The sequence below is a fragment of the Betta splendens genome, chromosome 13 (genome assembly GCF_900634795.4).
Source record: "Betta splendens chromosome 13, fBetSpl5.4, whole genome shotgun sequence".
Taxonomy (NCBI): Eukaryota; Metazoa; Chordata; class Actinopteri; order Anabantiformes; family Osphronemidae; genus Betta; species Betta splendens.
Genome location: NC_040893.2, coordinates 10,800,760 through 10,918,259, shown reverse-complemented (window position 1 = coordinate 10,918,259; position 117,500 = coordinate 10,800,760). Strand labels below are relative to the sequence as shown.

Sequence of the window (117,500 nt, the reverse complement as noted above, 5' to 3'; positions counted from 1 at the left end):
TCAAAGTGGGAAACACCTCCCAAGGTGGTAGAGAACGAGCGAGCCAAGATCCTGTGGGACTTCCAGATCCAGACTGACAGAATGGTAATGGCGAACCAACCAGACATTGTGGTGGTGGATAAAGAGCAGAGGAAAGCTGTAGTGGTGGATGTGGCAATACCAAGCGATGGCAACAGCAGGAAAAAGGAACATGAGAAACTAAAGAAATACCAAGGGCTCAGAGAAGAACTGGAGAAGGCTTGGAAGGTGAAGGCCACAGTGGTGCCTGTGGTGATCGGAGCACTAGGGGCTGTGACCCCCAAACTGGAGGAGTGGCTACAACAGATCCCTGGAAAAACATCCAAAATCTCAGTCCAGAAAAGTGCAGTCCTAGGAACAGCAAGGATACTGCGCAGAACCCTCAAGCTCCCTGGCCTCTGGTAGAGGACCCGAGCTTGGAAAGTGGATGAGACCACCCGCGGAGGGTGAGAATAGAGTGTGTGTGTGTGTGTGTGTGTGTGTGTGTGTGTGTGTGTGTGTGTGTGTGTGTGTGTGTGTGTGTGTGTGTGTGTGTGTGTATATATATATATATATATCTATATATATATCTATATATATATTATATATATATATCTATATATATCTATCTCTATCTCTCTCTATACTCTATATCTATATATATATATATATATATATATATCTATATATATATATATATGTGGATATAAATAAACACATATATATATAATGATAATGATGACAATGATGTTAGCTTTTGTTTGTTGCCAATTTGTGTGTTAGATGGGGAAAAAGCAGCTGTCGGGGCTGGAGGTGAGCCTCATGGCCATGTTGACACTGATGACGGTGGCCACCGTGGCTCTTATTGTTCTATTTGCCATGGGAGAACCCGGGGTCCTCAAAAGTGGTAGGTGGATAAGAAGAGCATGGTCAGGATTCAGCAATACATGTTCAGCTTGAGTATCTATTTGATGTCAGCGCAAATCTTTTGTTTTCTCAGAACCAACAGAAGAAGAAAAGTTTGTTGCGCAGTGTCCAAACATTCCCCACGCTGAACGGGTCGACTGTTACCCTGATGGTGGCGCCTCACAGGTACGGCTCCATCCCACAGTGTGAAGACTGTGTGTGGTGTGGATTTGGTTTTAAAACAGCTTCATTTGCAATGTGGATAAAAAAACGATGACATGAACCATCTGACTTCAACAGCAAAAATGTGAACAGCGAGGATGCTGCTGGACGCCTCTGACTGAGAGCAACGTCCCCTGGTGTTTCTTCCCAGCCAACCAGGGATACGTGGTGGAATCGAAGGAGGAACCGAACCGTTTTGGTAAAGTCCTGTTTGATGATGTGCAAATTATTTGGCTTGAACGTCATCTTTATTGTAAACCTTAAGCTTCTAAAGTCGTATTTTTTTTGCATAATTTTGCAGAACTGAGAGCCCAGCTGAAAAGATTGGCCTCTCCCTCTTTATTTGGCGGCGACGTACAAGAGCTGGCGTTACATGCAGAAATGCAGACGAGCAATCGGCTCCGATTCAAGGTACAGTCTGTTCCACGCGTCCACACAAGTCCAGACGTGACGGTTAGAGAGGGGGCTACACTCACGCTGTCTGTGTGTGTGGTTTGTTTCCTTCCTATTAGATCTATGACCCCCACAACCAAAGGTTTGAAGTCCGCCATGAGCACGTCAAGAGCCTCACGAACAACCCAACCGTCCCCATCAGCGAAACACTGGAGGTCACACATAAACCCTTTGGCCTCGTGGTTCACAGGAAGGGGAACAAGAAAGTGCTGTGAGTCCAGTAGTAGTTGTGCGTTTGTGTTAAATGGGCTCGAATTGTTCTTGTCTAGTGTGTAAAAGCAGCATGTCAGAGCATGAATGTGGAACGAGTGAACAGTGTGTGTGTGTCTCAGTGCATGACCTTTAATCAGAAGCAGCTACTTAATCATCTAATAGCTGTTACTGTCATTGCTGATAGATGAGGAGTCTTTCTGTCAAAGTTCACGCTTCCAGGTTCATCATCAGGCCGGATCAGTTCCGTGTATCGTGAGCTTGATGGGATGAATCGTTCTTACAGGGTCACTTCTTACTTCCCTGTCTGTCACATCATCTCATTCACCTGTTCTAAATCTCTTTTCACATACCTCTGCTCTCACATCAGTCTGGCTTCTCACTCCCCGGTGATGACCTTTCCCTCTCTCTCTCTCTCCCTCTCTTCGCATCGTGCATTCAGGTTCGACACTAGAATGGCTCCACTGGTGTTCTCAGACCAGTACCTACAGCTCTCTGCAAGACTACCATCCAACAAAGTTTATGGTCTGGGTGAGCATGTGCACAGGCAGTTTCTCCATGACATGAACTGGAAGACATGGCCAATCTTCACCAGGGATTCTTTGCCTAATGGGGTGAGGAGCTTAGAGGTTTTACTTATGTCTACTTTAGATGTGTGTGGCCCAGATACATGAAATGCTCCTCCATTTGTCACAGGGAACAAATAACATCTACGGACACTATCCCTTCTTCCTCTGTCTGGAAAACGAGACAGGAAACTCATTCGGAGTCTTCCTGATGAACAGCAACGCCATGGGTGAGCACACAAAGACGTACAAGCCGCCATAGTGGTTATTACACACATGGTTGCAGAACATCCTTCAGTGAGGACATAAAAAGGTTTAAGAGGACATTTTGGGTGAGTTACACCCATCTGAGCAGTACCTTGTTATTCGGTGGCTTTTTAATGGATCCTGGGGAGGTTCAGCATGAAGCATTAGCTTCACAGCAGGCATTCTCAGCCTTTTGTGTCATCTCTTCAGAGGTGACTCTCCAGCCTGCTCCAGCTGTGACCTACAGGACTATTGGAGGAGTCCTCGACTTCTACATCTTATTTGGCGACACACCAGAGCAGGTGGTGCAGGAGTTCCTCGAGGTGAGGCCTCATTGTGTTTTTCTAGCTTGAGCGTGAGTTGCTTTGTGCTGGTTAATGATTTGACAACGCGTTGGTCTACACTGTCCAGCTCATAGGGAAACCAGTCATGCCTCCCTACTGGTCCCTGGGCTTCCAGCTCTCTCGCTGGGGCTACGGCAGCTTGGATGAGGTCAAGAACACAGTGGAGAGGAACCGAGCTGTGGGGCTCCCATACGTAAGACCCTCCCTTAGACCCTAATTATCAAAATGAATGCTCAAGAATCTACCTTGTATAACTTTATACAGTATATGGTCTGTGTTTATCACAGCAATATAACTCATATCAGGCTGTAATGGGTTGAAGATGTGGCTGTAAAGTCTCTGGTACTGTTCATACGCCCTGTCTTTGAAAGATTGGGACACACGTGACACAGTCCACCCAGAGTCCAACAAGCACTGATGGTTATCAGTTAAATACTGTGAAACAAGCACATAATAGCGTTCATACTATTTGTGTATATGTCGCTAAACAGCCCATTTTTCTTCCCATGCAGGACGTTCAGTACACAGACATAGACTACATGGAGCAGATGAAAGATTTCACCTACAACAAAGTCAATTTCAGTGAGCTGCCTCAGTTTGCCGACTACCTCCACGGGAAAGGACAGAAATACATCCTCATCCTGGTACGAAGCCTCTTGTACTCCTCTGATGGTCAATATAGTTTCACTGTAATCAACCTGGACAGCAGCTTTATTCAGCGCTGCTTTGTTCTTAGGATCCTGCCATAGCCACCACCAAACTGATCGGGGATGTTCCGTACGGACCCTACGAGCGCGGGAATGAGAAGAAGGTGTGGGTGACGGAATCGGATGGGACGACCCCTCTGATAGGACAGGTGAGCTGCTGCAGGCGACGCGCGGGGCCGTTTAAACCCGTAACACAGTGAACACCCCATCGTGCTCCTCCCAGGTGTGGCCAGGAGACACCGTGTTTCCAGACTACACCAAAGACGCCTGCATCGACTGGTGGACCGACGAGTACGAGCGATTCTCCAAGGAGGTCCAACACGACGCCCTGTGGATTGTACGTCCATTATAAATGCATAAAACACAAAACAAGCTGAAACTCACATTACGCTGTTAAGAATGTGAGAGGCAACACACGCAATTCACTGTCTTACTTCAAAGCCGCTACTTTAGAATTGTGTATTACTAAAGAATGTGATGTGATTTGCAGGACATGAATGAGGTGGCGAACTTCAAGCAAGGATCAAATAAGGGTTGTGTCAATAACAACCTCAACTACCCTCCATACACTCCAAGTAAGACACACTATTGTCAGACTGCCCATGTCTAGAATGAGTGTGTGACTGGGTTGAGCCTGGTTTGAACCCACCTCCATCCGTCTGTTCATCCTTCCTCCCTCCAGATATCATGAATAAGCGCTTGTTCAGTATGACTCTGTGCATGGATGCCAAACAAGCCTGGGGGAACCACTACGATGTGCACAGTCTCTACGGCTACTCTATGGTCCTGGCTAGTGAAAAGTGAGTACATTCACTCAGTGACGGGGGCTTTGACAACAAACATAAATGAAACCAAGTGAAATCCAGGTTTGCAAAATCAGAATCAAACAAACTAAATAACATCATTATTATATTTTTCCATCCCTCTCTCTGCCCCGTCCTTTTCATCCTAATATCTCTCCCTCTCTCTCTCTCTCTCTCTCTCTGCAGAGCTTTGCAGCGTGTGTTTGGGGGGAACCGTACCCTGATGTTGACCCGCTCCTCCTTTCCAGGTGTGGGCAAATATTCAGGTCACTGGCTGGGGGACAACGCTGCAAACTGGAATGACATCAAATGGGCCATTCCCGGCATGCTGGAGTTTGGGCTCTTTGGGATTCCCTATGTGAGTAACACACATTCACCGACATCCAGTACATCTGCATGGAGCTGAACGGACATCACCCAGAACAGGCAGAATCCTGCAGCCGATGTGATGACCTACACTGGGTTCTGTCCGTCTCCGTCTCTGCTTCAGATCGGTGCTGACATCTGTGGCTTTTTTTACAACTCCACCGAAGAGCTGTGCCGTCGCTGGATGCAGGTGGGCGCGTTCTACCCCTTCAGCCGGAACCACAACGCTTTGAGCTTCCAGGTACCGCTGCTCTCTGTGAATATTAGACTTCCTGCTTCTAAATAATCGGACCTTCATTTTAACCCTTCTAACGCACTCTTCTGCCTCCAGCCCCAGGATCCGGCTGCGTACGGCGCCGAGTCGCTGCTGGTGCGGACCTCCAAACATTACCTGACCATACGCTACACGCTGCTGCCGTACCTCTACACGCTCTTCTACAAAGCCCACACCACAGGAGAGACCGTCGTACGCCCCGTCATGCACGAGTGCGTCGCCAACGCATCATACTGTGACCGACCTCACCGGAACGTGGCAAAAACATTCATGCTGTTTTTGGTTGATCCAAAGGTTCTTTGCAGACCGCGCCACCTGGGGTGTGGACCGTCAGTTCCTGTGGGGGAAACACCTGCTCATCACACCTGTACTGGACCCGGTCAGTCGACTTGCTTCAGCACAACGCACAACACAAAGAGTAATATACTGTAGTGTTTAAGTGTTTAGCTGTTGCGTTCAGGGTGTGGACACGGTGAAGGCGTATGTGCCAGATGCTGTGTGGTACGACTACGAGACGGTGAGAGACCCACCTTTTTAAGGGCATTTATGCAACACAGGTGGGTTAATACAGTAGGTTCTGTCCCTCTGTCACAAACAGATGGAACAACTGACAGATCGTAAAATGGCCGTCACCATGTACCTGCCAGCTGATAAGCTTGGGTTACACATCAGAGGAGGCGCAATCCTCCCCACTCAGAGACCTGACGTCACCACCACTTACAGGTACACACACACACGCACACACACACACACACGCACACACACACACACACACACACACACACACACACACACACACACACACACACACACACACACACACACACACACACACACACACACACACACATTCATTCAGTCATTCATCAAACTCTTTTTCTTCTGCTCCAAGTTCTCTGGTGCATTAAGTAGTGGTTTCATTATTTAAAATGCATCTACATGTGCATACGGTGTTTGAACTGCCGTGTGTGTGCGTGTGTGTTTATGGCTGTGTCTTTAGCCGCCGTCACCCCATGGGTCTGATCATCGCTCTCGATGACAACAGCCAGGCAGCTGGGGAGCTTTTCTGGGATGATGGAGATTCCCGAGGTATTGTTTCTTTGCTCATCTGTTCCCGCGTTTGTCTCAGATACAGGATCATCTGCATGTGCAGGCGTCCTTTCATGAGAGTCGAGCCGAGGCTCGTGTCCCATAAAGCACAAAGCACGAGTCAATGTGGCTCAAACGCTGTCCATCAGCTCATTTACTTTAACAAGTGAAGGTCGATTACGCTTCTGTGTGACTGTGTCAGACGCCTGCAACCAACATCTGATCTTTCTCCTCCTGCAGGAACAGTGGAAACAGGGAACCACATCCACTACACATTCTCCGTAGTCCTTGTAAGTTTTGAGCATCTTTCAAACATATTCCCTCTGATCTGAACTCACATTCTCCAGAGACGCCTCCCTTTCCCCGTCCGGAGCACCAAGCATGACTGATCCATGTTAGGAGCTGAGGGTTTGTTAGATCAAGCAGCCCCTGTTCCTGCATGTTTAAAGCATGGCAGTGCATTAGCATTGCACTGTGTTGGTGGGGTGCGACAGGAAATCCATGAGCACAGCTGTTTGACTGATGAACATGAGTTTGGGGAGTTTATAAGCTAATTGCTTTACCAGTAAACATAATAGCAGCGAGACACGTGGCCTGTGCTGCTTGCTTCAGCATTTTCAATTCATTCATTCTGCCTCATAGGGACGACTGACAATGCAAGTGACCAAAGCTGGCTACAGGGACCCACACAACATTGTGTTTGAGAACATCACTGTCCTAGGGTTGCCTCATCCTCCCCGCTCTGTGTCTGTGACGCATGTTGGCGCTGGAGCTTCTGGAGACAACACAACCTCTCTGCCAAACACCAACATACAGTATGACGCAGACAAAAAGGTGAACACACAACACAACATGGTGAGTGCTGTGAGTACCTGCAGCTCTGCCTTTATTAATACCACACATGGCTGCATGGCATCAAACGCACAGGTTCTGTTCCTGTACGGCCTTTCTCTGACCCTGGGAGAGACCTACGTGGTGCAGTGGGACGTTGCACGAGAAGAGTATCAACGCATCAACTGCCACCCAGAGGATGTTCCAGATGAGGCTACGTGCAAGAACAGAGGCTGCCTGTGGATGGTGAGGCTCGACCTCCATAATGTTCTCACGTCTCATCTGTGCAGTAAAAGTCCCTGAACCTTCGCTGTCTTTCTTGCTTTTCCCAGCCGAGCAGCGTTGACGGCGTTCCATGGTGCTACTACCCCCCAGACTACGGCTACTCCGTCACAGACACCCAGGAAACCAACGCAGGCATGACGGTCGACATCACTCGGAACATGAAGTACAGGAGCAGCGGTCGCCCCGCGTCGCCGGACATCGACAAGCTCCGCGTTGAGATCCGGTACCACAGCGGCGACATGCTGCAGTTCAAGGTGTGTTCTCATCGTAACAGGCTCCTCTGGACCCTTGGTTCTGACTCACCGCTCACGGACGCTAACGTCACCTCTCCATCCAGATCTGGGACCCGGCCACGGAGCGCTATGAAGTTCCAGTACCGCTGTCGGTTCCTGAGGCTCCTGAGACTGATGAGAACAGGAGACTCTACAAGGTCGTCATCACCCGGAAACCTTTTGGCATCCAGGTCATACGGAAAAGCACAGGAACCAAGATGTGGGTATTTGTGAAGCTGCTGTGTTGTGTAGTTTATTTGTATTGTGGTTTTCACATTTGTCTTTTAATGTCAAAGTTTCTTGTTGGTTCCTCTTCTTCTTTGGCTTCGTAAATTATATCAGCTTACAGCAGTGATTGGCCAGTAAGTTGTGACCAATTTATATAGATAGTTTCTAGTAAAAACCAAGGAGGAGTGAGATTGTGGATGCAGTAAAATTTTTTTCTTTGTATCTGAATAAACTAACAGTGCTGGTTCAACCCCTTTTCTACTTAACCAGTCAGAGACACTTTGGAAGTTTCATTTTGTTCAGTAGTTGGGACAATGTCACATGAGGCAGTCAAGCAACTGAGAGTCTTTTCAAAGAATATTTGAAAGTAAGGGTGACAGTATTCTGTAGTTAAGCCTGCTGTGTTTTTTAGAAGTGTCAGTTGAAATTTCACTAATTGAAATGTATGAAGCGAGTTGAAGGGATGTGCGCACTTCCTACAGTTTATTATGCTTATTTGTGTCAAACATATTGAGAATAACTCCCTTTGACAATAATTCCCTTTCCCCTTCTCTCACTGATTTAATCCTCTGTCATTCTTCTCAGCTGGGACTCCTCGCTGCCAGGTTTTACCTTCTCAGACATGTTCATCCAAGTGTCTACTCGACTGCCATCCGAGTACGTCTACGGCTTTGGGGAGACGGAGCATCCCACGTACAAACACAACATGAACTATCACACCTGGGGAATGTTCTCCAAGGACCAGCCTCCTGGTGTAAGGGTCACGCTGCAGCACACGTGGACACAGCATTTATACCACTTATCATTACAAGGCAGCATTACAGATGAACTGAGTTACCTGAAGTGATGTAAGGCTAACAAAACAACATTGTGCTTGTTGTGGGAGGCATCATGTGTTTACATCTGCTTGTTTAACATTTAGACACATCTCCATTTAAACAAATGTTTCCGTCAGTGTTAAATAAGTCAATTTGCATCATGTTTAGTTATCAGGATATTTTTTATATTTTTACTGTTCAATGTTGACGGCACAGAAGTCAAGCTTTGTGTAACTGTGTTGTAGTCAAATATAGTCAAATCCATGGATGTCAACAGATGCTCATGAATAACCAAACTGATGCACAAGCACACGTCAGTGTAAACAACGGAAAGGACCAGTGTTCTTCACTTTCCCTTTGCTTCTGCAGTACAAGATGAACTGCTATGGAGTGCATCCCTTCTACATGGGCCTTGAGAACACTAAGGATGCTCACGGTGTGCTGCTGCTCAACAGCAATGCTATGGGTGAGGGAAACACACACGCATGCACATGCACAGACGTTTGCATACACACATACTGTATCAACATGCAGCCAGACACACGTCCACTCATTTTAAGCAACGCTTAAGGGTTGGACTTGCTTTGTGTCCAGATGTGACTTTCCAGCCAACTCCAGCTTTAACCTACCGAACTCTGGGGGGAATCCTCGATTTCTACATGGTCCTGGGACCCACGCCTGAGATGGTGGTGCAGGAGTACACGGCAGTGAGTAGTGCTGTGTGTCTGGCCCTGGGCTGTTGATGGACTTCAGCAGCTGGGAGACCCTCGGTTCCAATCTAAACACACACGTGCACAAACAGTCAAACAAGCACTTTAGCTCATTCTCTAGTCTGTTTCCCACCAAAACTCTATTTTCTGTGCTGAACTTTGATGTTATTTACAGCTGATTGGACGCCCTGTTCTACCTGCCTATTGGTCCCTTGGGTTCCAACTCTGTCGCTATGGTTACGCAAATGATGAGGAGATCAAAACCCTATACGAAGACATGAGGAAAGCGGGTATTCCCTATGTAAGTCAAAGACCCTCTGTTTAGGATGTCTGAGGTAAAGGTCAGCTTTAGGTTATTAATAATATTATACATTTGCTCTGTAAATGTGTAAGAGTAGAATATTGGTTTCTAACTGGAACAGATATGAGCCATTAACAAATAAAAGCCTCACTTTACCCACAGCTCTGCCCAGCACATCACACATTTCTACCATATGTCTGTATCTATTAACAGGAATATTACATTATTAGCTACAGTATATGAACAGTTTCTCCTACCGGTCTGAAACGTTATATAATGTAAAAGATTATTATTGTTCTTGTTTCAACTCCTTTCTGTGTGTGATATTCACGACAAACCACTAGTTTAACCGGACTTACTCTGTCTGACAGGATGTGCAGTATGCAGACATCGACTACTTGGAGCGTCAGATGGACTTTGTCCTGGACTCAGAGTTTAAAAACCTTCCTCTCTTGGTTGATAGGATGAGAGAAGAGGGCATGAGATTCATCTTCATCCTGGTAATGACACGATTTCAGGAACTACCGACACTCACATGATTTAATGATGCAGTGGTCTGAAGTCATACAGCATCAGAGTCATTAACGGTGTCCACAGCCACTGACTGCATGTGTCTAACTTCAGGATCCGGCCATCGCAGGCAACGAGACAGAACCCTATCCGGCCTTCGACAGTGGTTTGGAAGCAGACGTCTTCATCAAGTACCCCAAAACCATCAGTAATGAAATAGTGTGGGGCAAGGTGAGACGACTGTTTTAATGTAGACTGACTGAACTGGGCTTTACATACATTAGTCTTGAGATCTGGTTTTGCTCCTTGCAGGTGTGGCCAGACTTACCAGGCGTCATCGTGAACGACTCTCTGGACTGGGACGAGCAAGTGAAGGTGGAGCACTTTGACTCTTAGGATCCTGTTCAGTGCATTGGATCCCTGCATCTTTACTGATTCCCTGCTTGGCCACTTGCAGCTTTACAGGGCCCACGCTGCTTTCCCTGACTTTTTCCGTACCTCAACGGCAACATGGTGGCACAACCAAATCAGGGATTTCTATAACAACACCATGAAGTTTGACGGCCTCTGGATTGTGAGTGACCTTATAGAGACCAGTGGCCTCACGTCTGTTCCAGCCTCTATGTCAGATTTTCACCTCACTTCCATATTCTGCATCCTTTCCCTCTAGGACATGAACGAACCAGCGAGTTTTGTCCACGGCACAGCTGCAGGGAAGTGTCTGGGTGACCCACGCCTGGAGAACCCCCCGTACATGCCACGTAAGACTCACTTACTGTACAGCACTCAGCATATACATATACCGCATTTAAATAACTGTGTGTTTTTGTGCCCCAACAAAAGCCCTGGAGTCCAAACACATGGGTCTGAACCATAAGACGCTGTGCATGAACAGTGAGCAGATCCTCAGTAATGGAAAAGCTGTGAGACACTACGATGTGCACAACCTCTACGGCTGGTCCCACACCAAGCCGACCTATGAGTACGTACACGTGCAGGAGTCTCATTTCATTTTAATAGAAGGCAGCTTTTATATTTAGACTCTTCATACTGCACACATCGTTCTAGTTTAAATATAGTAGCACACTGAAATCTAGATAAAATATGTTGATATTTAATGTTTTTACTTCAAACTCAGACTCATTTTTATTGGCTTTTTTTGTCTAAACTACATTTGGGAGTCAGTCCTTCATGATGGATGACAGTGAGATTAGACGCAGCAGAACAGAAAGGAGAACAGGAGCCGTAACTATCAGCACAGACGCATTTAGGAAGACAACGTGGCCACAGGAGATGCATAACTGATACCTTGCAGCTATACACAGCAAACGTGGGCTCATCAAATCTTTATGGTAATAATCACCAATGTGAAACACTGGCCCTGGTGGTAAAACTCTCTTTTTGCCACGATGAGGCCAGATTGCAGAGCAGGCTCCAGAAGAGAAGCTCTGCACCACTGGGCATCATTTTAGCACGGCGCTTAATTCAACAATCAAAATTAATAGGCCAGTTTGCTTCTAAAATAAACCTTTATACATGCCTTTATATGTGAGAGCCGGGTCGACCTGCTGCTGGCTGTAGGGCTGCGTAGTGCATGTCTGAGTCCTGCTTCTCTGTGCAGCGCCCTGCTGAGTGTCACCGGGAAGCGAGGCATCGTGGTGACCAGGTCCACGTACCCCTCCAGTGGGAAGTGGGCTGGACATTGGCTGGGAGACAACAACTCCAGCTGGGACCAGCTCTTTAAGTCCATCATAGGTGAACGTTGTTGCATGTTCATTACGAGGGACAACGTTAACGTACAACAAGTCTTTAATTCGCTCTAGCGGCTCGTTTTGCTTTGTTCTGCAGGCATGTTGGAGTTCAGTCTGTTTGGCATCTCTTATGTAAGTATCATCATCTCAAGACTTTGATCAAAGGAGATCATGACTGTCTCCCCCCACACACACTGACAGTCTCTGTGCGTCCACCTCCTGCAGACGGGAGCAGACATATGTGGCTTCTTTAATCCGTCCGAGTATGAAATGTGTCTTCGCTGGATGCAGCTGGGCGCCTTCTATCCATACTCACGCAACCACAATGGCAAAGGGAACCCGGTGAGTGACACCGGCTTTTGTTTGCTCCTTTAGTTTTAGTTGTAATTCAGTGTTTTGTGTTTTGTTTTGAGATAAACAGCGTCCGTCGCGACAGTGAACGCCTCGTCGCCGTGCCTCTAATCAGCTGCGTGATCTCCATCTTCCAGAGACAAGACCCCGTCGCTTGGAACGCCACCTTCGCCGAGGCGTCGCGGAAGGTGCTGAACGTCCGCTACACGCTGCTGCCCTACCTGTACACGCTGATGTTCGAGGCCCACGCCAAGGGAAGCACCGTGGTCAGACCCCTGCTGCACGAGTAAGACCCTCCTCCGTCTGCAAAAGCATGAGGAGTTGGGGGTGGGTTTTATTGACCTGCATCCTCAAACCACTGAAAATAACAGTGAAGAGCATTAGTCATATTTATTCAGTCCGGCCTTAATGGATTCTGTTGTGGTTCCACAGGTTTGTGAATGATCCAAACACATGGCAGATCTACAGACAGTTCCTCTGGGGCCCGGCCCTGCTCATCACCCCTGCCCTCGACAAGGTACGCACACACACACACACACACACACACACACACACACACACACACACACACACACACACACACACACACACACACACACACAGAGTAATTGAGCTCCTGTATCAGATGCAGTGATCGGTTCCTTCAGGGTCCGTTTCCTGTTTGTTAACTCACTGTGTGATTCACAGGGCGCCACGGAAGTATTTTGTTATATCCCTGATGCACGGTGGTACGACTACTACACGGTGAGTCAATGTCTATAATATACACTGTATACTGTATATACTGTATGTTCAGTACAGAACTACAGTGAATAACTTAAAAACATAGTACATAGTTTGTACTCATTGATGCTTCTTTCAGGCCAAAGACATCGGCGTGCGTGGTCAAACACACCTCATGCCAGCGCCCTTGGACCACATCAACCTACACGTCAGAGGAGGACACATCCTTCCCTGGCAGAAGCCGGAAAACACAACGGCCTACAGGTGAGGCACCGCCAGCACGACTGACAACACACAGCCACAGTAGAGTAACACAACAGCGTTCCATAGGCAGCGTTAAAACTATAAACCCAGTCTGACTGTGATGATGCTGGAGAAAGCAGCGAGGACCAAAGTAGCAGGAGACAAGTGTCCCAGCAGCGCTGAGATCAGGTGGATCACCCCCAGCAGGAATGTTAATGTGTTTGTCCTCAGCAGTAGGTATAAATAGACGGCACCCTTCAGATTTGTGCTCTAACTTTCTCCACCTGCTTTGGCTGAAGCCGGAAGAATCCTCTGGGACTGATTGTTGCCCTGAGTGACAATGGAACTGCTCAAGGATCGTTCTTCTGGGACGACGGAGAAGGAATAGGTACAGTACTCCGTTCTAAATGACCATTTAATGTGAGAGCATCATTAGATCAGATGTTTAAAATGATGAATTCCAGTGTTGGGAAAAAAACAAAGCAACCATTTAACTCACTTGAACTAACTGTACCAAACTGCACCAGGGAGAGGTTTTGCTTGTCTATTTAAATGAGCTCAATCTGTCTCCTCAGACACGGTGTCTAGGACAGAATACCTGCTGACCTCCTTTGCAGTGGAGTCGGTGAGTTCACGTGTCAGAACGATAAAGGCCGACGGCCCTCATGAAGTCATAATCACAGATGTGCATCAGAATGACCACAGATTCTTATGCTTTAGCTCATCCATGTCTCGCCTTGTGTCGCATCCACTGACCTCCTTCCGTCTCCAACACATTTCCGTCCAGAACAAGTTGACCAGTATCATCGTCCAGAACCTCCTGGCCCCTGAGGACCGCTTGACTCTGGGTGTGGTGAAGATCTGGGGCGCAGGCAGAGCTGCCATCACACAGGCGACACTAACAGATCACACTGGGAAGTCACACTCACTGGAGGCGGTGCACAACATCGACACTGAGGTCAGTAAAGACTGGGGGTTTTTATCATTTACATGTATATTTGTGAACCTATTGTCCTGTATGTGTGTTCAACCAGAGCAGCCGGTGGTGTGTTAGTGATTAAAATAGGTGTAATCAACTCTGCTTTTCCTCTTGAAACATTAGACTCAGAACAGTGATTTTAAACAGGACGGGTTCCCTCATCTAAGTTTGTTTCTGGTTAATTAATGATCAGTTCAGCTCTAATCAGGAGAATGAAAGTGATCCCGTAGCTACAGCACCTGCACAAATAAGCATGCGCTGCAAAACCTTAGATTTATCATTTTTGAAAGCATGAACAGAGATATAAAACTAAAGTCACTCTCTTCATGTTGTCTCTACAGGAGCTGAATATTGATGCCACTTCAGGAAACATCTACGTGCACACACCTTTCACTCTGCAGTGGCAGCCTGGAGTTTAACTATGAATGTAATAGCTGTACAGTATATTATGTTCAGTGTTGAATAATCATGTTTTGGTTCATTCATTGCTACATAAACAGGAGTTTTAAGTTTTGTACAGCATTTACTAATGTTTTTTCATGTTACCATGACTTTTTTTTTGAGTTTTCAGAAAAAACGTTATTTACCTTCCGTTGCTATACTTAAATAATACACACTGAATGAATTTCATCAATATGTGTTTATTGTTTGTTTTATTTATTCTACATGAAATGAATGAAGCTAAACATTTTGCATCTATGCAAGCAGGTGCAATAAACAAACAAGAATCAAGATAAATCAACTTGAGAAAACACACTTCACCACCACCAGTCATGTCATTGTGTTGCTCAACATAAACAATAGCAAACACATCACACACCTATGAGAGTTAAACATTAAACAAACAGTCCACTTATGGTTACCTCAGTTGAGAAGCTTTCCTGAAGTTTCATTTCCTCACTCATCACGTCACTCACGTCATCTGTCACTCACTGGTCTCTCACTCTCATCTGGCCACGCCCACTCAACCCTACTCTGTCTCTGTCACACAAACATCCAACCCTCCTGTCTGCATCCTCCTCTCCTCTTGGCAGATGAAAGGTAACTCATTAAAACAGTCGTCATCAAGCAGTTTGATTGTTCGTGTCTCGTTCACCCAGATTATCTTCCCACAGTATTTGTTAGTGGAGGATGGAGGAGAGCTGCTGTTCCACTGAGACGTGTTAACACTTCCTCCTGAAATCCACCTCCAGGTGGAGTCGATGCCAAAGATGGGGCGTTCCAGACCGACCCACACCCCGTTCTGTGTGACTGTCTCATTTTGCTGCAGCTTTATGACATTGTTCATCACTGTGTCATTAGATATTTCAACCAATTTCTGCTTCTGTGCACGGCAGAACCCGAGGGCTTCAAACCAGCTCCTGGGGTCATCGTAAAACTGAAGTCCTGCATCATCTTGAAAAAAAGGAAACACTGAAGGTTTTACATGATCCAACACACACAACTCACACATGATGCTCAGTCATCTGCTTCTGTGACATGTAAAGAAGTAAAGAAGCGCTCTTGTTTTCTTGTTTCATCTTTTGTAAACTGATGCTCTCAATCACCACAACATTTAGCAGGAGTTGTTTCAGGCATGTCGACAAATTCAAATTAAAAACCTACGCTAGTTGTCAAACAAAAAGTTGCTTTTTGGTAAATTTTGATTTTAAACGCTAAGAATGTTTTGAATGAGCCAAATCGTCAGTCTGGGTTTCAGGCTGTAGTTAAACTGTTGATTGTGTAACTTCTCCAAGATGTAGAAACTCAAACAACACATACACATTTTATAGTAATTGATACAGTAAGTAGTAAACTGCTGCTATTTCTCTGCCTTGATCTTCCATCGTTCACATTCACAGACTTGTTCAGACTCATGTATTGATCTTTCTGCAGCCAAGAGACCGACAGACTAAACAAATATGAGTTTTGCTTATAAACACATTTACTACCAGGGACAGAAAGAGTCCTAATGAGTAATGCACTGCAACTGAGGTGTCAATACTAATTGCACATACAGATACAATGACCACTAAATTAGGCAGAGGAAAGTTTACCATGAGAGACTTTGGACAAGTCAGGTCAGCAGAGCAGAGGAGCCATAATTAAAATTTAAGCTACTGTCAATGCTAAGGAAGAAGATTCAACAAAACAAGAGAGCTGTCAAATGAAAAGGATATTCATAATTAGGTTCATGAAAAGTACAACAATTTGTTATGACTCGAAACTGTTACTGTATATACTGTAGATTTAATATTTAAGTAAGCTGAGAGTTCAAATTAATCTCTAAACAGGTTTGAAAGCAACAAGACAGATCACAGTCAATTGGTAACTGTTGATTGGAAGAAGACTTACCAGAGGAGGAGGAAGAGGTAGAGGAGGAAGAGGAGGAGGAGGAGGAGGAAGAGGAGGAGGAGGTAGAAGAGGATGAGGAAAAGGAGCTCTGCAAAGTCATATGGGCTGTTGTTGATGCTGTTGTTGGTTGTGGCATCATGTAGAAATACAAACATTGACACACAGTGAATTAGTTATTTTAAACGTATAACCAGTGTTTAAAGTAGATGTTATGACAGGACTGAAAACAACAGAACAGACATCACAGAGAGAAACAGGAAGCACTTACTGGAGCAGGAGCAGGAGCAGGAGCCAGAGGAGGAGGAGCCTGTGGGTGTTGAACCTAACATATAGAAGCACAAACATTCATGATCACACATACTTTATTAATTCCCTTGGGGAAACTGTGTTCTTTGCATTTGACCTGCTCCCTCACTGTGGTAGCTGTGGTCAGCCTCACATGAGTTGAACTACTGTACCAGGCCACCATTTACACAAAAATGAAATCACTTAAACGTGACACATTCCATGTGTTTGTCTATGATGATGATTATGCAACATTTGATTTATTGTTTGATTTAAAACATGAGCCAACTATTCCTAGAATGTGAATGCAACAATTATAAATCACTTACCAGTCGTGCTAATACATCTGTAACCCGAGACAGAGCATGTGTCAAAGTTTATCGTCACCTCAGCGATTGCTGACTTCCCTAAACTGTGGAAATAATTTACAGCTCATCACAAGTCTTGATAAATCAGATGGACACAGACGTGATGACTCATATTTCTAATGGCATTAACCTACCTGCTGTCACATATGAGGCAATGGCAGCTCTGGGTGTGAGCCATACAAGGTTGACTTCTAACACAGTTGTTTATCCATTCAGTGACTGCATCGACATTGATATAAGGGACATTTACAAAGTGAAGATAGACTGTAATAGTTTATTTGATTGAATAATTTATTTATTCTGTGTTCATTTCGCCTGCAAATACTTTGAATACTCTACAGTATAATAACTACAATTTACTAGAAACAATGCAATTTAGGAAAGGATTAAGATCCTCACCAGTTGCTACCTTCAGCTCCAGACTACAGTCTTTCTGTGAGGTTCTACAGCAGTAGGTCCCACTGTCAGATGTTTCAAGGTTGTTTATTGTTAAATGGTGGTCTTTCATTTGAATCTTTGAGTTATCAATCAAACAGTTTGCACTGTCACATTTTCTACAACACTTAATGTCCTCTGGTAGCTCAATCTTGACACCAATTTCTTCCGGCAAAGTTATTGCATCACCTGAGATGAAGTAGCCAAGTACCTGGACTGTTGCTGCAACAAATGAATGTAACACAGAAAGAAGTTTTCTTTAATGCGTGTTGGTTCACAGCTATTTTTATATTTAATGTTTAATGTAATGTACACTTGATTTAATAAAACACAATGTTCTAGAATAATAAACACTGTCAATGCCATGTTCTTATATATAAAAGACATAAGCTTTGTGTGTTTCCAAGAACTCAACAAAGCAGAACGTACCCATAAGCAGACATAGAAGTTTGAACTGCACCATGGCTAAAACCAAAAGAAAGTAAATCAGTATTCAACTCAGGACAGAAGACACAAATATTTACCAAGCTCACGTTTTAATAGCTGTTAAGCGTTAATATGTTAAAAATTACAAACCTGTGTCACTTACTGTATTTTTTGGTAGTTAGTGTTATCTCAGTCTGGAAATTCTAAATAAGAAGCTTTGTGTAAACTTCACATTAATAAAACTCAAATTATATTAGTCTCATGTGTCTCATGAGTCTCATTCTGTGTGGAGTTTGCACGTTCTCCCCGTGTTTGCGTGGGTTCTCTCCGGGTTCTCCGGCTTCCTCCCACAGTCCGAAGACGTGCATTAGGTTGATTGGCTTCTCTCCATTGCCCGTAGGTGTGAGTGTGTGAGTGAATGGTTGTTTGTCTATGTGTTGCCCTGTGATGGACTGGCGACCCGTCCAGGGTGTACCCTGCCTCTCGCCCGTAGCCAGCTGGGATAGGCTCCAGCACCACCCGTGACCCTGCACTAGGGAGTAAGCGGTTAAGAAAATGGATGGATGGATGGATGTTTATTACGTATTTCCATGAAATTTAAAATTATTCAGTATTTTTACAGAAGCAAACATCAACACTTACAAATACTCACTACAGCTACATCCATTCTGTGTTAGCGAAGTTTAGATCTGTCAGAAACTCACCTGGTCAGTGTTGAAGTGTGGGAAGAAAAACGTGAGAAGTCGTTGCCGTCCATCACTTTATAGAGACATTTACTTCCCATCTACATAAACACACCCACATCCACTCCTGAGTTACTGAAGTCTGTCCATTAATTTGGTTGGTTTGTTACGTTAATATAATAAATAAATTATATTATATTATATAAATATATAATATTATATAAATAAAAACATTCAATTAAGATGCTTCTGTTTCTACTTGTCATTATATTGTTACCTATAATTTCATATTGACAGAAAAACTCTTCTTTTTTAAATGAAACTGTTTTTCCAAAGGCAACAAACCACATCCTGGTTATATGAAAATCCACATTCAGAGACACTGTACAATGTACAGTGAGAGGCTGTTTGGTCACAAAAGCTGATATCTGTTCATCATTCGTGACAAACATCACAAATATCAGTATTCAGAATCAGTAGTCAGATGTTATACTGGAGTTTTACGTACAACATACAGTATTTATAAAAGAAACCTTTAGATTAGATTAGACTAAAGTTTATTTTTATTACTAATGTTACAGTAAGTGCAGAAGAACAAAATGCAGTTTAGCTTCTAACAAGAAGTGCAACAGTCAGTAAATGCTAAATATAGAATATCTCCAGTAAGAATTACTATTATGGACATTGATGCAAATGGGAACTGCAATGGTCAAAAGGTGAAATCTGTGAAGTTAATGTTTGTGTAGGATGTTACAAATTCTCTAAATGCTTACAGTTTTTATCAATCACTTTGACTTGTTTTGCATAATTAGGTTGCACTTATTTTCATCATCACTATTACAGCAGAACATCAGGCAGAGTTTGATGGAGTTTGATGCTGCTGAACTGCCACACGATCTACGTAGATGAGGCAGGCTTCAATCTGGCCAAAAACGTGGGCAAATCAATCCAAGGGTGGATTCGGCACACAAGGTGATTCAAATGGAGCTTGTGTGTAAGGTTTTGTTGCAAAAATTAGATTTTTAGAAAGGAGTGTTACGTTTTGATTGTTTCATTTTGGTCAAGATGTGAGTTGGTAATCTCCAAGTGCTGATGTCTGATTGGCTTGTGTGTAGAGTTTTTACATAATGGGCCAATAATGAGGTCGAGTGCAGGTAATCTGCAGTGATGCTCTGCTGTAATTGCACTTTTCATCTTAAATGTTTATTTGGTGTTTTATGTTGTTGCTAAAGACAATTTTATTAATTATACTAATGGAAATAAAATATGTCATATATACACATGAACCACAGTAGACATACAACTTCATCATGTTTCTCATGATGCTGCAATAGAAAACTAGAAAATTAACATAAATAATAACATACGATTCAAAAAGAATTGAAGTGAACAGCGTCCATTCAACAAAAGATTTATGTAGAACCTGGTGAAAAAAGCAAAGACAAAGGTGAAGATTATTTCTTTGTAAAATTCTAGCTGGGTGAGTAAAACATCTTACCTTGGCAGATGAAAGGCAACTTATTAAAACAGTCGTCATCAAGCAGTTTGATTGTTCGTGTCTCGTTCACCCAGATTATCTTCCCACAGTATTTGTTAGTGGAGGATGGAGGAGAGCTGCTGTTCCACTGAGACGTGTTAACACTTCCTCCTGAAATCCACCTCCAGGTGGTGTCACAGCCAAAGATGGGGCGTTCCAGACCGACCCACACCCCGTTCTGTGTGACTGTCTCATTTTGCTGGAGGTGTGTCACATTGTTCATCACTGTGTCATTAGTGATTTGAACCAGTGTCTGCTTCTGTGTGCGGCAGAACCCGAAGGCTTCAAACCAGCTTTTAGATTCATTGTGAAACTGAAGATCTGCATCATCAAGAAGAAAAGGCCAGACTGTAAGTTTTGCGTGTTCCAACACACACAACTCAGACGTTGAGCTCAGTCAGGACTTTGGAACAGTACAGTACAAAATGTGAGTGAGTAAAGAAGCTTCCTAATTGTCTTGTTTTGTCTTTTGTGAAGGAAAAATAACAAACAAGAAAACCAGTGTGTGGTGGGATTATGTTCACTACAGTCACTTACTCAGGCTTCCTTGAACATCGTTTGGCTTTTCTGACCCATTTTGGTAGATGAACTCTAGCAGTATCGTGGAGATAAAAACATTTTTACACAAGGAGTATAATTGAACTATACCCAGATATTCATCATAAACAACAACAACACTAAGAATAATTCAGAATCCCTCACCAGGAGTGCAGCAGCGTTTGCGTGAGTAGCCTGAGATGGCGTCGCTGTTACGTTTTATCCTCAGAGGACCTTTCGACCCCATAAGAGAACATTGTCCTTTGCTGTAGTGGAATGTGGAAGAAAAGGACTGAGTCTGGTGGAGCAACGGTGACCATGTTATGAACTCAGACAAACTCAGGGACTTGTATTTTCCAGACATTTACCTTTTAATAAATGTGAAGTATTGGCAGGTCGTGTCGTACGTACAGGCTTTCATACAGTCGTCTGTTGTACCTCCTTTTATTTCCAGTGTGTGATCTTGTGTAAACTCAACATCAATGAGAAATGACTTTATACAACCTGAAAAATTAAAAATAATAAAAATGACATGTGAAACGTAAATAAACTGTTGAACTGTGATTCTGACCTAATTTATCTGGTCACACACTCACCTCTTACTACGTTCAGCTCCAGTCCACAGTCGTCGTTGGAGGTTCTGCAGCAGTAGCTGCCACTGTCAGACAGCACAAGGTTGTCCAACGCCAACATGTTGTTGCTTCCTTGATTTAGCTCAGACACACAACTCACAAAGTTCCCACAGCCATGTTTGGTACAAGATTCAAAGCTTCCTGGTAGCGAAAATATGACGTTGACTCCCTCTGGCAAAGGTATCACCTCTGCTGAGACCAAGAGCAGCTGGACTGTTGCTGCAACAACGGAGGGAATCAGGTTTTATGGTGTCGACTCATAGCTTTTAATAGTGGAAACAGGTTATATATATATGAAAGTGAAATATATATTTTCTAGAATGACAAAAAAAGTCCACTGAGTTTATAAACTGAGCAGAACGTACCCAGAACCAGACAGAGATGAATGAACTGCATCATGACGTCTGAATAAAAAAAAGAGGAGTCGGGGGAGATACAGACAATTAGATCTTCACCAAGTTCATATATTAATGTGAAATCATGCATCAATAAATTACAGATCTATCAATTGTTGTTTATATTACATAGATTTTAAATCTATGTAATATGAATATATGAATACTATAATATAATGAATATATTTACAGGATTAACCCTGTGTCACTAAAGCCTGGATCTGCTCTAAACGTACCTGATCACTGAGGAGTTGAAGTGTGAGTAGAGGAGTGTGTCCAGTCATCCTGACTGTCCATCTGTTTATAGAGCTGATTAACACCTCCCATTTTCCTGCTCTGCTTCCTGAAGAGGACTAACATTAATGTCATTGTGAAGAAAAGGATGTGAAGAAAGGTAAAAAATAAGGACATTCACCTGCTTCGTGCCTGTGTGGACTGTGGGCAAATGATCATTTTATATGTAGTGTGATTAACTGTGTATGTTAATCAGTATCTGATAAGAAATCCAGTAGGTTTGTATAGTAGCACTACCAGAACATTAAATGATGAAATGCTTCTCTCAGAAGATTTTTTGTAAGTTGAGAAACTTCTCTGTAGTTGGATTTCCATAAAAGCCTAAATTGAGAAAGATATTAGTTTATTTTAGTTTTTAACTATATTTATTGTGTCATTTGCGACCTTTAATTTGATATCGATAACAGGAACATGGGGATTTTGTGTCACTAAAGATACAAAATAACATCCTGGTTCATATGCAAACCTACGTTCAGAGAGCAGTGAGCATGTAAATATGTTCAGTGTGGACAAGAAGCCGCTTAGTTTATTGTGGAACACGTGGAGCTGTTGATCAACAGTGTTTGCAGTGTTTGAGGTGTGGTTCCTAAATGAGACCATGCAGTGGGGCCTTTGGTTAACGCGACAGACATGAAACGTGCTTCCGTGACTGCCCAGTGCCTATAGAGGTGATAAATGCTTTATTTGAGGAGGAGGATGTAAACAGTGTCTTCATTCAGTGGAACCCAGGAGCTACAGTACAGTAAGTGGGTGCTGGGTTACAGCTCAGCTGCAGCCTCCGAAGGGGTCAGAGGTCAGAGGTCAGCAGCAGCAGGTTGCGTTACTGTATGTTGAGAATGACAAACCCCATCATGTATTTCATAATATCAAGCTGGATTCGGGTTCGTGCAAGGATTTTTCTCCACCATAGACAGGAAACAACATCCTGGTTTAAATTCAAATCCACAATCAGAGAGACACAGTGTCTGAGACTGTTTAGTCACAAATATAATGGCCTCTCAGTGAGCGTGTAAATATATTTGACAATCTCTGTTTACCCGTCACACTCCTTGCCTGCCACATTTCCTGGTTTTCTGTTGCTCAATGGACCACCAAAAAAACCACATCCTCCTGAACTCAGTGTTCAGTGTTTACTCCAACCTGGTACTTTGTGCCTGGTTCGTTGTTAGTTGCTCGTTATCATTAAATGTTAGTAGTTTGATTGTCTCACTCATGCAGTAAAGAGGACAAGGGGAGGAAAGCAGAGTCAGGCATGTAGACTCCTCACACAAAGGAACCAGGATGATGCTGAGATCGAACCAGGGCCAGTGGGGAAACAGTGATAACCAGTACATCACTGGAAACCCCCATTAATAAAGAACCTTCCAGTAGAAACAGGCTCATTTGACAGCAGCAGAACACACAGGCCTGTGCTCTATTGGTACGATTGTCCGAAGTCCATCGAGTCCAAGTGCACTTCCCCTAATTTCTCCTTCAAAGATGGTGGACGTACAGTATAACGTTAACACGTTGAAGCCAATAAGGTGATTTGGCTCCCTCTTGTGGTGACTGCAGAGAAGACGCCTGAAGCCACTCGACTGATTCAACATCTGGCAAACTTTAAAAAAAGTGTATTTATAAGGTTTATGTTACACAAAGACAACTCTCTGTGTGTGGAGTTAAATGCATCCGTCGAGAAGTAGCCGCCTTTATAATTTACTTCATCTTTGTGCTTCTTCATTGTTGCTGTGAACACTTCCTTAACTTAATTCACCTCCTTAGTTTTGTATAATTTTATTTTTACAAGATATTATTCGTTTCGTGACCACGTGATGATTCTATCCATCAAACCACAAGCCGAGCGTTTTCCTGTATTGGCTTGATGTCCGTCGCACGTGCAGCAGTGTCCACTCTCTGACCGCTGTCCTCTAACGAACAGCCGAACAGTCTCCGTTTCATGCAGGCGGCATTAGAGTCATCGCAGCGGCGTGAACGGTGAACGCCGCGACGCTGATCTGACGCTTGACTTCCTCCCAGGACTTGTGAGGCTCCGCCGAGTTCTTAATGTCGAACAGCGCGTCGTAGATCCCCGGGAACGACTCGCCCGCGTATTTGTTATGACTGCTGGGAGCAAAGATCACGTGTCTGAAAGGGGAGAAGAGGACGGACGTGAGGTGGAGACGATACACACACACACACACACACACACACACACACACACACACACACACACACACACACACACACACACACCTGTAGAAGGGTCTTCCAGGTAAACCCAGGGGGTCAATGAAGGCTCTCTCCAGGTACATGAGCTGATCGTTCATGACACGAACCTGCAGAGAACTGATGCACACACACACACACACACACACACACACACACACACACACACACACACACACTGGAATGTCAATCCCTCGTTTTTAGTTTGGACAACTGTGTTCTAATAACTCTTACTCTGCTGTGTTGAGGGTCTGCAGGCGCTCATGCAAACCCCTCGCTGCCACAGTGAAGTTCTCCACGGCGGAAAACAAAGAATCTGAAAAAACACGACAATCGAATGTGGACAAATTTTCAGGGGACGTCATACACGCGGCTCATTCGGGCCTCCTGAACTGCGGCGCACTCACTGAACGACACTCCGTACGTCTCCATGGCGTCCCGGTGCTGCTGCGCCAGCTGTGAGATGCTCCACGCGTACTTCCCCAGAGCGTCCGCGTACTCGACCACGTCCAGGGGGAGGAGCTGAGAGTCCGACAGGTGGAAGATGAGCCCGCCCCTCACCTGGGCCACCGCCCGGAGCCTCCTGAAGGACGGGTCGTAGAACCTCTCCACGGCCTCGAAGGTCTCGTACACGCTGTGGTACAGGGGGTAGCTGCTGTACTTCTCTGTTCTCTGCGGGCGCAGAGGGAACACAGAGGGAACACGGTGCTGACGCGGAACCCGTGACGCAGGAAGTCAGGCCTCGTGTGCAGAACACCCACCTGGTTCTTGGTGTACCTCGCTCTGCCCGAAGCGATTCCCAGACGGATGAAATAGGCCTCGAAGTCACTGCCGGAGCCCAGTTTACTGATCCTACGAGCGATGATTAGTTAAAACAGATCAACACACTAAAGCTGTGAAAAGTCGTATTGTAGCCGTAGATTCATGTCTTCATGGGTTCAGGAGGGAATGGACACAAACCGCTTCAAATGCATGTCACCTTGTTTTAATGTTTCTCATTTGCCATTTTTTATATTGTCTTCTTTGTGATCTTTTAACTGACTGCGCTTCACACAGTCGGACCTGTCGGCCTCTGGCTCTGACCCGATCAGGCCCGAGTGTGAGGCTCTGTACCTGGGTGCGTCGCGGTCATTGGTCCAGTTGTCCCTCCTGTGCCAGCTGTCGTACAGAGAGAGCTCCTCGCCCTGTTCAGGACTGGCTATCTACACAGACACACACAGGAGTGAAGCCGACGCACAGGGAGGGTTACGTGTGTGTGTGCGTGTGTGTGTGTGTGTGTGTGTGTGTGTGTGTGTGTGTGTGTGTGTGGGTGTAACTCGCCTGCTTGGTGATGTCATACACCAGCGTGTGCAGAGACGGGGTGCAGTCAACTCTCAGCGTGTACATGCCTGGAAATCATTGGCTGAGGTTAAACACCGCTGTCCATCGTGTTTGGAGAATCGCAGTTGCACACGCGCGCTCACCTTCTATAGCAGAGTCTGCGTTGATGTAGGCCACAGCTCGGTCCTGCAGCAGCTTGGCGTTGTCCTGTGGGTAGGAGACGCGTGCTCACTACTGTGTGTGTGTGTGTGTGTGTGTGTGTGTGTGTGTGTGTGTGTGTGGTACCTCTGCCCACTCTGTGGATCCCAGAAGTCCAAACTCCTCAGCGTCCCAGCTGGCAAATATTATGGTCCTTCTTGGCCGCCACCCTACACACACACACACACACACACACACACACACACACACACACACACACACACACACACACACACACACACACACACACACTGAGTACTGGTCCCGTTGCCTGTTACTCACTGGTGGGTCGTGTTGCACCTTTGCTGAGCAGTCGGCCTGCGCTCCTCACTATTTCGTGGACGACGGCAGCTCCAGACATGGGGTCGATGCCTCCGAACACCCAGGCGTCCCTGTGTCCTCCCAGAATCACATACCTGTCTGCACAACAGAGGAGAAGGCCATTCAGACACAACTCTAACCCTGCACCTACTGGCTGGACGGGCTCTAAGCCTTAATGACGGGTCAGAGCAGGCCGACGTGTCATACCCGGCTCCAGAGCTCCTCTTATCCTTCCAATGACGTTATAGATCCTGGTGACCTGGTTGTTAGTGTGGATGTTCATACGCACCTTCCTGACCAGAACAGAACAGAACCACCAGACGAAGAGGAAAGAGACACAAAGACACAAATCTGTTTAATGTTGTGGCTCATAATGTGAATGATGATGCGTATCTGTCACACAAAGGCCTCCATTGTGCTCCAGCTGCTCATTAAGGTCGAACAAGAGAAGCAACGAACGGGACGAGATAGTCAAATAGTAATAGACAGTGGACGCAGCAGTAGAATGAGAGGAGGTTCATCCAGAGACGAGGCGGAGGCTGGAACCACTCACTGGCTGGTGAAGTCGCCCGCGAAGCCCGGGCCGATCCTGTAGGACACATTCAGAGCTCCTTTCCAGTTGTTGGGAGGGGTGGGTCCTCCCATGTTCCTGTTGGGAACGGGAAACTGTTCTGTGAACGATGCTGTACACAAGCGTTGACGGGAAAGAGAAGAACAGGCTCCTCCTACTCTAGCAGGCGAACGGCGTCATGGAAGCCGATGGGATGCACGGGGATCCTGGGGAGGCCCACGCCTTGGTCCGGGCTCAGTCTGTGGGCGTATTCTGTGGAGGAGGTCACATGACTACGGCTCAGCCAGTCTCACAGCGTGCACGCGGGCGCTGCGTTACCTTTGGCCGGGTACCCGGGTGTGAGCGGGTCTCCTGCTCCGTTCAGGTTCAGGACGTTCCCCCTCTGGGCCCCTCCGCCGGGCAGGTTCCAGCCGTCGGGGTACGGCTGCACGACACACACCAGCGCCCCGGGGGTTAATAGTCGAATCAGCCGTTAATGTTCTACTGTACAAAGCCAGTGAATGTGCGTGACGCTCCACCTTGACGCCCGTGGCCCAGTAATCAGCTGGGTCTGTGAACATGATGATGCCCTTTGCTCCCGCTAACACAGCGTTTTTCACCTGGTGGAGACAGACACAACGCAAAAACTAAAACATACCATTATTTACTACTACATACACTGTACTGTACTACTATTTACTGTATGTAGAGGTTTGTTTTTGACATCAAGAAGCTCCAGGTATTTCTAAGTAACACACTGAGAGATTTCTCACCTTGTTGCCTCTGAATATTTTTCCATATCTGACAATGACAATCTTTCCAGTTGCATTAATTTTCATCTCCTGCTCCAGCTGGAAGAAGTCCTCTGTTCGACCATAGTTCACATACACCAAGTCCCCCTGGACGGAGAGAGACCCGAAGGGGGTCAGGCTTAATAATGCAGTTCAAAAGCTCTCACTCCTTCAGTGTGTGTGTGTGTGTGTGTGTGTGTGTGTGTGTGTGTGTGTGTGTGTTTGTGTGTGTGTGTACCTCAGGTTGTCCCTTTGCAGAGAAGGCGTTGTACGGAGGCACGATGTCAGAGACACCTTCATATCCCTCAGGCACTGGTTCAGCCAAGGAAGTATTAAAAACCTGAGCAACGGGGATGAAGTCGATCAGATCAAATTAGATGAAATCTGAGTAAAAAGCTTATTTTCTTACCGTCACCATATTAATTTGTCATGTTTACAAATATCACTATTTTTACTTTGCCACCGAATCTATCCATCCTCCAGTGCAGGTTAAAATCAGAGCATTCAGCTGCATTACCCTTTTTTAGCCCTTTAGCTGCATTTGTTGTTAATGTCCAATGCTAAATCCTGGTCGTAATCTGATCTGTGTTTAATTGCAGCACAGCCTGAACCCGGCCGTGTGGCCCCTGTGCTTGTTTCTGTGCTGCATCAGTACCTTCATGCACTGGAGTTGATTTCACAACAAGGCCATAAAGGAACCTTGGACTCCAAAGAACTGTCCTGTAGTATTTTGTCGAAGAATAACAGGAGTTGGAAAGAATGTGTGATCTACACACACACACACACACACACACACACACACACACACACACACACACACACACACACACACACACACACACACTGCAACTCCAAGAAGGGTGTTGCCCCATTAAATGGATATTAACTAAACAGCTGTGACTGCTACTCTACAGTATGTACTGTATGTATGAATTAGTACAGTGTGCAGCACCTCGTTGCCATGAGGATCCACTATGGAGATGTAATTGGGCTGCGTTTTGTTGGGATATGACAGCAGGACGTCGTACGGCACCATCTCCACGGAGTCCAAGCCAAACTCCTGCCACTCTGTCTTGATCTGCTCTGCGTATTTCAGGTTTTGCTCGGTTCCGGCCAGATGAGGGAGTCGAGTAAACTTCCTGAAACGAGGATATGAACAGGTGGAACAGCTGCAGCCCTTAAACATCTGCATTGTTGTTAATGCAGTTCCACTAATATAGTTTTAAAGTCGCTGTCCTGTTCCTCAATGTCCACACATTTAAGCAGCATTTTTCTGCACAGTCTCACGTAATGATTCATCCACTGATGATCCTGGGGGATTGAAGGGGTTCCGTCGGTTTTGGCCTGTGGTTTGTTGTGTGGTGTTGTTATGTGAATAATTACAGGACGGCCAGTGTGCGAAATCCCAACACATTTAGTGGCTGACAGTTCTCGCCTGGTGTTTCTTTTTTTAAACTCTATGAATGGAACCCTGAGGACGTGTGGTGGCGCTTGTCTTTCACAGGACACCGCTGGACGCCGGCCTCCGCCTGGGATCACCTCCGCTAATACACTCCACAGGTTTAGCGTGTTGGCGGCCAGTTTTACCTGAGATGCTCTCTGATCTGGTCTGACTGCATTTCATTCAGAAACTCCTTCAGGTGCTCGTCGAAGCGGCCGTTGTTTTCAGGGCTGTGATGTTGGGGCCTCGCAAACCAGCCTAAAACACAGCGGCGTCAGTGAGCAGCAGTGTGTTGTCCAGTTTGCAAGTACAAAGTTTACAAAAAGGCTGGGCATGTGTTCAAGTCCTACAATAGTATAAGTCACAAATTAAAAATCTGTGTTTAAAACTCAGTGAGGAGATAAAGTCTCCTTGTTGTGAGTCTCTGTATCTATCATGACTAATAACTCCATCAGTACTCAATAGAAACGTGCAGATGCTACATTGTGTCCACTTCAAGGTTCCGCTGTGCTACTGTTTCTTACCTATGGTGAAACCCAGGAAAAACAAAGCGGTCACAACCACAATCCAACAGATCCATCGAGTGACCCTGTTCTCCTTCCTCATCGCTCCCCCAGAGGCGTCCGCTCCGACACGGCCAAGTCTGCAGAGTGTGCGACTGCAGAGACCGAGATAGAGAGCAATTTGTTTAAGTAGTGCACGGTGGGGGAAGAGCAGCGCAGTGGGAGAGAGAGGGAGAGAGAGAGAGAGAGAAAGGGAGGGCGAGAGAGAGAGAGAGAGAGAGAGAGAGAGAGGGAGGGAGGGAGGGAGAGGGAGGAGGGTCGGCTGACAAAGGCAGAGTGGTTGAGACTCACAAAGAGCCTGCTGGTCATTAGTGCTGTGCTTAGCCTGAGAACTGCCCACTGTACTGTGCTGACTCAGCACAATTCAACATGGGGAGTTAAGAGTTGGTACAGTAAGTCCATAGAGTGGAAAACAGGAGCCACAGGAAGCACGCAGGAAGGAAGTTCATCCATTAATGTAGTGTACAAATAAGTATGAAAACAAAAAGTGAGTGTTCTTTGTACTTGGGGCCGTTTGGAAACCGCTCCACTCCGTCCCTGCTTTGGGTTTGTGGCGTCATCCTGCTGTGTTTTGCTGCAGCCTCATTCATCCAAACCTCAGCCGACACCGGCACCACTGCCCCAGGAGCAGAACACATGCTTCTGAATGAGCAGACATGGGTTCCCACACTATCGGGCCGGCGCAGCTGCAGGGCGGCTTTCATGCGGTGGGCTGGAGCGTGAAGCGGGAGGAGACGCGCAGCTACAGGAATGTGGGGAGGACACAGGCCACAGGCTCAACCTGGAACGGGTCAGAGAAGAAGAGGAACCTCACTTTGAGAGGAACTAAAGCACCTGTGGCTGGGGTCAGAGGTTGAGTCAGAAACACACACCGGGTGATTGAGAATGACCTCACTGAGAAAGAATCCGACACCGCAAATACTAACAGGGAGAAGGAGAGAAACTATGCCTACTACAGGTTTAATCCTTTTACATAATGATAATCAATATTCTTTTATATTTCAGTTTACCTTCTGGTCATTGTTTGGTTCAGGGTTTGATCATTTTTAAATGATTATGCACAAAAAATACACCTGTTATTCTGTGGATACCTTATAATGCATCACTGTTGTGTACAGCTGTTACACTCTACCCGCCTCAACCCAAAGGTTTTAATGTGCCTCCAGAGAGTTGCCTCCATTCAGCATGAGGTGTTGTTGCCACAGATGTTGAGGGAGCAGACCTCACCCAAATACATCAATCTGGTTCATACTGGTGGTGCTGGACAGAACAAAATATGGGATCTGGGGAGGCCAGTCAATGCACGACTTCTCCATGAAACAGGCCATTGATTCACAGACACAGCTAAATGTCTTATAATATTATAACTTATTGATCACAACTGGTTTAATCATGTTTAATGATTGAAACAAGCCTAAATTAGACCAGTAGGTTTCCACGAGCTGTCCACGTGAAAGCATAAATACGTCTCTAGCGCCCTCTAGTGACGCTAAAAAGTCACGAGGAGTTACTTTTGTCCCGTCGACCGTTTTAATAATCTTTATTTGAACCCTTGTGTTCTTTTACTCAAACTATTCCGGCCGCGTTCGTCCTGAAGGTCCTGTAGTGATACACGGTGAAGTATCGGTGTCGGACGCGTCATGGCGTCGGTCTCAGCTCTTCACACGCCGACTTGTTGTGTTTGTTTGGGGGATGAGGAGTGGGAACGTGCCGGCGGGAGGGGCGGGGTGGGCGCGAGGGGAGGACGGAGCGCAGCGCGGCGCGGCGCGGCGCACACCGGCCGGTGCTCGTGGACGCGCGCACACGCGGAGACGCGGAGCTGCGCGGAGGACGGTCGCACCGACGCCGAGTGGGAGCGTGTGGACACCGCGGAAGGCGTCATGGTCGTGTCCGTGCGGAGCTGGGTCGCCAACGAGGGAGGAAAGCACTTGGTTCTGGTGGGAGAAAAAATGGATTTCGGAGCTGTTCGGCTCCACTGAGCTTTCGTTGTACTTGTTACTTGTTGCTGCTAATATTCAAGGCGGTTTTTAAAGTACGTGCCCCAAAACTGCGTAACTCCAACACAATATCAGCAACAGGCCGCAGGCCGGTTTGACTGTTGGTCAGTGTGGTTGTTTTACTGCTTTACATGCTCCACAGCAAAGCTTTTACTGCGTCATAATATATATTATTATAGTTAGTATTAGTATGTTATTGTTAAGTTATAAATTATAGCCAGACACAGCTGACACTTACCAGAAATGGTTGTTTGATTTGCTGCTCTATGGCTGTTTATTGTGTGTGTGTGTGTGTGTGTGTGTGTGTGTGTGTGTGTGTGTGTGTGTGTAGATGCTGTGGTTGGGAGCAAACAGCTGGCTGTTCACAGAGACCTTCCTCTTCTACTACACTGGGAAGCAGTATCACTACCTCTACAAGATGCTCGGGGTGAGACTCACGAACCAGCGCTTCTCTCTCAGGATGGACCGGACCAGGTTTTTCTAAGTGATATAAACCTCAGCTCTTTGAATTGATCTCCAACCTCTGTAAGACGCGTAAGGATCAGCTGGTGTGACTGGCGTGAACTAATTACAGGCACAGTCTTAAACTGTGGGCTCGTTGGACTAAGTGCTGTCACTGGTCCTTCCTGTTTCCACGAGACCCTGTAATGTCACGTTAGTGCATCGCGTTTAGTCCTCCGCTGCGATCTGTGCGCGTTAAAGACACGCAGGCATGTGTTTGACCTTCCACATCGCGTCATCTCCAACGTAGCTTAAAGGGCCGTAACTGATGCTAATGAGAAAAACCTGCACTAGCTTTTTACTGTTTGCTCCTCGCTTGGTTCACGCTTGGCTTTCCAGTGACCGCACAGGTCACAGCCATGTTGAGCTGCCATATTTGGTGACTCCAGCGATTTCTATTAATATCCTGGATGTATATTATTATTAGTCACCTGTCACCTTTGCACATTTAATGGGCTATGAATCTAAACCATGGGACAGGAGTCTGTTTAATGTGTGTGTCCATCAGCTGGATGCAGTGTGCTGGGTCGTTGTGTAGTAAAATGAGCCTTGGGACCACACACACACACACACACACACACACACACACACACACACACACACACACACACACACACACACACACACACACACACGTATACTCAGAATTCAGGAATTCAAGGCTCAGGAGCTTCAGTGTAATTGGTATCACAAGTTGATGTGTTGAGTCTGTGTATGGGATTTTACTGCGTGAATACGGCTGCAAACGTTTTTAACTCAGGGTTGTTTTCACTTATTCTTTCTGTAGAGTCATAGCTGAGGTTTATGACACTGGGGTGACTTCTATCCTAGTGTTCAAGGTGTGAATCTATGTCTACTGGGGATTGCATGTGTTTCCACCAATACTGGGGACGGTCATTGACTGCTGTCAACACCGATGAACTCAGGTGCTTTGACAAGACTTTTGCTCAGACTTATTTACTTTTCACACATTTTGCTTGTGTTTTGCAACTAGAAGCCTACACTTGAAGCATGACTTCTGTCCTGTGTGAGCTTGTTCCTCAGGCACTCTTCTAATTGTGTCTGCTGTCATTTGTACAACTACTGTTTGGATTTCTTATCTTGGTTTGGATTTTTTTAGAGCATCATGTGTGAGCTATTCATGTGCTGCCTGAACAGTGGGAGGCACCAGGGAGAGAGGGGCAAGTGTGGGCAAGCCACTGACTGTGACTGACTAAAAGCCCTGCCCCAGGCTGTGTGTGTGTGTGTGTGTGTGTGTGTGTGTGTGTGTGTGTGTGTGTGTGTGTGTGTGTGTGTGTGTGTGTGTGTGTGTGTGTGTGTGTGTGTGTGTGTGATATCAGATCTCTGTGGTTTTGCGATCAGCTGTCTGTCTTTGAGACGTTGCGTTTAGTGGATGTAAGATGTTTTAAAGCCTAAACTGCACTGTACCAGTTCAGTGATGCGTCTGTTTACGTGCTTCACTTCTTTATTTAGGAAACTCCCACTTCTTTCAGCTCCCTTGTCCTGTAAAGTCAGACTGCTCAGCTGACCTCCCTGTTCCGTTCTCCCTGTAACCTGTTGCTTCCTCCTGGTTCTAGGTGCTTATCTTGCAGACAGGATGTTCTGATATGCATCTGTGCTCTTTATGTCACGTTATGTGTAGTTACCAAACCTGGAACCAAGGCAGCTGCGGTATGTGTTGGCCAGACACAAGTCCATGTCATAAGTCAGAAATATAACATCTGACCTTGGACTGTTGGCGCCGTAGCTCAGCTGTATTGGGCAGTACCAGTACAGTTCTGGAAGGTTTATTAGCGTGAACAGCAAATCTCTACTTCTGTTTCATTGTGACTCACCTTTTCCAGAGAAGCCTCAATTCCCAATGCTGATTCTGCTTCAGTGGCAACAAACCCGGTCCTTTTATATCCAGAAGCTGCACACACTCACCTTTCATCGGTCTCTTAAGCAGTGATAGATGTCAGTACATGCACGGCTGCTTTGCTAAAGCAAACGATCTTTAATTTGGCTCAATGCAGTTTTTTTCTGCTCTTTGTTGAAAACCTGTGAACACAGAGAATAAAATGACCATTGGAACAAATTACTCAGACAAACACACTTACAAGCAGAGAGCAAATACAGTATATGAGACAGTCATTAAATAATGTATTAGATCACTATTAGAAGGCTAACGATGGCTGTAATCACTACTGGTCCCACTGTCTGTGGGACCAGTTGGTCCAGATCCTGACAGGAAGCCTTCAGAGGCGTTTGTCCCTCATTTCAGCTAACATCCTGACCATGCGTGTGCTCCCCAGCTCGGGCTGTGCATCAGCAGGGCGTCTGCGTCTGCGCTGAACCTGAACTGCAGCTTGGTGCTGGTGCCCATGTGTCGCTCCCTGCTCACCTTTGTCAGAGGAACACGCACGGTAAGGAGCCTAAAGGGAAGATGGGGGGGGGGGGGGGGGGGGGGGGGGGGGGGGGTGAAGCTGAGGGAGGAGGGTGAACATTGTATTAGGGTGTTGCTGCTTCTAATCTATAATTTTTGTTGTTGTGTAGCTTTTATAAAGAGTCGTCAGAATTTTTATTTAATAAGTCTGAGGTCTATTTGAGAAGGCAGGCGGTCGGGTTTAAATGACTCGCGTGGTCTCAAGTTCAGTCTGCCGTCGCAGGTGTCGAGCAGAAAGACGCGCAGACTGCTGGACAAGAGCAAGACTTTTCACGTGGCCTGCGGAGTCGCCATCTGCATCTTGTCTGGTAAAACTGCCACCGTCTCTATGTCTGTGGGTGTGTGAGGGTGCAGAGTGTGGCTAAAGGGCTCCAGGCAGCCTCAGCATTCCTGGGGTGCATGCTGTGACATCATTCCAGCTGTATGCGTGTGTGTGTGTGTGTGCGTGTGTGTGTGTTCTTAGAGGGACTCACTGAAGATGGTGAAGGTTTGTGCTAGAAGTCATGGAATACATTCAGATACATAGAAATATAAGAGCAGTGTCAAGGTGTCACGTGTTCCCTAACTCTTCTTTCATCTTGACCAGTCACTTCTCAGCTCGTCAGCACTTCACACAAACACGCTTCTCTGTAGGTGAACCTCTCATGTTGTAACAGCAGCCAGAGACAATCAATGACAGCCAAGGGAGGGGGGAGGTGATGTGGGAGTGAGAAAGGATGTGAGTTAGGGGAAAAAAGGACCCTTGTGTCTCATGATTACACCCTCTAATTCCATCAGCTGTTGAGCGGCTGCGTGGTTCGTCTATGATGTCAGAGGTGGTGTGTGTGTGTGTGTGTGTGTGTGTGTGTGTGTGTGTGTGCGTGTGTGTGTGTGTGTGTGTGTGTGCGTGTGTGTGTGTGCATATGCGTGTGCATGTGTGTTTTGCTGACTTCTTGCTGAATGGACAAAGACAAGCTTGTGCGGGTGTTCGACTCGTTAATTTTGACCTTTATGTGGAGCTGTCGCTGTGTGTCTGCAGTGCGTGTGTGTGTCTGCAGTGCGTGTGTGTGTCTGCAGTGCGTGTGTGTGTGTCTGATGCTGTTCGCGCACAGAAGCGCGTCTCCTCATGTCTGTGCAACATCCTCTGCTCTGTTTTAGTCGTGCATGTGTCTGCCCACCTGGTCAACGTAATCAACTTCAGCGAGAGCTACTCGGACGAGTTCCCAGCCCTGAATCTGGCTCGTTACAGAGGGGAGGTGAGCCCCAAATCAGATCCCAGATCAGCCCCTCAGCCTGTTAACATGTTAGTGTCGTCATGTTAACATGACTGTTTCTTTCATAGGATCCCAAGCTGATCATTCTCACCACAAGTAAGAAAGACTATTCTTATTGTGAACTCAACCGCTTCAGGAAGCTGCTAAATGTAGAAACAGTTCTGTTTGTCAGATTTGTACAGTTTTAGGCCTTGTGAGTCGAACAGATTTCCTCTTTGGCACATCGTGCAGCTTGTGTGTTGGGATGTGAGTAACGCTGACGCTGTCGCCGTTCTCTTAATGCTTGATTGTCTTCAGTCCCAGGAGTCACCGGCGTCCTGTTGGTTCTCATCCTCTTCCTGATGTTCCTGTCGTCCTCACACTGCGTACGGTAAACAAGCCTCACAGCCTCTGTGCTTTGTGTGTCCGATGGCCTGGAGGTGTCGGGTAAAGTAGGTGGAGCGGCGTTTTACCCGCAGACGACCGGAGCGAGCACTTGAAGAGTTGACAGGACCGTGCCTGAGTTTATGACTCACCTCTTTGTCTGAGAAGAGGAAGATGGAGACGATAGAGACACACGCTGGGAGAGTTCAGTTACAGAGCAAATCCTCACTAAGTGTTGCACTCGGAGCGCTGTTATTACTCAGGTCATGGTGGGTCACGCAGTGTGTGTGTGTGTGTGTGTGTGTGTGTGTGTGTGTGTGTGTGTGTGTGTGTGTGCCTTCTGCACCTGTGTTAAGAGCTGAATAGTTCTAAGGATAAGAGGCTTAAGATCTGTAGATAAGTGACTGTAGTGCCAGGGAAATACCGACACGATGACTCACAACCTCTTGGCTTTAGGTTTTTTTACAAATTGAAATTATTTAAGTAAACATTAGAGGTCGCATCATTTATAATGTCAGATCGTCCTTGAACCTTTCTGCGTATCCTCTTGTTTCTTAACTTTGTTAATCTTTGTAGCCATAACCTCTCCTAAAAAAACATTATTGTGTGAATATCGTAAAACTCTCTGCAGAAACAATTGGTTGTGATCTCTTCTTGTTTTTCAGCGTCTCACACTATGAGATATTTTGGTACACACACAACCTCTTCATTGTCTTCTACGTCATTCTGATGGTGCACATGGTCGGGTAGGTGTCTCTAGTGTGTGTGTGTGTGTGTGTGTGTGTGTGTGTGTGTGTGTGTGTGTGTTCCTTACATCAGAGTATGGCCCAAAAACCTTGTTTTTCTACTTTGGGCCCCTCTGTGATGATTGGGGTAAGGGGCTAGGGAAGGCATTATGTCAAAGGTAAACCATCCAATTTAATCCATTTATTCAAAAACGTCATGTTTTGTACATATGAATTCTTCTTCTTACATGTGACTCTTGTTCAGTTTTTCGTCTTTCTTTCTTCTTTTCTTCCTTCACATATAATCAGAGCACAGGAATCTTTTAGCTCCTTCCTGACAGACACACAGCAGTGGAGCCAGTGTTTGCTTGTACATGCCCGTCCTGTTGCTCCACTGTTTTATGCTACTTCATGTTTGATTTATATCCCGGTGATAACAACATGTAGCTAATCGGCAGCAACCGTGGGCACAGTTCACTCATAGCACTTTTGTTTTAATGGTCTCCCGCTGATGCATCACCTTAAGTCTCCTCTCCGTCCTTAGGGGGGCTCTAAAGTATCAGACCAACATCGAGGCCCATCCTCCTGGTTGCCTCGAACCCAATCGGACCAGCACCGAGCGGCAGAGCGAGGAGCTGCAGCAAGGACGATGCCGAGAGGAGGCTCACTTCCAGCCACACTGCCCCCAGGTGTGTGTGTGTGTGTGTGTGTGTGTGTGTGTGTGTGTGTGTGTGTGTGTGTGTGTGTGTGTGTGTGTTTGTGTGTGTTTGTGTGTGTGTGTGTGTGTGTGTATGTGGCAGCAGCCTAGTACATTAAAATAACATTTGAATGTAAAGGCGTGTGCGCTGGGGGAAGTGCCTGTGTGTGTGTGTGTGTGTGTGTGTGTGTGTGTGTGTGTGTGTTTGTGTGTGTGTGTGTGTGTGTGTGTATGTGGCAGCAGCCTAGTACATTAAAATCACATTTGAATGTAAAGGCGTGTGCGCTGGGGGAAGTGCCTGTGTGTGTGTGTTTTATTAGAGGCGTTGTGCTGTTAGGGAGGGGCCGACGTCCTCTTTTACATCAAGGCCTGTGTTTGTGTGCGTTTCCTCCCGTGTGTTTGATTATGTGTTTGCACGTGGTCGTTTAGCAACAAGCTCCATGAAATCCTCCCTGTGCTCCCGGCTCCAGTGCAGGTGTGAGTAATTAGCTGGGAAGACCCTGCACGTCTCATATCAGATCAGTTCTCAACTAGACGATCGACTAATAAATACTGCTGCACGAGCGACTCACCCGTGTGTGTGTGTGTGTGTGTGTGTGTGTGTGTGTGTGTGTGTGTGTGTGTGTGTGTGTGTGTGTTCAGACCTGGCTGTGGGTGTCCGGTCCGCTCTGCCTCTACTGTGCGGAGCGCTTCTTCCGCTACATCCGGAGCAGTGATCCCGTCACCATAGTGACGGTGATCAGGCACCCCTGTGATGTCATTGAGCTGCGTATGCTGAAGAAGAACTTTGCAGCTCGTCCCGGGCAGGTGAGGAGCCAGAACATGCTGCTGTAGTCTACGACGAAGTGCATCTTTGACCAGATGGAGTTTTGTCATAATCGGCTTTGTTTGTTTCTTTGTTTCCCTCCCACTGTTTCCCTTTCACGTCCATCTCTCTCTAATCCCCCTCTCTCTTCTATCTGACACCCTCCTGCCTCGGCATCGCTCATCATCCTTCACTTTCCTCAGTACGTTGTCCTTAACTGTCCAGGCGTCTCTTCGTTTGAGAACCATCCCTTCACTCTAACAACGGTAAGAATAATAACAGCTCATTGTCTCAACATCCCGTTTGCCGGCAGATGAATCGAGACATAATCTCGATGAAGTCACGTTGAAAAACTTCCTGACTCTGCACACGCTCACACTGGGTGCATGCCTGTGCCTGGCGTGTTCTGGAGCTTTGAGGAGGAGGGCAGAGAATCACTCTGACAGAGAGCAGACAGACCCCTGAGGCTAGTAGCGCTGTCTGCCAACAGAAAAGCTGTGTGTGTGTGTGTGTGTGTGCGTGTGTGCGTGTGTGTGCGTGTGTGCGTGTGTGTGTGTGTGTGTGTGTGCGTGTGTGCGTGTGTGCGTGTGTGTGTGTGTGTGTGGTGTAAGCCCTATGTAAAAAGTTGTGCTACTGTACAGTACATGTGCTTTATGTTGTGTTCCTGTCCTTTTGTGTCTTCTGTTAGTGGCACGTGAGAGTGTGTAGCTGGTCCACTCACGTGTGTTGTTGCTGTGACTCACTATCTCCTCTCTGCCTCCCTGCAGTGTCCCACAGAGAACAAGGAAACCTTTGGCATCCATCTCCGAGTCGTGGGAGACTGGACTGGTACGCACACACACACTCATTATTTTGTTGGTATCAGAGCTCACAGGATGTGGACCACATTGTTTTGTCTTCACTCTGGATGCTTTTCTGAAACTTTCATCTGTGGTGTGTCTCTCTGTCTTAATGTGTGGGACTGTTTCTTTGCCTTGAAGTTGGCCTGATTCCCAATGGTTGTAAAGGGAATTCAGAGTTTAGAGGAAGCTGTGGCCTTTGGGAACATGTTCAGGCATTTTCATTTGCTACCGAACAGGAAGTTTGGTTGTTTGCATTGGCCCAATAATCTGTGGCGACATGTTGGAGGGAAATGCTAGGATGTATAGATGAGACAGCTACACTCCAGTGTGATCTCATTATTTTTTTTTTTTTTTATATTTTGCTCGTCTCTCCTCAGATCGCTTCACACAGCTGTTACTTCCTCAGCCGAGGTTGGGCCTGGAAATCCTTCCCATGATGCAACAGAGGCGATACCCCAAGTATGTCCCTGCACTCTGTGTGTGTGTGTGTGTGTGTGTGTGTGTGTGTGTGTGTGTGTGTGTGTGTGTGTGTGTGTGTGTGTGTGTTTGCGTTTAGAGCCTGTGCAAGTGATGCTGTGGACATGATTTCTCATGAAGGCCCAGAATCTCAACAGGTCATAGGTTTTGACCCCCGACCCCTGACCCTGTCCTCTTCCTGTGCTGTGCGTGAGAGGATGAGATCGATGGAGATAAAAAGAGGGAGATTAAAGTCTGGAGGGACTCTGTGTTTGTTTTAGTGACTATAATCCAGAACTAAACAAACCATAAAGTCCCCTCTTTGTCTTTCTTAACTGGAAAACCGCACAGACGTGAACAAGCACATGTTGTTGAGGTTTTTCACTTACAGCTACTGCACTTTCATTCTGTCTCCAGGCTTTATGTGGACGGTCCATTTGGAAGCCCGTCAGAGGACGTGTTTAACTACGACGTCAGTTTTTGCGTCGCCGGTGGAATCGGAGTCACGCCTTTCGCCTGTGTGCTGCATGCGCTCCTGTGAGTTGTGAAACAAAAAGCCACTCGCCGATGAACCATTCATTCATTACTTTGCTGAGCAGCTAATTAATGTTCCCTGACCACCCCCCACCCTCCCCTGCTGAACACCCAGCGATGGTTGGACGGGTTTCAGGTTGCAGAGGCTGTATTTTGTGTGGGTCTGCAGAGAGCTCCAGTCGTTCTTCTGGTTTGCAGAGCTGCTGTGTGCCCTTCATCACAAGGTCAGAACAAACGTACATGCAATAGTCAAAAAGTTAGAATGGCTGCACTTTCTATAACTAAGTCTCTCCTCAAACCTCTGATTACGTGAAACGTGACTTAACCCGCAAAGATAATCCATTTGCCACCTGCTGCTGGGGAGGGAAGCCTCCACTATAGTGTGTGTTTGTTTTAAACCCGGTCTACAATGTTTTAAGGGGCAAGAAGAGGTCAGAGGGGTTAAAAGCAAGCACAGCTGGACGGGGAAGGGGATACTGTGACACCTATGCTTTCAAAGTCTCAGAAGACAGACTGTGTTATATATTATATTTTATTTCTATTATATATTAACCAAATATAACATGCTAGTTTAGTTGACTAGACTTTAAGTTTGTAAAATGTAACAGCTCATTAGAAATAAAGCTACTGGCAGAAAACACTGTTGCCAGTCATGTTCTTTGCATGTTCCGCCATCTTGTGGCCATTAGTGGTGGAGCATCTCTTTCAAAATAAATAGTAAACGTGCGTTTCTCTGATATGCCTAGACTTAAAGCACAAAACACTGAACTTTCTATGTCTCGTATGTCTTTCAGCTTTGGAAGGAGAACAGACCAGACTACCTTAATCTCAAACTGTACGTCAGTCAACCAGAAAACCTGCAGGTAGGCCACACACACACACACACACACACACACACACACACACACACACACACACACACACACACACATTTGTCTTTCAGTGGATTCTTTACATGTTTTTTTAAGGCTGAGCCACTAGAGGTCAGTATAGGACAGAGTCAGGAACCACACGTACATTTACATTTTACTTGTAGAAATGCATATTTTTGTCTCTGACTCTAAAATAATGGTCATTTATTGCCAATATTCGAATAAGTAGCATGTTAGTACTATTTCTAAATACCATAATAACTGATATTATGGTAATATGATTTGTTTTATTGTTACTGTATTTAACGGAACCTGCGGAGTACTCATTGTCATCTCCTCGTTAGTATAGTGGTGAGTATCCCCGCCTGTCACGCGGGAGACCGGGGTTCGATTCCCCGACGGGGAGTATATTTATTTTTCTCAGCGCTGGATTTTAAACCAAGCTCATGAGCAGCTGTAAAACCACATTCCTGACATGTATCACGTCCCCGTAAGAAGATCCACGTTCTCCCGAAAGCCTAAAGCTGGGAGCTACGTGGAGCGTGTTTGCCTTCCTTTTTATTGCGTTGTTGCGTGTCCCGGCTGGGGGAGGGGCCTGGCTCTGACTCCACTCAGACACGGCTCTATTGGCGCTGCCTGCGGGAAATCAGATTGCCCTGTTTACAAAGCGATGCTGAGCCGTATCAGGAGGTTGGAGTAACTGCCTGATCGCTCTCCAGTGGCTTCACTCAGAGATAAAGTCAGCTAGCGCGTCAGTGTAACACCACACACACTGAACCAGCGTGTTGAAAGGAAGTGCTGGGGTTTCACAGCTTCCAATGGCGGAGACAAAAGCAAGGGTCGTGACATGTGTGAACTCCTTGTGATCCGTCGGAGGAGCTGGAGGAAGTGTCCGGGGGAGGGGAGTCTTTGCTTAGACCGCTTCCCCGCGGCCTGGCCCCGGATAAGTGGATGAAGACCCACAGATAAAGTTTGAAACTGTCTCAATTAAACCAAACCAAATAATGCAGCTCATTGTATTTGAGCAACCTAAGTGCATAAGTATCTACAAAAGTGTCTGTAATATTGCAGTGAACAGCGTTGACTATTAGCATGAATGTTGCTCCACTGATAGGAGGTAACAACTGATTTCTGTGCATTAGTTCTTTCCAAACATCCTGATGTTCTCTGTGCTTTCCCGTTGTCTTAGCGCATGTCTGAGGAAAGATACCGCCCACTCGCCTCCAGGCTGCTGGTTGGTCGACCCAGGTGGAAGCACCTGTTTGACGAGATTGGAAGAAGCAATAAGAAGTACGTGAAGGCAGCCTAGAATGGCGCCGATCGCTAAGGCTGCTAATTCAACTCACTGTCTGACTATGTGTGGTTTCAGCAAGCGAGTGGGAGTCTTCTGCTGCGGACCAAAGGGCATCTCCAGGACCCTTCACAAGCTGTGCAACTCGGCCCGGTTCCCTGGGACGACCTTTGAGTTCAACAAGGAGTCGTTCAGCTGAGCTTTTACCCATACGTGCACTTCAGGGTCCATATCATCAACCTTGGACCGGATGGGTTTTGGTTACTTGAAATTGTGACGTCCAAGAAGCTTGAAAGAAACTGTGCACATCTGTGAAGACAAATGAGACATACACTCACGGGTTGTACACCATTAATATAATGGTGATAATATACAGTCTTGAGTCTTCTAGTTTTCTATACACAGATACTGTTTTTAAATTGCTCTTGGATTTCATCATTTACCCTGACTATTGCCTTTTGTCCTGCTGGCGTCTAATGGGAGCACGAGCAAAGGCTCTGACACTACTACTTAAAGTTTGCACCTACAAACATAATAAGATAATTCAATGAGAAATAGAAAAGGCAATTAGTCTCTCAGACACACAGTGACTTGAATAACAGTAAAACAAAACAGTGCCCTGTTCAGCTTATCTATGTTTATACCAAGCAAACCTACACTACACCTCAAAGCAGTATTTCTAGTTGTTGTTTTGTTAAGTTATTTGTATGTTTAGAACTCATTTAATGTAATCTGAAACCTCTGACAAAGGGCATATGGCAATATGCTGATTTACACAAGGAGGATAGTGGTTATAAAAAATTTCTACGTCTGACACCAGGTTTAAGTTACTCTCCGGTCTCAATATAATAATAATTTTAAAAAAACCTCCACACTGGAAACACTAGGAATCAAACTCTTGATATTCCTCATTTTCATAACTGCACCTACTGTACTATTTCACCACCTATTTAGCCTATATGTATTTAGCATTTGAAAAATACAAATATTCAAATGTTAAATTGTTTGTGTATTTGTATCTTGTTCTTTTTAAAGAACAAAACCAAATCTGAAATAAAGTATTTTATATTTATTATATATTGATTACCTGCACTATTTCTTTTATACCATTTTTTAGATAACTTTACTTTCAAACACTGAACTTCAAACAGGTTAATATCACTAAAATGAAAACGTGTGACGTGCTGCACATTATTATGCAATTATATTTGATCAGTAACAGTGGTGCCTGCGTGTCGAGTTATTCTATGTCTGTTGTCTGTGGTTTTATGTTTTACGCTCGCAAAATTTATATAAATGTATAAACATACATAAATGTGTGTGTGTGTGTGTGTGTGTGTGTGTGTGTGTGTGTGTGTGTGTGTGTGTGTGTGTGTAGAGCAGAATTTGTTTTCTTGTAACCAGTAATGAGACCAAAGTAGATCAGGGCAGATCTACAGATCAGAGACTGAGCCGTGTAGGATGAATGACACATTTGGCGTCAGTAGACGGAGCCAAACACTAAAATGGGAAGCAGGAAACGAGATTGTACATGTTTCCACTACTCCCCCACTACTATCCTGAATGACACAGTTCTGTTGTTTTATACCCTTAACTAAACCTAGCAGACAAATAAATATTGATTTGATGATTTACACTTAAACTTACTATTATTCACCTATCTTGTTTATTTTTGTTCAGTTGTTTAACATTTGTTGAAATGTTTCTGGCACTTAAATCATTTCAAACCAGTATATCAGGAAAAAAAAACTGAGAGAAACTCGGGTTGATTTTTTTAATGCAGCATGTACAGTAATGGTTTACCTTCTCATAAACAAGCAGCTACATTTGTTTGATTGTGAATAACCACAGGTCACCATATCATGTTACACTGAGATCAGCAAGCACCAGTCATAACACACGTGTGTGTGAATTAGTGTTTCATATATAACACGTTTGTGTCCAAAACTTAATAGTTTTCAAGTAAACTCCTGGTGCAGTAATAATCCTGACATAATGCATTTTCCTAAAGGCACGTAACAGCACTCGGAGCCCATGTTTCTTGCACCTTCAGCATATTGACACAATGATCTTTGTTTCCTTGAACTACAGTATATTAAATTAAATGTAAATAGGGGTGCCTGGGGCCCTTCACTATACAGTAAATGCAATCTTGCTTAAAGTTCACTACAACAATGAAATAAATTACATAAAATATGACTCCGTTCAAGGAAAGTCAGCAAAAGTTGTAAATGAACTTCATGGTTATGTAAAATACCAACAAGAGAACTTTCTGAACATTTGATGGCAAATAAAGTTTAATATATTAAGTTGCTGAATGTTTAATTTAATGTATGTGTCTAATTACTAAATTAATATTGTCTGTCATTTAAATGCTACCAAACACTAAATGGTCAGTTCACCTAAATGCTTCAACACATTCCTCCATTCAAAATGTGTTTCATTGTTTAAACATCTCATGTATAATGTTGTAATTTAAACCAATTCATCATGGGAAATCAAGTACACATGATTCAGAATTAAAGTCCATTAAACGTGTAATGGTAGTAATATACGTCCCAAAGAGTTTGCACATTCACGTCCAGCTCATGTTCATATACATTATGTACAGGTCTGTACAGTACAGTGTGTGTTACATAGTGGTCTGAAATGAAGCTGAGCCTTCCTCCGAGCTGCTCTGCAGCAGTGGCTGTCTCTCCCCGTAGCTCGACGCCCTCTTCCTCCTCTGGTTACGCCTCCACTTCCGCCTGGCAGTGACGAGCAGGACGGCAATGACTGCAACAATCAACCCCCCCAGGAGTCCGGCCCCTAGGAGCCACTGCCAGATCTGCTGGGCCTGCTCCAGGTAGGGCGTCAGAAACTCCTGGACGAAGCGCTGGCCTGAGGTGAGGATGCACACGGTCGGACGATTTAACACGTACACAATGAGAAGCTGTTTTAAGTGTGCAGTGTTAAATAACCTGTACTGACCAGGGTCCAACAGGTACGAATACTCATAGCCCAGAACCTTGTCGGACAGGAAGTAATCTCCGTTCCTGTAGAGCGGCAGGAAAGGCACCATGTAGTAGCCATCATTGTGGCCAATGGGGGCGTTGGCTCGTGGGTAGCTGGTTCTGGAGGGCTGGTGTGTTCTGAGCCAGCGCTCGAAGATGCTGGGAGATGAAAGTATGAGAAGGAAACAGGTGAAGAAGACTAAAACGCATAAGCTACTATAATAGCACTGCATAAGGTGTCTCCATTACTGTCCCTATACCTGTCAATGAAGGCGTGGTGCACCAGGAACACGGGATCATTGGCCGAACCCTGTACTGAGGACATGGTGCCGTTCATGAAGACGTGCAAGGAGTTGTGCATGGTGCTCTGGCCCGGCACTGCCAACCCTGTGACCGGGCTGGCGAAACCTGCACGACGGGGACATGTAAAGTTGAAATGACAAGACAACAGGGTTTGTTAGCGTGTCTGCCAGTCCTACCCTCCAGGACGTTCCTGAAGCTCATGTTGGCGAATCGGTCCATTGCTCCCGTCTCGTAGTCGGGGAGGTTCACAGTGAAATCCACATCAGCTGTGGTGGGGATTCGTGGCACGCGGTTCGGATCATGGTTGCCCGGGTTACGCAACAGTGGACCCTCGCCGGTAGCGTTGCACAGGGCCTCTCGGTTGTTGTACTCCTCTGGCTGGCTGCAGATCACCTACACACACACACACACACACACACACACACACACACACACACACACACACACGCACACACACACACACGCACACACACACACACACACACACACACACACACACACACACACACACACACACAAGCAAAGTGAGGCTTGTTGTGGCGCTAAGAGGAGCTTTTAGTCTGAAGCACATCACAGATTTGCTTTATAACAAATAGAATTGTTCCCACCTTCCATGAGGAGAAGATTGAAGCCGGGCTGATGAGGTTAGGATTAAGGGAGCTTCGTCCACCCATCAGCGCGTCGGTGCACACCTCGCAGGACTGGGCATTCCTCCAATCCCAGTATGGAATGGTGAAGTTAAAATCTCCCGTCAGCTTCCGTATCTCGTTCTCCCAGTGCAGCAGGAAGACTCTGTGCCAGGGCAAGAATGCTGCCGATTCATGGGCAAAGTCGATGTCCCTCCACACATTCCCTGGTCCTCCCAGGAAGGTGTCCCGGGACACGTAGTAGTGTATCCAGACGAACAGGTCGTACGTGTTGATGTCCGAGAACATGGGGTTCTCGCCGTTCTCTCCCATCTCTGCTCTTGTCGCCGTGGAAATCACATAGTCCCGGTTGATGGTGTTTTTAGCCAAGTTCAGATAAGAGATGAACTTCTGCTGCTCGGCGCTTGACATGGTCATAAGGTTCCGGCGCACGGATTCCCTGTACTCGGCGCAGTTTGACCCCCAGTAACCGAACTTACATTCCCCACAGTTAAAACCTCCATAGTTCCCTGCACAGCGGCACGTGCGGTTATAGAAAGCTAAAGGCCAGCGCTCCCTGTCGTCAATCCCCGAGTGCGGGTACTGGGGTCCGTGGGGCTCGTCCAGGACCACCACCTCGGCGCAGAAGCCCCGGCCTGACAGGGCGCCACAGGCGGAGCCGTCGCCCTCCCACACAGGACAGCACTCTTTGGTCCGAAGAGACTCCGAGTTAGCACAGAGACGCGGGAACTGACACCAGGAGGTCCCGAGAAGATGCAGCAGGACTACAGAAACACACAGGCGCCGCATGGTTAAAGGTCGTAGTCGCTCCAGTGTCGGTCACAGAAGCTGGGCTGCTTCAAATGTAAGAATGAATGAAACCCGCTGCCACTACATTCACTACCGAGCCTCCTTCAACCTTCTCTCTCCTCCACTCAGCCTGGCGTCCCCCCGTTCTCCCCCTACTCACTGAGCTGCTTTAGGGGCCGTCCTCTGACAAAGTGTGTGATCTCATGCACCCAGCGCACAACTAGAGCCCTCACACCATCACATGCTAGGCATAATATTCCTGATTCCGCCTTCATTTGGTCTGGAGAACAGCTGACCTCTGCTCCACTGGACCTCAGGCAAAAAGGTCTGTTTGAGTGTGTGTGTGTGTGTGTGTGTGTGTGTGTGTGTGTGTGTGTGTGTGTGTGTGTGTGTGTGTGTGTGTGTGTGTGTGTGTGTGTGTGGGTGTGTGTGTGTGTGTGTGTTTTGCCGACTTCTTGCTGAATGGACAAAGACAAGCTTGTGCGGGTGTAGACTTGTTAATTTTGACCTTTATGTGGAGCTGTCGCTGTGTGTCTGCAGTGTGTGTGTGTGTGTGTGTGTGTGTGTGTGTGTGTGTGTGTGTGTGTGTGTGTGTGTGTCTGGGGAGGTTAGGAATTTGTGCATGATCAAGTGTGTACGTGCAGGTAAGAGAGTAAATATAAAGTTGTGTAAAAATGATATTACACAGTTAATTCAGTTGCTTTTTCTCTGTGATCTTTGCACTTTTAGGTTTTCAGTACAACCACATTCTGAGCATCAGTCAGTATGTTTATTGTGCTCTCTAGAACTTAATCACTTCTGCTAATGACGTCATTAGCAAATGGCATCATCATGTTTAATAAGTCTGCTTATTAAAGCATGGTTTTGGGCGGCGATGCACCAAAAACAGAAATCACATCTTTAATCTGAGGATGGAGTCGGCCCAGCCTCACTGTGGACCTGGCAATGGGTGGTTACACATGAAAACAATTATTTCTATTTGGTAGTTTATTTATTAGCTTGATTGTTCAATGTGTTTATCAATTAATAATTATGATCAATGATGAGTCCTACTGTACTTTGATTTTTACTTCTCTTATTACTAAAAGTCTGAAATGTGTATGTTAGTTCAATCATTCTGATGTGAAAAGGGGACTTTCATCTTTCCCTTTTTTTCCTTGGCGTAAAATCACTATTAGGATCAGCATGTCCACATTAAAGGGCTGATTTATGATGTTCCGTGTTGTGTCCTATGCCGCGTTTCATGCCACATTATTGACATTGGACCATGGCAAAGCTTTGATTTTTCACTTTAGAGAGATGGGCCTGTTGCAGTGAAAGAAAAAAAGCTATTTTCCACAGAGGAAAACAGGCATTAAACTTGTATCATGTAACTGGTGATCATAGTGCAAGAAGCACAATCAGTTAATGCTAATGTAGTATAAACACTGTAAGCATCATTTGACAATGATCATTATGATTAATAATGATAATTATTAATTATAATTACATAATACTCGGACTACAGTGAGTCTTTGACAGCGTTTCCCATCCTGTACCACATGGTAGAGCATGACGATCACATGCACACAGCACCAACGTTCAGTAAGAAAACTACCAAAAGAAGCAGGGGAGTGAGGGAGACCTTTCTCGTACTGTATGCTCTGCCTCCTCAGGATCAGCCCAGAAAGTCATCCGCCAGCGCCAGACGGAATCACAAGCCGGTCACATGCTGCCGCAGCCAGGCACGGGATGCGGCTTATCCCTCTGCAGGAATGCGGTGGGGCGCAGGAATGAGCATCACAGGATGAACCTGTCCGCGGGGCTCCGGGGGCCGACACACAGGCTGCGACGGGGTTCTCACTTCAACAGTTTCACCTTCTGTGAATCTGTCCACTTCCACAAGTAAGTAGCTCCGCCACCAAGACTTCCAGAATGCCTAATTGAGACTTTGTCCCCTCCTCCATCTTCTTTCCCCAACAGACACAAGGGGGCAGCATGACCCATTTCTTGGATTCCACAGGAGCGCGTGAAAGGGCCGTGTTCCTTCACGGAGCACTTATTTCACGCAGGTGGTTGCCTCCTCATCGGCTGTAATGAGAGGAAGAAGAACGTGGTCTGAGCACCTGGAGGCGTTTTAATTGGCTTTTTTCTCATGAAATAAGCTCCTTCCAATTAAATTTCACACTGCCGACCTGCACAAATGAAAGATCTGTCTGATTTCATAGTCATAGTTTGCACCTTGTAGCCCGAGGAGATCATTTATGTCTTGGCTAGAAAATCGCCTGAAAACGAGAACGTTGCTTCTCAAGCCGATACTGGTCACATTTAAAGCCAAACTGGCTTGGCACACTGTGAAAAATCTCTAAACAGCTGAACAGGTGGCTGACGGCACAGGAGCGATGGAGGGAGAAATGTGATAATAAATCAATGATAAACCAGAGTCCTGGAAATGAATTGTGCTGAGGTAGGTTTGTACACGTTCTTCTGTTTCTGTCCTGTTCACAAGGATGACCAAAAGGCCCTGACCTCCTGACCTGGGAACCTTTGCTCCTCATCCGTATGCCGAAAATGTGTGAGGAAAACAAATATTCACTGTGACTTTGCAAATCAGTAGGTGGACAGATCAAATGTCAAAATGTAAAGTTTAAATTGACCCCTGACTGACTAGTGACGCCGTCAAAACCATCAGTAGGCATATTCATATGACCTAAGCTTGGTCTATTAGGCAAAATCACACAGCATGAGAGTGAATGTTTTATTTCTGATGTCCATGATTCTCTGTTGGCGTTGTATGGCTGTGTTTTTTCAGCTATTTGTCCTACTTAGAGTGGGAATATCACAGACAAGTAACAACCCTCTATCAGCTATGTGTCTATGGCAACCATGGGCATTCACTGTTATTCTGAAATGCCATTAAATAATTGATTTGCCGACTGTGACACGGACTCTGACGTGCTTGCGATTTGCGGAGGAGTGTGGCATAAAGAGATGTTTTTACCCTGCAGGTGTTTATATGCATGTGATATATGCTTATATGTAGTGACACAAAGAAAACAGACTTGCACAGGCTGTGGCGATATTTTGAAATGTCCTGCTGAAATCTTTTTTTCTCTCTAACCAGAGACCTGATGCATCCAGTACTGCAGCCCACACACTTAACATTGTCAACATTAGATTATGTACATACAGTGCAGTAACTATATCATTTTCTTCCATCATACCTTACAATCCAATTGTCTTTAATTTGGTGCACTCGGCTCTATCCTTTGTTATTGATTCATCTCAGTTTCATCAATTTTAATTCACTTATTGATCCAACTTTAAGTGTCCCTCTTAGTGATTAATGAGTTGGATCTGTGTATCCGTGTGTGTGTGTGTGTGTGTGTGTGTGTGTGTGTGTGTGTGTGTGTGTGTGTGTGTGTGTGTGTGTGTGTGAGAGAAAGAGAAAGAGAAAGAGAAAGAGAGAGAGGAGAGAGAAACACAGTTTGACTGGCATCAAATAGAACAAATTGGGTTGATCTGTTGGCAGCTTGTTAATATTATTGGGTCACCATAGAAATGTGACCTCACATCATTCCAGCAATTCATCTAAAGAAACAGTTCTTTTTAGAAGAACAAAATTTGATAGTAAAAAGGTACTGTTAACGTTTGTAGTTATTTACTGTGAATTAAACAAAGAGGGTGTGTATGTGGTAATGATATTAACTGATTTCAACAATCATATGTGATATCAACAATCATATGTTTCACTGTTGACATTTCCCTTTATCTTATCATGCCTCTAGAATAATGTTAAATCTCTGGCTAGGCAATCAAAAAGGAGAAGCACAGTGGTTTTAATGGTATTAAATTTTTAGAACTAGTGCTCCTCCAGAATCAGGACACATGAGATAAAGAACTTGGTGAACCTCCTTGCTCATTGCAAAATGGTTTTAGGCCTCTGACTGCACAAAATGATGATCTGCCTAATACCCTCCTTATGTTGAAGCATGGTGTTGGTACTGTCATGTTATGGAGGTGCTTCTCTGTGTCAGGGACAAAAGGGAAAGGCCAGAATTGAAGGAATGATGAATGCAGACGATGTGCACGTTACCAGCGAGTCTGGTTTCAGACTGCTCAACATCAGTGGAGAGACCTTAACCAGTCAGTTCACAGCCCCTTCCCATCCATTCTGATGGAGCTTGAGGGATTCTGTCAGTAGGAATGGGATAAATGCACAGAAAATTCAATGAAAAAAGGCTGTTTTGCCTGTTAATCTATACGTGTCATTACAAATGCTGAATAGTGAAGCAGAGCGTGTCAGACAGGGGTCAGACTTTGTAAGGCTATCGCTGCATCAGCTAAAGCCCCATCTACCCTGCGTGTGAGAAAGACAGTGTAGTTGCGCCGATGCCTATGCTCCTTTAATGGTTTACTAATCCCAAATGCATTTGGCTGCTAAATTAATCCAAGCCCCGTCCCGGCCAATCTCTAAAACCCTTTATGCCCCATACTCACCCTCTCCATCTCTCATTCTTCCTGTCAGGCTACTATCAGTATCCATCTCTATCTCCAGATGGTATTGGGAAGGTACATACACACAGACAGACAGAGACAGACAGGCAGACAGGAAGCGGGAGAGAGGGGGAGAGAGAGAGAGCGAGAGAGAGGGTGGATGACCTGTGACGCGAAAGGAGCCTCCTCATTGGAGCGACTGGCGCTGCAGAGAGAGAGAGAGAGAGAGCGAGAGAGAGAGAGAGAGAGAGCGAGCGAGAGAGAGCGAGAGAGAGAGCGAGCGAGCGAGAGAGAGAGAGAGCGAGAGAGAGAGAGAGAGAGAGCGAGCGAGAGAGAGCGAGAGAGAGAGCGAGGAGACGGGGTTCATTTGTTACCATAGTGAAAAAGTAGATTAACCACCGCGAGCATGAAGCGCTGACGGACACGAGGGATGCTGTGTTTCTCCAGGAACATCCACCTGTCCTGCGAGCAGAGGTAGGCTGCGTGTGACTCCCGCGTGTCTTGGTTTCCGTTCGTGGAGGAGAATTGCTGTATAGCGGCGTGACCGGGGCAAGTAACGAGTAGTTGTTTTTTCCTACTAGTCAAGTTCACGCACGGGAATGCGTCTTAAAGTCACTGTTTGAATAACCAGACGCACTGTCGGCATATTTAGACGTAACACCTATGCGTATATCATTTAGCAGTGTAATTTAATTACTTCTGCACCGGAACCCACATAATTATTCACCTAGTAATATTTGAACCGTGTCTCATATGCTGTCAGTTGCGATACAAAAAACTATGCAAGTACCTAATATTTTATTAAAATGAATTAAAACATATATCGTTAAACCTGAAGGGGACATGTCAATAAAAGCCTAAAGGCGAAGTGTTGTCCTGCAAAACCTAAAGCAGTCCGCTGCTCTCGGCGGCACCGCGGTGTTTCTATTAGATTTGCATTGATTTTTTATATGTGATCATTTGATCCCCGTGGATCCTTCAGGTGGACGCCAGGCCAAGCTGTATAGGTTAATGGCTCTTTACTCCTGTGACCGATATGAAAGCCCCAACGCTATCGATCCCCTCCACACTGCATCGTTATCCCAACCCACAGTGTCACCTCCAATGTCTGCTTGACACGGGAGAAGGGGATCCACAGTCACTCCGTTTATTCAGAGCCCGAAACTTAGCACAAAAACTGTTTCATTGGCTTTGTAGCAGTTGAAAAACTACAAAAAGAGAATCCGTTTTAACGAGTTTAGCTAGAGTGAAAAACTGACTGGTTTGCTGTTGTTTTCTGATCTGCCATTTAAAAAAATTTAAAGTAATAATAAAAAAGCAAGACGATCATATTATTGACAAGCCAATAAGGTCAATTTTAATAAACAGGGAGCCTGAGCAACACGAGTATAATTGTCTGAGTCGCGCGCGCACCCTTAGCTGGTGTTACGTTGAACTTTGTGGCCACCTGGAACCCGCTTCTTACTTGGACCCTTCGCTGTGTAATCATGATAAGACATGCGGTTGGTACTAGGTTGAGGCTATATGTATTACAGGAGGTGGATAAAAGTTGTGTTACGGAGGAAGGTGTGACACAAACGCGTGAGAAGCCAGACTTTTCGTACAACACCTGTTCTGCGGTTTTTCGCTAGGTCACTTAATGGCGCAATCTAGCATGAGCAACAAGGCTAGCTCCACTTTGATGCTAGGGGAGGATTCACATGTGTAGTGTTACGTTATTAGCCTGAATAATATAAACTGTATTTCTATGTTGGCTGGGATACAATGGAGACAATATATAATTAATTGCTATGTAGCTAAAACCATCGAGCTAAGGCAAAGGCTAAGCTAAATTCAATGCAATTAACCTAGCTGGACCTCTTTTAGCTAGCATTAGCTTTCTACTAGTTAACCCTTGCATTCCTCTACCAGGGTTTTCTTTTCCCTTACTTCTCAGTACATCAGGTAGGTAGGAGGAAGGACAGAAGGGCGAGGTGAGAGAAATGTTCCAAAAACAAACCGGGTGACTCCAGAGTCCAGCACATCACCCATAATAAAATGTTAAGAGTCCCGTTGGAAAGGACGGGATGGTTGGGCAGGAATGGAGCACTGTAAAAGCTAAAGACAGGCGGGGATGGGGTTTTGTAGCTAGTGGAAGAGGGATGAGCGGCTGAGCAGAGGGGGGGGGGGGGGGGGGGATGAAGGAGAGAGGTGTTTGGAGAGAGGCTCAGGTGTGCGTGACCGGAAAACGGAGGGAGCCGCGGCGCCGCACGGCAATCACAGGCGGCTCTGGTGTGTTTGACATTGGACTAACGCTACACATTACATGCAGCGTCTTCCCCCTGTCGTGGTATCTTATTATCAAGCGGAACCGCGTCGGCGCCTCTGCAGACTCCTATAAGGTGAGGATTATTGGCAGTATTGTGCAGACGTGATCCTGCCTCTGCGGGGACTTATCCTGACTGCACTACTCTCGATTGTGCACATGGGGAATTCGTCGCACTTTGTTGTGATCTGCTGTTCTCGCAGCAGTCTTAAAAGGGACTTACTTGCAGTTGCATGCGGATTAGTTAACCTTGGTTTTGTTTTGTAAGGTGTAACCCGGTTACCCGCAGCGGGCATTCGCACAGATGTGAACGGGAGACCGTCACGCCAATTAAACAGGGGAGGATGAGAAACCCGGTTTTTATCGGCGCGTGCTGTAGCCGTGTTCGTTTCAGACGGCGTCTCTGTCATGCTTTCAGTCGTTCGCTTGTAAAAGGCGAATGCTCTGTGTGTGTGTGTGTGTGTGTGTGTGTGTGTGTGTGTGTGTGTGTGTGTGTGTGTGTGTGTGTGTGCGCGCGTGTGTTTGGTTCGGTGCAAATGATGGACTCTGATCTCCCATTGCGGTTGACGGATGCAGCGCTGCGCCAGTCGCTGTTGCATTTAAATTTGATTTCGTTTTGAATGGGGCTATTTCGGCAAACTCCGTAAGTCGTGAGCGCTTAATCAGTTGCGTTACAGGAAATCATATAATTCAGCGATTTCTTTAAAGGGACACTAATGGAACATAAACGACACCGCGGCAGATAAAGTGGAGACAAATTGGCGACTCAGAGGACGAGAGCAGGCTACAAGTCCCAGTTGAAACACTTGAAGATGAAGTGTTTTGAGGTCAGAGCCTGTCTGGAGGAGTTCTGCAGGCACCGCTGTGTTACATCTGGGCTAACGTCGTCTCTGCTGCAGCGGGTAAAGTCGTTACGGTGTTTGGGGTCTGTGAAGACAGTGTTTGATTGAAACTGACACTGTTGGAGGATAAATGTTGCTGTCAGAAGTGGTTATTGGACATCATGTAGACCTGATTGGCTTTGTCACAGTAGCTAAATGAGTTCATACAGATTCTGATTGTGTTTGATATTTCCATACTGCTTATTGTTTGATTAGATCAGTACAGCTATACATTCCCTTAGACCTTTTAATTTAAATTTAAATCTGCTGCCCTGTGTCCCAGTGCTGTTGTCCACTAGCCTTAGTGTAAATAATCAAAAATTAATTGACTGATGCTAATGTCAGAGAATGTGAGATGTCACCCTAAAAAACTACAGAATGGTGTAAATGTAGTTGTAGTTTGTCCTGGCTTTAGTGGTTCGCTTGATCTAATCACCAGAACAACTTGTGGCACTAAACACATCAGTTTTAATGGCAATACGTTACTCTGTTCTTAAAACATTTAAATGTACAGTATTGTTCAATGGGCTCAGGTGCTTTAAACACAACCCCTGTCCATTTGGGGAAAAAGAAGCACATGAAGACGCAGTTTCACATGGCCACTCAGCAAAAGCCTTCACTAATATGTAAAGCTCTCTAAAATGTTGCTGTTTCCTTAAACTGTGTACACAACAGAAAAAAAAATGGATGACCTATTTTAGTTGCCAGCAGCATCGGTTTATGGTGCCTGTTTGTGCTGTCTCCCTGTTGACTGTTCATATCCGTTAGTTTTCTTCTATAGATGAAATGTAGTATTGCTTACTGTATATTCACAGACTGAGAGAGTGTTCTGCTATTAAAAAACAACATAATAGCCTGGTACACGTACTTTATATATGCGTGTATAGACTGCATGCAGCCTGGTGCTTAATTTAACCCTACATTGTCTGGAGTGTTTCACTAAAAAATCTTTTTCTTAATAGCATGCATTTGGCTCTGTTCATAAAAAGACTTCATTTGATTTAAATAGTATAAATAAGTTTTTTACAATGTTTTTTTTACTATTCAGATGATGAAAATAGTAGTAAGATGTGACAATTTATTAAAAACCCCAGATGTCAGTGGGGCTGACTGGCACCTCTGCCCCATTAATAAATACTCAATTCCTCTCACTCTCTCCACCTTTACTTCTTTTTCATCTGATGCGTTTTTGTGTCTGCATTGAAGTTGGTTTAGTAAGTGTTTGTTATGCCCTTGTGTAAAGTTTGGCTAGAACTACAGATACAGTAACATCGCCTAATGGGGTGTCCTAGATGTTTGTGTAAAGAATGCGCATTTCATTTTCTTAGCAGCTACCATTAAGGCTGCACAATTAAAGTGACACAGACGCACAGCGTGCACTGTACGTGCACTGCAAAGGAAACTGACTTGTCTTGTGTTGAAATGCCTTTTGCTTTTAGTTAACAGCACAGTTCATATCTTATGGTGACATTTTAAAAGATATTTTTGCTTTTTTTCATGACTGTGCCCTGTGTTATTGATAAAGACAGGGTGTGTGAGCGTGAGTTGAGCTTAGTTTGAAGTGTTCATTGTTGGAGCAGCAGTGCCATCCTGACACTGTCATGTTAATTATGTTCAGCGAGTTTCTCTTGATGCCCTTTTTATCTCCCTCATCTCCTGTCTTTTTCTTTCTCTCTTTTTACCATTTACAACCTCTTTCTCTTTTTTGTCTGTCGTCCTCTGTAGCTCTACTCTGTCTTTCACCTTACAGTCTTGTTTTGCATAAGCGCTAGATTCCACTGTCTGCTATCTATGCAAACTCCCCTGCTGCTTATGGTCAATTAAATCTCTCCATTGCAATAAAATAAAGTATGTGTGTAACTTGGAGGTTAAACAAACTACAAGACTTGCCCATTATTGTTGAGCAATGTCTACCTTACTCATTGGAGGAAACGCATGAAAACCCACATTCTGGCTGACTGTTAGACACAAGGTGCCTGGTGAATTTTTTTGTACTGTAGCTCAAGTCCTGTTTGTCTGTTTGAATCATACACTTAGTGTTTAAATTGCTCACAGTTTGTAAAGAGGATTTTTCATTGTTAGCTAACCTCTGTTTGCACTTCATTAAATGGGTGCATTCCATAATTCATTCATAATAGTAGTGCACATATCTACCTTTTTTCTGTAGAACAGAAGCACTTTATGATCTGTTGTATCCAGTTTTATCCAAGACATTCTTGTTTTAGATTTGAATACAGCACTGTGCAGTGTGTTATTCAGAGAAAAAGCACCCAATATCTAATATTAAAGGAATAGGACTTAGACTTAACATGCCTTGTTGGAGTTGCGTTTTTTAGGTGCTCAAAATTGCTCTTACAACCCTGGTGATGTCACAGTTGTATGACTTACTGATGTATAAAAAGTGTCAGGCAACCTAACAGCAGCTACTTTGAGTTGTGCTACAATGTTTCAGTTTAGTTATTCTATGTATATCACAGCAGTAAACGTTATTAAGAATTAATAGTGGCTTATTGCAATATTTGCAGCAGTGTAATGCAGCTTATGCTGATTTTATTTGTACAGTTCACATTGACATGAGACATTTTCTGTAAATTGGGAGCACAAAAAAAAGAAAACCGTGTTAAACTATGGTTGTACATAGAGACAGGCAAACAGCCTGTTTTGCTTGGAGCATTCAGCATCAACTCCAAACCTTCAACCTCTATTGGTCTTTTCTGCTCACAGGTACATGTGAACATGTATTCCTGTCACCTGTTACTGTGGAAACCAGTTGTTTGTTTTAATTGAGTGAGCCTGGAGTTATTTCACCTAATGAAACATTTCTTTTGAATTTTCCCAGGTTGCAGTGCAGCGGTTGCCTCAGCCTTTGCAGTGATGGTCCTGCTGTTAAATCTGAAGGAATGGATTCAGAAGAAAGAAATATGTGGAAATTAGTCATGTCAAAACCTGCTCAGTTCCACTAAGCGTTGTCATGTCTAGGAAACGTGTTTCCTGTGACAGCTCCAACCAACAAATCTGAGACTTGCTTCTCCTGCGCTAGCTTAACGAACCAAGATGATTCTTCGACTGCTACTGGTACTGTCCCTTTGGGTGGGACCCGATAAAGCGGACACTGCCCAGTCCAACGAAAGGAGAGTTGTAGCACACATACCTGGTGATATCATCATTGGGGCATTGTTTTCAGTACATCATCAGCCTCCTGCTGACAAGGTAGGTTTGTCTTTTTGTGTCTGTAGAATGACTGTCTGCTATATAAATACAACACTTCAGTCTCTGTCTTTGTAAATGTCTATATTTCATTTTCATTGTCAGGATTTGAATGAGGCATTTATAGAAATTAGGACCGAAAATAAATAAAATGGTAAAGTGAATTGAAGTAGTTTCCTGTCTTGTAAAGAGAGACGTTCTGCTTATTAAGACCCACAGAACAAAGTCAATATGGTTCAGTGCGCTGATATTAAATTTCAGTGTAATGACATTTTCCCCATCTCAATATGCATAACTGCTGAAAAAACTCTTGGGACAATGCAGCCATGTGACTATAAATCTAATATTCTAAAGGTGAACCACCTGTATGTTGTTCAGTATGTGTCTAAATGAAGATTATTATTTATGACAATCAATTATACTGTCATCAAAAACAATCACAACATAATGACAGCCTTGTAATGTAAATGCACAATTTATCTTGATGTGACTGTACAGGTACATGAACGCAAGTGTGGTGCAGTACGGGAACAGTATGGTATCCAGAGGGTGGAGGCCATGATGCACACGCTGGACCGCATTAACGCCGACCCGTACATCCTTCCCAACATCACCCTGGGCTGTGAGATCAGGGACTCTTGTTGGCACTCAGCTGTAGCCCTGGAGCAGAGCATTGAATTCATACGGGATTCACTAGTCTCATCTGATGAGGCAGAAGAGTGGGGCGGGGGAGGCTCCTGGGGAGGGGGAGGCGGTGGAGGAGCAACAATGAAGTGTGCAGACCCCTCTGCCACTCCAATGCGGGGGAAGAAACCAATTGTTGGTTTGATTGGACCGGGATCAAGCTCAGTGGCCATTCAGGTCCAGAACTTACTGCAGCTGTTCAACATACCACAGATTGCCTACTCTGCCACCAGTATGGACCTCAGTGATAAGGTGAGCCCTGTTAACATGTTTGATTATAAGTCCTATGGATTTAGTCATATAAATGTAAAAGGGACTCGGTTAGAGACAGGATGTATGGTTCCTGCTTTAATGTGAAGACTCAGACTGTTACTAGATAACTGCTTGCCATTGTTTTCCATTGCTTCAGAGCCTTTATAAGTACTTTATGCGGGTGGTACCTTCAGATGCCCAGCAGGCAAGAGCTATGGTGGACATTGTTAAAAGGTACAACTGGAGCTACGTGTCAGCTATACACACCGAAGGTACAACGACCCACACACTCCATCTTTTTACTTTGATCACAGAAACTGCTGTCTGTTCCTTTTTCTTGATTTATTGGTCTTTTTGTCTGTCTCTGCCTCATTACAACGTGCCTACTCATTATTTTAATTTACTTGAATATTGTATTCCCCCTTTGGTGAGAAACATGTGATGCCTCAGAAAAGAAACTTTATGAGAAGTCAAAATTAAGGAGCTAGAAACTCTATTGGAACATGCCTTGGGTATTTAAGTGTAAGGACAAAAGAATATGAAGATAAGGCAGAGAGAAATATAACTGACAAGATCAGTCAGATAATAGCAGCACTGTAGCAGGAAAGTGTAATAGCTGGGTTTAGGCTAGTTAGATGCCAATTTGCCAATGGAATAATAGTATTCATAAAACAGTAGAGAAGGTCAGCAGTTAATGACTCACTTAGTTCTCGTTACACTCATTCATTCACACACTCACTTACTCTCTCACTGAGATGTTACAGATAGCGTGACAGCAACAGCAGAACAATGGAGTAGCTGTGTGTGTTTGCAGGTGTCCATTGAGAGAAAGTTCGGTGAGCTTGAAGGACACACACACACACATACATACACACACACACACACACACACACACACACACACACACACACACACACACACACACATATCCTTGTACTTACATGGAAGTGAGGACATCAATTGACAGAATCCTTTCCTAGCACCTTACTGTACCCTCACCCTCACAACTAAATGCAGACGTCAAACCCTTGCTTTAATCTAAACCAAAACTCAATTCTAACCTCAGCCCTAAAATCACATCTTAACCCTCATACAGGCCTTCAAAGCAGTGAGGACCGGCCAAAATGTCCTCAATTTGTCAAAATGTCCTCACTTTGTTAGGAAAACATATTTTTTGGTTCTCAAGTGCACACACACACACACACACACACACACACACACACACACACACACACACACACACACACACACACACACACACACACACACACACACAGTAAGAAGTCTAGTTTCTGGCCTCTGGCAATGCCCTTAACCCTTAACTTGCACTTGTGAATAGGAAGCCATGCATGCAGTTGAGTATACAATATATTTGCATGCAGGCTATCTGTGTTTGTCACCATGTACTATGGAGACAGTGGAAGAACAATAGTGTAAACAATAGTGAGTTTATAATAGGGCAAAAATGTCACAAGAAACAGTTGCCAGTGTAAAAAAATAGGCCAATTAACATGTAAGTTAATTATTAAGTGATCATTGTACTAATAATACTGTTATTAGTACAATGATCACTTAATAACATGCGTCAGGTGTAGGCATGGTGTAGGCATATAAATGGTTCCCCTCCTCCACTGCTTTCCCAGCACATCGTAACACAGACCTGCCTTGTACTACAGTATACTATACTGTATTTACAGTACCTTCATGCTGTGTGTGTTACTTAAATCATCATACATTTCTCCAGTGAAGGAAGACACGGTTCCAAATGTTAAGACATTTGGAAATGTACGAATCTTTGTTTATTTAAATAATGTGTTTACCCCTACAAATATTTGTAGAAACATAGTTTTTGCAATAACATTTGTTTTGCTTGTGACATTTATTCTTGCATTCTCATGAGAATAATGAGTATGAATGGGAGTGTATGTGAATGTATGTGTGTGAGCTTGTTGGTGTGCTGCTGTAAATCTTTCTGACAAGGATAGCAAGCATATATATATATATATATATATATATATATATATATATATATATATAGCTGTGTGGGTTTGAGACAGCGCTTGTGTTCATGTTTGCAAATGTGTGTTTGTCAGGAAAATACTGGTCTTTGTATTTCCTCAGACAGGCGGGTATGACCTTGCAAGTCGCCGTCAAGGTTGGTGGCTGTTGCCTTCTCAAACACAATCACCAACAGATAAAGAGAGCAAGAGGGAAGGATAGGAGAACTGCAGCGAGAGCGATAAGGATGAGAGGCACTGGAAGAACATAGGGAAAGGACAAGGAGCTGAGTTGGAATAGAGAGACGGGGACAGGAAGACAATGGGGGGAGAGAACGCTGGTGATTGTTATAACAAACGTCAGAAGACAAAAGTAATGCCAACGCCTGTCTCACCTTTTTTTGTGAACAATGTTACTTTACATCTATACTAATCTTGTAGTGGGACACACAACACCAGAACCAATACAGAGACTTCCTAATCTTAGCTGTAAGTACTGCTGTCGTTATTATTACTATTTTACTGCGATATTGTACGTTTGTACTATTGTTAGAGGAAAACTTCACAGATTTTCAATGGGTGTTGGCCAAAACGAATGAAGGGACACTTCGATTCCTCCATATTTTCTATCCAGGGAAATAATAATTTATTCTGAGACATCTCAGCAGATTGATTGTCGTGTGCCCACACACTACAACTAATGCTTCCTGGTTTTCTCTGTACCAGCAACTGCTGAGAGGGGGCGGGGCCAGACTGAGAGGGGGCGGAGCCAGCCTGCTGGAGCGAAACTGCTCTGCCCGCCATTGTTTATGCTCGCATACACGTACAGCACTAAAATAAAAGTAAATGACCGAAGGTCTTACAATAGATTATTTGGAAGACAGCGAGTTCCACTGTGTGTTAGCAACTGGTTGGGTGGGGGGAAACCCGGCAGCCGATACACACAAATATTATTGTACTGTATAAATCCTTTGTCTGTGACCTGGAAGTTTTTCCATTGGGAATAAAACAGAAATAAGATAGATGTATGGATAGATAGTGTACTGCAGAGGGCAAGCAAGTGAGCATTGTCATGAATCAAATGATTAATAGGATGCAGGTTTCCTGTGGTTTGGCTTGGAAAAAACGAGTAACCAGTATAACGAGTACAAGTTTTCACTCACATGATGTATTTATGATTTTGGTTTACCTACTGCTCCATGTCCATAATATTTTAATTAAGATGATGTTATTTGTTTGCTGGAACTGTTAATTTGGCGTGCAGTGAGGGGACAAGACAAGACGCATTGTGCTTGGTTGTAGCCTCTTTGTGTGATGAATTTGTTTGCGGGTGGGAAGGTTTGGGTTTGGAAAGTGTGTTGGTAATGTTACACAGCACGACGAGAGTATATGTGTGTTTAAGAGCGAGGGGAAAAAAGAGGGTGATAAAGAGACACATGACGGGCTTGCTGAAGGGGAGAGGTAGAATGAGAGATGTCTCGCACATAAATCCCTGTTGAGACCAGAGTGAAGTAGGTTACAAGCTTTATCGATTCTGATGATGGTAACAGTGTGTGCAGTGGAAGGAGGGCCTGTACCATCTGGCTCCCACTCCTCTCACTGAGACACTAATTACAGGACTTTACACTTCGCTCCACCACACTCATCATTGGCCTGACTACACACACACACACACACACACACACACACACACACACACACACACACACACACACACACTAAGGTGCAGCAGTGGTCAGGAATTATGGGACCTCTTTTTTCCCTATTTGTATCTCTTAAGCTCTCCTTTCTTGACTAAATTTGCAGTCTGTTTTCACTTTTTGCTCATCTGCTGCTTATTCACACACCTTTCTTTAACTCTTGTCCTTCATTAGTTTAAGTAGAGCACAGATGAATGGTGCCTAATTAGTCTACATTGTCTCATTGATAGAACTGAGAAACATTAGCAATAGAAATCAAATCGAGTGTCTAAAGACATAAACACTAGTAGAACGGCAAAGAAACATTCTTCATCTCCCCTTCAATCACACAGACAGAAGAGAGCGATAAAAGGAGAAGGGAGAGAAATTAAGGAGGGAAATCCTATCATATTCTCTGCCAGTGTGTACAACCCTTCATTAGCATAAATTTCAGGTCACCCACTTTCTCTGGCAAAGAAATGGGCGCCACAGTGGGGAAATGCTTTCTCTGACATAAATTTGAGCTTCTACATGTAGTACAGTAGCTGGTGAGTTCCTTTGGTGGGCATATTTTTGAAAATCCAGAGGGAGCAGGCCCACCACAAATTAGTCTAGTAGGAAAAATTTAAAAAACTTGAGGTGGGATATTTCCTGTTTTTATTTAATAGTTTAATAAACAGGGCCATTGAGGTTTATTCCCATGGATTGAGTTAAATAATTAAACTTCTTGTCACTACCCTTTCTGTATGTTGTTTTTAGGCAACTATGGTGAAAGTGGGATGGGAGCATTCAAGGACATGGCAGCCAAAGAGGGCATCTGTATCGCACACTCTGGTAAGACACTCGAATCAAGGCTACAACAGAATAGCCATTTCAGATTACAGACATTTGACAAACTAGAAGAAACAGAATATTTTACAACATACACAACAAATACTGGCCTGGTTCATGATTTGTATTTTACACTGCAAATGTGATGAAATGTTGACCTGGGAAACCAAATAAAGAACACCGCAGACCTCATCACACAGACTTTTTGCATTTGCTTGACATGATTTCTCAAGGCAAAATCTGGAGCAATGCTGGAGAGCAGAGCTTTGACCGGCTGCTGGAGAGACTGAGGGCTCACTTGCCCAAAGCGAGGGTAGTGGCGTGTTTCTGTGAAGGCATGACTGTCCGCAACATCCTTATGGCCATGAGACGCCAGGGACTGGTAGGAGAGTTTCTACTCATTGGCAGGTCAGTGGAGATACTTTCGTTTTCTTTTGATTGTTAACAGTGTTGGGCTTCCTCCAACAAAAGTGTGTCGCTGCCCTTGTGTCCTACAAGTTCATGGAAGTGTATGAAATTATGTAATCTATGTGCATCTTTGGGTCCTTGATTCCTTGGGTTTAACTTGCTTGTTAGTCACAAGGGTTCCCTAAATGTTTACACCAGTCTGATGGAAACTGTCAGTTTTGTAAATGCTGTATTAATTTATCAGACAGCTATTTTATCTCATACACATTTCATACCATTGATGTTTTGAAAGACAGTTGGATTTCCTTAAATAACCTTCACTGGAAACTCATTAGCAGCTGTTATTTATAATCATAAATGTTAAAAATCTTTGATAAATATCTACTTCAAACAAATTGTAACTTCTGAATCTAATCGAGTCTATCTATTAGAATAGACTATACAGTACATCTATTCTGAGTTATGTAACAGACAATATAACTGCTCACCAAAACACACAGACACCCATGCTGTCTTTAATTTTGGATGTGTCTTTCACATTAGTTTTCACTTAGATTAATTCCTCCTACAATTCACTTGCAAAAATAACCTTTGATGTTCGATTATATGTTCTGTTCATCTGTGCAAGTGTTTGTGTGTGAGCTTATATCCACGTGGGTATATGAAAGTTGCTTCTAACCCTCTTGAATTTTGGTTGCCATACCAACTGTCTAATTAACATAAGATGAATATTGATTTTAACACCTATGCCATCCAACATGCAGCAAACAAATTTGATTTTGAATAGACTGAAAATATTATCATATAATTACCATTAAAATGGCACAAATATAGTTAATTCATTTGTGCTCTTTCCACAGTGAACTGTGCTGTTTAACTAAATTGTAGCCAGCATAATTGTTGTTCCATCGCCACCTTGATGCTTGTTAAGGTCATAGTCACCTTCCACTGCATCATATTCATCTACACCATCCTCATCATTATCATCATCGTCATCATCATCACCACCCTCCTGGGCAGACTGAGGTAAAGTGCAATTTTGCTATCAACGTTGATATCGAACAGTTACGGTTATGTCCAACTCTAATTGGCTTGCATTGAGAATGTAGAACTCTCAAGATGGTAAATATAAACCTACCTTCAAGCCAAATTTATTAAAAAATTAAAAAAGAAAATAAATGACATACAACTGAAATTTGCATTATTTCTCTGTTCAGTATACCAACCTTAACAATAGTTTTTTTCTGTAATCAAGTGTTAGCTCACACAGTTTGAGTCTTCTTATACTATGCAACACCAACTTAGTACCAGTAGTCTCTAAAGCTCTAATTGTCTTTGCCTTTTGTAATGAAAACAATTTTCTAAGGCGCATTAGAAAACTTGTTAAGTAGGTTTGTTGTTTGCACTATGATTTAAAATTTTGTCCTTGCAAGTCTGTTTTGATTAGTATGGTAATTTGAGGATCAGCCTTTGTGAGCATCAATATAAATGGCCTGTAGTGGTAGATTAGAACAATAACGTTATGTAATAAAGAGATGGTCACGGGTGTGTGCTCTGTTTACTGGAAGTCTATGGAGTCTGATTATCCCAGTTGGGCAGACACTTGTTTAACACCAGGATAATTAGATTACCACTAGAGCACATTGATGATGATAATGAAGCCGGGGGCAAATAAGTATGGTCATTAATGAAATGTAATATATATAACTGCAAGAGCTCCTGGTAACAAAAGAGTTGATATTCCAAAGGAAACATAACACAGATGTAAATCTGAAAGGGTCCACTCTGAATTGGAAAAGATAATGTGTAGTTTTGCTATTAAAAAGCAATGTACCCTCCAGTGTGTATTATATTATTCTTGATTGTTTTGTCTACTTCATTCATTACCTTCATCCACATTTTTCAGCCACTACGTCTACCAGTAATAAACATATAGTAAAATTATCCTTTTTTCTGACAGCCTCAACTAAAATAAATGAAAATTATAACCCTGTAAAATTAGAATTTACTGACAAGCTTCTGAACTTGAACTTTGATCTGGACTTTACTCGGGAACCTAATAAAGTGCCCAGTAAGTGTATCAAAGTCAATAGCATGACCCCATCATAAGCTTAATACATTCTGCCCATCACTTAACTTCACTACAAATCCTATAGAGGATTGCAAGGGAGCTGGAACCAATCCAGCTGGACTAGAAGCAGAGTGTTCTCAGTCTCTCACAGAGCTTAATTCTACATTATTATTAATATGATACATAATGTAAACCCTAGGGTCTAAAGTAACTTCTGGAATACTATCGAACAAAATTTAAAATATAACGTACACAATCTACAGTGTTGTAGATCTGGAGAATCTGAATAGATTGATTGCTTTTGTCCCATGTTTGTGATGCCAGCTGACTACAAACCCATTAATGAGTAACTGTGCTGGAGTGAGCATCTAAAGCCACAAACACACAGAACAGTAACTTTTACACACACTTCACACTAAAATCAACTTCCCTTTAGACCTCACATGGTTGTCATTATTATCAATCATTACTGTATGTCCACTTCATCAGTAGTCATGTTTTTAATGTAAAGATCTGTTAGGAAAAAAACATACAAATTGTCCAGCAATACGATTTAGGTTTCACAGCCTCATGGTTCTGCTTTGCCATTGCAGTCATGTAACCGTGGCTGTGCTTTTATAAAATACACATATTCTGACTGTAGAGTACAGTGTGTTGAATGACTAGAAAGAAATTTGTTTGAATCAAAAGTCAAAAAGCAGATCCTCTCTGGAGATCATCCAGCACAAGTCTGCAATCCCATCTGTCTGCTGTTGCCATGGAAATATTCTCTACCATATTTGAATCCAGCATAGCAGCTGGTGCGATATGTGGCGCATGCGCACGTGTTTATGTGAATGGCTTTGTGCATGCGTGGGTGCAACTCTATATGTGTGTGACTGTCTATAAATGTGTAGTTGTGCCCCTTTTTGTATCAGTACTGAGAGAGTCATTACCCACGTTCAGCGCTGTTAGAAGAAGGACTTACTGATAATGCTAATGGATGTTTCACTGAAAGTCATATCAGAGCTGGACTGTTTCTGTGCTGACATTCTATGACCCCACTTTTCTGTCTTCTCATCTTTTTCAATCTCCTTCCCCATAATGATTACATATTATTTCCTTTTGTTTATCAGTCTGTTCTTCAGCCCTTATTTTCCTCTTATTTGTTACTTTATCTCATCATCATTGACTCTCTGTGATAACTCTGCTGAATTCAACTGCTTGTGTTTTGTCAGTGTTCAGAGTGCGATCTATCCGATTAGAAGCCGAGAAATGATCATTTAACAGAGTTTAGACCCCTGTAGTCTCCTACTTCACACCACAGCTGTCTTCTAACCACTTCCTTCCAGTTTTAGATGGAAAAGCATTTAAAAAAGAGAGAATCTTGTGACAAAATCTGAGAGGCTCAAGATGTTTCAAGGCAGATCATCTTCAGAATTGATTTTGATTGGATTATATACCTGCACGCTATGAGGGGAGATCAAAGACATGTGAGGGGAGGAGGGAAAGCGATCGAAGAGGGAAAGGAAAGATGAGGGAAATTGGAAAGAGGGAAAGATGACCCAAGGAGGAGATTAACATTTATTGAATGAGTGGTTTAATGTGTGTGTGAAATGTTTAATGTAAAAAGTAAATGGCTCACAGCAGGAGTATAATTTACGTAGCAGTGTTGTGTTTGGGATTAATTTGCACCTTCAAACATACATTTACAAATACACACATTGACATACAGTACAGTTGTATTATACATGTTCTCAAACACAAACAAGGTCTAATCTAGTCTCTGAATAGATATAGAGCGTTTTATGTTTGCTAGTATTTGGTTAATATGACTTTTTAAATTAAAACAAGTTGTTTTGTGGCATTCAATTGTTGAAACAGTGAAAATCAATTGACTCTCATTTGTTTTCATTGCAGTCATTGACTGTTAATGCTAATTAAACAAATAGGAATATGAAGGAAGAAAACAATTAATGAAATAGAGGGAGACAATTTCGTTTTTTTTTCTCATAGTTAACACAGACACATATAATACAGTATATATGTATGTCTCTTTTAATAAATGAGACACTGTATTAAGTGATTCCAATACTATATGTGAAGACTGGGGTATGATTGGATATAAAAACACTTCAGTTAAACACATACATTAGAGCGAATTGTTGAAACTGTTGTTACATGTTGGGTGGGATGTGTTTAAATGAATTAATATTATTTATTATAAATCATTATTAATTAATATAAATCTGAAAAGCTGATTATGACCTTGTTCTTAGTCTGAAAAGCGCAGTCTTGCTTTGAGATAGAATTATCTGCCTTTTAAACAATTATTTCCGAAAAGCATTATTGATTCTTGCAGTTCTTTTTCTTATCCAAAGTAATCTTTCTATTTCTGTTTTCCTGTTGTTATAATTACAACTATGAAAAAAACAACCACTGTTTGTCCCTCTGTCCTGCGGTTTTTAATGACAGACTGTTGATGTGCTTTGTCTGTTGAATGCAGAAACAATGAATACTGAACAACTGTGCTTAGACAGTTTATTTTTAATTATTTCAGTTCAAACAATTTTTAGGTACAAATTTGTTTATAGTATAGTCACCTGGATTTAATTAGATCAACAGCAACATCTATAGTGGTGCAGTTTCTTAAATATGTGGCCCTTAGGAGCATGAAGAGGTTCAGATGGTGGCAGATTTCTTTACATTGGATATGTATTTTAGAAATCAGTGTTTTGTCATTCTTGGATCACATCATGCCTCTTTTTTCCATGAATTTGACAAAGGAACTCGTGAAGCACAGTGTCCTGGATCTCTTTCTTCCTCAGTGTCAAAAGTGTCCAGCACATCAAAGTGTTCTGTCAGCAGGTTTGTGTTTTCACATTCGAGACCCCAGTGAAGCTCTGCCTTGACTTTCATTTTCTGTTGTCAGTTTGGGAGAAGTCCTCTAAGACAGTTGATCAAAAGGCTGCTGAACTGAAACTACCCGATATCAAAGAATTCATTATTCAACTCACAGGTCCTTCAATTTCTCTGTTTCTTTGCCACTTTCTTCTTCTTCGAGTCTTTCTCTCACTTCATGTTCCTGTCGTTTTGACACTATTCTTTCTCTTTTGTCTCTGCTTTTATCATTGTTCCTTCTCTTGAGACGACGGTCTGCTCTGCTTTATGTTTGAATTAAGGAGAGACGGCTTTCTGCAATGGCAAGGATAACTGCTTCTGTAGCTTCTTTTCAAAGACAGTGTACCTAAAGGTGTCTTTAGAGCACATACTTGGGAATAATTATTTGCAACGCTTAAAATATGAAATGTTAAACTAAACACTGAGATAGAGCTTTGTTTCATTGCGAACTGGCTGACCAAGATGTGTGGCACATAAAAGAAATGCATACATACTGTATGTACAGCACACACGCATATGAAGAGACACACAAAGCACACCCACGCACTCACATATTCATCCTCTTATTGCTCTCCCAGGGAATGGCCTTATCCTCTTACAGCACTCCAATGGGAAAGTGGTGGGAATTAGAGAGGATAGGATGGAGAGACAGACAGACAGTGATAGCAGGAAAGAGAAGCGTACACAGAGCAAATACATTCCTGTCCTTGTCTGAATTTATGTGTGAGCTTATGAATCTGTGTGTTGGTACAACAAACTGTATTGTTTGCACGGTTAGCCTGTTGTGAGCTTTCAGTTCAACATTTTGCTGCTCATTTTCTGAGATTTACACTGTGGGATTAAACTGACTGTTACGTCAGCCCAGTGGCTCAGTGGACTCGCGCACACACACACGCACGTAAAATAATCTTTTAGTAGTTATTATAATAATTCAACCAGTCATCTGAAGAGTGTCTTCTCTGTGTTTTCGTTTAATTTTTGAGATATGCCAGGGTTCTTAACATTGAAGAATTGATGATAGTGACTTAAAACTAAAACAACCAGTGACATTTTATGTCTTTATTCCTTCTAACACTTTTCATTTCTGCACAAAGTTTCTCACTACTTTGTTTCCATAGTCATCAGCAACTTTTTCCTTCTTTCTTTTGGTACATTTACTGTTCATTCATCACATGTTTGAAAGGCTATCTGTAAAGCACTGTCCTACTATCTCCTGGAAATGCCTGGACAGGAAATAAATTGGCTCTTAATTTAGCTCAGGCTCTGAAGCAGGCAAAGGTAATTAAGAGAAATATGAACTGTGATGGCTTTGAGAAATGGCAGATCCCTTGTGAAACCAAAGAAGGGAACATGGGAAAAGGGAAGTTACTAAATATTTTGGTACCACTGCCTTTGTGGAAAATCAAAGCAGAAACTCAACATGACACGTGACAGTGGAAACAAGCAATTAATTCCCTGTATCAAATCATTATTGCCTCTCTGGGGGGCAACACAAGATAAAATTTTACAATATTGTATGTTTCACAGGGACACGTAATTAATTATTTTATAAAGGTCCATGTCTTGCCAATTAAAATCCTCATACACGGTGCAGTTTGGCCTTTTAAAGGAACCTTTATTAATATCCCATCATAAAAACGCTACAAATATTAATTAGCTGGCCTACTTTTACTACTTGTATTTACATTTAGAGTATCAATAGGTAGTAAACTGACTGAACCTGCAACTGAAACAATGGCTCATATAGCACATCAGATTAGCACATGCAGACATCCACGTAGGAACAGCAATAGTTAGTGAGTTAGGCTGCATTGTGTGTCAAAATACTAGTCTACCTCTGCTGTTGTCAGATACTTTTAGAAATTTTAGAATATCAAAACGTTTGTTACAAGTTGCAAGCATTTCTTCTACTGGATTTCCAATGACACCACCACTTAGCAGTTAAGGATATCCTCCACAAGCAAATGAAACAAACCCTGCCACACATTTGTTTCTGTCTCTCTACCAGTAAGCTCAGTGAGACGGGTGTGATGTGTGCCGGATCGCAGCCCCCGCACAGCTTGTTACCATAGCAACGCCGGAGACACCGCTAGAAAATATAGAAAGACCGAAACCGAGAGAAAGGGAAAGTTTCCAAGTGCAAGAGCAGAATGTTTACTTGTGCACATGCCTGCATCTGCGTCGCCCTGCTATAATTAGAAAAGCTTTAAAATTCCTCAACAGTAAGGTCAGGTTTAGGTTTTTAGCACGAAGCAAAGGAGATGATTTCACCTCGAATGGTCACATTCACTTGCATGGAAACACTGTCATGCATTCTGTAACTGCTCTAAGTCCAAGTACCAGAATTTAGAATCAAAAAGGCTTTTTGTTCCCAGAGGGGAAGAAAAGCCAAAGCAATACAAAGAAACAAAACATAAATCTATCCATCCTCCCATCTTATTCTCGAGGAAGTCGCAGGGGTGCTGGAGCCTATCCCAGCTGTCACTGGGTGAGAGGCGGGGTACACCCCGGACAGGTTGCCAGTCCATCACAGGGACACACAACGGGTAATTTAGAGTCTCTGCATGTCTTTGTCAGATGGGAAGAAGCCAGAGTACCTGCAGAGAAGCCACGCAGACACACAAACTTCATACAGAAAGGCACCTGGCCAACCCTGGGGCTAAAACCCAGGACCTTCTGTGATGCAACAATAGCAATCATTAAACCATACCCTTACTCCAGAGACTAATGAAACCACATACAGTAGATGGTTGCATCATGATGATTAAGATGATTATCAATAAATGATTAAGGAATCAAAGACATGGAGCACAATCAACATCCAAATATGCTGAACCACAGAACAAATTAAAAAACAAGGTAATGTACAAATCTTTAAAGTTTAAAACTACAGGCTTGACTGTACTATAGCTATGAAGAATAAAATTATTTTGTAATCATTTTAATGAAAATAGGTTAAATCTCTTAAAAGCTCCCAAATGCTTATATTTGTCCTAAAAAGGTCCAGACTTGAGTGAGCTGTTGTGATGAGTCTCACTGTAACCAGCTACTGTACATTAATCTCTACTTAGAGAAACATATTTTCTAGGGTTAGGTGGAAAAAATACCAAGATTTTATGAGTTGAGCTGAGAGGAAGTTATCAGTGCTCTGGGGGAAAGTGCATACAAAACCCACAAATATCTGCAGATTACATCATCTCCTGTCATCAGTTGAGAAAGCAACATCTGTCTAATGATACCCTTGTAAATCCATGTGTATAGCACATTATATGTACTGTGTATTTGCATGCGTTCGTTATGTACATTATTTGAATACATATGTAGATTATTAGTTGCATATTCATTCTTGCCCTCATGCTCTTCATCATTAGCTTTTGTGTACTGGTGTGGTATATTTTCAACAACATTCATGCAGATGCAGCACATTCAAAGATGAATTTGGGGGATGCAGAGTGAATGAATGAGAAAGCAGAACAGGAGAGCGCTGGTGGAGGCATGTGTTACCAGTGAGATGTGGGAGAGTCATTAAAACCCTGAATAGCATGCAGCTAATTTACTGTGGATCCATCTGGGTCTCTCTCTCCCTCTCTCTCTCTCTCTGATACACACACAGACAAACACACATAGATTTCGTGGGCGATAAGCTGGATGTCTCGTTACTAGGCATTAGCTGCACCTCTCCCTGCTAATCCCTGCTGTCAAGCAGACAGGCTGCTTAAGTGTGTATGTGTTTGTGTATATGTGTGTGCAGGCCCAACCAGTATAATTACTGTTGTCATGTATAGCAGGGAATAGCTTTGACGGCTGCTTCTGAGACACCGGCCCATCATTATGTTACACAAGACTGTCCATTAATGGCCGTGTGTGGAGAGACGGTACAAATATTGCGTGTTGCGAGCTGGCATTAGAGTTTGGGAATCTAAAATGGCCTACATGTATGATACGTCTCGATGTGAACATGATGTTAGATCGTTTTTTTAGATTCAGGATTTCTACTGTTCCACTGTTGTGGAGTAAATAAGCATTTATACCACAGTTTGTGTGACAGTCGAGGTCTCCATAATAATTCCAGTGCTTCATGTCAGTAGCACATGAATCTCTCCTTTACCTGTTCTGTTGGCTGGTTTAAAAGTGAAATATTGTTGCAAAATAATATTACCATTTAGGTTCAACCTGACCTTACAATGGGGTCTGGGGCCGGGACATTGCCTTTGAAAGTCAGTCAAATGTGCTGGTTATCCTATAAGAGACTGAAGACGTGAGGGAGTGCCTTGAGGTTGAGGGAGCCGAGATAGAGTGAGGCAGAGAGGATCAAGGACCAAGAGGCTACTATGGTGATAAAGATGAAGCAGAAATAAGAGAGACGGGGTGAAAGACTAATGTTACAATGGTGGTGTATTACCTCAGCAGGTGATATTACTGTGCTCAGTGTAGAAAATGACAATTTTATGTGTGAAGCAATAAAAAGTGATGAGGTCAGACTTGGAGGAATAGGCAGAATATACAACCTCTGTATTTCTCTTTACTCTTTCTGCCTGACATCATTCCTCCTTTTTTTTCCTTCACTGCTCAACTTGCTTTCTCACTTGGAACATTATTGCTTTTCATCTTCCCTGACCTTGCTTAGAACAGACACTAGCGTCTTCTTTTCATCCTTCTCTCTCTTCCCCCCTGTCAGTCATTCCGTCTCTCCCCCAGAGATCATATCTCTCTCACTTGATCTTCTCACTCTGTCTCTCTCAATCCTGTCTTATCTCTGGGGATTCAACATATTTACCCTCTGCACTCCTGGTGTTTTTTTATAGAGCCTTTATTGTAAACTGTTTGCCTTTTTGCTCATTCTGGCATTTTGAAGCCCAGAATGCCCAGTTTCTCTTTTTTTTATCTGTATTTCAAGCTCCGGTTTTATTTTTCTTGTCTCTACTTCATCTTCCAGTCATTCCGTGTGGTTGTGCCTTGGCTCACGACATACAAGCGGTTCAACAAAAGTGTGCAATTAACAATTCAGGAATCACAGCTCAGCCTAACATAATTACAGCTAAAAGAATTGTCTTTGATACTTTGTAGTTGATGACTGGCTGATATTTGGAGCCCATGGTCAAACTGGAACAGCCCACTGCTGTCTGTTTGTGGGTCTTTTTGCCTTTAGTTTTGTTTTTATAAAGCGAAAAAACCTGTTCATGTGACTGACTTGGCCAGTATTTGGCAAGTAATATCTAATTCTCTACTGTCATGAAATATTGATCCAAAATCTTTGCTGTGGGTTTGTTCATTTTTCATCTGCACAATGAAGTGGTGTTAGTTTTGCAGCATTTGGTCATTAACAACCACCAGTGACCCAGTATCACTGGTAACCATAAACACCCAAGTCACACCCTCCATGTGTGTCAGATAATCTTGTTTATTCGCATGATGCACTGTTTTTCCTTTGACCCACATTAGGTATTTTCTCTAAGTGTGTGATCTCTGACATGGCACATTTCTTCTATTTTTCTATATTTCCACCACATATATCTTGCCTTGTCCTGTCACCGTTCATCTTATTGCAATTGCAGGGACACATGCTAAGAAAGGAAGAAAGCATGTTTTTGTCTCAGCTTTTTGCCTCTTCTCCTCATCCCCTTTTCTTTTCCTCCTCTCATGCCTTTTCCTCCTCCGTTCATGCCGGTTTGTCTCAGTCTACCAGTTTCTTTTGAATATCTGTGTCTGTATCTGCAACTTTCTGGTGTTTATGTGCCAGTCACTCTCTCCTGCCTTGACAGATCTGTTTCTATCCCACTGTCACATATCAAACCAAGTTTCTGTTGCTGGATCCCAGGGGAAATAAGCACAATTTCCAAAATCTAAAATGCACTATGCCCAGACTGGCCCAAGTATATAGGAGGGAAAGTGTGTGACATTTGAGGAAGTAAATATATCTATAAATTTCTAATACCTTCTTATAGGTTTTGTAGAATCTGAAAGAGAAATAGAAGAAATATTGAAGGATATATGCACTTTGATATTATTAATGTGACGGCTTTAATTCAGTTGTGATCATGATCATGATTTTGAAACTAATCCAATGCATGCTGTTTTGATAATGATAAAAGTATTGAGATTCAAGAAACAGTGTGTATAATAATGCAAATTAGTCATTAGTAGAAAGAAACAAATACAATAAAGTGATAGGCCATAAAACTGGGAAAGTGTAACAAAAGAGAGCTTGAAAAGTCAGAAACAATTAAGACATGTTAATGAATTGTGGCATTGATAGATGAGTAAAAGTGAACCTTGGAACCTTGAGGTAAGCAGGAGTGAGCTGTGTGTGTGTGTGGGGGGGGGACTTATTACAGTACTTACACACAGGCTGAACATCCGTCTTTCGATGTCGTGCCTACGTACTCAGTTTGAGGTGAGCAGTGATGTGTCTGTGTGACAGACAATTCTGACATTTGACTCCATGAATTTTACTCATATTGCTGAATTTTAGGCAGTTATTAAGCCATTAAATTTTTCGTGAAGTGTGACATCAGCCATTGGTTTTTATTGGAGCTGGTTTGAAGCTTAAAGCCAGTATGTATTTTGAGATAATCTTTGTTTTGTGGGGTTACATTTCTGGAAGCATACAGTCTGAATGTACAGCGTTTGGGCTGCCAACAGTGGATGTTGGACTCTGTCAGGTTGCCATGGCAGCTGAAGAATGGGTAGCTTGAGGTCACATGATGCTGTACAGTATGTGCTTATTGAACTTTGACTGTAATTACCAAAGTGACCTATTGGCTCTTTCAGATTGTGTCGATATTCTGTACAATAATAAATAAATAAAATGTCTTGTTAGCCTAATGAAGCAACTCAGATATTAAAGCACAGTAGATACAGCCTAAACACACTAAAACACTAACATTACACATTGGGTGTTTTGATGAGTAAAAGGACCTGCATTTCTATTGTGATTAACCACAAAATTCCGAGGTCAAAGGTAAACAATAACAAAAATAAACATTTGCTTTTTTACCTTGAACACTGTGATTCATTCTCTGAACATTAATGTTGTGAATGGACCCGTCTACAGAGATTTAATCATACAAAATTTATTTAAGGCAGCCAGTACTTGAAAAAAGAACTGTTCAGTTTTATCCATGTTTTCTATTTATCATTAATCACCTACCTAAAACACAAAACAAAGACAATGTTGCTGTAATTTCAACAGTATAATGAAATGCCTGCAAGGTCAAGTCTCAACTTGTGATAACTCTGAATAAAGATGTCCATGCCTAAAAAAATGACCTCACAACAGAAAATCATTCAAGCTGCTTGTGACAAAAAAAAATAAAAATAAAATGACAATTATAGTCTGTCCACAGTGTTAGACTGTTGTAATAGTAGTATAGTCATTCAGAGAAAAAGACAGACACCCTAGCGTTTAAACCCAGTTTATACAGTACATCTACTGGCACTGGTAGTGCTGCGATCAAATCTATCTGGTGAACCTTTACTGGAATTCAAAAAGTGGAAAAAAATGTCTGAGGTGGATTTAAAAATGGATTTCATAATAGAATCCATAAGAAGCAGCTGAAAATTAATAGTCATTCGCAAATGAGTTCCAGTTTCTATTTATACTGTACTGTGAATGAACAGAATGGAAAGGCAATTGCCCCAGGCCTCAGTATGCAGAATTGGTTTGGTAAAGTTGTGCTTAAGGACGTGCAGTGGCCTACACCAATGGCAAACTGTACTATTATGCAAATAGCATTTCCAATATTGGTAGAGACAGGCTGCCTAATGTTAATTGAATAGTGAACAGAAACGTGGGTGTGAGAGTGAGATTGTGTGTGTGTGTCTGTGCGCACTCATACACTTAAAATCCAGTGTGCTCTAATGAGACATAAAGTACAGACAGCAGTTTCAGCGTGGGCCGGAAACCATAGCAACGTCCTTGGGCTCCTAGACATGTGGAGAGCAACGGAGGAAGAGGGAAACGGGAGAGAGAATCAGGATGTCATTAAGTTATTTTAAACAAGAATAGAGATTGATCGGCCTAATTCATGATGACACATACACGTCGATGGTGCTCCCATTCTAATCTCATACCGCAAATCATAAATACCCTAGAGACAGTATCGCCCCACAGTTTATCAGTAAGCATCTGTGTGCTGTACGTAGACGTTACAGCATCTGTGTGCTGTACAAACCCTTCAGCATACAAGACACTGTGAGCTGTAATATTTGTCTTTAAGTCAAAGAGTACAATCACCAGTAGCATGCCGCACTCTTCAAAACGGAGAGGCACCGGAGAAACCAGTTATCATACATTATCAGCGGGTGCGGAGCCACTGTCGGTCTCCTGTCACAATGGCTCATAGTGTGTTCCGCACTGTGGTTAGTAGACACTTTTGTAATTGAAAATAATCTCATCTGCTCAGAAGACAGAGTTTTCTAAGATGAAGACTAGCAGTGGAATATGCTTAAAATCTACAGGAAACTCTGCCATTCATTATTGTTTTGGACAACATGAAGGAGTTCTGACCTTGTTTTTACACCTATTATCAGTGGTTTAGAACCTACAGATGTTTTGTTTGCTGTAGTTTTGAAAAAAGGACAAGTGAACTATTTACAGCATGGTTCACAGCCCTGACATCAAAGTTACAGCCAGCTCTCCAAGACACAGTAACATTTAACTCCTGCTGTGCTTCTTTGACGCAAGCAAGGTCCCCATGACGTTAAACAGACGCAGGTGAAGACAAAACCTGACTATGGTCGAAAATAGTCCCGGAAAACTGTATTTCACACACAATGTACTGTACTATTTCATTGTTTAATTCATTGTCTAATTAAAACCAACAAACCTGACAGCTTACAAGTATGGGCCACCTGTAAGAACGTTGTTCCATGTCATCTGTGCTAAACAGGAAATTATTAAAAACAGAAAAAAGAGCAAATAGAATCTCCTGTGACTCTGCTGGAGAGCTAAACTGTGCGTATTTCTTCCTGAAGGGGCAATTTGATATTTGTTAATTGCAAAAATAATAATAGTGGGAGATTAATATAAACATGGTTAAGAGATCGGGTTCACAACCTCAGCAGCGCAAACAGTGGCGCTTATTAGAATAATAGTGAACCTTTGAGAAATCTTTCTATATTGGGTTGCAGTGTGGACGGGCATGTGTGTCGGTGTGATTCTAGTGTGGCATGTCACTTTGGCCCTTGAGGAGCTGCAGCTGTGACCTGCTGGGAATCCTGCCAAACAGGTGGCAAGGCATGAAAAAAGACCAGTGAGAGACAGAAAGTTGGAAAATTGTGTAAAAAAGTGTGAAGGTCAAATAAACAAATCATTGACTTTCTTTCGTTCTTTCTCTCTTTCTTTCTCTTTCTTTCTTTCTTTCTTTCTTTCTTTCTTTCTTTCTTTCTTTCTTTTCTTTCTTTCTTTCTTTCTTTCTTTCTTTCTTTCTTTCTTTCTTTCTCTCTCTTTCTTTCTCTCTTTCTCTCTTTTTGTTCTTTCTCTCTTTCTCTCTTTTTGTTCTTTCTCTCTTTCTTTCTGTTCTTTGTCAAAAAGTCAATACAACATTGTGTTAAACTCGGACTAGCTGCAAATACTCATACAAACATCTGAAGTCCTATTCACACTTCCCGGGGGGAGCTACGGATCGATGTGTGGCGAGGACATGCGGTGTCATGATAGCACTTTGTTGCGCTGCGTGAGACACTGTCCCCTGCATGACACCAGAGACAAAAGCAGCCAGTGGTCTGAGCAACAGTGTGGATCTAAATGTACAATCACCTCTAAAAACAATTTCAGGCTCCGGTGATTTACTTTTCATCTACAAAATGAATGCTACGGAGTGACGGCCTGAAATTAAAAGAAAATAGAGCATAAGTGAACAATGTGTGCTAAGAAGCGTTTCACCAGTTGAATGAAAAGTCATATAGCAAACTCATCATTGTTATTGAAATATTGCTCCCATCTGCTGCCGCTTTGATTTAGCTGGAATGAAAGTAACATTGTGACTGTAGCCTCATTGATGCCATTGTTAAAACTCATATGTCCCTTTAAGCAGTGCCTCTGAAATCTCACCGTGCTTAAAACACATGGTCACAGGTTTGGCCTCTCATACCATGGATATCCATACTGTACCACGTTAATTCATGACTACAGCTTCAAGGCCAGGGAGTGAAGAACAACAACAAAGAGGAGCGAGAACATGTAGAGACACACGAATGGAGGCAGGAGGAGAAGGCAGTTTACGCACACGCAAACGTGCACACGCACACAAACACTTTAGATTTCCAATCAGACAGAAACTGGAGGGGCTGCTGTAGGAGAAAATGAGTTTTGTTCTCTGGAGGCTTAGAAAGAGAAACAAGGAGAAAGAAAGAAGCGGGAGCGATCATTGTCTTGCTTCAGGCCTTGTTGGCAGTAGTTGTGAAAGGAGGAGAGGAGATTTGTCATTCCCGTCCACTTTTCCCTCTTTCCCTTCCCTTCTTTATCTCTCGGAGACACACACTAGCACGCACACTGAGCCATCGACGCTTCCTTGAGGAGAAGGAACCCAGATCCCCTCCCGAAAATGCAAAGTGTGTGTGTGTGTGTGTGTGTGTGTGTGTGTGTGTGTGTGTGTGTGTGTGTGTGTGTGTGTGTGTGTGTGTGTGTGGTGAGACAGTTAATGCTGTCTTTCTACTGTCTGACGGGGCATAGTTGCTGAGCTGCAGCCAAAATACTCCATTTGACCTAGATCATCTCAACACCCAGCTGGTGTGTGTGTGTCTGTATGTGTCTGTGCGTAGTGTTTACGCCTATTTGTCAGCAATGTGATGAATTTTGGACATAACCCATAATGATGTAAGAGCTCCCTCCCACATGTCCTCTAGCTCTCTGCTAATCATTCGTTATGTACCTTCTTTTACTCTGAGTTGCTGATTTGTTATTACTGCATGATAGTTACAGAACCTTTTAAGAAAATAGAAAATATTAGTAAAAATACTGTACAACCGCCACAGGTAGAAGAACTAAGTTCCAATGTTTCCTTTTGACAGATAAATTTTCAGTCTCATGGTTGTACTGGAAAAATGACCTGTTATCATTTTCTACTGTGTTGTGTCCATTACTTCATGTTCCGGATGCTCTGTGTGTGATTTACTATAAATCATAGCCCAAGATTCTCCTCAATAGTCATATTTTGTCTTTCCTTTTCAATAACTGGACCACAACAAAACAAATACAATAGACAATACAATATACTGTACGTCTGTCTTAATCTTCTAACAGATGATTATTGTCTGGAAAGCATAAAAGTAGAATCAAATTTTTGGACCAGCATAAACCGAGATACGGGAAGTGTATTTTATTGAAGCCATATTCCCATTCACAGAGAACCGGACTTTACTAAAACTTCCTATGTGCCTTTGCAGTGATGGATGGGCCGATCGCTACGACGTGACAGATGGTTATGTTAAGGAAGCGACCGGCGGTATTACTATCAAGCTCCAGTCGGCTGATGTGAAGTGGTTTGATGAATACTACCTAAAGCTTCGGCCTGAAAACAACCACAGGAACCCCTGGTTCCCAGAGTTCTGGCAGCATCGCTTCCTCTGTCGACTTAAAGGCCACCCGCAGGAGAGCAGCAAGTACAACCGCACCTGTAGCAGTGAGTACAGTCAACAAAGGGTGATGATATTATGTGACGTTTACATGGTTACAGCTTTTATAAATGACTGATTGTTACTTGGAACAGACTGAAATGATATCTGTAATTTACTGAGTCAAAGCAAAAGGCTTTCATAGTACTACATATTATAATTGCTGTGTTTTCATAAAGACTAGTACTGATGTCAGTAACATGTCTTCATACTGTAACGTACAGACTGGCTGAACACACACCTGCACAGACACATAAGAATACACACACAGCTGCCCAGTTCAACTGGAGGTCTCCCTTTATTTGTTTTCTTTCATCTCCCCCTCCGTCATTCTGCACCGTTGGCTTCATTCATACGCAAAGCAGTTGCATCAAAGCGATTCATGTTTCATATATAATATGAAATGGGACGTAATGCAGATGAAAAGGACCCAGGAACAGAGCAGGACACTGAATTTGGGGGAGAGGATGGATGTTAGGAAATGATACGATATGATATAATAATAATAAATACCCACCTTGTTCCTCGTCTTCCCTCTTTGTCTCACACTCCTTGACACTACCCACCGACCTCTGCAGAGCGAGAGTCGCTTTGGCAGCAGTACGCACAGGACACAAAGATGGGCTTCGTCATTAATGCCATCTACTCAATGGCATATGGCCTGCATAACATGCAACGGGCTCTCTGCCCGGGGTATCAGGTAAGTATTGCTCCGATGGGTGATTGGACAGTACTGGGCAGACCAGGGCAGTAAAGGGAGAGTAAGGGAGGGGGGGGGGGGGGTACAGTAGGACAGAAATAGGCTGCCAGCTGGGTATTGCCATCATGTACAGTAGACATGGTTTCCCTTGAGCCTTGTTTCCTTCGAAGATGTCAGGTTTTTAATTTCGTTATGGATTTTGCTCGCTTGCACGTTATTACTGTGCTTGAAATGAGTTATTACTATATTAATGTGTTCACTACTGTACATATACTGTATGTATATGCCAGAGGAACCTCTACACCTGCTCCATATCTCCAGAACTCTAATATTCGAGGCACTCAACTGCTAGAATTCATTTGAAAAGAGATTGTTTTTAAATACTTCAAATTGGTGTACTGGTGGTTCCATGAGTCGGTCGTATACTTTCCAAGGAAGTGTCTCTCCATATTATTATCAACCCACTGTATACCAGCCACAGCTATCACCCCTCTATGAGTTTGTTAATATTTAAGCAGTTTACAATCATCACTTTGTTCTGGTGACCCGTTTCAAGACTTTCTTGTAACTTCCCATATATTTACAGGGTAAAACCTTAGTAGTTACCAAAATCAGTAAAACGCTTAATATTTTTGTTAAGTGACATGACGTCTTGTGTGTTTGAAGGGCTTGTGCGATGCCATGCGACCTATAGATGGAGCTACACTGCTGGACTTCCTCATGAAAACCAACTTTACAGGCGTGTCTGGGGAGGGCATCTTATTTGATGTTAATGGGGACTCACCTGGCAGGTAGGCCGTGAACATGGACATTGGTTTTGACTATGACTACACACTTTCCAGCAGTGACGTCTTGTGTTTGTTATCCACTGTACAGGTATGAAATAATGAACTTCAAAAAAGTGGAGAAGGACTACTATGACTATATTAGAGTTGGCAGTTGGGACAACAGCGGGTTGAAGATTGATGACTATAAGATCTGGCCTAACAGGGAAAACATCATCAAATCAGTGTGTAGCGAACCCTGTGCCAAAGGGCAGATCAAGGTACGTTCCACCAACGCAGATGAGAGTATTTACATACAACTGATTGTAGTTGCAGTTGGCTGGACTCATCTACCCAAACGTGTGCGCACACACTGAGGCTTGTCTGCCCCTAACAGGTGATCCGTAAAGGGGAGGTGAGCTGCTGCTGGACGTGCACTCCCTGTAAAGAAAACGAGTTTGTGTTCGATGAGTACACCTGCCGAGCCTGTGAACTGGGCTCCTGGCCCACAGATGACCTCACAGGTCTGTGTGTTTTTAGATACTTTTTTTATATTATATAATAATGCAATACAAACGAGATGAGAACATGAAACTAGTCTGCACGTTACTGCAGGAATCGTGATGTGTGAAGCAGCTTGTGCATGTAGTAGAGTATAGCATCTGGGTTTAATGTACCCTTGGAGTATATTGCTGTAAACTAAGGCATTCACCAGTTTCATTAGAGAGAGGAACACAGACGGTTCCTCTGTTTCACCCCCTCCCTTCCTCCTCCTCCTCCTTCCGCTCTCCTTCTCTTATGCCTTCAATTTGTTACCGACATGGTCACCAATGTTTTAATTATTCTGCATCAAGGGCAGTCTTCAATGCAAATACATTTCAGTTGCAATGAAAATTTATTTCCCCTCCATTGCGTTCAAAGCGGTTGGATATTGCCTTGTTATGCTTTCAGCTGCTCATTATACTGCTTGCTAGCTCCTCACCATGCTTAATGATTAAAACATGAACTGAGCCCTACTGAAAATTCAGATCAAGCTCTCTGCCAGAAAGAAGGCTCCCTAATCTAAAACAAGAAGACCAGTAAGAAAAAGTTGTCAGTAAAAGATACTGGATAAAGTTACAGTAGCTTACTGTACATGTGTTTCTCCACGTTTGTGTATGAGAGTATGTGGATGTGACTAATTGCACAATTGAACATTAAATGAAGCGTGTTTGCATTGGACAGTGATAATATCTCGTAAACAAACTGTTTGCCCTGTTCCTCCTGCACACATGTTTGATCTTTTGGCTTCAGACCAAAAGAAAAAAAATAAATAGAAGAGAGATAAAGAGCAATGGAAAAGTGTGTGTGAAAACCATAGCAAGCAAAGGGAGAGTACAGGGGACAGCGAAAGACGAAAACAATCATACAAAAGCCAGAGACAAATGACCTGAACATAGAGACGATGGAAGACGGGAGCCTGAAAGAGCGAGATGAGATGAATAGAGGCTTCAGCAGGAGCAGCAGTCAGCATAGTGAAAGAAGCAGAAAAGGGAAGGATTAGCTTTGGGATTTGAGCCTCTCCACTGATCGCTCAAGTTCCACATTCTGAGTTTGAGAATGTTTGAAAGAGTTTGCCCTGAAACTTTATATTGACTGAACCCTCCAAGCACCTCTCGTCCCCTCAATGCACCACTTTGGCTTAGGGTCAGGCGCGAGACACAATTTCCTGCAGGTTACTGGAGCTAATTAAGTATTAAATTGCCAACATGGCCAATACTGTACATCTCTCTGCTCTGAGAAGACACATGTGAAAACCGCTGACCGGGGATTTTCAGCCCCAACATCCACATTTATGTGATCAGGATTAAGTGGAACCAAAATTTCAGCAAGTTCCTCTCAGTAGTTTCCTTCCCCCATTCATTTTCATGGCTGGATGGTCTTCAGGCAGGAGAGCAACTGTATTCCTTGTCTGAATATTCACTATCAAACAGGACATGATGTCAGATTCCTCACATGGTTTTAACTTAAATCAACTGAGCTGTTACTATGTGATATAAACCTGTAACTGTACCAAAACCTTGCAGAATGCGTCCTCCTCACTTCCTTTCCTGTTACCTTGGCTCCCATTCGGCACTTAGAATTCGGTTGATGCCCCCAACCCTAGCTGCTTTCCTAATTTAATAACCTATATTGGTGTGGTTTCAGTTGATGCCCCTAAACCTAACAACATCACTAATTTAATGAGCTTTATTGGTGTGACTTAAATGACTTAAGTCCTTTTAATGACTGCTTTGTCTTGTCTACTCCCTCTGCCGTGTGCAGTACTGTGCACACAGGTTTGTAAGTATTAGAAACCTTCCTCGTGCGTCCCTGCTGCTCTTTTATGTCTAGACTGACCAGCCAGATAATTCCAGCAGGACGGATCATCATTAGAACTGCTCCTTTAATTAATGATGCCTTACTGTCCTGCCTGTGAAGAAGATAAGGATGGAGAAGGGATGGGAGGAATTATGAGAAAGGTGCAAGCTGTGAGGATGGCGACGGATATGGGACATGTTAGCGGATAGACGAGGGACAGGTTGATGGATGAGTGTACAACTAAAAAAGGAGTGACAGCAGAAAGACGAAGATTGAATGAGAGGACAAAAGGAAGTGTGTGTGTCAGAACTACACAGAAAGAAGTTTGAGAGAATTACTAAAAAGCAATAGTGTTATAATTATTAACTATAATAATTATTTAGACTGCTATTTGCTGCTGCAACTCTCACCACCTCACACTGAGTCACATCCTTTATCAATCGTGGTTTAACTCCAGCGTAACATATATTATTAATGCTTACAGTCTACCAAATGCTGGGCTTCACACATATAAAAAAAACAAATCGTAAATTCAACTCATTTATTTTAAGAATGCATCTGTGTTTTGTACCACCAGGCTGTGACCCAATCCCAGTGGAGTACCTGCGATGGGGAGACCCTGAACCTATAGCGGCTGTAGTCTTTGCCTGCCTCGGTCTGATGGCCACGTTCTTTGTCACTGCAGTTTTCATCAGGTAACGGATTTTGTAAAGGAAAACAACGGTTCCAACGGTGCCAGATTCAACAAGAATATCAATTACAGTTTTCACCTAGGTGGATTTAATTTGAGGTTTTTTTTTATTCATCCAAGTACCTTGTCAGTCACAAGAATCTGATACGGATGTGAACAGAAGAAACCAGGTTTTTTATGTGTTTGCATGTGTTCTTTCTGTCGGAACGTGTCCGTCCTCAGGTTCCGGGACACGCCGGTAGTGAAATCGTCCAGCAGGGAGCTGTGCTACATCATACTGGCAGGAATCTGCCTGGGATACCTTTGTACCTTCAGCCTAATAGCCAAACCCCACTTTATCCACTGCTACCTCCAACGGCTTGGAATAGGCCTGTCTCCTGCCATGAGCTACTCTGCGCTTGTCACTAAGGTAAAGACTGATTATTTGAAGAGAGGTATAAGGAGGATTATGTCATTTTCATACCAGAGACTTTGAATATTGTTTTTCTACATAAAGTGTAGTGAGTGAAAGGAAATGATGTCTGATGCATCTATGTCCAATATGTTTGGTATAAACTGCTTTTCGGGACCCGGCTACAGACAAACCGCATCGCTCGGATCCTGGCAGGCAGCAAAAAGAAGATCTGTACAAAGAAGCCTCGCTTCATGTCTGCCTGCGCTCAGCTCATCATCGCCTTCCTCCTCATACTGCTGCAGCTGGGCATCATTGTGGCTCTCTTCCTCATGGAGCCACCTGAGGTAAGCTCTGTGTAAGTAGGTGTGTCTGCCTTGCATGTCAAAGCTAAGTATTCAAAGGGTTCAAATATCATTTTCACAGCTTCTCCACTGTGCCTTTTATATACCTCTATGAGGTCACAAGTTTCAAGTCACAAGTTTAAGAATAATAAAAACAGCTATAATGCTGAGCTTAGTATAAGCGCTATGTCACGTTAACCTCCAATATGTCTCTACAGGTGATCCATGACTACCCCAGTATCCGCCAAGTCAACCTAATTTGCAACACAACAAACCTGGGTGTGGTTGCCCCACTGGGATATAATGGGCTGCTTATTCTCAGTTGCACCTTTTATGCCTTCAAGGTACTGGCTGAACAGTTTAAATGTTGTTCATTACAAAATTTAACTTCCTCAAAATGACAATATAAAATAGTAAGGTGTAAGAGCCAGTGGATGCATTTGCTGCTCTACAACCGTTCAACAGCAGTAACTATGATCACATAGAGAACAAACAGATGATTAAGTCATAGTTTCCTTATTGATGGCCCACAGCTATGTATTTTCTTTAGTGTGTAAGAGCGGAATAAAAAAGAGGGACAAAAGCTCAAATGCAGCTTATTTATAATTACAGTGGCAGGTGATGCATGGTTAGAACCATGTGTTTTACCTAATTCACATATAGTATTTATGAACATTAGCATAAATATTATACGATAACTGTAATTCCGAAGCAGTGAGTTAGCCATGTGTAACACAGTCTCTTATTGTTTTATTATTGTAAAGCCCTCTAATTAAAGGTCACACTCTCTTGCTCTGTTTTACTGTAGTTTTCCAGTTTAAGCCAGAATGCCAAAAAAACGCAAAACCACAATAAGCAGTTCATTATTTTCTCACATTTATTCTTTTCTTTCTCTCTCCAAGACCCGCAACGTCCCCGCTAATTTCAATGAGGCTAAGTACATTGCCTTTACCATGTATACCACCTGCATCATCTGGCTGGCCTTTGTTCCCATCTACTTTGGCTCCAACTACAAAATCATCACCATGTGCTTCAGCGTGAGCCTCAGCGCCACCGTGGCTCTGTGCTGCATGTTTGTACCCAAGGTAAGAAAGATAAAGTTCACAGCTCCTACTTTAAGTTGTTTCTTTCCTTATATGTTTGGTCTCCCAAAACATCACGGCTCTGCTTTAAATCACTGAGCGAAACCCAAACATACTGTAGCTTTAATCGAAACCCGTCCATAATATTTAAACTTCATGTAACCACAGCAACTGTGCTAATACATAATGCACTGTGGAATGAGACACCTATTATAACTTGGTTACTTATTTTACATATGTCAGCAACCTTAAAGGCTTAAGGGCTAAGCATATTCTTTCTATACAATAGCAGTGTTATGAAATGTTTTTCTATACACACAAGTTTAATGTTAAGAGGAATAGTGTTCTTTTCCATGTTTTTCACAGTGCAGCATGAATGCAAGATTGTTTTGTTTGAGTGGTAATGCACATACGTAGAGCACACTGATGTAACTGAAAGTAAGTGTTTAAGCAAAGTTTTTGATTAGATTAACAGAAGCATAAAATAACACTTTGTCCAAATGCCTGCATTGAAGTTAAAAACAAAAACAATTTAAAGCTACTTCACGTTTCTCTTCCACTTTAACGGTAATGGTGAGATATGTGCGTTCAAGGAGAAAGTTAGTTCTGGTTCAACAACAGAAATGCAATCAATAAAAACAATTACCTACAGCTTAATTTAGGTATTTTTCCTTTTTCATTAGTTATAATTTTAATACCACATAATAAAAGTCCTTCAAAAAGGGGATTTACAAAGAGGTTTTTTGTAGACAACTGAGATTCCCAAGAAATAACCCGCTGTAAAGTTTTGCTCTCAGTGCATTTGCATTTTTGAATCAAGGTTCTTCTATAATCGGTCCAGCCATGTTTGAATAATATATTTATTTCGTTTTATAGGTGTACATCATTTTAGCCAAGCCAGAGCGGAACGTGCGCAGTGCCTTCACTACCAGCACAGTGGTGCGCATGCACGTGGGAGACGGCAAATCCTCCTCAGCTGCCAGCCGCTCCTCCAGTCTGGTTAACTTGTGGAAACGCAGAGGGTCTACTGGAGAGACACTCAGGTAGATGCGTGTGTGTGTGTGTGTGTGTGTGTGTGTGTGTGTGTGTGTGTGTGTGTGTGTGCCTTTTAGAGGCTTGTTGGCCAGGTTAATGCCAGCACAGCCTCGGATACAGTCCAAGGCACCATCTCTGTAATTGCCCCACTGTGACGCCGTTAATGGTGCCTGTGTGTGTTGGAGCTCTCTGAGAGATTGATTCTCTGAATGCCCCTGAGTCTCCCTGACTGTTCTTCCGACCCTTACATGACCTGGAGACAATTGCCTCCCGCACATGCCAAAGAGGGAAGGAGAAGCAGGGTGGGAGGAAAATTTGGAAAGGAATCTAAATGGAGAGAAGCATGAAGAGAGGGGCACGGACAAAAAGATGAAATATGAGAACAGGCCAAAGCAATAGTGTGAAAAAAGACATGATAGCTTTCACAACAAGCTTAAAGCCATCCGCGACAAGAAACCAATCAAAAGGACACAAAGGGAGTAATGCACAGCCTCTTGTCCAGAATGCGAAGGGAGGAAAAGACAAGATTTCACATTTCCGTTTGTCAGCAGGTTACTGTAGCTCGCCCTGCTTGGCAAGCAAGATTTCAATCACGCTCTTACAGTATGAGTAATGTCAGGAGTGTCTCCATCTATGCTCCTTTTTATTCCACTTTTTCCACTCCCCGTTTCTTTTGGTCCCGCAGTCCTCTGTGGGTGGTGGTAATTGGCAGGGCTGTCTATCTCTCCATCACAGGACCGGAAGCGGCCGCCTTTTGAGATGCTGTCATTGTGTAGTCTGAGCAGACGGTCGGACATGAATCCGGCAGACCGGGAATGAAGAAGAAATATTTAAAAGAATCCTTGACTGATGTTTGAACTACTGACGAGGAGCAGACATTAAAATCAGCCTCACAGCTGGATGAGACATATATAGATAAAATAGGATCACTCGTGTTCTCCTTTAGAATGTGCAACATGTGTCTCTGTTCAGCAGGTCAGGGATCACATGAGGACATTGTAGTGCCTGTGCCTTGTCACATACAGACTACTGTATGTGTGTGTGTGAGCATATGCGTCTGCAGGGTGATTTCACTGTTTCTCACCTCCAACCACGGCGGCGTGAGGTTTAATTCAGGAGTTCCACTATAGATTAATCACACTAATTAACCTGACAAAAGGATGAGAAGCAAAGGGGAAGGGGACAAAGCACCATGGCTGATGTAAAGCAGACAAAAGTGGATAAAAATGTAAGTCAGAAAGAAAAATAGAGAGGAATAGAGAACCTCACAAGAAAAATAAACAGCTTACTGCCAGTAACAGAAAATTAATTGTAATGAAATTGCTCAGCATATAAGGTAGAACTGATATTCTGTTGAGTCAAGACTTCATCTGTATATGAAAATGTAATAGAATATTACAGAGTAGTTAATAGTTTTTCAGTAATCAGTCATCTATATGCTAATAGACAAATGAAAGTTATGTTTAAATGATGTAAAAATAATATTTAATCTGATAAATCTGCCTCCGTAAGCTAAACTTTTTCTCTCCACTTTGTTTTCTGCAGCTCCAACGGTAAATCAGTGTCGTGGGCACAGACGGAGCGCAGCAGTTCCCGTGGAAACCACCTGTGGCAGCGGCTGTCCTTCCACATCAAGAAGAAGGAGAACAATCAGACGGCCATAATCAAGCCCTTCTCCAAGACGTCTGAGGAGCGCTACTGTGGGGGGGGGGACCTGCCCCCGCACGTCCCCCTGCCCTCTCTCCCCTCCATGTCGTCCCTTCCTTCCCATCCTGACGCCGGCACCGACAAGACCCTGTACGACCTCTCCGAGGCCGAGGAGCGCTACTCCATCACGTACCGGCCCCAGACGCCGTCGCCCATCAGCACGGTCAGCCAGCGCCTGGGGGGAGGCTTCGGCGAGGAGCCCCAGACGACCTCGTCTGTCCCCCAGTACCCCGGCAGCACCTGCAGCGGCGGCAGCGGCAGCAGTTGCGGCGGCCCCGGCAGCGGCTCCGTGGTCGTCGGGAGCGACGGGCGCCTGGTCATCGTGGACGACCGCCCGGTCCCGGGGCAGAGTTCGCTGATGGATCAGATCAGCTGTGTCGTAAACCGCTTCACTGCTAACATCACGGAGCTCAACAGCATGATGCTCTCGCCCTCGCCGTCCCACTCGCATTCGCACAAACACACCCCCCCTTCTCCTCACCCCTCCGACCCCTATCTTTTACCCCGTGACCTTCAGATGCCCCCCACCCTCACCACCTATGCCGACGTTCAGCCTCTTCCAGCTGTTGAGGCCAGCATGGGGGGCCGTGGCGGCTGTCCCATTCACTCTCTTCCTCATTCACCCTACTCCCTGCCGGCTCCTCCCCCGCAGACCTCCCCCTCGCTTTCTCCCATGCGAGGAGGCCTGGTGACCTGTCTCCCTGACTCGCCGCTAAGAGGGGCGGACTTGGAGGAGGAGCTGATTGCTTTGACTCCTCCGTCGCCGTTCCGCGACTCCCTGGCCTCCAGCAGCGGCTCTCCTATCTCAGAAACGGGTCTGTGTCTCCCCCCGGTGCCGTCCCATCCCCCGCCCTCTCCTCCTTCGCCCAGGTACAGCAGACTGACACTCAGAAACTACAGCCAGAGTTCCTCCTCGCTGTGAGGCAGACAGGGCGAGAAACGCAGAAGCAAAGACGAGCCCTCAAAAAGAGCACAGGTCATAACAGGAGGAGGATGGTTAGAGAGAAACCTGTTCGTTCCTACGGGATGCAAGGTAAAAATCCGAGGTGAAGGCATCGCGGAGGGCTGGTTGGTGAAGACACCCAACTGTGTCTGTGTTTACATGTTTGCAGCGAGATGCGAGTCTGAGAAGCTTGGCCACATTGTGTTTCGATTTGCCCCTCAAAAGTGAGGCGCGAAGAACTGGGAAACGGCCACTATACAGTCTGTCTCCGGTGTCGGTACAGCCAGGAATCACTCTTGATGGTCTACAGCTGCTTATGATTTAGGTTTGGGCAGTGGCCTTAAGGGAACATGGCTGTCGACTAATTAGAAATCGTGACTCGTGTGTGTGTTTCTGTGCTTTTTTGCTGTACCTTAGTTAATGAGCCACTATGAGGCAGGATGTCTCATTAAGTGTTGAGGCAGCACGACAGTGAAGGTGAGGTCAAACTAACGCCTATGTGGACTAAACAGACGCTATCAAGGGCACATAAATACAGTGTTTGCTTACACACGCAAACCGATACGGCGTAAGGGAATACACTGTACATAAATGAGAGTTCAAAGATTTGTCTGGGCTGATTGAATCAAACTTGCATCTGACAAAAGTGCATTGTGTTAAAACACCAGGCTACATGTGACTTTGAAGAACTGTCGCACAAAATCATCTTTTTATCCATTCATCCTCCAAACGGTTCCCTGGCTTTTGTGCGGTCCCTCTTTCCCTTGCTCTGTCTTTATCCTTTTATCCTATTTTAATATTTCAGTTTTTAGTTTTTCTTTTTTTTCCTCCAGAGGTTTGAATGTATATTTTTTACATGACTCCTAAAGCAGATGGGACCAAACATTTTGTATCTGTGTGTCTGACAGGAGAAAGAGGGGGAGGAGGGACTAGCAAGACCAGGCCTCATTTCACCATCTCATTATTATTACTAATACAAGCGAGAAGCTCAATCACAGTCAGACCAGATTCTCCACACAGTGAATGGAAACAGGGCCAGAACGTCGAAAGGCATTCATGAATTAAATTAAGGTCAGACTTATCCTCCATTAGACACCCAACCCATTCAAATCAAAAATATTAGTACAGCAGAAAGATGGAAATTACCAGGATGTCATACGGACTTAATGAAATTTTAGCACATTCAGGAATTTGGACACATTTTCCTTCATTTGTTTCAACATTGTACATTAATACTGAAGACACTGAAACATGTTTTCTATTCTCTACCTTTGCAAGGATACTTCCTGGTCATGGGAGTTAGCCAGTCCAGTCTGCGTGAAGGCTTGTGTGTCCCTCAGGGTGTCTCATGTGTGGACACAGTACAGGATACCAGAGTCGATGATATGTGCAGCCGGTCTTTGTGTAACAGGTTCATCTGTGTCTGTATTCTGTAAGTCAAACATGTTGTCAGTGGGTTTGTGGTTGTTATGGTCAGAGTCTTAGGGCGCAGCCTGAGGGAGAGGCGTATCCAGTTTGTGGACCCTCAGAGTTGCAGTTGTGCTCTCTGGAGATTATGAGTAATGATTATGATTATGAGTTCTGCTGGCTGTGACCTTCAGCAGCATTCAGTGGGATGGTTTGCCTCTGAGTGTGAAGTGGCTGGGATGAGAGTCAGTTCCTCTAGGTCTGAGGCCGTGGTTCTTTGCCAGAGAATAGTATCTCAGGGTATTGCATCCTGGTGATTAACAGGCGGTTTGGAGCAGCATCAGCAGTAATGAATTTTGTGTTTGGCTTTGAATTAATGTATTAGTCTACGTTCCAACCTGGGGTGGTGATCTCTGGCTAGTGACCGCAATAATAAGATAGAGAATACAAGGAGCCGACATGAGCTATGTTTAAAGGGGAGTCTGGGCTCACACTTAGAGAAGAGGTTAGGAGTTTGGACCATATATTCTGTCTCTATGTCAAAAACAAGAAGGCGTTTGAAATCAAATTTGAAATTAAAATTGTACTCATCACGTTAAGGGACAGTTTTCCACAGCTCTTTATTTCCTGTGTTTCTTTAACCTCTTTGTTGGTTTACTATACAACACGCCATGTTTGGTTTGTGTGTCTTCAGTATTGTTGCACAATGTTGAAAAAATAAATAAACAGAGAACAGCTAATGGAAGCATAGTTTCCTGCTGAGAGATAGATGGGAAGGTCAATACCACTTATTTGTCAGGTGAATGAAGTCTCATCTGGTTGCCTGGCAACATCATGTTGATACAAAGAACTAAAGAAATTTGTGGCCACAGTTGCCCTTTGGTTTTTGTACTGATTAAACAGACCTGTTAGGATCGGTTGGTTAATGAACCATGGTGGTGCTTCTACTGGACTTTCTCACCTTTGCAAAGGCCAGCTCTTTCCCCTTGTTTACAGTCTGGCTCCATCGACTGGCTTCTAGCTGGAGCTGCATATTGACCAACTTGACTGTTCTATTGGTTTGTCATTCAACTCAGCAAGAAAGGTCAAAAATTGAAGAAATGCAAAAAAACGAAACCCTGCCCAGATGTCATTGTTTGGAATGTGAACACGCAATACAGGAACTAGGTTTTCTGCAAAGGGGCAATACAAATATCTAATACATTTATGTAGGAGAGTGTTTGTGTTATAGAATGCATTAATTAGCACGAAGGACACATTAAAAACATGTTCATTAAACAGAGCGGAATACTGAAAAACTCCAAATGTCTAATTTAATTTGAGGTTTTGTTTAGAAAGTATGTGGATAAATAAAACCTATTGTCTTTACATGTGGCAACACTTACTGTTAATAGCATTTAAGAGTATAGGGAAATAAGAAGTGCAGTTGGATGCATTCACTGAAATGCTTGTGGCAAATGTGGCCTTGATATTCCGTTCGCTCCCTCCACACAGGGAAACCACTTAACAAAGGGAAAACAAGAAAAGCTAAGTGACAAGACCGTGGTACGAAACGCAATCATTTTACATTACATGAGGGATGTTCTCTCTGGGACGGGTTTGGATTAGTCCATCTCACCCTTTATCAAAGGTGACTGTTGGCATCACAATAACAATCACCGCTCCTAAGTGTCGCTCATGATCTCCCCGCTTCCCTTAGCGGATGCATTGGTCTGCAGTAACAGCTTACTGATACACTCCGGCTTCGCCCTTTCATGCGGTATTTCTGCTCCACGGTAGCCAGCAAGAACCAATTCAAAGTGACTCTGTACATAATAAGGGCATGCAAAGACAGTTCTGTTTCGTTTCAGATGAAAGTAAATTTAGTTACATATCAACAAAGGTGAAAAAAGGAAAAAAAAGATGTTTTTGAACCATGTTATAACAAACAGTACCAATATGTGTTATGACTACAGAAACTGTGTTACTGCTCTGAATGTGAGTGACCATTCCTATTCAAATGTCTTGTAATTTAATAATATAATAAGAATTATTATGAAAATGATTATTGTGCCAAAGGGGTGGGGGGTGATCTTATTACCTTGTGGGTAAACACGTGGTTTCCTAAAAAAGAAAAAAATGTAAATGTTAAACTGTTTTTATTGTTTTAGATATTTTCTATATAAATATTTCACATTTTCCAGTGTTAAAGCAATATTACACGTATGTATAAAGGCTGCGCGTCAGAGGGGGTTTCTTAGACCATTAATAACGTGGTAGTTGTTCTTTTTCATCCTTCTGTAACCTCGGGTGGACAATTCAAGGAGGTGGGTAGGTGTGTTACATTTTTATTTGCATATATATACATATATATATTTAATGAAAAGGATGTTTAGACATTTTTTACAAGGAAGGTGTGACTCCCTATTTTTGCAGAGGTCTGGTCTTTAGCGTCTGTCGCTCGCCGCCTTCCTTTCTGATGTGCTGATGACCGATGCTGAGCTCGGGTGATAAGTGCGTGCCAACGCGTCGTCTTCGCTTTCTTCTTCCTTTTGTTTTTGCATCGAGAGGTGCACCCGCTCTTAAAGCACGTCCTCCAATAAGCTGCAGTTTGTCTCAGAGCGGAGAGTGAACTTAAGTCCCAAATAAACTTGCATACGCACAATCAGAAGCCGAGATAATTGTACGGACGCCTTTGTTTCTGGGGCTGAATGGGAGGACTGCTCGTTTCCATCCGACGTAGCTCCTCCTTTCTGTTGTGCAGAGATTACAGGCGGCGCCCGAGCTGCTCTCGCTGATGGTGTTTAGAACATGAGTAACGGGGAGCTTGCTTCAGCACTTCGGCCGTGTGCTATCAGCCCCCCTGGGTGAGGCTCCACAGTTGCGAGCTGCCGCTGCAGAAAAGGGCGGCATCAGCACTTGCATCTCCTGCCATCTTATTCTCTGTAATTGCTCCGTTCTGTGGAATTCCCTTGCTTTACATTAAAACAGCATAGCACCAACAGTAAATAGCCATTAACAAGGGACTGGGTTGAAAGAGCATCAGGATTAGAGTTTCCTTGCTGCTAATCTGGCAGTAATTATCAGAGGATTTCAAACATCTTCCATGACAAATGCCTAATAATTGCCTCCGTAGAGCAATTTAATAATAATGTGCACATGACAAAGTGTGAGATATTTGTGTTAATACCACAGGGCTTGGCATTTTAGCCCTACCTAAAAGATCACAGAAAACTGCCAGTGACATTAATCTGATCTCAGTCAAATTGATGTTTCCCCCCATATTCAAGCAAAACAGGATGGTGATTATGATGAGCCAAACCTTGCTTGCCAAGAAGATGATCTCCTGATGATGTCGGCCCATCTCAAATGCACTCTACAGAATTGAACAGATAATCCCTGTGCTGGAAAATACTTACTAATAAGAACAATCCAACCCAGAAATGCTCATCTGTTGTTCAGAGGAATAAAGACACACACTGGCCACTTTATTAGGTACAGCTGTACAGTCTAATTCAACCCAGTGCAGCAACTCTGCCATTAATATGGTAATTCTTTATTATCGAGGTCACGCTGAGTGACGGAGGCTGGTGACGCAGCGAGCACCCATTTCAGATGAAGCCTTTTATTCCCCTCCATCTCCAGGTGAACTGTACTCAAGCTGACCCTGAGCTTTGACCGTCTGTATAAAGAGGCAAGTGGAAACGGGAATTGTTCCCTCAGGGATGATAAATTACAAAGCACTGTTTAGGACTCTGGCGATCTCATAAGGTCTCTGCCGCGAGATGGAAAGCCTCCACAGCCGCCACCCTTGTTCATTTCATTTGATTTGATACAGAAAATAGAAGTATGTTTACTGTGTAAACACCACATAGACACATGGTTGTAAAGGGAGCCAGGGCAGGATAGAGGTCAGCTTAATGTGTCAGGGTGAAACCTTCTTAAGTGTCGTTCAGTGGATTCACTAATTCATTTTTGTTGTTTTAATAACAAGATGCTGATGTGAGTTTGTGGCAAACATTTGACTAAATTACAGAGGTTGTAGTTCTAGGCTGAGGTCAATCTGTTTAAAAATCGAGCGCATCCCTACAGTACTGGTTATTGGTTTGTTTTAAGAAAACAACAAAAAAACGAACAAATCAAAATTGTCTCAAGCTGTTCACGGCCTGTGGTTTGACAACTATAGGTCTCAAATAAGTCATCAACAGCATATTTGTCAGATTGCTCATTTGAATGTTGCTCTGTGTAAAATGTGTTCATGTTTGCCAATAGAGTAAAATGACTTGTATTGTGAGAGTAGGTTCCATAGGGCAGAGGACTTTTATGATATAATAAGTTAGTTTTTGCTTTATACTGGTTAGAAATCTCAGAGGAGTCGTGTGCTTATTAATTTGGTTTCAGGATTGATGAGAATGTGGAATAACTTCTGTAGCAGGTCTGTGTGTGTCGTCGTTGTGCAGGCAGAAGGCACCACGCTGTGTATTGACGGTTTGTGAAGTAAATTTAACTTCATTACGTGTTTCCACTTAGAAAAGACCCAAACTAAACTGTGACATTACAACATACTGTATGACACAGAGGTATCGTTGCAGGGCCTGATGGGTATTAACGAGTGAGTCACTTGTTGTTTTCAGTCACTGATCCTCTTCACATTTGGACATAAACACAATCCCTGTTCATACCTCAGTGTTGAAGTCTGATTTTGAGTGTTGGTGAAGTCAATGAGGAAACCAATGAAGTTATGTTATGTTATTACTGCTCATTAAATAATAATTAAGGCCACATAAACAGATTTAATGGAAGGTGAGATAAGCTAAATTCTCTTTAGTGAGCAGTGCGAGAATATATTTGAACTGTTTTTATTTAAAAATATTTAATCGCTCCTGGCAGAAAATAGCTGTTACTGAAATGAAAATTGATGATGAACACAAACTAGTTTATTTTAGCAACATATCTGCAAGGAGTCCAGTCCCCGGACTCCGCTGGTGTTTTATCAAAGTGTCGTTAACATAGACTCTCGCACTCGGTGCCAACATGCTCTGGTCTTTTTTTTTAAGTGCTGCTGCATTTGTGGGCTGGGATGGATAAACACCACAGAAATACGATTAAACGGAAGTTTTATCTACTTGAGCTTCTGTTTCTTAGTGCCATGAGCCTACATGTGATAAATATTTAGGCTTCAGTTCAGTGATTTTAGTTTTTTAAGGATGCCTGTAGTGTTTATCCACCGCCAGGAATGTTTTATAATAATAAATTACTTCTAATGAAACTGACTTTTTTTTTAAGTTATGTTGGTTTGTTTAGTTTCCTGCTGTTCAGAAATGTAGAATGTAATTTGATGCTATATATTGGTGTGATAGTAATGGAAATGGTTTTATATTTGGGTATTTGATTATCTATTTAATATTTTCACTCAGCTTTGTAAATTGTGAAATGTGAGAAAATATACGGCTGTAGCTGTTTGGAAAATACATGTTTCTAAGTGGCTTTTTAGTGAGGGCTTGATGAGGTGTGTGTGTGTGTGTGTATGTGTGTGTGTGTGCGTGCGTGCGTGCGTGCGTGCGTGTGTGTGTGTGCGTGTGTGTGGCTGATGTCTACGTTGGACAGATTCTATGTTCAATTACTGTTTGTGCCCAGAGATCAGCTTCAGATCGTAGCCTCCGACGCTACAAACAGAGAGGTTTGATATCCCGCATTACCCGCGTTCAGACTGCGCTTTGATCCGAACTGGTTGTCGCTGTCACTGGAACCGTGTTCACAGGCTTTGTGAAGACTCCCGGCAGACCAGTCAGGAAGAACAACAGCGGCTTTTGCCAGAGTTCTTCTCATCTCCCAATTAATGAGTTTTTAATCTTACTCCAAATTGGCCTGTGGTGATGCCTGTGATAGCTGAACTGCTCTGTGACCACTGGGAGGGTGAAAGGAGAGTGAGCAGTGTTTATGGGATGCTTCCTCCACTTTTACTATGAAGACAGTGCTCCGAAACAAAACATGCAGTGAAATTAGCAGCATGAGGTTGTTTTGTAGACTTCTATGAACTTTGAACATCATGATATAATAGACTAAAACAACCAGATGGTAATTATAAAACAGACAGACATTATTTCCTGTGGTGTTGTCCTCCTATTTGGCAACATAATGCCTATGAATCCTAATTCGTATTACATATAATATTATATTATTATGATATTAATTCCTCTTCCTAAAATACTTGCTCTCTGTTGCATCTCACCCTTCCTTTTCTGCCCCGTGTCATGCAGTCAGTGGCAGCAGCTGAGGAGCTAGCACTTAGTGGGATCTGAGAAGAACCACTGGCACCCGGGCTTTTGCCGCGTGAGCAACAGGCGGCGTCCAGAAACGTAGCGGTGTCGCGGTAGAGAACGTGTGACTAAGAGCTTTTGTGGAGCACTTGTGCTCTCAGTGGCAACACTGTGCTCCCACTGCACTGTGGCATTAAGCGGGTGGATTTTTACAAGTCGCCCTCTCACTCTGACCTACAGCTCTTCACGATGACGCGGTTCTGTTATTCGCTTGTTCTTTCGGGGATGTGACACAACATTTGTGGGGCCCTTAAACTGGTCATTGATAAATCATTGTGTAAAAGTACTACAGACCTGAACTATTGGAATCATTATTAAAATAAAGAATGGCTGACCTCGTTGTCTGTTCTGTCCTTCATAATAACGAACGATGAGAAGCAGCTCTTTACGCTACATATCAAATCATCTTCATCTCTGCAGTAATGCTCTTTTAAAAGTTTCTACATGTGGAAGGGTGAGTTCACCGCATCCGACAGTTGGACAAACTCCTGGTTTTAGCGCCCACGATGAATGAACTCAGCCGTCTGTGAATCTCCTACACACTGAACCCAATGAGCGGAAGCTGCCACACAGCACCTTCACGGCTCCGGTGATATTTGCCACTTCGGTGTCGGAGTGACACAGCAGCCAGTGTGGCAGAGGGCCGTCGGTGCCAGTCGGCCCTCAACACATTTTCTTCATTTACCTTAATGGACGGAGGTGAGGGGAAGGAAGCTGTCGCGCCTTCTTTCTCTCTCAGATTCACCTCCTTGTGTTTCTCTCCGTCTCTCGTTTCCAGTCTGCATCCTAAATGATTCTCTACAAAATGAGATGCCCAAATTGTCATAAATGGCCTGTAATTTAAATAAATTGAATCAATTGAGAGGCAACGGGCCACAAAGGGACAGGAAGGGATTCAGAATGTGTGTAGAGATGGAAGCGCTTAATGTCATGAGCTGGATTCCAGTATCATGACCCAGCGTCATGTCTGTCACTAAAAATACATGCATCGATTTAATCCTCAACCACAATCAGTTCAAAACATTCACATCAGTACATGTGATGGGAGTATTTACGAACGGCTTAAAAATATTATGCAATACTACAGGATGTAAACTGTATTATAGGGAGTGCAATGGGTGCTGAGAGATGTCTGCCAATAGATGTAAGCTGTAGTACAGTGTATAGTGGGCTGTACATGCATGCTTGTGTGGGTATGAACGCATGTAACAACAGCGTAGGTGTGTGCGTATGGTTGCAGTATCAGGCCGCGAAGCCGCTTCACACGACTTCATTCACATGTGAAGGATGCACCGTTAGCAGCTCAAGGCTGCGGCCCGTCCAGAGGCTCCGCCCACACGGCTGCAGTTTGCATTGACGTTAACCTCCACAAAAGCCAGGGATGCTAAGTGCTAACGCTCAAATGGCCGCTGCAGAACGGAGGCAGGGAGTTCACGGCGTGTCGGGGGGCGAGGAACTGTGCAGGGAATGTAAAGGAGGGAAACGCAGACGGAGGCTCTGCAGACGCTCACGCTACGACTGTACACAGAGGAGCACAGAGGCTGGAGGTGGAGTGGACAGATGAGGTTACACAGTGATAAATCATCAGGGTCCGTTAGCGTTCACAGGAGCTCGGATGTGTGTTGGGGAAACGCACAACAAATTAAACAGCACACCCCAGAAGAATAGAGTGACAGCAAGGGGACGGCAGACAGACGGAGGACGGGAAGAGGAAGAGAAGGCGCGATGCTGGAGGGGGGGGGGGGTGCCCAGCAAGCACGAAACAAATATGTGGGTGCCAATATAACAGAAGCCAAAGTCACTTGAGTTTTAATTTCCTGCCAGTGGAAGCGAGAACAATATCAAGATTGAAACACGCGTTCCAGTGAGTCACTGACGGGGAACTCAGTGGGTTCAGGCTGTTAACATTCATAACATCAACCCCCCGTCTCTGTATCTCTGCTCTCTGCGCCTCGCTTTTGCATTGTTGCGTCACCACGCACGCACGCACACACACACACACACACACACCTAAACAGCAGCATACACACGTGCCTATACCGATGCACACACTCATGCTTCCACACAAACAGTGTAATGGCACTAATGAGACTGCATGACTAATACCTCTTCAGTGGCTTCTTCAGATGAGTGCTTATTATGGTCTGTCAAGGAGATGAGTCAGTCCATGTCATGGTTACTATGGTGATCAAAGCCTCCAGCACTTGCCTTAAGTGCCTCCCTGCTAAAATAAGCTCTTTAACCCCTTTAACTACAGACCGATTAGGCACAATGACACCTGCACACAAATAAATGCACACAGACAAGCAGAATCTCTCGGAGTGAAAAAGAATGAAAGGATTCCTGCAGAGAAATTATCAGAAAACAACATTAGAAAAAAAAAAAAACAGCCGGCCGTGAAGGAGACAAATAACAGATCAACAAGACCTTTTTGAGCGACGCACACGGACAGATGGAAAAGATCACTGCGGCCCGGATGCGTTCAAGCGCTCTCTTAACCTGTGGGCGATATGTGAGCTCTCTGTGTGTCAGAGCATTTGCAGCTGCTCACAAACAAACACCACAAGCTCCTGATGTGATGATGTCAACTATACGTGTTTTGCTTTGCTCCTAGATCCAATTGAACGTAGCTTGGTTACATGCAGTATATTAAGCCTTCGAGTCTTGAAAACGCGTCTACATGTTTGTCATGTTTCCTTTAACTTCTAAGCAACTAAATAGTTTCTTATTTTTTATACGGCCATTATGACTCAGCTAAATGGCTGCGTTTTATTTAAGTGTTTGTTAATATTTAACTAAAATATCGTCCAAAAAGACATCGGTCAACTAATTTAGTTAATCAATTAAGTTTTACAGGAAACACCTGATGGTCCGCGTACACGTCGTGTCATATGACGAGGAAAACGAAACCAAATCAAAGAGGAAACAACATTACTTAAGTCGAGAGAGTTATCGCCGTTTGCTTCTGTATTTGATCCGTAGACAGTCGTTGAGCCACTCGTCGCGTGCTAAAGATTAGACGTTAAGTAATAAAGTAATTTACCATGAGCTAATGTAGCAACACGTTCTTTTCTCAGTCACACCATCTCAAAATCTGCGGGATTTAGTTTTTTGTAGCTGACAACCGATCATTAGCAATACTGCTAGCCAACGACGGTGTTCCGGGAAGTACTTACTAGCTTCAGGTAACTATCTTGACAATGAAAGCTAAAGTCAGTGTCTTTGATAAAAGTTTCACTTTGCACAACCAAAGAGCAGTGGACAAGGGTCAGAAGAGGAGTCGAAGCGGGTCGGGGCCGAACCGCTAGCTGCTTTTAACCTCATCGGACGACGCACGTGAAGATGCTGCCGCGCGGCGTGCTGGTGTGCGTGCTCCTGCTGTGGGTCGACGGCTCGTGGGGGGACACGCCGGCCAACTGCACCTACGAGGACCTGCTGGGGACGTGGGTGTTCCAGATGTCCAGAGGCGGACAGGACAAGAGCATCAACTGCTCCGCTGAAGGTAGAGGAACCAGAACCTCCATCCCCGCCAGAACCGACGGGGATGAAGCGGCTGGAAAGATCCCGCGTGTCAGGACGTGACCACGGGCACTTCCGCTTTGTCTGATTTAATAAGCGTTCGCTCTTTAAGTGTAACATATGAACATATAATGATTGATGGCGTGTTTAGTCTTCCATGAATTCTGCCCATCGTATCTTAAAACAAATCCCGCACTCTGAAAGGCTGCATCTCTAATTGAAACGCTACTGTGATGTTCCTCCACAGCTACAGGTGGAAGCACGGCCACCGTGACCCTGGAGAAACTGTCCGTAGCCACGGACGAGCTGGGCCACGTGGGCTTCTTCACCCTCATCTACAACCAGGGCTTCGAGGTGGTCATCAACGGCTACAAGTGGTTTGCCTTCTTCAAGGTAGGAGCAGCCACAGTGGATGAGTGGATTACTCAGTGTTATCACATGACGGCGGTGATAAAACCTCCAGTCCAAGCTTGATTCATCATAGCTCCGCTGATTTGTCTGTTTGCTTTTTGCTGAGCTCAGCACAAAATCCACACAGTCAAACTTGAACTCGTTATGGGTGGTTAATGAGAGCTTTTCACTTCCCTCTGCAAGTTGAGAACCCTAAAAAACTCTCGCTGCGTTTGCTGTCAGTCATCTGACAGCGTCTGTGAGCTATAAACTATATTTGAGGGTAATCTCATAGTCATGTGTTGACTCTCACATGACTGAGACGTCACAGGCCAGCTGTTTTGAACTTCCTCATACTTTAATGCTGGCTGACTGTAACAGCATGAGGAGAAAAGAGGGGAATTTTAGACTTCTGCACCGTCATTACTTTATAACACTGTTTTTTTTTTTTTTTTTAACCATGAATATGTATTTGAATATAATGAGCTTTACTGTCCTTACACCTGCAGTACACACAGCAGGGCCCTAAAGTGACCAGCTACTGTGACCAGACCCTGCCGGGCTGGGTTCACGACGTCCTGGGGAACAACTGGGCCTGTTTTGTGGGGAAGAAAGTGAAACCGGTACCACCCCACACGGATATTGAGCCATCCCTCAGCAGCGGGTACATGAATATCCATAAGAATCCATCTGTAAAATCATAACTGGGACAAACGAGGGGTGTCAACGCTGCGTGTTAAACACAGCAACACTAACAGAATACTGTAATCGAGCCACGCCTGCGTTCGCCTGCTGACGGGCGCCGCCGTCGCCTTTAACCCGACCTCTCGTGTGCCGTTTCACCCCTCCAGCGTGCGCGACAGGCCGTATAAAGTGAGCCGGGGCTTCATCGACGCCATCAACGCTGTGCAGAAGTCGTGGTGGGCCGCTCCCTACCCGGAGAACGAGCGCTACACCCGGCAGCAGATGCACCTCCGAGCCGGGGGCTCCTCCTCCCGCGTCCCCGCGTGAGCGTTAACGCGCCGCTCCTGTCGTCCCTGAAGCTCTAGCAGCTGTTGCGGACGTATAATACTATAATACTCTCTCCCCATTTAGCCGCGTGCGCCCCGCGCCAATGAGAGCCGGAGTGGCGTCGGCGGCTGCGGCTCTGCCCGAGCGCTGGGACTGGAGGAACGTGGACGGCGTCAACTTCGTGAGCCCCGTGCGAAACCAAGGTGAGTGTGTGAATGGAGGAGGCGACGCGTGCTGCTGGGTGGTTTAGCGCGCGAGGGCGTCTGCAGGGCCCGGCTTCAGCATCTGGAGAGGACTGGAGCGTTCCAGCCGCTGCAGAGGGCCTTATTTGGCCACAGTGCTGGGAATCCGGTGGATTTAGTGGGTTTCGGCCCACTTCACAAAACGTGTCGGCACTGAAAATAAATGAGTTTGGTTTTTACAGTGGCAGCAGTGAGACTTTCTCGTCGACTGGTTTACCGCCAAGTCAGAAGTGTGGACAGACTCGATGCTTCCCGAGAGTAAAAAAACCTATGAGTCAAAGCAGCTCCAACACTCTGAACACTTTTTATTGTTTGCGACTCAGCAGCACTGGCTTTAACATTGTAACAAATTAAAATTTCACCGCAAGACTCACCAGAATCACCTTAGGAACTGATTAGATCCTATTAGTGAGGCAGAGGTTTCCCCACTAGTATAGTTCTGTCTTTTAAACGATGGCTTGTTAAACCTTATTACGCTTAAGAGTCTTAATAGACCGAAATAAAAACTGTTCTCGGTGTCACCCCGACTTGAATCATTGCCACAATTAAACCACATTGCAAATCCCTGCAGCCCCACTTCGACCAACTTAATTTGTTTCTGCAGAGGGTTTTATTAAGAGCGTGGTGTCTCGCGCTATGGATCCAAGTGGTGACTGTGCCCTGCTCCATTGTTGTGTGTCTGTGCTGTGGCAGAAACCTCAGGACATATATGCAAATATCTGCGATTCAACCCCCTCTCTCGCTCTCTCTCTCTCTCTCTCTCTCTCTCAGCATCGTGCGGCAGCTGCTACTCCTTCGCCTCTATGGGGATGCTGGAAGCTCGCATCCGAATCCTCACCAACAACAGCGAGACCCCCATCCTCAGCCCACAGCAAGTGGTGTCCTGCTCGGAGTATTCCCAGGGTAAACCAGCGCCTCTTCACTCCAGGCTTTCATTGGCCACAGTTTGACAGTCGTCTTGTTGTGCACAGTGATGCTGGGAGTACTGCTGAACAACTCTGGGCTGCACTGCCTAATCAGAACAAGTATTATTGAAGTGTTGAGTAAAGCGTGTCCTAACTGCCTTTTGTGGAAGTAGAGTGTTCTATAACATGCATTAGTGCTTTTTCGCTCATTTCATGGCGTCCTGGAAAGAAGCCTGTGACCACGTAGCAGATTTCACCCTGCTCGCGTCTCGAGGCAGCCACGGGCTGAATGCGTTGCGCACAACAGGATGCGACCCACTTCTCTTCTCGTCTTAGGTTGCGACGGGGGGTTCCCATACCTGATTGGGAAGTACGCGCAGGACTTCGGCATCGTGGACGAGTCGTGCTTCCCGTACATCGCGAAGAACTCGCCGTGCGGCGTGCCGAAGAAGTGCGGCCGCACGTACGCGGCGGAGTACGGCTACGTGGGCGGCTTCTACGGCGGCTGCAGTGAGGCGGCCATGATGATGGAGCTGGTGAAGAACGGGCCCATGGCGGTGGCCTTCGAGGTACCGCGACTGCTCAGTAGTTTCCTAGCTCATATTTCTGCTCGTAGCTCGTGTCCTGTTACAGTAAGTCTCCATTGCCCCCTCGTATCCACAGGTTTATCCCGACTTCCTGAATTACAAGGGGGGCATCTACCATCACACGGGCCTCAGGGACTCCTTGAACCCTTTCGAGCTGACCAACCACGCCGTGCTGTTGGTGGGGTACGGCCGCTGCCCCGCCACGGGCCAGAAGTACTGGGTCGTCAAGAACAGCTGGGGAACCACTTGGGGCGAGGACGGCTACTTCCGAATCCGACGGGGGAGCGACGAGTGCTCCATTGAGAGCATTGCGGTCGCGGCCACCCCCATCCCCAAGCTGTAGAAGCTGAGCCGAGGCTAACGGCAGCGGGTGCTGTGACGACGGGGCACCTTTTTAAGCTGATCTTTTTATCAAGTTGCATTTTAGAAGCTGAAAATATAAAGCAGTGAGGGAGGTCAAGCCACATGGGGACAGAAGAGCCAAGATATGCACTATTAAGATGAGAGGGGTTGGATTTCAGGTTTTAAAACGATACTCAATACAGCTATAGGCAATATTAAAGGGAAGGTTCACTAGAACCATGAGCAGCAAATGATTTAGAAGGTTTGTATTTCTATCCTGTGTAATTGTATAAGATTTTAGGCAGTTACTAGTCAACAGTAATTTAGCTTCACCGCCATCAGCCGTACACAGAGTTGACACTTGTGGTTTTTGTCTTGCATTTCTCACTGTATCAACTGCACTGGTTTAGAAGCAGAGAGGGTTCACACACGTTGAGCTGTGGCGCCTTGTTTTTTTTTTCTTCTTTATTTTCTATTAAGATGAATTAAGTGTGTTAAAATGTTTGCTAAAGTGTTCAACAAGCCAAAGGGGTTAAAGTGAAGCTGTAACTGCCCATACAAAGCGTTTATTGGTCAGGTGCAGGACGGTTGGTTCTTTCTCTCAGGGAAGCGCAGTTCTAATCTGTCACATCATGGCTGCCGTGTCCCACTGTGGACGATTAGCAACAGTCCTCGTGGAGGTTTTAAAGGGATTTCTCCTAAATTGACTTGGAATCGATTTTATTCTGCTTTTCGTTGTAGCTCTTGCAGTGTAAGCATCGCATTGAAATTGTTTTTAATTTGATGGAATAAAAAAAAACATTTAGAAGAATTTTCGAGAGAATAAATGTAACTTCTCGCCCACATTACACGTCTCAAACATGCAAACGCGGCCGTGTGAGCGGGGACCGACAGTCCTCGGTGTCTTGTGTTGCCTCTCTCTCTGAAGTCATTTAAATACGCAGAGTCGCCCTTTCCGGTTTGCTGCCTTTAAATACTCCCCACTCTTCCCGGCGTGAGTCACAAGGTCCACTCGTCTCCGCTCCGCTTTCCCCGCGTGGGCCGGGCCGCACTCGCCTCCCCGCCTCCTCCTCGGCAGCTCCCTCGGTCCCGTCGGCCCGTTCATCCTCCGGCCCTTTCCGTTCCGCCGGATTCATGCGCAGCTCTCGCCCTCCTCGGTCGCCATGCAGAACAACCACCACAAGGAGCGTCTCTACAAAATTCTAGTGATAGGAGACCTCGGAGTCGGCAAGACCAGCATCATCAAGCGCTACGTCCATCACAACTTCAGCCCCAACTACCGAGCCACGATCGGGGTGGACTTCGCCCTCAAAGTGCTCAACTGGGAGCAGGAGACGGTTCGGCTGCAGCTGTGGGACATCGCAGGTACCGTCCGAGTTTTACGCACGGCTTTGGGGGAAAAAAGGCACGAACCGAATGTGGAAACTGCTTTTCGTTGCTGAATTAAAAGTTTACAGTTTGGAACACAACTCAAAACATAAAATCATCATAAAATAAGTCCTTCTGGCTGAAATTGTTTTGTTGTTTACCTAAATATCTACCATATATTGAAACAAACTAAACCTCTGAACTGAATTTGAAGGTGGCTAAATAAAAAAAGGTTTTGCAGCCATTAATATAACATATGCTTTATGTTTTAAAGTAAACACACGTTAGATATTGGACTAATTTAAATATTAGGAAGAAACAACATGTAGGAGGAGAGACATTTAGGTTACAGATGTTGAATTATAGTAGATTAGTTTTTTTTTATTAAAGACAGGAAAGGATCTTGGTGTTTTTCAACCGTTTCCACAGGGGACGTGATTAAGATTTACTGGGAGTTATCGTTCCACATTGTCTCATCACCTGTTCACCTTTAGACCTGAAGCGCCTGTGGGAGACCTTCCATATGAACGCACATCGCTCGTGAATACTATTGCGTGTTATGCTGATATCAGACCAGATCCATACTTCCACGGTACTCGCCAGCGGTCACAGCTGCTCCGTGGCGTAAATTCAGCCTTGTTCTCCGTGCTGAGCATCATGTGACCTGTTCAGGAGCATCATGACACCACATGATACAACAGATGGCATATTACATATTACCTGCTCACCTGCAGCCAAATTCAGGGCATATATTCACGATAATACAAGGACACGTGCACAGATTTAAATTCCTTGGTGTGGTGTTTGTTGAGCACAGAAATCATTCATAACGGCAGCGTTTGACTGGGCTGCTGTTGGGTAACGTCATAAACCTAAAGGCTACAGCGGTCTCATCTCACATGAGTGTCGGCTGAGCTTTAGAAGAATCCTCTGACCTGCTGCGCTCTCCCCTCCTGTGCGCCCTCTCCAGCAAAGCAGTCATGAGTCTCAAACTCATGTGAGGGAGATTTGAGGCCCAAGCTCTTGTGTACAGAAGGCTTTTATTGTGAACTGGGCGTGAGCGTCTCCGTCGGAGGACAGCGGCCACGGGTCTGTACACTGGACCCATACACTGGGCCTGTATACTGGGTCTACTGGGCGTATACTGGGTCTGTACACTGGGCCCGTACACTGGGTCTGTATACTGGGTCTACTGGGCGTATACTGGGCCTGTATACTGGGTCTACTGGGCGTATACTGGGTCTGTACACTGGGCCCGTACACTGGGTCTGTATACTGGGTCTACTGGGCGTATACTGGGCCTGTATACTGGGTCTACTGGGCGTATACTGGGCCTGTACACTGGGTCTGTACACTGGGCCCGGGAGGTGCTGGTCTTGCATGGCCTGTGCTGACGGGTCGACGGGGTCACGGCAGCCACGGCGACGCCGAGGCGTGAACGAAGCGGGGGGGGGGGGGGGTGTCAGTATGCACTATACAAGTCCCACAGGTGTGTGCTGAGCCGTGGACGCGAGCATCACACACTCAGCTCCTCCACTCCTGCTGCTAAGTCCTCAGCCCATTCATCCCTGTGAATGAAGAAGCACTGTGGACCTAAAAAAAACACTTGTAGCTATTTCACATTTGAGTTGTAGGAATTTGTACTTCTGTCTCACTTTAGATTCTGTAGTTTTGAGCATATTTTAATTTGAAACGTTCCAGAAGGAACTCTGGTGTGAAACACTGGACACTAGTTAATGCGTCTTAGTCTCTCAGCTGTTCTGCACTCGATGTTCTGGCTTCGCCACGCACGATATTAACTCCTGTCATCATCCAAAACTGCCACGGTTTCTTTAAGAAACATCTTTCATTAAGTCTTCTGTAAAACGAAAAAGAAAGTCTTTCCCACAAGCTTGAATTTTTTGATCCAGCAGAAATGATGTATGGGAAAATGAGCGTGGACACAACATTCCAACAGGGCTTATCAAATAAATTTTACCCTCAGGAATTTTTACAGACGGGTTCACAGGCACACACACACACACACACACACACACACACACACACACACACACACACACACACACACACACACACACACACACAAATGAATAAAATCCAACTGAACTGTAATGATATTACAGTTCATTAATTATTATTATTATTATTATTATTGGTTTCTGCACATGTACGGTGACCGGCTCTAATCTCCATTTCTGTACATATCTGCGTGCATGTGTGTTTTCTAGGTCAGGAGAGGTTTGGCAACATGACCCGCGTGTACTACCGCGAGGCCGTGGGCGCCTTCATTGTGTTCGACGTGACGCGTCCCGCCTCCTTCGAGGCCGTCACCAAATGGAAGGAGGACTTGGATTCCAAACTGACACTTGCCAACGGGAAGCACGTGGCCACTGTGCTCCTGGCCAATAAATGCGACCAGGGCCGCGACGTGCTCACCAATAACGGAATAAAAATGGAGCAGTTCTGCCAGGAGAACGGCTTCGCGGGCTGGTACGAGACGTCGGCGAAGGTGAGACACGTGGTCCCGGGAGCGGCTGCGCGTCGAGGCGTCCAACCGATGATCAGAGCGCCTAATTACCCCGCGTGGAGGCGGCCTCGGCCTTCAGGTGGCGACGCCTGCTCCTCATTTGCATACGAGTGAAGCCACGCTCCGTGTGCTGCGTTACTACGGCTCAGAGTTCAGCATGGGTTATTTCAGGGCTGCGCCACTTCGCGGGTTCCTGCTGGCTGGCACGAGGCGCGCGGGAGCCGCGTGCTTTCCCGCTCAGCGTTAGATCAGCTGACTGACACCGCTCTCGTGTCTGCAGGGTAAATATGTGAGCGCGGAGGAAGGAGCCTCCGCTGCGCCATGCAGGTTATTACATCCGCATTTATATTCAAAGATGAATCTGAGCTCGGAAGGGAATGGCAGCTAATATAAACACAATCCGAAACAGTGTTTTATGCAAGTGCCCACAGTGTAAACAAACAAACAACGTAAGCGAACAGATCAAAGCGGGGTAAAAAAAAAAAAAAACCCGCCGCGTGACGTTCAGCGCATCAACCTCGCAGAGACGATTAACTTTTAGCAGTCTCCAGACGCCGAGGCGCGTCTGAGGATTCACCCAGCCACACGCTGACACGCACATCACAAGCGCCGATTATAGCAGCTAATGTGGCGCAGGAATCTCACAGCTGGGCGGCGGGAAGCAGGCGGCGGGCCGAGGCGCGCGCGCGCGCGCGCGGCCGCACGCGCACGCCGGAGACACTCGCTTAGCTGTGGAAGCTGCACTGTGACGAGACGACAAATGTGGTTTGTTTTACAGACATTCGCAATGAGGAGGGAAAGGGGCTTTGTATTGTTTAAATAAATAAATAAATAAATAAAAATAAGTTTGACCGATCACGACATGGCAGAGACGTCACGTCCCACTGAGCTACACTGTTAGAGCCTATGAATATTCAGCGTCTCGTCTGCTCGCGCCTATTAGAAACCCGCGTGTGTCCTTGATAATCAGCGCTGGCTCTTCACCTACCTCCGTTCTCCTCTATTGTTAGATATTGACGGAGAAAGAACCTTTGTTAGAACGCGCGTGCTCGCTGCACGCCTGCCTCCGTGTGTTTGAATACAACGTGGCAAAGGGCGGTGCGCTTTGCTCTCGAATCTCCGTATTCGCGGTGTTTGGGACTTCCTTAAACAATTACAGAACGTTGACAAGAGTTTTAGTTGCGTTGAGAATTCATTTAGATGAAGTCATTTATTTCTCTTTCCGTCCTCTGTTCGTGTTTACGTCACGGACGCCGGCTGCTGCTTCATCCTTCTACTCAGTTTAGTCATGGTGCGCTTGATTCGCCCACCTGCTCTGGCGTCTCGGTCCCGCGGCCCTTCTTTTTTTTATTCCCGCCCTTTAAAGCGTTTGCGTTGATCTCCCCGTCTCTTTTTTCCCCGTCTTCGCAGGAGAACATCAACATCGACGAGGCGGCCAACTGCCTGGTGAAGCACATCATCGCCAGCGAGAACGACATGCTCCAATCAGAAGTCTCCGACACCATCACGCCCCTGTTAGACAAGGACAGAGGCCGGACGTGCTCGTCCTGCTTCAGGTCCCAGTGAGCGCCGCTGACGGCCGGCCGGACGTCCTTTTGGATCTCATTACGCAGAGAAAGTTGGGTTTTCTGTGGGCGAGAGACAGAGGGGGAGCTGCGCTGGCTGTCTTATAGTGAGGAGCTACGGGTGCCAACACTTCTCCTCTTGGGTGACTAATGTTGGGGGTGAGGTAAGGAGACGGGTGGAGGGTGACAGGGAGGCAGCTGGCTCAGGAAATGGATGGACTGAAGTGGGGGGAGAGAGAGAGAGCGAGAGAGAGGGAGAGAGAGATGCAGCTGTGTGCACTTGTCAATGGCAAGGTTACCCTCTGGGTGACTTAAGTCTCGACACTGCCGCTCTGGTTGCCATGGCGACACCCTTAATGAACACATGCACAGATGGAGAGGTTGTAGCAAATCACAGTGTATAATGTATTAGAGGTCCAAGGACGTGATCTTTGTTCCCACACCGTCAGCTCTACTCAACCGCCCCCCCCCCCCCTCCCCCTTTCTCACTCCGTCTCCCCCTTCAGTCTCTTGCTCACTCGCCTCTTTCAGCGACAGCTCGTGCTAATCGGCAGAACGACGAGCCAGATGTTTTAGACGGGGACCTGGACTTACAGTGCGTCGATGAGATGTCTAACGGTGTGGTTTTAATTTACTTGGCCGTTTTTGTACCTCTGTCCTTGTGAAGAATGTGACCAGGTTGTGGCGTCTCCAGTGATGAGCATCCTCAGATTATGTACTTAAAGTGCCTCCTCTGTTACGAACCGATTTTATTGAATGTCCTCAGCTGATATATTCACACTATGTTGTTTGTACAAGTGCATTTAAAGGTATGATGACCTTCACTGGAATACAATTCTACTCATTTCCATGGCAACGTAATGAGACTAAGCTGTGCCCGGTTCATTCAGTGTTTTTATATATGGAATCTTCAACCTATCGTTCACCATTTGTAATATTTGTAATTATAGGATGAATGCATGTATAAACATGTACATATGCGCAGTTTACAGATGCTGATTAGAACCAAAGATGTCTCCAGTTTTCCACATGTTCGTATGAATAAACCAGAGCTTTACTGACCCACACCTGTCTGAGTTTCCACACTGTTGTCCTGACAGCTCTCCTTCTGAAAACACTCCGGGCTCGTGTTTCTCCCGCGGAGGCGTTGCGGGTCAATCCCGTTAATAAGCCGAAAATCCGATTTAGCCAAGAAAAAGTTCTTGTTTGTTCCAGTCGTGTTTTCCTGGCGGAGCGACCTTTGACCCCCCATGTGACTGCAGCCAGGCAGCGTCTCCCTGCAGCCGTCCTCCGTACTTGTTTGTTGTATCTGATGAATTACTTGACACTAATCAGAGATTGCGGCGTCCAGCTTGGATGTTTGGCATTTGCTGCTGTAAAAATGTAATCAGCTCTCACATAAGGGGTCACACAGGCCCAGTCTCTCTGTTGACCACATCTGATTAATGTCTGGCTGAGTTTAGACCATTACTGTCCTGTTAGCCGTCCGTATTTGGGCTTCGGCTTCCACGCGTCGCCTTCCTCCTGCCTCAGAAAAACACTAATTATCTCCATCTAACGATAACACGGTGCCTTGTTTAACACTGATTTTTTTCACATCCCTCCAGAGACAATGACACAATCTATCGGCGTGTGGCATGTCTGTGTGTTGGTCCAGAGGTTAGGCCATGTGCTCTTATCTAATTTGTAGTAATTGGATTGGTTTTCAGCTTTGATGTAACAATTTACAAGAGAAAACACAGGACAGGCAGACCGAGGGGGGGGGGCAGTTTATGCATCCAGTTATGTGGGAACTTTCCTTTGCTGTGTGTCACAAACGGCCTCCACCTCCCTCCAGCCCCTCCACCCACTGACTTCACACATCTACAGAGGCCCCCTCCTCAAACACACACAGATGATCAGAAGATTTTACAGATTTATCTCTCGCTCACTGCTGGTCTCTAAGGCAACGAGCAGCCAAGAACGTGATAGTTTCATTTCTCTTTACTTACTCATCCTGCCCTTGTACTCCTCCTTGTAACAGGGAGAGAATGGAATGAAGGTTAAAAAGGAGAGATAGAGAAACCATAACAAGGCACTATAATCACAAGACTTCCTGGTCCTACAGGATAAGAAAGAAATACGCTGCACATGATTTCAGGATGACCTAAAGTCGTCACACACACACACACACACACACACACACACACACACACACACACACACACACACACACACACACACACACACACACACACACACACACACACACACACACACACACACACACACACACACACCACGATGCCGTCAGGATTGCTGTGTTATAAGCTTTATTAAACCGCATTCAGTGGGAGTTTGGAGTTTGTTTCTTCCAACAGGCTTCACAGAAAGAAACAACTGCAAACGGTTCAGAATCTGAATCTTGTTCTCAAGTGAGAAATCGCCTTTTAAAACAAGGACAACATCCATCTTTCAGCGGTGATGCATAAGCAAAAATGAAGCGAAATAAAAATGTTATGAGTGCCGCGATAAAAGTGCCACAGTCAGAATGCTGGCACCGAGCTGAGATGTAGTGCTATGATATGGTCAATAAACATGGAGAGATGTGTGAGAAGCAGAGGCTGTGAATTAAACACACAGTAAAAGACAATCGATAGCAGGAGCCAGGGGAGACTGTGGATGAATGAAAAGAGAGGCTGCACCTCGAAGTTTGATCGATAACTGTGAGTGTTTGTCTCGGTGTGTGTGTGTGTGTGTGTGTGTGTGTGAGAGACCTGGGTCTGGTACTGGAGAGGATCTCTCTCCGGCAGAGCTGGTTGTGAATGATGAGTCATTCACAGTAGGCCTTTGATATTCCACACAGCACTCCATTTAAAGCAGGACACACACACACACACACACACACACACACACACACACACACACACACACACACACACACACACACACTGTAGTCGATCAAACTTCAAGGTGCAGCCTTTATTTTCACTTGTCTTTGTTTACACTTGCATTATTTGACACATTTGTACGCTGTACTGGTGTTTGTGAATCACATCAGTCTTTTCTTGTCTTTTAGATCAGCAAATGCAATTTGTGGTAAATTAGTAGATGCTTCTTTAGAAAATCATAATTAGTGCAGCAATTAGACCCAGTGTTTGATTGATATAGGAGATAGAGTTGGACTGAAACGATGCAGTGTCTCTACGGTGCATTCAGTCGTGTGTCTGTCACTGTAGATTATCTTTCATTCAACTCTTTCTCCACCTCAGCAAGTTGCTGCTCTCGCTGCCTTATCAATTGGCTGCACCGAATGCCGGAAACATTGCCGTTTGGCTCCCACTGAGACTTAAAACTATTCCCAGCTCAGAGCGAGGAACACTTTCTCTTCCGTATCCTTTTTGCCCTTCGATGAACTTTGCTGCTGCAGAAGGCTGTTAAAGATGTAATGTACTGCCAGCTGAGATAATAAACACGATAATGTGCCATGACCAGCCTCTGACTCCATGGATTGGTGGTTCAGACAGCATTAGAGGAACCTGCTGCTCACTGGGGGCTCGCGTATAAATCACAATAACCCTGTGCTGTGGGAGCTAAAGAGGGCAGAGGTGCGTCTCTGCCTGAGCCAGACAGTGCACCTGCACCAAATGAGCCACAAAACAAGATGCCATTTATTTGAGATTTTCCTTCACCGACGTACAGACAGGGGACCACAGCACACTGATGCCTCGTCGCAAATATTACAATTTTAAACATGCTCCCACTATCAGCGTATCTCTGTATCTGTTATTGGTCATTTTGGTTTGACGCAATCAATTCAAAACCCAAAACAGTGTCAGCCCATCGCTGCTGATAAGGACTTATCTCCTCTACATCGAGATCAGCACCTTGGACAGCGATCGTTAGTGCAGAACACTAACTAATGAGCTGTAGTTGCTAATTGCTGTCCTTCATGCACCAAGTAGAAACAGTAGAGCTATTTTTGTGTCGTATTATCGTCCAATATGCTCAGTTAGAACTGGAGGCAGGAATAATTTATGTTTGTGCAGGTTTAACGGTTTTCACTACGCTCTGGAGCTTTGCTGCAGCGTGATTGTCCCAAGGATGAGTGTTGTGTCCAGGGCCACTGCGTGTGTGTTTGTGTGTATGTGTGTGTGTGTTTAGGCCACAGAATAATGGCTGGCTGTCTTTGCCTTGGCAAGCAAAAGGTTAGGTGGAATATTGGTCAGCGGTGCCCTTGCCTTCTGTGCCAACTGTCTCTCCTTTAGCGGCCGTGTACAGAGAAGCGCGTGAACTGGGAATCGTCGTCATTAACGTGACCTTGCGCAATTACTAGAAGCCCTGCAAATCGCTGCCATGTGTCAGCGCGCGTTTGCGCTCGTGTTCCTTTAAAGACCCGCGGAAAACGTGCACGAGCTCGTCGTCTGAAGCCACCGTGACTGTCTGTGGATCCAGTTGAGCGGTTGCAGTCTCCCCGCGGTGCCTCACAGCGCCTCCAGTCGTCCATAGGCAGCGCTGCATAGCAACAAACACGCTGCCACCTCTGCTGTGGCCTATGGCCACACAAATACCTGAACACCTATGATATGGTTTTGGCATCGACAGATTAAACTAGTATAAAGGCAATGCTTCATAAAACCAGCATAAAGGCCAGTCTCATGGCACGTCTCTAATAACACAATAGTAGTAAGTGACATGAGCATATAGAAGTGGCAGATGGAGAGCAAAGCAGCACGGAGGGACACTGCAAGGATGGCTGGATGGACGGGTGGCGGGAGGGTGGGTCGTGGGGGGAGGAGGGGGGAGAGGTGGGCGGACGAGAGGTGAGCTGCCAGGCAGCGTGGGAGTTTGGGGGCATGTTCAACAGTGGTGTCGGTGAGTGAGGGTATACGCATGTGTCTGCGCCTCCTCTCTGTGTGGGCGAGCGAGCATGGGACCCAGCGACGGCTCACGTTGAGGCAGTCGTCATGGCAACAGGGGATGTCATGTTGTTGCGCGAGATCTCAGCCGTCCCAGAATCCCACCGACTGCTCTCTTCTGCTACAGACCTCTTTAATCTGTTTGTCCTTTTCATTTTCTTTGCATACGAGCCTTCTCTCAGTCGTCTGTCTCTTTCCTTCCTCTCTTTTCCTCCTCTCTTCCTGTTCTGGTCTCGATCTCTCTCTATCGCTACCTCTTGCCCCATTTCCCTGTATTCTCTAATCCCCAGTCCTCCTCCCCCACATACTCTCTCACTCCTCCTTCCCTCTGTGGCTGTAACAGATATAAATAGAGGTAATAAATTGCAGTGAGGCTGCCAGTGTCTTTATTTATGGCTATATACTGTATGTGTGTTTGTGTTTTGGCTCTAATGACCTGTAGACCCACAGAGGTGGGATATCCCTACACAGGGAGCTGTAGCTGAGACTACACCCCCGCTCTCGGTTCTTTGTGGAACACACAAATGGTCCATTAATTCACAGCTTTACCTGTTTGGCATCACAACTTTGCAATGTTTGTGACCCTCAGGCATTTCTAGTTGCCCACTGGTGCTTGAGATGGTTTTAAAACTAAATGAATGATCATTAAACACATGGCTCAACACCCTGCAGCTGACACCCCCATGTTCCATGTTGGTATGTGAGTATAGAGTGTCATAAACAACTCGGTAAAAACTAATGGTGACTAAAAGCCAGGGCTCAGGTATTAAAAGTTCTTCTGGAGTAAAAGCTCAAAGAGGAACAGACTAAAAGCAGAGTGAACACTGAGCCATGTGAGAGCACAAAGTCACTTTTATAAATGCTACACATTTAAGGTCGAGTATACACACACACACACACACACACACACACACACACACACACACACACACACTTACATTTGCATGTCAGCTGACACACACATGATCTGACTGATCGTGCTCCAGTGGAAATGACTGAACGAGCCACGGATGCTTTTGAGTAACTGGACAACCTGTCCAGGATGTATCCCGCTCCTCGCCACACTAACAGCTGGGATTGGCTCCAGCTGAGCCCATGAAGAAACTGAGAGAGAAAAATAGATAGTTACTTATAATGTTGACAGTAGCCATTTGAAGAATCACAATTTTTAAAATCATTTTAAAAATGATCCTAAAGAAACTTCTGTGCTGGAATTATTTTATTTACAGACAGACAGACAGACACGCACGCACGCACGCACGCACGCACGCACGCACGCACGCACACACACACACACACACACACACACACACTGACGTTGTGATTTATAGCTATATTAGCAACAATCTCTACCCCTGGAAAAGGGAATGAGGGAACAATAGCACAGACATATGACCACCTGATGCCATATCACACTCATCCGTCCAAATTTAAAGGCAGGAAGGACAGACATGAAATCGAGGGCATGTGAAGAGAAGACAGACAGGTTCGGCTGCGCTAAATTGAAGGCTTCCACCAAATAGCATTTTGTGTTCTTAGACCTGACGTATGATCAGGAGGAAACGGTGCTGATGACAGCTAGAATATCATTAGAGGGGGTTTATATGGGTTCTGAGAGACCCAGCATGGCACTGCATCTCACACATCTGTGCGCTCGTCCCACGGGGCCAGTGCCATAGCAGATGCAACAGTGTGTGTGTGTGTGTGTGTGTGTGTGTGTGTGTGTGTGTGTGTGTGTGTGTGTGTGTGTGTGTGTGTGTGTGTGTGTGTGTGTGTGCTCTCATCCCTGCCCTCCGCACAGAAACATCTGTCTCTCACACGAGCCCCCTCTCGCCTCTGTCCCCCATCACACTTTCATGTCTTTTCCTCTCTCTGTCCCCATCTTGTTGTCTTTGATGGGGAGCCAGGGCCTGGCAGACTCTCCTGCTGCACCGTCTCCTTTTGCAACTGTCCTTTACGCACGCACACACACACACACACACACACACACACACACACACACACACACACACACACACACACACACACACACACACACACACACACACACACACACACACACACACACACACAGATACATGCATGGGGGGCAGAACTGCTGTCATAAACCAACAACGCTGCATGGGCCTTCAGCTGTGATGACAGGGCTCATGCTCTGCTTGG

At 44.5% G+C, this 117,500-nt stretch overlaps 9 protein-coding genes and 1 non-coding gene across 13 annotated transcripts; 6 read left to right on the top strand and 4 right to left on the bottom strand.

Moving 5' to 3' along the window:
• Window positions 1–764: 764 nt before the first annotated feature.
• LOC114867550 (sucrase-isomaltase, intestinal-like) lies at window positions 765–14,750 on the top strand. The gene is made up of 47 exons (XM_029170321.3): window positions 765–904; window positions 998–1,089; window positions 1,204–1,324; window positions 1,427–1,536; window positions 1,638–1,789; window positions 2,231–2,402; window positions 2,485–2,584; window positions 2,811–2,923; window positions 3,012–3,137; window positions 3,457–3,588; window positions 3,681–3,800; window positions 3,875–3,988; window positions 4,142–4,226; window positions 4,334–4,451; window positions 4,641–4,812; window positions 4,945–5,061; window positions 5,152–5,306; window positions 5,389–5,473; window positions 5,555–5,611; window positions 5,693–5,817; window positions 6,095–6,183; window positions 6,424–6,473; window positions 6,826–7,017; window positions 7,111–7,260; window positions 7,347–7,553; window positions 7,637–7,791; window positions 8,385–8,553; window positions 8,987–9,083; window positions 9,212–9,324; window positions 9,503–9,628; window positions 10,000–10,128; window positions 10,253–10,369; window positions 10,451–10,513; window positions 10,596–10,712; window positions 10,809–10,899; window positions 10,982–11,120; window positions 11,760–11,893; window positions 11,987–12,021; window positions 12,115–12,231; window positions 12,378–12,526; window positions 12,673–12,757; window positions 12,928–12,984; window positions 13,103–13,227; window positions 13,506–13,594; window positions 13,782–13,831; window positions 13,994–14,164; window positions 14,527–14,750. Exons 1-47 carry the CDS (start codon window positions 781–783, stop codon window positions 14,602–14,604), a joined length of 5,484 nt encoding a protein of 1,827 aa, XP_029026154.1. The 5' UTR covers window positions 765–780; the 3' UTR covers window positions 14,605–14,750.
• A 53-nt stretch (window positions 14,751–14,803) lies between these two features.
• Window positions 14,804–18,292, bottom strand: LOC129605045 (lithostathine-1-beta-like). 2 transcript variants are annotated; one of them, XR_008696513.1, is made up of 4 exons: window positions 18,037–18,292; window positions 17,134–17,829; window positions 16,788–16,841; window positions 15,528–15,580 (listed from the first exon to the last, which is right to left on the bottom strand). XR_008696513.1 is itself a non-coding variant. In XM_055514175.1 (2 exons), exons 1-2 carry the CDS (start codon window positions 16,876–16,878, stop codon window positions 15,156–15,158), a joined length of 516 nt encoding a protein of 171 aa, XP_055370150.1. In that variant the 5' UTR covers window positions 16,879–17,000; the 3' UTR covers window positions 14,804–15,155. The 2 variants fall into 2 exon arrangements, 1 of the variants encoding a protein (XP_055370150.1); XM_055514175.1 differs by lacking the exons at window positions 17,134–17,829; window positions 18,037–18,292 and having other exon boundaries at window positions 14,804–15,580; window positions 16,788–17,000.
• Window positions 18,293–18,784: 492 nt separating this feature from the next.
• Window positions 18,785–22,171, bottom strand: LOC114868720 (uncharacterized). 2 transcript variants are annotated; one of them, XM_029172539.3, is made up of 8 exons: window positions 22,054–22,170; window positions 21,788–21,826; window positions 21,387–21,641; window positions 21,159–21,294; window positions 20,956–21,056; window positions 20,791–20,844; window positions 20,215–20,574; window positions 18,785–20,139 (listed from the first exon to the last, which is right to left on the bottom strand). In XM_029172539.3, exons 2-8 carry the CDS (start codon window positions 21,819–21,821, stop codon window positions 20,129–20,131), a joined length of 951 nt encoding a protein of 316 aa, XP_029028372.1. In that variant the 5' UTR covers window positions 21,822–21,826; window positions 22,054–22,170; the 3' UTR covers window positions 18,785–20,128. The 2 variants fall into 2 exon arrangements, with proteins under 2 accessions (XP_029028372.1, XP_029028371.1); XM_029172538.2 differs by lacking the exon at window positions 18,785–20,139 and having other exon boundaries at window positions 20,146–20,574; window positions 22,054–22,171.
• A 597-nt stretch (window positions 22,172–22,768) lies between these two features.
• On the bottom strand, window positions 22,769–29,618 carry naalad2 (N-acetylated alpha-linked acidic dipeptidase 2). Its single transcript, XM_029172291.3, has 20 exons — window positions 29,462–29,618; window positions 29,084–29,195; window positions 28,449–28,635; window positions 27,735–27,836; window positions 27,479–27,604; window positions 27,245–27,325; window positions 27,045–27,150; window positions 26,885–26,978; window positions 26,709–26,804; window positions 26,363–26,448; window positions 26,135–26,254; window positions 25,922–26,004; window positions 25,780–25,843; window positions 25,637–25,704; window positions 25,430–25,518; window positions 25,078–25,168; window positions 24,724–24,988; window positions 24,551–24,632; window positions 24,344–24,436; window positions 22,769–24,235 (listed from the first exon to the last, which is right to left on the bottom strand). Exons 1-20 carry the CDS (start codon window positions 29,541–29,543, stop codon window positions 24,046–24,048), a joined length of 2,217 nt encoding a protein of 738 aa, XP_029028124.2. The 5' UTR covers window positions 29,544–29,618; the 3' UTR covers window positions 22,769–24,045.
• A 1,659-nt stretch (window positions 29,619–31,277) lies between these two features.
• Window positions 31,278–43,336, top strand: LOC114868579 (NADPH oxidase 4). 2 transcript variants are annotated; one of them, XM_029172309.3, is made up of 18 exons: window positions 31,278–31,437; window positions 31,829–31,924; window positions 34,293–34,403; window positions 34,647–34,731; window positions 35,561–35,658; window positions 35,745–35,772; window positions 35,974–36,046; window positions 36,705–36,785; window positions 37,309–37,453; window positions 38,104–38,268; window positions 38,470–38,532; window positions 39,034–39,094; window positions 39,486–39,567; window positions 39,982–40,101; window positions 40,214–40,322; window positions 40,893–40,961; window positions 42,160–42,260; window positions 42,340–43,336. In XM_029172309.3, exons 1-18 carry the CDS (start codon window positions 31,381–31,383, stop codon window positions 42,458–42,460), a joined length of 1,665 nt encoding a protein of 554 aa, XP_029028142.1. In that variant the 5' UTR covers window positions 31,278–31,380; the 3' UTR covers window positions 42,461–43,336. The 2 variants fall into 2 exon arrangements, with proteins under 2 accessions (XP_029028142.1, XP_029028143.1); XM_029172310.3 differs by lacking the exon at window positions 31,278–31,437 and having other exon boundaries at window positions 34,262–34,403.
• On the top strand, window positions 41,305–41,376 carry trnad-guc (transfer RNA aspartic acid (anticodon GUC)). Its single transcript has one exon. It is a non-coding gene; the product is annotated as a tRNA-Asp (tRNA).
• A 685-nt stretch (window positions 43,337–44,021) lies between the features above and the next one.
• Window positions 44,022–47,159, bottom strand: tyr (tyrosinase). The gene is made up of 5 exons (XM_029172366.3): window positions 46,166–47,159; window positions 45,734–45,950; window positions 45,515–45,662; window positions 45,232–45,413; window positions 44,022–45,141 (listed from the first exon to the last, which is right to left on the bottom strand). The coding sequence occupies exons 1-5, from the start codon at window positions 46,991–46,993 to the stop codon at window positions 44,894–44,896; spliced, it is 1,623 nt and encodes a 540-aa protein (XP_029028199.1). The 5' UTR covers window positions 46,994–47,159; the 3' UTR covers window positions 44,022–44,893.
• A 4,630-nt stretch (window positions 47,160–51,789) lies between these two features.
• On the top strand, window positions 51,790–98,317 carry grm5b (glutamate receptor, metabotropic 5b). The gene is made up of 18 exons (XM_029170161.3): window positions 51,790–51,943; window positions 57,495–57,865; window positions 58,361–58,798; window positions 58,956–59,070; window positions 63,234–63,308; window positions 63,539–63,713; window positions 80,053–80,288; window positions 80,859–80,980; window positions 81,647–81,771; window positions 81,857–82,025; window positions 82,142–82,268; window positions 84,662–84,779; window positions 84,998–85,184; window positions 85,355–85,513; window positions 85,729–85,854; window positions 86,413–86,595; window positions 87,469–87,635; window positions 89,173–98,317. Exons 2-18 carry the CDS (start codon window positions 57,710–57,712, stop codon window positions 90,254–90,256), a joined length of 3,762 nt encoding a protein of 1,253 aa, XP_029025994.1. The 5' UTR covers window positions 51,790–51,943; window positions 57,495–57,709; the 3' UTR covers window positions 90,257–98,317.
• A 2,644-nt stretch (window positions 98,318–100,961) lies between these two features.
• On the top strand, window positions 100,962–105,790 carry ctsc (cathepsin C). The gene is made up of 9 exons (XM_029170159.3): window positions 100,962–101,168; window positions 101,237–101,485; window positions 101,750–101,895; window positions 102,402–102,556; window positions 102,744–102,899; window positions 102,988–103,106; window positions 103,917–104,048; window positions 104,387–104,619; window positions 104,714–105,790. Exons 2-9 carry the CDS (start codon window positions 101,326–101,328, stop codon window positions 104,978–104,980), a joined length of 1,368 nt encoding a protein of 455 aa, XP_029025992.1. The 5' UTR covers window positions 100,962–101,168; window positions 101,237–101,325; the 3' UTR covers window positions 104,981–105,790.
• Window positions 105,791–105,946: 156 nt separating this feature from the next.
• On the top strand, window positions 105,947–111,506 carry rab38a (RAB38a, member RAS oncogene family). The gene is made up of 3 exons (XM_029170160.3): window positions 105,947–106,344; window positions 108,576–108,856; window positions 110,285–111,506. The coding sequence occupies exons 1-3, from the start codon at window positions 106,143–106,145 to the stop codon at window positions 110,438–110,440; spliced, it is 639 nt and encodes a 212-aa protein (XP_029025993.1). The 5' UTR covers window positions 105,947–106,142; the 3' UTR covers window positions 110,441–111,506.
• The last annotated feature ends 5,994 nt before the right edge of the window (window positions 111,507–117,500 follow it).

What these genes read in the sequence shown, in the direction of transcription:
- ctsc (XM_029170159.3), top strand. Translation starts at nt 101,326, where the DNA reads ATGCTGCCGCGCGGCGTGCTGGTGTGCGTGCTCCTGCTGTGGGTCGAC. An exon ending in GAGCCCCGTGCGAAACCAAG is followed by an intron (nt 103,107 to 103,916) that starts GTGAGTGTGTGA and finishes TCTCTCTCTCAG; the next exon opens with CATCGTGCGGCAGCTGCTAC. An exon ending in CTGCTCGGAGTATTCCCAGG is followed by an intron (nt 104,049 to 104,386) that starts GTAAACCAGCGC and finishes TTCTCGTCTTAG; the next exon opens with GTTGCGACGGGGGGTTCCCA.
- LOC114868579 (XM_029172309.3), top strand. Translation starts at nt 31,381, where the DNA reads ATGGTCGTGTCCGTGCGGAGCTGGGTCGCCAACGAGGGAGGAAAGCAC. An exon ending in CGCCATCTGCATCTTGTCTG is followed by an intron (nt 34,732 to 35,560) that starts GTAAAACTGCCA and finishes GCTCTGTTTTAG; the next exon opens with TCGTGCATGTGTCTGCCCAC. An exon ending in GCTGATCATTCTCACCACAA is followed by an intron (nt 35,773 to 35,973) that starts GTAAGAAAGACT and finishes GATTGTCTTCAG; the next exon opens with TCCCAGGAGTCACCGGCGTC.
- LOC114868720 (XM_029172538.2), bottom strand. Translation starts at nt 21,821, where the DNA reads ATGATGCAGTTCATTCATCTCTGTCTGGTTCTGG. An exon ending in GGAGCTGAACGTAGTAAGAG is followed by an intron (nt 21,295 to 21,386) that starts GTGAGTGTGTGA and finishes TTAATTTTTCAG; the next exon opens with GTTGTATAAAGTCATTTCTC. An exon ending in CAAACGCTGCTGCACTCCTG is followed by an intron (nt 20,845 to 20,955) that starts GTGAGGGATTCT and finishes CGATACTGCTAG; the next exon opens with AGTTCATCTACCAAAATGGG.
- grm5b (XM_029170161.3), top strand. Translation starts at nt 57,710, where the DNA reads ATGATTCTTCGACTGCTACTGGTACTGTCCCTTTGGGTGGGACCCGAT. An exon ending in GTATGGACCTCAGTGATAAG is followed by an intron (nt 58,799 to 58,955) that starts GTGAGCCCTGTT and finishes CCATTGCTTCAG; the next exon opens with AGCCTTTATAAGTACTTTAT. An exon ending in ACTCTGCGCTTGTCACTAAG is followed by an intron (nt 85,185 to 85,354) that starts GTAAAGACTGAT and finishes ACCCGGCTACAG; the next exon opens with ACAAACCGCATCGCTCGGAT.
- LOC114867550 (XM_029170321.3), top strand. Translation starts at nt 781, where the DNA reads ATGGGGAAAAAGCAGCTGTCGGGGCTGGAGGTGAGCCTCATGGCCATG. An exon ending in AAAAGCACAGGAACCAAGAT is followed by an intron (nt 7,792 to 8,384) that starts GTGGGTATTTGT and finishes CATTCTTCTCAG; the next exon opens with CTGGGACTCCTCGCTGCCAG. An exon ending in GCTCAACAGCAATGCTATGG is followed by an intron (nt 9,084 to 9,211) that starts GTGAGGGAAACA and finishes CTTTGTGTCCAG; the next exon opens with ATGTGACTTTCCAGCCAACT.
- LOC129605045 (XM_055514175.1), bottom strand. Translation starts at nt 16,878, where the DNA reads ATGTGTGATCATGAATGTTTGTGCTTCTATATGTTAGGTTCAACACCC. An exon ending in CTGCTCCTGCTCCTGCTCCA is followed by an intron (nt 15,581 to 16,787) that starts GTAAGTGCTTCC and finishes CTTTTTTTCAAG; the next exon opens with ATGATGCAGGACTTCAGTTT.
- naalad2 (XM_029172291.3), bottom strand. Translation starts at nt 29,543, where the DNA reads ATGAGGAAGGAGAACAGGGTCACTCGATGGATCTGTTGGATTGTGGTT. An exon ending in AAATATTCAGAGGCAACAAG is followed by an intron (nt 27,326 to 27,478) that starts GTGAGAAATCTC and finishes TGTCTCCACCAG; the next exon opens with GTGAAAAACGCTGTGTTAGC. An exon ending in CCTGGAAGACCCTTCTACAG is followed by an intron (nt 24,236 to 24,343) that starts GTGTGTGTGTGT and finishes CTCCCCTTTCAG; the next exon opens with ACACGTGATCTTTGCTCCCA.
- tyr (XM_029172366.3), bottom strand. Translation starts at nt 46,993, where the DNA reads ATGCGGCGCCTGTGTGTTTCTGTAGTCCTGCTGCATCTTCTCGGGACC. An exon ending in CAATCTTCTCCTCATGGAAG is followed by an intron (nt 45,951 to 46,165) that starts GTGGGAACAATT and finishes GTGTGTGTGTAG; the next exon opens with GTGATCTGCAGCCAGCCAGA. An exon ending in TTCGTACCTGTTGGACCCTG is followed by an intron (nt 45,142 to 45,231) that starts GTCAGTACAGGT and finishes TCCTCACCTCAG; the next exon opens with GCCAGCGCTTCGTCCAGGAG.
- rab38a (XM_029170160.3), top strand. Translation starts at nt 106,143, where the DNA reads ATGCAGAACAACCACCACAAGGAGCGTCTCTACAAAATTCTAGTGATA. An exon ending in GCAGCTGTGGGACATCGCAG is followed by an intron (nt 106,345 to 108,575) that starts GTACCGTCCGAG and finishes TGTGTTTTCTAG; the next exon opens with GTCAGGAGAGGTTTGGCAAC. An exon ending in GGTACGAGACGTCGGCGAAG is followed by an intron (nt 108,857 to 110,284) that starts GTGAGACACGTG and finishes CCGTCTTCGCAG; the next exon opens with GAGAACATCAACATCGACGA.